The 143,221-nt window shown below is 45.7% G+C and overlaps 5 protein-coding genes, 2 long non-coding RNA genes and 1 other non-coding gene across 13 annotated transcripts; 3 read left to right on the top strand and 5 right to left on the bottom strand.

The window, feature by feature from the left end:
• The first annotated feature begins 26,024 nt into the window (after nt 1–26,024).
• Nucleotides 26,025–27,160, top strand: LOC140593183 (uncharacterized). Its single transcript, XR_011993447.1, has 2 exons — nt 26,025–26,255; nt 26,350–27,160. It is a non-coding gene; the product is annotated as an uncharacterized lncRNA (long non-coding RNA).
• Nucleotides 27,161–63,624: 36,464 nt separating this feature from the next.
• On the bottom strand, nt 63,625–72,575 carry hmmr (hyaluronan-mediated motility receptor (RHAMM)). 2 transcript variants are annotated; one of them, XM_023821306.2, is made up of 20 exons: nt 72,381–72,575; nt 72,149–72,244; nt 71,936–72,024; nt 71,776–71,853; nt 71,382–71,570; nt 71,141–71,227; nt 70,852–70,963; nt 70,500–70,565; nt 70,188–70,261; nt 70,036–70,109; nt 68,250–68,554; nt 67,939–68,087; nt 67,604–67,818; nt 67,331–67,447; nt 67,109–67,246; nt 65,409–65,861; nt 65,165–65,240; nt 64,883–65,059; nt 64,335–64,485; nt 63,625–64,188 (listed from the first exon to the last, which is right to left on the bottom strand). In XM_023821306.2, exons 1-20 carry the CDS (start codon nt 72,424–72,426, stop codon nt 64,181–64,183), a joined length of 2,700 nt encoding a protein of 899 aa, XP_023677074.2. In that variant the 5' UTR covers nt 72,427–72,575; the 3' UTR covers nt 63,625–64,180. The 2 variants fall into 2 exon arrangements, with proteins under 2 accessions (XP_023677074.2, XP_023677075.2); XM_023821307.2 differs by having other exon boundaries at nt 71,951–72,024; nt 72,381–72,574.
• Nucleotides 72,576–73,119: 544 nt separating this feature from the next.
• Nucleotides 73,120–105,611, bottom strand: cyfip2 (cytoplasmic FMR1 interacting protein 2). 3 transcript variants are annotated; one of them, XM_072717759.1, is made up of 29 exons: nt 105,287–105,611; nt 96,626–96,778; nt 92,364–92,453; nt 91,486–91,563; nt 89,024–89,125; nt 88,341–88,522; nt 88,121–88,217; nt 87,791–87,919; nt 87,599–87,703; nt 87,338–87,426; nt 86,752–86,989; nt 85,991–86,283; nt 85,404–85,551; nt 85,155–85,308; nt 84,915–85,071; nt 84,595–84,691; nt 84,332–84,408; nt 84,132–84,240; nt 83,039–83,158; nt 82,354–82,553; nt 81,893–81,980; nt 81,503–81,646; nt 81,288–81,378; nt 80,979–81,109; nt 78,892–78,964; nt 77,982–78,076; nt 76,675–76,913; nt 76,440–76,587; nt 73,120–75,380 (listed from the first exon to the last, which is right to left on the bottom strand). In XM_072717759.1, exons 2-29 carry the CDS (start codon nt 96,740–96,742, stop codon nt 75,213–75,215), a joined length of 3,759 nt encoding a protein of 1,252 aa, XP_072573860.1. In that variant the 5' UTR covers nt 96,743–96,778; nt 105,287–105,611; the 3' UTR covers nt 73,120–75,212. The 3 variants fall into 3 exon arrangements, with proteins under 3 accessions (XP_072573860.1, XP_072573859.1, XP_072573861.1); XM_072717758.1 differs by having other exon boundaries at nt 87,338–87,429; nt 105,287–105,610; XM_072717760.1 differs by lacking the exons at nt 73,120–75,380; nt 76,440–76,587; nt 76,675–76,913; nt 77,982–78,076; nt 78,892–78,964 and adding an exon at nt 79,091–80,367 and having other exon boundaries at nt 87,338–87,429.
• Nucleotides 105,612–108,430: 2,819 nt separating this feature from the next.
• On the bottom strand, nt 108,431–118,865 carry itk (IL2 inducible T cell kinase). Its single transcript, XM_023821308.2, has 17 exons — nt 118,055–118,865; nt 116,930–117,034; nt 116,323–116,404; nt 116,008–116,133; nt 115,632–115,669; nt 115,361–115,512; nt 115,165–115,230; nt 115,014–115,068; nt 114,350–114,429; nt 111,945–112,087; nt 111,665–111,739; nt 111,365–111,533; nt 110,741–110,957; nt 109,905–109,969; nt 109,706–109,824; nt 109,394–109,551; nt 108,431–108,811 (listed from the first exon to the last, which is right to left on the bottom strand). Exons 1-17 carry the CDS (start codon nt 118,190–118,192, stop codon nt 108,746–108,748), a joined length of 1,854 nt encoding a protein of 617 aa, XP_023677076.1. The 5' UTR covers nt 118,193–118,865; the 3' UTR covers nt 108,431–108,745.
• On the top strand, nt 118,846–120,503 carry med7 (mediator complex subunit 7). Its single transcript, XM_023821309.2, has 2 exons — nt 118,846–118,989; nt 119,579–120,503. The coding sequence occupies exon 2, from the start codon at nt 119,589–119,591 to the stop codon at nt 120,294–120,296; it is 708 nt and encodes a 235-aa protein (XP_023677077.1). The 5' UTR covers nt 118,846–118,989; nt 119,579–119,588; the 3' UTR covers nt 120,297–120,503.
• Nucleotides 120,504–123,205: 2,702 nt separating this feature from the next.
• On the bottom strand, nt 123,206–123,287 carry trnas-uga (transfer RNA serine (anticodon UGA)). Its single transcript has one exon. It is a non-coding gene; the product is annotated as a tRNA-Ser (tRNA).
• A 1,341-nt stretch (nt 123,288–124,628) lies between these two features.
• lonrf4 (LON peptidase N-terminal domain and ring finger 4) lies at nt 124,629–132,632 on the top strand. Of its 3 annotated transcripts, none has more exons than XM_023821310.2 (13): nt 124,629–124,782; nt 125,093–125,428; nt 127,030–127,148; nt 127,515–127,637; nt 128,016–128,171; nt 128,257–128,380; nt 129,121–129,205; nt 129,374–129,488; nt 129,738–129,859; nt 130,843–131,001; nt 131,088–131,250; nt 131,413–131,562; nt 131,986–132,632. In XM_023821310.2, exons 2-13 carry the CDS (start codon nt 125,131–125,133, stop codon nt 132,133–132,135), a joined length of 1,764 nt encoding a protein of 587 aa, XP_023677078.2. In that variant the 5' UTR covers nt 124,629–124,782; nt 125,093–125,130; the 3' UTR covers nt 132,136–132,632. The 3 variants fall into 3 exon arrangements, with proteins under 3 accessions (XP_023677078.2, XP_023677080.2, XP_023677079.2); XM_023821312.2 differs by having other exon boundaries at nt 124,638–124,733; XM_023821311.2 differs by lacking the exon at nt 124,629–124,782 and adding an exon at nt 124,789–124,933.
• A 564-nt stretch (nt 132,633–133,196) lies between these two features.
• Nucleotides 133,197–136,938, bottom strand: LOC111848929 (uncharacterized). Its single transcript, XR_002839420.2, has 3 exons — nt 136,817–136,938; nt 135,038–135,167; nt 133,197–133,571 (listed from the first exon to the last, which is right to left on the bottom strand). It is a non-coding gene; the product is annotated as an uncharacterized lncRNA (long non-coding RNA).
• Nucleotides 136,939–143,221: the final 6,283 nt, after the last annotated feature.

Raw genomic sequence — 143,221 nt, 5'->3', positions numbered from 1 at the left:
AGAGGCTCCTGCCTCGGGGCTTCACTGTCCATCTGCATACGTCATTTAGCCGGAGAGAGGCGGCGGCTAACGGGAATGCACGGCTGCGTCAGGGCTGATTCCCTTAATAAGTATTATATCAGCATCTATGTTGCTGTTATTTTCATTTATAGACAAAAAAGCGGCAGGAAGGTCTCAGTACTCAATGATCTTAGATTTGGGGGGCAGGAGGTCACTCAAGCAGCTGATTTCAATGACAGTTTGGACAGGCCAGCAGAAGAAAAACACACAGAACTGTATTACATAGAGAATAATGAGAAGGATGCACCACTCAGAATGAAGTTTTCTTCTAAATACGAGGCATTAATGTTGCCCAACTACAATCAATTATAGCCAAACAAGAAGGCGACTGAAAAAACATTTTGAGGATAATTATGTTTGTCGTGTTTAATGTGAAATCACAGTCACAATCAAATTAATTCACCACAACTCAAACCAAGCAATTTACACTTAATCTTCCTCATTTCTGAGAGGTATGCCTCTTTCTGTGGCACATTTATTCTGTTTGCACTAATCTTGCTTTATGTATTTCTGTGTGAGCTTGGCTGTGTGGGTTTATACATATTACTGCGGGTGAACATGCAGTCCCTCTGTGGTGTGATCAGGACGGCTTCTGTTACCATTCCCCTTTCTCGGCCTACACCGTTACGCTCCATTCATTGGTCCACAGGGGGCAGCAGAGAGCACTTACGATGCCATCCCTGCACAACTACCCCCGCCCCCCCCCCCCCCAAAAAAAAACTTCTATTACTTTTTAGAAATAAATATGAATAGAAGCTACAGCCTTACAAAAAAAAAGGAAAAAGAAGAAATCTGCCCGTTGGGTATTAAAAGGGCTGGAATAGCAGAGAAAAAGTAATAAGGAAAAAAAAAACACTTCAAAAACGTACAAAAAAGTCATCTTTGAAATGGAAGCAGGGGATGGAAAATCCCATGAGGAGGGTTAAGATGGGGCACAGACGAAAGACTCGCAGCCTTCAAAGTCACTGCTCTGTGAGTCGTTTTCCACGTGCTTTGAAAAAACAAGGAGAAAAAGGCAAGACATTCAGACACAGAGGAGAGCCGGCTTCAGGATATGGCTCCCCCTGGTGGTCAACAACCATTAGTACAGCAACAATGGAGGTACGAGTGGCTGAGGGTGGGGCCAAACCAAAGCGAGAGGTAAACGCACAGTGGCCAAGGGCGGGCCCAAACTGTGGGCAGTGGTAAATGCACAGTGGAGGACACGATGGTATAGACGCTAGGGTAGGGTGGAGGGTGCGATGTAGTCAGAGCACTGCAGCACTGTAGCAATAAACAGTTCAGAGCAGTGCTGCTGGGGTCACCCCCACACTAGGGTTACCATAGACCAAAAAGAGGAAGCGTCCAGGGATCACTGAGGTGTCACGCTCACTGGCACGCCAGGTAGTGCTTCTCTCATTCATAGTAATGAGTTTTCACGTTCACCAGCCAATCAGGTAGCACTACTCTTATGGATATTAATGAGTTTTCCCGAACCACCCTATCAAACAAAAATTTGTATCTGGGAGATCTGGACGTATGGTAACCTTACAGTTTGTTTTTCAATCTACACACAATTGACACAATATACGTGTATACAAGTCTTTTTTAACAAAAGTTACAAAACACTAAGCTAAAGTTTGTTAAACTTTGGCAAAAAACACGATTCACTGTTCATACAAAAACAAAAATAAAGTGTCACAGTGACAATGGTTTCCGGAAGTGGAGCCACGTGACATGTAGGGATTTGCATATTATTTCATTTTTAAGGTAAACGAGTGCATGAGCCATGCAAACGCTGTGTGATGGCATAGTGTGGCTGCCGCGCATTGAAAATAGATGCCTTTTCTTTCACTTGCTCCTTCACTATCACTTTGGGTCATAAAGGGACAAACCGCTGATTCTTGAAAAGCTGCCTGGACGCCCAGACAGGGGCCCAAAAGGAGGATGTGTCTGGGGAAACCCCGGCGTCTGGTAACCCTAACCCTAACCCTAACCCTAACCCTACCCCACACTCACACCCACGTCCAGTGAGTAATGAATGGGCAGTATTACAAGCGAGCTAACGGTTCAGTTACTAGTGCAGTAACATGTGCACAGTGCAAATGGTGTCTCCCACAAGCCTATGGCATTTACAAAAATCTGCTCAAAAACAGTCAGTTTGTAGTTCCGTGATGTCAGTCATGGCTGCCCAATCAGTGGGGATCGATGCACTTGACAAATTAAGAACCATGGCATAAGCTGTTAGTCCTTAGTAATATTTTCCTGTACTATTCTATGTATGAAAAAAACACAAATGCATACCGGAACTATGCAACTGATACATAGTAAATACTGAGGCTATTAAAATGCACTCCATTGCTTGTGAATTGTCACTGTGGTACGTATTGATTTCCACTTGGTCTACTGGCGGTATGGACCCGCATTATGGTCACTGATAGCTCGTAAAGCACGTGAGCTAAGCAGAAAGGCTTATTTTCACCATAAATCAGAGTATGGACATGCTGTAAGCAGCTTATGACGGAAGGAAGTCCAGCTCTGATAAGGGAATTTAACGTTGGCTCCCGCACTGCCCATAGAATCATTTCTGAAAATAATCTCCAAGGTCACAAGCACTGCTTTCCATGTTTCTTTTTTTTAGCCAACTTACAATTCGTTTTATTACAATATTGCTTTACAGTCTTATTCAGGATAATTATCATGTTGAGATACAACCATTGTAATTAATTGCATGGCAAGGAATCATGGAAGGTACAACGGAGGGTGAAAAGCAGTGCTCCTGTCTCTCTGCTAACATGTATGTAAGCGTAACCCCAGGGTGTAATAACATGGAGTTTCCTTTCATCTACACCCTCGGCAAACTTGCCAGCAAGCCTCTGAACTGCAGCGAGTGCTTTCCATGTATCTACTGTGTTCAAAAGGAGTAACACAGGCCTCCAAGGTCAGAGGAGCCGGGATCGACATGAGTACCGCTTTGTGGGATTAGTCTCGGCCTGCCTGTGTGAAAGGAGCCGCTTCTTCAGGCTTGGTCACCAGGCCGGGTTCAGGACATTCAGGAGCATTTAGAAATGCTTTTAAAGACTTGCACCTCTATTCTTTTTGTGTAAATGTAGGCTAAATGCCAGGTGATGCTTGTCAGAGCCACATCACCGCAGAGCCAGAGAAATCAATTTCCGTTTTTTTCTCTGTAGCTACAGTTGTGCTAATGTATTACCCATGCAAATCTTCGGCTGCTCTGTCTGTGCTAGCGTAGTACCCATGCAGATGTCAGGCTACTCGGCCTGTGCCAGCGTAGTACCCATGCAGATGTCAGGCGGCTCGGCCTGTGCCAGCGTAGTACCCATGCAGATGTCAGGCGGCTCGGCCTGTGCCATCGTAGTACCCATGCAGATGTCAGGCGGCTCGGCCTGTGCCAGCGTAGTACCCATGCAGATGTCAGGCGGCTCGGCCTGTGCCATCGTAGTACCCATGCAGATGTCAGGCGGCTCGGCCTGTGCCAGCGTAGTACCCATGCAGATGTCAGGCGGCTCGGCCTGTGCCATCGTAGTACCCATGCAGATGTCAGGCGGCTCGGCCTGTGCCAGCGTGGTACCCATGCAGATGTCAGGCGGCTCGGCCTGTGCCAGCGTGGTACCCATGCAGATGTCAGGCGGCTCGGCCTGTGCCAGCGTGGTACCCATGCAGATGTCAGGCGGCTCGGCCTGTGCCAGCGTGGTACCCATGCAGATGTCAGGCGGCTCGGCCTGTGCCAGCGTGGTACCCATGCAGATGTCAGGCGGCTCGGCCTGTGCCAGCGTGGTACCGATGCAGATGTCAGGCGGCTCGGCCTGTGCCAGCGTGGTACCCATGCAGATGTCAGGCGGCTCGGCCTGTGCCAGCGAGGTACCCATGCAGATGTCAGGCGGCTCGGCCTGTGCCAGCGAGGTACCCATGCAGATGTCAGGCGGCTCGGCCTGTGCCAGCGTGGTACCCATGCAGATGTCAGGCGGCTCGGCCTGTGCCAGCGTGGTACCCATGCAGATGTCAGGCGGCTCGGCCTGTGCCAGCGTGGTACCCATGCAGATGTCAGGCGGCTCGGCCTGTGCCAGCGTGGTACCCATGCAGATGTCAGGCGGCTCGGCCTGTGCCAGCGTGGTACCCATGCAGATGTCAGGCGGCTCGGCCTGTGCCAGCGTGGTACCCATGCAGATGTCAGGCGGCTCGGCCTGTGCCAGCGTGGTACCCATGCAGATGTCAGGCGGCTCGGCCTGTGCCAGCGTGGTACCCATGCAGATGTCAGGCGGCTCGGCCTGTGCCAGCGTGGTACCCATGCAGATGTCAGGCGGCTCGGCCTGTGCTATCGTGGTACCCATGCAGCCACCTGAATCTGAGTTTCTCTGAGGTTATTCACAGGCATTTCCTCAGCACAGCTCTACCTTCCTGGGCCATACAGCATCAGCATCTTAAGTTATATAATTATGAGTGCAGAGACTGTCCCACACATTCAGAGCAGGGGTCGAGGCCTGAATAAACGTCAGAAGGAGGAGGCAAAAGAACCTCACAGTGTCCCCACAGTATGATAAAAACCTTTTTTTTTCGGTCCCCACAAGGGGAAATTCAATAAAAAAAAAAGAAATCAGTGACTGCAATCAAAAAACTAAAAAGACTTGTATTTTATTTGGTTACTTATGGGTAAGGTTAGGGCTGGGTAGGGGTGTCATGTTTGGATTAAGGTTTTGCCCACAAAAATGACTAGAGAGTCCCCACAAAGATATGAGTACAGGTCTGCATGTGTGTGTGTGTGCGTGTGCGTGTGTGCGTGTGCGTGTGTGTGTGTGCGTGCATTCGTGCATTTACCATCTATTAATCTGGCACATTCTCACCTAGAATGATTTACCTGGTCAGAGAGGTAGGCTGTCAGAGATATATAATAACAAGCGATGGTAACCAAGGAAGGAGCATTTAACCCCAAATGAGAGAAATCAGCAGTCAGATACAATCATACAGGTAGTAAAAGGCCTGTCTTCACATGCACAGATATCACAGCTTCATGCGGAGGAAAAGGACACCAGGACACTGTCCCAGAGTGTGAAATGCACACAGGATTTATGGTCTTTGCTATAGTCATAGTGAAAGCATATGGGCTATGTAATGAAAACTGGAGAATAAACTGAAGCAGATGCAGGTATCCAGTGTGTAGATATATGTACATAGCGGGTAGATGCAGGTACCCAGTGTGTAGATATATGTACATAGAGGGTAGATGCAGGTATCCGGTGTGTAGATGTATATACATAGCGGGTAGATGCAGGTACCCGGTGTGTAGATGTATATACATAGCGGGTAGATGCAGGTATCCGGTGTGTAGATGTATATACATAGCGGGTAGATGCAGGTACCCGGTGTGTAGATGTATATACATAGCGGGTAGATGCAGGTATCCGGTGTGTAGATGTATATACATAGCGGGTAGATGCAGGTACCCGGTGTGTAGATGTATATACATAGCGGGTAGATGCAGGTATCCGGTGTGTAGATGTATATACATAGCGGGTAGATGCAGGTATCCGGTGTGTAGATGTATATACATAGCGGGTAGATGCAGGTACCCGGTGTGTAGATGTATATACATAGCGGGTAGATGCAGGTATCCGGTGTGTAGAGGTATATACATAGCAGGTAGATACAGGTACCCAGTGTGTAGAGGTATGTGCATAGCTTGTACTGTACATAGCATGTAAGTATATGTAATGTGTGTATATGTATGCATATTGTGTGTAGATAAGGGTACATAATGTGTTGATAGAGTTTGTATATAGGATATAGATGAATGTGTGTTCGGTTTACACTTGTCAATTCCTCATATCCACGCATGGCACCCAAGGCAGCTTGGGAGGGCTGAGTTTGGCTCACGCATACCTTCTCCAGAACATGCTGCTGGCCATCTGCTTCAGTGCCCTGCCATAGCTACTCAAGAGCTTCCTGACCACAGACAGCTAACAAGGCGAGGGTCAGTCCACACCTAGATGCCCAAAACTATGTGCACAATTTGCATCCTGGCACATTATGGAATGCCAGATCAGTGGATCTCCTGTCTGATGAACACCGTGGAAGATTTTCCACACAGTAGTGGCTGAATCTTTGGGATAATTAGCAATACCCCTAATTAGCTCTTCCTCATCGCGGGAGTCAGAGACAAAAACGCACTCTGCCCATGTGGAGCGAGAGCTTCCAGCCGCACAATCATTTAATCAGAACATCAGACACCAACTGCCAACACACAGCAGCGGAACACGTAAATGAATGTGCACACTTGAGATGGTTGACCTGCAATCAAGAAATAATTGTTTTTAAAAATGGTTTCATTTTTCTCTCCCAAGGAGCTGTACTCAGGGCAGCTGGAGTCAACAGTAATTAAAAACTTTAACATGAAGGTTATTATTAGTCTCTGGTGACTCTCTGGTGTCATTAGGCCTGTCCTTGTTATTAGGGTCGGTGTGGATTCCTCGTCACCCAAGGAGCAGCTGTGTCCTTCGTCTCCGCCTCCTCGCCTCATGGTGGCATTCCATGTGTCCCTCATGAACCTGTGCTTTCCTCAGGTTCCAGGGCAGCTATAGCTCTCAGAGCCCTCATCTCCCACCTTGGGTGCTCAGCAAAAGAGACTCTGGAGGAAAACCTGGAAAACCCTTCCCAGTGGCATCTGGCTTGAGGAGAACAGCTGGAGCTTCCTGGACTAGCAGCCCGTCGCCTTGAGACTATAGAGAAAGAAGTGGGGAGCTGCGGCCTTGCAGGCTTGTTAAAATGTACAGTAGTATGACTGAAAATATTCATTATTATCATTATCCATCACCAACACCCCCCGATTGCCCTTAAAGAAACTTTAACAGCAAATTGCACTAATGTACGTCCATAATCCCCTTGCTCTCTTTTGCTGCTATTGATGCCCGTGTAATTACCATTTTACTCAAAGCTGATTGATTAAAACATAAAGTAACAAGAGAGGAACAATCATGTCAGAGGAGACAGATGAAGCCGCTCGATAGCAGGGCTGTGGATTCTGCTGGTTTCCGGGAAGCCGTCCTATTTCCCCTTTGGCTGGGGGGGGCACCCAGGCCATAATTCACAGTGTGGGGTAGGCTGGCCATCTCCAACGGGGTGTCGCTGACATCTGCTATACCTTCTGAAGGCCTTATTCCACAAGAGGGGCACCATAATGCCGGCCACAGGATGCGAGCTGATGCTGGTGGTGCCTTATTTGTATCTATACATCTAGGGTGTTCATGATTAATTTACAGACCTGTGAAAGGGCAAAGGCCAAGCTGTAGTTGGAGGGTTTGTAGAGGCTGAGGACTCAGCTTATATAGAGCAGAAACGGAAAATAAGCAGCTGAACCCAGGCTAGCAGGGAGAAAGGCTTGAATGTTGTAAGAAAGGATAAGACGATCCGAAACACCGGCCGCACTTGTGAGGCCACATCGTGCTTAATGAGAGCAATAAGCCTTAATGAGTCAGTGGCAGATAGATTAAAGACAGTTACACACTTCTTACCTTAACCTGTCCTTTGAAAGCCAATAAATAACAAGCGCAAAAGAAGAAAGTGGATCCTTCTACTTCAAAGAGATTCTATGATGTTCAGATTAGACCCACCGTCTTTCAAAGGGAAAGTAGCTCAGCGGATCAAAGAAATGACATTTTTTATTTTTATTCCCCCCCCCCCCACACACACACACACACACACACACACAGACTTATTGGAGCTGTTTGCCCAACCAATCAGCTAAAGGCTTAGAGACACAAAGCTATGGAAATGCCTTCTTTTGTCACTCTTCTGTCAAATACGTTCGATTCCACTGACATTATCAGCGGCCTTTGGCTTTGTGAGTTTTTTTTTTTTCTTCATAGGGCAATAAATCATGAAAAGTCAACAGCACCTCGAAATGCCACGGACACAAATTGTGTCTGGAAGGGAATCGGCTCAAGTGGTGCTTCTGACTGACCTCGTGGTCGTCATAAGGAAAGGGCCGTTATCCATCCCGCTCCAGCGTCCACCACGTGGGCGGAGGCACGTTCGCAGTCGCTTTGTAGGTTTTGCCTGACAAGTGGAGAGTAATTGCTGCCATTTACGCACGGGCCTGTCTGTCAATACTGCCTGATGATTTCGGCAAACTGAGGGGCATTTAACATACCTGCCAAGTGAGACAAAATAAATAAGAGGCCAGTCTAGATAAAGCATCTCAACCTTGATGCAATTACCAAACAACTTCCAGTTAAAATCGTGGCAATTAACAAGCCTTCAGCAGGACTGATGTGAGCTTCATCTACAGGTCCATATAGTATCAGGCTGCCGATTCAAGCTCAATAGACTTAATTAAACTGTTCAGAAATACTATCAGTGTCCATAGATTGAGCGGAGCATAGCGGTTTTAAAAGCAGATTCCCATGTCTAATGAAAATATCCATTCTTCAAGCCTTTTAAAAGAGCTCTGGTAAGGTTTCTGTCACGTCATTTCAACTGCAAGAGTGGCTAAATTATAATTATATTCATGAATCAATAGATTCCCATTTAGTATCAAAGTAGGCCAGGTATAATATTACATCAATTAACTTAATACCAGAGAAAATGATCAGTGTAAAGCACCATGCAACAAACACTAAGCCATATATGAGACCAGGACTATGGACCGAGGAAACACAAATGGTCCTGTACAATGTACATATAATTCATAAAGGTTAAAGTTAAAGGGGTTGTCACCATATGCATGGTATAATGACCCATATATGACACAAAGAATTGCTTCTGATACCTGTAGGCGAGTCCCCGTTGGAATCCAGAGACACATTAACTCTTTCATAAACTTCAGAGAAGAGAGCTAACAGAAAAAACAACATGACGCAAGCGAGTTTGTACTCAGTCCGACTTCATTTTTTGTAAATGTCCAGAACCCTAAATGTTCTTTCATCTGAAACTGCCTGCATTGTTATATACATGATCAGCCTTCACAGCAAGCTCTCCAGGGCGTTCTGCTGATGAGCTTTGAGTGTTTTTTGCTCCAATGTGGCAGTCTATCTATATGCTATATCTGATGTTACTAATAGTAAGCTATGAGCTGTAAAATGGGTCTCCAGTTCATGTAAATGCCTCACGGCACGGGGAACTAACAGCTTGGGCATGAGCCTGGCAGGACCATCTTCTCTACTGTGTCCACAAATACACTATTTTCATGGTTTCCAAACCTTCTTGAACTAAGTTTATCCAAACCGAATCTAGTCAGCAAATTACACTCCCTGCATTTATCTCAGGTTCAGAACAACAGGTCCTGAATAGTCAAGGTGGGTGATCACAAAATTAAAATGCGAACACAACAAATTTAAAGTGAATTAATAATTTACACCCTTGACATACCCCCTACCCTCTTTCAAATTCAACACTTTAATTTAGTAAGTATACACATCTGAATGTATACCTGACTAAATTATAAATTTAATACAGAACAGAATGTGTTTATGGTGTATGTGGGAATGCTTTGCACTAATATCATTATTAACGGTAAGTCTGAAGCTTCTAGATTTCAGGATTTTTAATGCCTTGTGTCTTGACAAGCCCGTCAGCTGCATGTAAACAGCACATAACACCAGATTTATTCCTTGGACTGGGGGGGGCTGCTGTTATATTCTGGGCCCCATGAAAGCATATCATGCTGCACCCCCAACCCAGACCAATCCAATTATCTTCCAAATATTGTCAGGCCCCCGTCACTCAGAGACCCTCACAATTGTCTTAACTCTCCCCTCCTTTACAGCCATCCTGCTGGGTAGTTACCTGTGGTTGTCAACAGAAACCATTTTGTGATGAAGAGGGTTCTGTGGTCCTGTAGTGAAAAATTTTAAAGGAAAATTACTGGTCTCTTAACATGTAACAGAAATGCCAAAAAATGCAGGGCTAACATTCCCTGTATGCTCTGCTCTCACTGGCAGGTTCTAAAGAGACATTTAAGGACTTGTAACAATAAGAAAGAAATGAATGTCAAGTACCTTGTATAAATCCCTGGGTCTTTGGCTGCGTGAAGAGGGACACTTTAGACTGAAAATGATGACCTATTTTAACAAGGCTAATTTACCAAACAGGCCACCTTCCTCTAGAGTCTGTGTCAAAAATGTTAATTACTGGGCAGATATATCAGTAAGCACTTCCTGGGCTTGTTCTAATGTTTTACTCCCAGGACGAGGGAGGCAGTGTAATGACTCACAGTGGCCAGAGTTAAACCAAGCTGCTACATTTATACTTTGGTGATCTTTTATGCAAACAGCCCCACTGGAAACTCTTAGCGCACTTCAGAGGCAGCTCTGATCGTCCTCTGCTAATACTGTCATTTTGTGACTAAAGTCTCCGGAAAAGTCCGTGCCCTTTTAAAGTCGCGGGGCGGGGCATGCAGGACAGGTGGGTGCCAAAACCTGAAATTCCTGAAGCTGACCCTAACCCTGAACTAGTACCTTTACATCCAAACAGCAAAACATACAGATACACCGATGTGTCTCTGCCAGGTTGACTTATTTACCCATCAGGCACCGTGGGATTTGAGGCCATTGCCGCTTTCGATCGCTGCCCTGAGCACACTCTGGGAAAAGTAAAAATCCTGCTTTAATTACAGATTCATATGTTTTCCATTTTATCAACTATTTATGCTGAGTGGTGCTGGGAGATGTTCAAACAATCTGCCAAGCCTCCCTGGATGAGCAAGACACTTTGAAATGGCGCCACTCGCTTTGCCAATCATCTCCTTCATCTGGCCACAGTTGTTCTTCCCTTCAGCTAAAAATTGAATACAAGAGGTTTCAAACATGATATTCAGGCTGATGACACTGTCCACCTATAAGGCAATAAAGTAGAATGTCAAAGTCAAATGGTCAAATTGGTTCTCGCGATGCATGGCGCCCCTACAGACTAGTGCACTTGTGAAATACATGTAGTTGCTGCAGATGTGCTGGAACAGTGACAACCAGCCGTCACTCCAGATCTGACATGGCCACACTGCCGGGAGGAGGGTTTCCCACATGCTGCTGCCTGAGCACCGTCTGAACACAGCTGCACAGAACTCAGAACCCTTCATTGGCAGTAAGAGAACATAGCAGAATTGTTTGTGGTTTGGTGCTGACGGTAACAGAGACACATGTCCAACACGTGACCGCAAGGCCCAGGGCCGCCATCGTCGACTGCATGCACTTTCTACTCTCTCGCAGATGCTGCAGCTTTTTCGGTTCACCAGCACCGAAGGCATGTTCCGAGGCATGTGCGGTGGAGACGGCGGGGAGCGAATTGCCGTACGGTAATCAGAACCTTAAAGAAGCACTGCTATGCACTCATCCGTCTCCTGTTGTGCGCTACTGCCGAATCAATAAAAGGGGCAATTCAATTACATATTTGTATTTCCCACAGTGTATGCAAATTTCTCCACTGGTTTACAGAAGAGCAAGATTAATTTTTACTAACCAAACACTTAAACCTTAAACTTTGAAAAGGATGTGCGATGCCCCATCGGTCACAGAGATTTCCCCAAGTTTCTTCCAGTGCTCACAAACATTTTACAGTACGGATATATTTTGACGGCCCCTTCGATAAAGGATAAAAATTTACAGAAAGTCAGGATTTAAAATCCTGGGTCCTGCATATGCATGTAACTGATATCCCAGCCCTCAGCACATTAAATACCTGCCAAGGGTAATACCTTTTTTTGGATCCTAATAAAAATAACTGCCATTGCAATATCCGGCACGGTAATCCACAAAGACATTTGCGCCATCTAATTACAAGTCAATCGGTGTGTGTCTGTAAAGCAGTCAGAATTATTCATTTTAATTATTCTTTTCATTCTCACCTTCAAATGAGAAAAGCCAGCCCATTAGAGGCCTCACAGCACATGGAATCTAAAAAACTCCTGCTGTAATTTGAAATTCGTTATTAAATAGTTCTGACCTCACCTCCTCTTTCCGACTTTCTAATCAGCACTTTCTAACATCTCACCGCGATGCGATGGACCTAAAATAACCCGCCTGCCCCTCATCAGCTCACTCGGCGTTCCATCCCGAGAGCAGTAGGGCGCCCCCTATCTGCACATCACACCTCATGACACACCTGAGGCCCCCAACTGGGTTAACAGCACGTGACGGTTGCCCTGCCGCGATTCCACGTCTGCGTGCCATACAGTCGAGCTGTGTCTCCACTAGCAATCCGGCACTCTGTACACCTGTTCAATTTTCCTACCCCTGAAATTTACCTCAAGGGTAACACCATACTTGTTCTGCCGAATGATGGCGGTCTTCCCCGCTGACTTCAGAACGGGGTTCTATCCAGAAGGAACCATCTGCTGTCAGCAGTGGCCCACATTTGTCCCTCGGCCGGTTTCTGTGCATGTGTAGCCTAGCAGACGATAGCCTCAGCCAGCTCGACTGGGAGGGCCCAGACCCTGGGGGGGCCTGTAGGTACATCACATGTCCAGGGGGGGCATTTCCTATATCAGTAGAAACATTTTACCCAAAATGCTCCATTTAAACTAGACTATTTATTTCAGATCAAATCAAAAGGTTGTTGGAAGGCAACGCATTAATGATGTGTTAACCTACTCTGAACCATAAAATGTGTTTTTATCCAGCATGAACTATGTCAAATAATGGTGACCACTTGTATGGCCCCATGTCTGGTACAAAGATAACCTGACAGCACTGATGTTCCACCTTCAGTTTCACCCTGAAAGAAAGTTTGAGGAACCTTTCAAAGTGACACTTTTCCAGGCAAAGCGGAGGCCAGCCTTGGGTCCTACCTGCCTTTGGGTCCTCTCTCTTCCCTTCCCTTGCCTTCGCTCAGCAGCGCCTTGGCCGGTCCTGTTTCCCGCTTGCGCAGCTCGCTGCCCCGCTCCCTCCAAAGTCGTGCTGAGAGGCGCGCAGCCTCACTGCGGTTTGGCGGAAGTCACCGGCTGCTGCCTGCTTCTCCGGCTGCTGCCTGCTTCTCCGGCTGCCCGGACGCCTTTCTGCCGCCAGGAGACGCCGCTGCTGGGCAAGTCTTTCCAAATGAGCAGGAGGAGGAGAGAGGCGAAAACAGACACGTTTATGCTGTGGAACACAGTAAGTGTGGCAGACAGAGAGGGAGAAAGATAGGGAGGGAGAGTGGGAGGGAGGGTGAGAGAGAAAGAAAGAGAGAGGGTGAGAGACAGAGAGAGAGAGAGAGAGGACTCTGTCACAGAGCTACTGCGTCTCCCTGGTTGTGCCTCCTCTGGAAAGGAACTGTGCAGTAAATGCAGACACAGGCCATCTCCTCACCCTACTGCGTCTCCCTGGTTGTGCCTCCTCTGGAAAAGAACTGTGCAGTAAATGCAGACACAGGCCATCTCCTCACCCTACTGCATCTCCCTGGTTGTGCCTCCTCTGGAAAGGAACTGTGCAGTAAATCCAGACACAGGCCATCTCCTCACCCTACTGCGTCTCCCTGAATGCTTCCCGACATGGACTGGGAAACACCTCTCCTCTCACTAGGGAAGAACCCACCTGGTACACACAGTTAAATAAAATAACGTACTCCAAAACACAGTTTCTTCACTCTCACGGCTTATGATTACTAGAGAGGTCAGGCAACTGAGAGCCATTCAGCACTAAGTTATGTTCGCTCAGTCCACTTTCCCTAGACTGCATAAATGTGTCCCTTTCTCCAAAGATTTCCCAGTTAGGGAAGCGGGATCCCCGGGAGACGTCCGAAAGAGACGCTCATCATGCAATCGCAGGCGACCAAGACAACTTCAAATTGACAAGCTTCTTTTCAATGGGAGGGACGACATCAAACACAGCAGCCAGACAGAAGCCAGTTGCAGGGAACCTGTTGACAAAAGGCGATTGATCTTCCTGGCTCTTTCAGCACAAGCCCCGACCTTCTGTAAACCAAGGTTGCTGACATCTTCTTGGCCTGGCACACTCTACCACCCTGGCCTCACATACTTAAACCCTTGGACAGAGGAACACACCACTGATGCTTAAAGAAATGACTGGAAGATGGATGTCATCACACCTCTCCCCTCAGTGGCGGCCCAGAAACAGAAACTTGATCTAACAGAAAATAAAATGAGATGCCTGCATGTGACCGAATGGACCCAGAGAGCCAGAATGCAAAGCTCATGTATGACCTGCTTTGCTTCTCATGAGAGTGATGTCTGTAAGGGATGACGGCTCTTTGAATCTCACAACAACCTGGGAATCACTTAGTTGGCATAGGTAGCCCCGGTGCATGCTGGGAGTGATGCACGGCACAAGAGTGTCCTCACAGAGGAGAAATCGAACACTGATTCTATAAAGCAGCATCCTTCACAAAGTCGCACAGCAGCTTAAAAAGAGCATCTCCTCACCACTGACTTCCGTTCCATTTAAAGTGCCACTGTTCTGCTCTCCTTCCAGCTCTCTGTGGCGGCTTCACAGAGCGAACAAAGTTATTAATGTTCTAGTTAATTAACCTTGACCAAATGAGGCTGCTGTGAGCAATGGGCTGCTGCCATTGGCTATCGGAGGAGCTCTGATTTAATTACCACAGGTAAATGGTGAGCGAGACGTGCCATCTGGAATTCCCCAGAGCTTTCGTAAATATCCGCCTTCTCCGCCGATTTGCAGTAAATCATCCAGCGTTTACCTGCATCCCACAGCGGGACGCATCAGCCAGCCGTGGTCGGGGGGAATGTGGTCGTATATATATCATGAAGCTGCGTGGGGGCGGTGGGCAGGGCAGGAGGGCTGTGCATGCAGGAGAAAATGCAGGCGCATGCTGAGGCATGGCAGAGTGTAGAGGGACCGGCTACTCCTAGCAGGAAGTGCCCCCTTCAGCAGAAACTGCAGAACTCCTAAAGTGGGTGTTTATACCTCCCCCATCTCCTGGTCCTCCTCCCTAAATCACCCCTCATCCCACACCCTCGACCTTCAGGAAAGCTCCCCTTCAGCGCCAGCCTGCAGCATTTCTTCTCCGTTTAGGATGGTGAATCCCTGATGGAAGCCCAGGACCAGCTGAACACGTGAGGGAGATGCCTGGGCCGTGGAGATGCCATTGCCCAGTAATGTGGGGGCTTCATTTATCTGATACCTTGTAATTCCTTACAGTGCCATTTGTGCTGAATTTTATACAAATATGTGCAGATTTCTTCTCTATTCTTTTTTTATAGTGATCCCTAATCTTTGTGTCAAAATTTATCATCAATAGTATTTGAATAAAGACTTTTAGGCACTTGAACAAAACTTATTTTAAAGTCTAGATATATTTAGTCACTTTAAATGAACATATTTATCCCAAATGAGGGTAACTGTGTAGTAATTATGATTAAAATGCTGAACAACTGATATTATCGATATGTGTACTTTGAAGGTTTTTCATACACTGTTTAATTAGATGTCAGATAACAGCTTTTTCCCAGAGACCACCTGTCTCATTACTCGCACACTTTGGGGAGATAAGAAGTTCCCAAGCAGGTACCGCCCGGGTGAATCCAGTCCCTGCACCTGTTTCTATCCCCCAAAAACGGCGTGCGAAAGGGATTTGAAGTGTGATGAAAATCCTGACACCCCATTAACTGCTCCAACTTGACTGGGAACCAGGGACAGCCACCCGTCGCCATACTGGTTTATCTGAAAGTCTGGAGATGGTGACTGAGCCCCGGGCTTTGCCGGAGGAGCTCATTTCAGCTGGTGACCGCCGTCCTCCACAGCTCACGTAGCTCCATGATAATTGCAATGCAAATTCTTTACACGGCTCTTTGGAAACCAATTACCATCTGGGTCGCTATGAAAAGCAAAAACTCAAAGCGTGGGCCGCCAGCGAGGAGGGCTTAATTGTTTACAGCAACATATGTTGGCATGCCAGACGTAAAATAACAAACGAAACAATTAAAAATGAAAGAAAAAAGCAATCACGCACACTACTCGTGCAACCTGTTTCCAGCTTCACGTAACAGATATGCTACCGCTAAGCGCTAACATTCACCAAGTATATGAACGTGATTAGTGTGACTGAGGGTGACGTTATTGCACACCGTCACAACTGGGAGACCCTTAGGCTATTAGGGATCTCTCTGCATAGATAAACACAAAAATGATCACCTCTTTCAGCTGTTTCTTTGTCAGAATGCAAACTTAGCAAGGAGGTGATGTCATGACAACATGTGCAAAAGTCTCCAGATCGGCAAGGCGAGATGGGTCGTTGAGGAGATGTCATAGCAGGTTTTCTCATTCTAGTCTGGGTGGTGTTAAACTAGAACAAACCCAAGACTAAAACAAACCAGATTACCATGTGGGGGATGAACAAAATGTCTATATTCCCAATATCTGCACTGGCACTCTTTCTAACCATTAACCATCAAGAGTGGTGTGTTTTTGGGAAATGTCATGAATGTGGAGCATCCAGCAGGGGGGACGTGTGAGCCCCACAGCCGAGAGCCCTGAGCTGGGACCGAATCCAAGGCCTCAGTGCTAGGAGTCAACAGCGCCCACGCGCCAACCCAAACAGCGTCTTTGGTGCCTCAGTCCTCCAAGCAAACACAGATAGCTAGATAACCCACACATGTGCATCTCTATCATTTCATTAAGGCCTCGACTCTCCCGCCTCAAGGAAGAGTGAGTCAGAAACAACACACCAGGGGTGGCCCCTATTCTCCGACTTCATGAATCGGGCCTTTTGGAATCGGCTCATACTGAACACTCACATTGAGACGCCATCACACTCATGGTTACCTCCTGGGGCTCAAACAGACATGAAAAATATACAGTAAAACTATAACGTGTGATGGGTTTGCACCCTGTCCTGGATTATTCCCTGCCCTGCACCCATGGCTTCCAGGATCCTGACCAAGGATCCAGGTCAAGTGGGTATAGAAAACGGATGGATACACTAAAATTCCATGAATGTGTACATATAGTGATTCTCAGGCAAGAAGAGAGGCAGAACTGAACCGGAGTGATCAGGAAGTCAGGCGTGTTCTGCCTGTATGAGTGGAACATCTTTGATGCGACGAGAAGCCGCCCCCGACCTCATATGAACATCCAGAGGCTTCTTTTTTACGCATTAAACTCATCATGGAGCGTTTAATGCCAGCGGATCTGCGTGGGATAAGGCTAACGGATTAGCCTGTGTGCTCAGTAACTACCACAGCCATTAAGGTCCATAATCGATGTGTGCCTTTGAGGCCTTGCTATAAAAATGCCATTTGCACCATGAAAGAGGCCCAGCCTCTAAAGAACTCCTGCTTCACAATTCACAACTAAACTGACAGACTTTCCACCTGGTCAGGCAACATCACTTCAGCTTACACCATCTACACTCACTGGCCACTTTATTAGGTTCACCTTGCTAGTGCCGGGTTGGACCAGCTTTTGCCTTCCGAACTGTTAGAATTCTCCACGGAATAGATTCAGCAAGGTGTTTGAAACTTTCCTCAGTTACTTGGGTCCATATGGACATGACAGCATCACACAGTCACTGCAGATCTGTCGGCTGCACCTTCATGTGGTGAGTCTCCAGTTGCACCAAATCTCTGGTCTCTGTGGAGACCATTTGAATACAGGGAACTCATTGTCATGTTCAGTCTGAGATACTCTTCCAGCATTATCCTGCTGGAAGTAGCCATTAGAAGCTGGGTACACTGTGGTCATAAAGGGATGGACATGGTCATGTCCTCAGGTACAATCCTGTAGGTTGTGGCATTTAAACAATGCTCACTTTTAAGTAAGGGGCGCAAAGTGTGGCAAGAAAATACCCCAGTCACCATTACACCACCCTCAGCCTGAATCTGCTTCTAGGTTTGACATGTTTTGTGCTAAGAGATGTTCTTCTGCATACCTTGGTTGTAGTGACTGGTTATTTGAGTTACTGTTGCCTTTCTATCAGCTTGAACCAGTCTGGCCAGTCTTCTCTGACCTCTGCCAAGGCATTGTGACCCAGAGAACTTCTGCTCACTGGATGTTTTTTCTTTTTCAGCCCATTCTCTGTAAACCTCAGAGATGGTTGTGCATGAAAATCCCAGCAGATCAGCGGTTTCTGAAATACTCACACAAGCCCGTCTGGCACTCACAACCACGCCACATTCAAAGTCACTTAAATCACATTTCTTCCCCATTATGGAGTCCGGTGTGAACATTAACTGAAGCTCCTGACCTTTGCCTACATGATTTAATGCAATGTGCTGTTGACACATGATTGGCTGATTAGATACACAGCATATACGTACAGCACTCCTACTATTACTTACTGTTTTTCATCCATGCATATTTCTACCACTTATCTTGCACAGGGTCCTGAATGGGGGAGGGGGGGGGGGTATCCCAGACAGCATGGGGCACAAGACTGTTCAGGATACCTCTCAGTTAGTCAGTCAGTTAGACAGACAGACAGACAGTCAGTTAGACAGACAGACAGAGAGTCAGTTAGACAGACAGACAGAACGACAGACAGACAGAGACAGACAGTCAGTTAGACAGACAGACAGTCAGTTAGACAGACAGACAGAACGACAGACAGTCTGTTAGACAGACAGACAGACAGAACGACAGACAGACAGACAGAAAGAAAGAATATCATTCTTCTGGAGTTGTTTCCCTGATCTTCACCCTTCCTAATCTCCTAATTTGTTGACCACAGAAGACTGAGCAGCTCTGGTTGTGGCCCCCACCTCCAGTCAAGGTAATATTCACCAACACAAGCTTCAACACCCACCAAGGTGGCAGCACGTTAACTGTAGCAGCATAATGCAATTAATGCGACATCTTTCTGCTTCCTACTCTGCTGCTTGCATGTGTTCTTGCTGCTCATCCACTCGCCCTCACATCCACCCCCCCACAAACTCCTCACCCCTCACTCCCCTGTTCTTCCCTCTTCCCTCCTCTCCCTTCTCGCCCCTTAAAATGAAGGAGGGTGGTGAACATGACAGTTTCACGGGGCAAACTGCTCATGCATATTTCTGGCGAAGAGGTGACATCATCAGCTTTACTCGGATTGAGGTAATACCACTGCTCTCCATAGGAGGGGGCTTAAATATGGCAGGCACCTAAATCATACCAGGGGCTTCTGGGAAGAGAGGGGGGAGGATATCTGCAGTATGCGTATCAGCTGTCATGCAACTGGATAGCAGTACACTGGGCCATGACAGAGCAAACACTACACACATGGCAACTGAGGAGCAGTCAACCAGCAGAGAGGCTTTTCTCAATGATGGCACTGTTTAAGGTATGCGTCACCTTTTTAAGGAGTTAGATGGTAGCTCAGTTCTGGTTCAGATGAGCTGCAGAGCGTGTGGGTGTTCAAGTTCTCATGAGGCTTCGAGGAGCCCCTCCCCCCCCCCCCCCCAGGGCTGAGTGAAAAGGCTACATTAGCCCAATTAGTAGATTAATTAGTTCAATCAAATGCTTAAGTGCTCAGCTGGAACGAAAGCGGCGAGTATATAGATGGGCCCTGAGGGGCGACGTTTGGACATGGTGTGGATTTGGTGCAGTCTGGATGCATACACCCACATACACACATGCACACACACACACGGGCACTGAGAGTGAGAAGGGACAGTTTGGCAGCATTATCCCAGTGTGGCCCAAATATTGTATGGCTTAAGATACAAAATAATTGCAGAAAAGAACCTGCATATATTATGTTACCAGTTTGTTTGAAAAGTGTATCTGTAATGTCACTGTATGTATAGATACGAATGAGAATGAATCAATCAGCTGTCGACTCCAAGCGGTGACAGTCCAAAGCTGTAACCTTTGCAGATCAAAGCTCTGCTGAATCACCACAAAACCAATCAAATCATCAACACTCTGGTCCTTTTAAATGCAAAGGTGTCAAATGTCTGAGTCAAACCGATTGGTCAATTGGACAATTAGCCTGAGAAGCCCCACTTAGGGAAAAAAACAAACCAATCAGCTCCAGCATGTACTGCTCCACCCCACCCAGTCCCCCAATCCTATCACCACAGGCAGTAAACAAGGACAGGTATTCAATCTTTGTTTTCCTTGGTGCCCCTGGCTTTTCACTGCACAGTTTCAAGGGATTCCCGAGGTAGATTCTTCAGATGTGGACAACGTGCTCTGAATCATCCCTCCTTTAAAAAGGTGGCCTAAAAGGCTTTTAAATCACATTATTATTCTTCTCCTCAAAACTAAATGAGCAAATTAATTGGGTGAAACTGCTCTTACACAGTCATTGTCCTGATCTTTACACAAACATAAATGACCGTAAGAAGCCACCAAGATACACCCATGTAAGATGATTATGAAAAAAGACAAATCATTATATTGGCTTTGACCTGGAACTGAAAAAATCACTAGAAAAATAAGGAGGCTGGTGGAGTTTGGTACATGCAACTGACATACCGTGAATCTCAAACACTGTCTTGCGTTTTCAAATATCAATCCTGAATATGTAAAAGAAGGTGTTAAAACGGGCTGATTCAAAAATCTTAGACACTTATGATGCTTACGCCTTAACTACGCCCCCAAACTAATACACTTATGATGCTTACGCCTTAACTACGCCCCCAAACTAACATACTTATGATGCTTACGCCTTAACTACGCCCCCAAACTAACATACTTATGATGCTTACGCCTTAACTACGCCCCCAAACTAACATACTTATGATGCTTACGCCTTAACTACGCCCCCAAACTATCATACTTATGATGCTTACGCCTTAACTACGCCCCCAAACTAACATACTTATGATGCTTACGCCTTAACTACGCCCCCAAACTAACATACTTATGATGCTTACGCCTTAACTACGCCCTCAAACTAACATACTTATGATGCTTACGCCTTAACTACGCCCCCAAACTAACATACTTATGATACTTACGCCTTAACTACGCCCCCAAACTAACATACTTATGATGCTTACGCCTTAACTACGCCCCCAAACTAACATACACCAGGCCACTTTCATGCCCAGTGCACCTGGTGAGGAAAAAAATATATATACACTGACAGCCATTGATGTAAAGTTATTTATTACTAGTAGGCTAAGAAGGTAGTATTAGGGGTAGTCAGGGGTTAGGGTTAGGGTTAGGGGTAGTCAGGGGTTAGGGTTAGGGTTAGGGGTAGTCAGGGGTTAGGGTTAGGGTTAGGGGTAGTCAGGGGTTAGGGTTAGGGTTAGGGGTAGTCAGGGGTTAGGGTTAGGGGTAGTCAGGGGTACATTTCCCAAAGGGAGGTCGCCTGTGTCCAAGAAGGAGGACCAAGGGTCAAAAGGGAGGTCACCTGTGTCCAAATCGAGCCACAATCGGGAGTGTGCTGGTGCACGCCATCCCCGTGTGGTACGCTGGTCGTACAGCTGCCGATAAGAAGAGACTCCAGGGGGTCACTAGAACAGCAGAGAAGGTGATTGGCTGTCCACTCCCCTCCCTGGACTCCATTGCCAGCTCTAGGCGTCTCTCCAGAGCCAGTGCGATTAAAAAAGACCACCTCCATCCTAAGCACCACCTATTCAACATACTGGCCTCGGAAAAAGGTTCAAATCCATCAGGTGCAAAACCAACAGACTGAAGAATAGCTTCTACCTGTGGGCAGTCAGAACTCTTAATGCACCAGATCACTGACATGACTCCTTCAATCCTCCCCTCACTGCTATCTTTTTAAACTTATGGTGACCATAAGTGTGTATATGTATGTGTGTTTGGGTGTGTGCGTGTGTACGTGTGTGCAGATTTCATGTGTGTGCAGATTTCTTCCATACAGTCATCTCACTGCTGCTATTGACTATGGCTCTGTGCAATATCTTGGCAAATATGCAATTACCAACCTACCCAATAGTGTCACTTATTCTATTGACTAAAGCCCTTCCCCCTTATTTATTATATTTATGATACCCTTGCATATACCCCCCACCCCCCACCCAATGTCTCTTGTACCTATACATTGTGTATATTGTGTTTTTATACTGTTCTTACATCTCATACATACACTGTCACTTTCTTGCATTTTTGTGGTCTTGCCAGCTAATTTCGTTGTCCAGGCATCTGTACAATGACAATAAAAAGTCTTGAAGTCTTGAAATAACCACACCACCCTTTGCCCCATAACCACACCACCCTTTGCCCCATAACCACACCACCCTTTGACCCATAACCATACCAAACTTTGCCCTATAACCACACCACCCTTTGACCCATAACCACACCACCCTTCGACCCATAACCACACCACCCTTTGACCCATAACCACACCACCCTTTAACCCATAACCACACCAAACTTTGCCCCATAACCACACCACCCTTTGACCCATAACCATACCAAACTTTACCCCATAACCACACCAAACTTTGCCCCAGAACCACACCACCCTTTGACCCATAACCATACCAAACTTTGCCCCAGAACCACACCACCCTTTGACCCATAACCACACCGAATTTTGCCCCATAACCACACTGCGTTTTGCCCCATAACCACACCACCCTTTGACCCATAACCACACCAAACTTTGCCCCATAATCACACCAAACTTTGCCCCATAACCACACCAAACTTTGCCCCATAACCACACCGCGTTTTGCCCCATAACCACCTCACACTTTGCCCCATAACCACACCGCGCTTTGCCCCATAACCACACCACGCTTTGCCCCGTAACCACACTGCACTTTGCCCCATAACCACACCACACTTTGCCCCATAACCACACCGCGTTTTGCCCCATAACCACCTCACACTTTGCCCCATAACCACACCGCGCTTTGCCCCGTAACCACACTGCACTTGGGCCCGTAACGCACACATGTGTTTTGTTTCATATTGTTCTTCTGAAGTAAAATGTCCAGGTCCATAAGGAGCCCTCGCTCGATCTACCCCCCAAACCCCCTCCCTCAAACACCCTCTGATTTCTCGGCACTTTTAGCAATTTCCTGCCAAATTACCGGGTTTGGGCTGTTCTTGGAGCAGCAGGTGGTGGGGTAGACAGTGATAGCATGTGCTGCTGGTGGCAGTGATGATTGGCGAGCTGACACCTGTGTTGCATTATCACTCTTCTTTCCCAGCCCCTGCATGGCACCCCCTACCACCATGCCCTCCCATGGAGCAAAGCAGACACTACCCCCCCCCCCCCCCCCCCCTCCCCCACGATGCGAGATCCAGCAGTAATGCAAGGAGTAGATAGGAGCAAACAAACACCTGAGTCTGGAGCTACCTAATCTCCACCCCCCCTGATCCTCGGGATTTGTTTCTGAGACCCCCCCTTCCTACCCCACTTTTGCATTGCCCATAAATGATGGTCAGCATGATGCATGCCGCAGCGTCCCAAACAACATGGGCCGTAAAAGCGGGAGCAGAAACTGAAATAAGCAGCACTGTGGTAAATGGGAGTGCGACGAACAGCAACGGCGTTACGTCACCTATGGGCGATAAAGCCCCCATGGCTCCTGCAGCTGGGGCCATTATGCTGTAAACTATTTGCTCTGCCTTGTGTTCCACACTGAACTGCTCATAAAAGGGGCCTGATTTAAGTCCCACTGTGCCGATTCAGGGCATCTGCCAACGTGCCGGCGGCAATTCTGCAACAGACCCCTCCAGTCCATCGAGAAATCCAAAAACATTAAATACTGTAAAAGCATTAAAATAAGCAAAAGGGGCAGACAAACACTAACAGGGCCAGACAAACACACCAGCAGACCAGCCCAGAGTCACACACTGCAGCAGGGGCAAACAAACACATCAATGGGGGCAGATGAATACACCAGCAGACCAGCCCCAAGACAAACACTCCAGCAGGGCCAGACAAACACACCAAAAGGGGCAGACAAACACACTAATGGAGACAGACAAACACACCAACAGGGCCAGACAAACACACCAAAAGGGCCAGACAAACACACCAAAAGGGCCAGACAAACACACTAATGGAGGCAGACAAACACACCAACAGGGCCAGACAAACACACCAAAAGGGGCAGACAAACACACTAATGGAGGCAGACAAACACACCAAAAGGGGCAGACAAACACACTAATGGAGGCAGACAAACACACCAAAAGGGGCAGACAAACACACTAATGGAGGCAGACAAACACACCAACAGGGCCAGACAAACACACCAAAAGGGCCAGACAAACACACCAAAAGGGGCAGACAAACACACTAATGGAGGCAGACAAACACACCAATAGGGCCAGACAAACACACCAAAAGGGGCAGACAAACACACTAATTGAGGCAGACAAACACACCAACAGGGCCAGACAAACACACCAAAAGGGCCAGACAAACACACCAAAAGGGGCAGACAAGCACACTAATGGAGGCAAACAATCACACCAACAGGGTCAGACAAACACACCAGCACATCAGGGGATTCTAATAACAGCCCGTTCTGACAAATTAGCTGTGTGATGAGATGAGGGGTGTGACCAGAATGGAAATTAGAGGGCTACCACAGCATGTGTGTGTGTGGTGTGTGTGGGGGGGTCACAGCTGTGTCCTCACATACAGCTTGAATAAGATAAACCCAGGTGCTTACTGACTCCGGGGGGGGGGGGGGGGCGACCAGCAGCTGGGGCTCCGGTGCCATTAGCCAGTGGTTACAATCAATCCAGCCCAGACTCCCGCTGGAGCACAAGGCAAGTCTGAACCTGCCCCCCGCCTCCCCCCCCGTGCCCCACCAGCTTTGCCTGGATTAGTAAATGAAACAGTGGCCACTCCATGGTTAACGTCGGTGCTTGGGCTGTATATCATTAGCTATTGATTAGCCGCTCACACCTAGGGTTGCCACTTTTCATTTGTGAAAAACTCAGATATGTTTTTGGGGGGAGATTAAACCCATCCAACCATCCATCCATCCATCTATCTATTCAACTTCTGTAACCACTTCTCTTATTCAGGGTCACAGGGGGTCTGGATCCTATTCTGGAGGCATTGGGGCGCCAACCCATCGCAGGGCACAAGGCAGGGAACAACCCAGGATGGGGCGCCAACCCATCGCAGGGCACAAGGCAGGGAACAACCCAGGATGGGGCGCCAACCCATCGCACGGCACAAGGCAGGGAACAACCCAGGATGGGGCGCCAACCCATCGCAGGGCACAAGCCGGGGAACAACCCAGGATGGGGCGCCAACCCATCGCACGGCACAAGGCAGGGAACAACCCAGGATGGGGCGCCAACCCATCGCACGGCACAAGGCAGGGAACAACCCAGGATGGGGCGCCAACCCATCGCAGGGCACAAGCCGGGGAACAACCCAGGATGGGGCGCCAACCCATCGCAGGGCACAAGCCGGGGAACAACCCAGGATGGGGCGCCAACCCATCGCAGGGCACACTCACATACCATTCATAAACACACGCACGCCTAAGGGCAATTTGGTACCTCTAATTCATCTTATTGTAATAAATGATAAACATGTAATTCATTTGGGCAGTCTAACACTACATTTCTCACCTTGTTGGAGCCAAATTTAGTTTGAATTTGCGTTTGGTTTAGACTCTTACTTTACTTTAGATTTGCGAGACTTTAGCCTGTAACTTTTATTTTGATATAGCCTTAGGTCGCCTGGCTGGTCAACATGGTTCCTGGTCTCAGGTAGACAATGGAAGATGCTGTAGCTGAATAGTTTTTTACCGTTTTAACCCTAAACTTTGAACTAAAAAAATTAGGATTTATACTTTGATTTCACCCCCCTTTTGGTAAAACTTGGAATTTATACTTTGGATCAACCCTCTCCTTTGTGGATTACAAAAAATTTGGATTTACTCCACTGTGTACCACCTGCTTGCCTGCCTGCCACCTACCTGCCTCCCTCCCTGCCTGCCTGCCTGTTACCTGCTCGCCTGCTTGCCTGCCTGCCACCTACCTGCCTCCCTCCCTCCCTCCCTGCCTGCATGTTACCTGCTCGCCTGCCTGCCACCTACCTGCCTCCCTCCCTCCCTCCCTGCCTGCATGTTACCTGCTCGCCTGCCTGCCACCTACCTGCCTCCCTCCCTCCCTGCCTGCCTGCTTGTTACCTGCTCGCCTGCCTGCCACCTACCTGCCTCCCTCCCTGCCTGCCTGCTTGTTACCTGCTCGCCTGCTTGCCTGCCTGCCACCTACCTGCCTGCTTGTTACCTGCTCGCCTGCTTGCTTGCCTGCCTGCTACCTATCTCCCTCCTGCTTGCCTGACTGTGTGCCCTCCCTACCCACCTGCCTTTTCTACCACCTATGAACACAGGTATGAGCAACAGCCGGACACAGTGTTTTAAGATGAGCACGCACGTAAGAACTATGCAGCATCTTCACTTTGGATTTGATTTGACCCTCACACATCTCTTCGTCCATATGTGACTCACTCTTCTTTGCTGCTTCACAGACATCCCTGCTGTCCCTCTTTGCTGTCCGAAGATGTCCCTGCTGTCCCTCAGTACTGTCCAAAGACGTCCTTGCTGTCCCTCTTTGCTGTCCGAAGACATCCTTGCTGTCCCTCTTTGCTGTCTGAAGACGTCCCTGCTGTCCCTCTTTGCTGTCCGAAGACATCCTTGCTGTCCCTCTTTGCTGTCCGAAGACGTCCCTGCTGTCCGTTCTTTACTGACATCCCTTCCATCCTTCAGTGCTGTCCTCAGATGTCCCTGCTGTCCCGCTGTACTGCCTGACGATGTTCCTACTTTCCCTTAGTGAATACCTTATACTCCATGCATGATCTTTTATTAAAGTTTAATCTAAACTGAAGTTCTGCTTTGAACAAAAGTTGCAATGAGTACATTTTTGCATTTGCTTGATACAAAACTCTGGCGCTTCTTTGCTTTTTTTGTGATTTTCTAGTGCTGTTTTTCCTTAATATTTAACTGAACTTTTTAAACTTAACTTTGGCTGGAAACATAACACATGTGGCTGGGGATTGGCCTCCTTGGGTGTGCCTTAACCATTCAGAAAAGTTTTCTCTCTCTGCCCAGTCCGAGTTGTATGTTGTAAATTTTGGATTTGATGCTAGTAGCTTATGTTTTGTTGTCCTCCTAGTCTGAGAAAAATTTTCAGACTAATATTACCTCGAACTGGCAGCTGAACTTAAAGTGGGGTAGTGGATGGGGAAGCGTGAGGCAGACCACCCGCCTGAGCAGTTGCTAGGCAATAATTTAAGCATTGTTTTTTCAGCTACCAATTAAATAAAAGCATAGACATGGTCAGTTGTTGCTGTGTTTTACCTGTTTAACTATTTACAGATACAGGGCTGGTTGTATAAATGTAACCAGGATGAAAACAGAATAGGAATCCAAGAGAGGAATAGACAGTCAGGGACTGAAATGCACTTATTGCAGAATTTATTTAGAAAAGCAGAAAACAGACAGTCAATTGGCGTACAGATCTGTTGGTCAGGGTCACAGAGCTGGAGAGGTGAAAGCCAGGGCAGTCAGTTCTACAGACACATGAAGGACAGGAGGTGAAAGCCAGGGCAGTCAGTTCTACAGACACATGAAGGACAGGAGGTGAAAGCCAGGGCAGTCGGTTCTACAGACATGATGGACAGGAGGTGAAAGCCAGGGCAGTCAGTTCTACAGACACATGAAGGACAGGAGGTGAAAGCCAGGGCAGTCAGTTCTACAGACACATGAAGGACAGGAGGTGAAAGCCAGGGCAGTCGGTTCTACAGACATGATGGACAGGAGGTGAAAGCCAGGGCAGTCAGTTCTACAGACACATGAAGGACAGGAGGTGAAAGCCAAGGCAGTCGGTTCTACAGACACATGAAGGACAGGAGGTGAAAGCCAGGGCAGTCGGTTCTACAGACACATGAAGGACAGGAGGTGAAAGCCAGGGCAGTCGGTTCTACAGACACATGAAGGACAGGAGGTGAAAGCCAGGGCAGTCGGTTCTACAGACATGATGGACAGGAGGTGAAAGCCAGGGCAGTCGGTTCTACAGACATGATGGACAGGAGGTGAAAGCCAGGGCAGTCGGTTCTACAGACACATGAAGGACAGGAGGTGAAAGCCAGGGCAGTCGGTTCTACAGACACATGATGGACAGGAGGTGAAAGCCAGGGCAGTCGGTTCTACAGACATGATGGACAGGAGGTGAAAGCCAGGGCAGTCGGTTCTACAGACACATGAAGGACAGGAGGTGAAAGCCAGGGCAGTCGGTTCTACAGACACATGAAGGACAGGAGGTGAAAGCCAGGGCAGTCAGTCCTACAGACATGATGGACAGGAGGTGAAAGCCAGGGCAGTCAGTCCTACAGACATGATGGACAGGAGGTGAAAGCCAGGGCAGTCAGTCCTACAGACATGATGGACAGGAGGTGAAAGCCAGGGCAGTCGGTTCTACAGACACATGAAGGACAGGAGGTGAAAGCCAGGGCAGTCGGTTCTACAGACACATGATGGACAGGAGGTGAAAGCCAGGGCAGTCGGTTCTACAGACACATGAAGGACAGGAGGTGAAAGCCAGGGCAGTCGGTTCTACAGACACATGAAGGACAGGAGGTGAAAGCCAGGGCAGTCAGTCCTACAGACATGATGGACAGGAGGTGAAAGCCAGGGCAGTCAGTCCTACAGACATGATGGACAGGAGGTGAAAGCCAGGGCAGTCAGTCCTACAGACATGATGGACAGGAGGTGAAAGCCAGGGCAGTCAGTCCTACAGACATGATGGACAGGAGGTGAAAGCCAGGGCAGTCAGTCCTACAGACATGATGGACAGGAGGTGAAAGCCAGAGCAGTCAGTCCTACAGACATGATGGACAGGAGGTGAAAGCCAGGGCAGTCAGTCCTACAGACATGATGGACAGGAGGTGAAAGCCAGAGCAGTCAGTCCTACAGACATGATGGACAGGAGGTGAGCACATTGGGGAAGTCTGAGGAAGACATGGGCAAAGGAGAGAAAGGAGGAGTGAGTGACACCACATGGAATCACAGTAAGCTGCAGGTGTTTCTCCCAATCAACTGCTTTGCTTAAGCTACTTAAGTCATGATGTGACAATATTAATTTTCATGGACAGTCGCTCAAAAAAGAGAATAATCCTGGGAAACGAGCGGCTTTAAGACATTTTTCGTACCGGATGTGCAGGTATCGGCTAACTGACTCTTCCACTTAGAAACAGGCTGCTTGCCAGCAAGTGCTTAGACGAGAGTGTGGACCATAAATACCGCTCTGCAAATATCCTTAGTCTGATGCTGGATGGACTGGGTCAGAAGGCAAATAAGTATAAAAACTACCTTGTTACATTCCAGCTGCTCCATCTGGCACAATAACCCACCTCATTCTGGTTTACGGCACCATTTTGTTTTATATTTCGGTAAATATAATGACAAGCTATTCAAAAGAAATCAAATAAACTACTGGTAATATAAAATGAAGCCTTATAGTTATATGTAATGAGTATATAAGTATATAATTCTTTGATTCAAGCATTTGTAAAAATAGTGGTTTGAGGCAAATGAACTGGAACAGAGTCAAAGGCTTAAAGTTTTGTACACTTACTGTTGCTTCCTAAGATCTCTTACCTAGACTCGTAAGTAAAGCTCAGGCAGTTAATTATAGGTTAGTGGTTCTGTGTGTGAGCACAGTAATAATTACGGTCGGCTGCTTTCACAGAGGTCCTCTGCAGACTGCGGCCCTCCGTTATAGGTGAGCTACTGCACCGCCAGGGGCAGCTCGAGGATTCCAACGTGACAGAGGGATGGCGTCAGCTTTATTGGGAGCCATTACACTTCATCATCATGCCCCATTTGCCCTGTTACCCCGCCACCCACACACTCCTCCATTCTTACTCCTCTACATGGCCTTGGAGCTGACCACCCCCCCTACCCCCCATCTGACAGGCTGCTTGTCTCCATCTTGGCCTCGCAGGACAGATGTGATTGGATGCCTGGACTCGGGACTGATGGGCTTCTGGACTCAATAATTGGAGCCCTCCCCTGGCCCGCCAGTGATTGTTGTTCTTCATATTGAAAGTTTTCCTGCCGGATCCACATTCATCTCTGAAACAGCAGAGCTACCTAATCAGGTGTCTCAACCGTTGTATAGAGCTGCCCTGCAGGAATCCTACTCGCCTCTCACATACCGCGGTCAGCATGCAGCCCACGGATTGTTTGGCCTGTGAAATACCCCAACTCATTCTGCCTTTCCATCACATCAGCTAGGTCTTTTACTCTGACAGACCCGGGAGTACCACAACAGGCCCCCATCCTCGCTTTGCTAACAGCTAATAGGCAGTCAGGAGGTCAGAGGTTCTGCTGCAAAAGCCAGAGAGGGTCTGTGTGCTGTGCTGAAACCTGGGCAAATGGTGTTTTGCTGCCTGGTCCTAAAAGTGCCACTAGGGGCGCTATGAGCACTGAGATGCCAGGTATGCTGGCAGGCTGGGAAAATCACTCAACGATATTTTTATTGCTCAAATTATGCTTAATTTTCAGTTTTTTTCTTTCCACTTTCTGTTCGTTAACCTCAGAACCAACACCAGCATTTCAACATGCAATGCAAGTCCTTTCAAAAGGAAACCAAAACGTTTGTTGCCAAAGGATAGCAACTGCTCTCGCCTCCCATAATATGTTAGATCCACGAGAGATAGTGAGAAGCACATGACGTGCGATGTAATACGGCCTCAGTGCCTTCTGGGGCTTGAATGAGATGTTTAAAGCACCAGCAGAGTGATAATCCAACGTGTCGAATTCACAGTCCCCCAGATAATACTCTTGGCTAAACAGACGGCAAAGTTCAGCATGCTGTCAAGGAGAAATGCAAGAAAAACTACAACATATTCACTCTGCCATCTGGTGTGAGGACACACACATCATTTTCCTTAGTACTTAGTTTTCTATTTTTTGTATTTTTACTGTTGCATGTTTTACTATGTGTGTGACACAGAACCCGCTGGTCCAAAAACCACCTTGGGCTGCCTGTACTAATTTGTATCATAGAATGAAAAGAGTCATCATACGGTTTATATAGTTAGCACAAGGTTAAGCCTGCATTCAGGAACATGGAGGGAAATATTCGTAACATAACCCAATGACAGAAATGAAGATACTGTACAGTGCTATCTATCAATATCCATCCATCCGTCTTGCGAGCACGTAGCCAGCACAGGGACTTAGGGAGTCTGCCGCCTGTCCCGGGAAAAAGGGGAACACCTGGAGGGGGCCCTAGTGCCACACAGTCGCACCCTCTGCTCGATATGCGACACAGCAGAAGTGTCCAATGGCATTTGGGATTGTGAGAATCACGGCAGACACTCGGGCATTAAACCAGGACGCCTGCTTGCGTGACTCACTGCTGACGTGGTCAACAGGTTACTATTGCTGCAGTGAACATGAATCCAATAGAGGCTTTTGGGTTTTAGGTCTTCATCAGCCTACATCAGCTTCTCACTTCCATTCATACCCTTGTTTCCTCCCATCATTGAATATGTGTGATCTTTTTACCTTCTTCTAATTGGTACAGGTTAAAAAAACGTGCAGGTTTTTGTTCAGAAGCAAAGAAACTGTAAAGTACAAAAAGAAAAAAAACACTGACTGGACAAGCAATGTGGAAAACCTTAAAAAGAGAGTGATCTGCCAAGAAAACCAATGTTACAAGAATTTAAAAAATAATAATACTCGTTCTGATACTGTCCTTAATGAGGACTAAACATCTGCAACATCGATCCTCTCATTCTTCCTTGGGAAGCCATGAAAGAGAGATAAGTGGCAAGTCAACGAGTGCTTGGCATGTCGTTCACGCGGTATTCTAGCGGCACAATGAAGGACATTTAATGAGGAGGGAGACACTCAGGCAGAGTCAGTGCCATTTGCAAAAGCAGAGCCAGTCACGGATGGTGGGGCTGCCCGTGCCAGGCAGCTTATACAGCGCTAAACGGGGACGCGAGCCACTAAATGGTCTGCAAATTATGATGGGCCTGTCAGATAATGGGAGAGCCATGCTCTGCATTTCACACATCACAGCTGACACAACAAACGGAGGAGTTATGTAGATCCATTAGTTGCCTGGCCTTAGATAGACAGGGCTCTGAATAACTCACCTGAAATTCCCTCCTAAACGCACCTAACGGCTGCTGGATGAGGCCACATTCGCTGACTGTACACAACTGAAGGAATCATTTCCCTGACATTCCAGGGTTTCATATATGCTTAAGGGATTGGCGGACAATTTTGCCCTTGGCTTCCACACAAATCATATTCTATAGGTTTTTTAATAACCCAGGTACAACCTGCTCTTGTATTTCACATTACGATGGCCTTTACAGAAAAGATACCTGTGACATCTAAGAATTGATTGTAATGTATGAAAACCTGCTGAACAGTGGCATGTAGCAACGTGAGTGAACAGCCAAGGGTCTTCAGTGTCCTCGGAAGACACAGGAGAGGCAGCCTCATTTCTGCAAAGCGTGTACAGACTTGGTAAATCATGCAGGTGCTTTGATCCTGAGCAAAGCCCTGTCGCGTTGAAATGCTTAAAACCTCATGCAGATCTGGCTGGTGTCTGTGGTACACAGCTGCCCCCGTAGATGGAGGTGCAGAGTGCAGTAATGGACGGCGTCACCGTTTACCTGGGACAGACCTTCATAAATTAGCTGACAGACTAACTCCGAGGGGCAAATTGCCCCAGGCGGGAATGTCTGATTAAAAACTTTTTATGTTTTAATATGTATACTCATCAAAAAGTCAATGCGCTGGAGATGATTACAGGAAAAAGATGTTTACATGCCTTTCTGTAAAAATTCATAAACTATTTTAAACAAATAAAACTCAATTGCAAGATTTGACTGCATTTGTTTCCTTGCCAAAAGCACAGTGATAAATGCTGATAAATGTTTTAACACAATAACACAATGTTTGATTTAACCAAAAGACAACATCATAATCTGCTATTAAGACAGTTATAGTCATGGATTGTGGTCTGCGTGCTAAGTTTAATACTCCGAACATGTTTTGTAGGTGAGTAGACTTTTACAAAAATGTTTAAAATCAGTTTGAACGCAACCGCAGAAAATAAGGGGTCGACACCAGGGCAAATTCTGACTGACATCGTGAGCAAACTGCAATTTTTTACCATGGACGTGGTATTTAAAAACATACTCTGCACGGTATTTTACCGCGGTTGCAGATGAGCCTTGCCATGGACACTTCTGTCTGTGCACGGTTGACGATCCCTGCTGAGAATTCTTAATGAATAATTAATAAAATACAACAGTGTAAATATTACAGCCGTGCTGCCATTTCAACAGAAACACTCATTGCGTCCAATGAAGGGGGTGATTTTCCCCTCTGCAGGGTCCCTCTGAAACAGGGATCAGAAGAACAAGATGATGCTCATCCAGATATGATATCAGTACCACAGAATGCTGTTATGATTTAGAAAGAATTCAGCAGATAGACTGGCTAACATCAGCCTGTCAGACAGTTACCTGGGTTTGCGTTAACAACAAAGGACAGCTACACAGACTGTGAAACTCAGGCAATGATTAAAATAAATAAAAAAGATTTTAAAGAAGGTTGTGTAATAAATTTGTTGTCTTTTATTAAAGCATGTTGTAAGGAATGTAAAATACACGAGTAGCCAACTGCACAGCTGCCTGAAATGGGAATGTCCAACTAGCATCAGTCTGCAGTGAATCACAGTCGATTTGCTTTGCAGTTCCTCCGTACTTTTTCCTTTTCTGTGGCTTATCCAAGCTTTTGCTTCTGGGTTCAGCATGTGTATTCTGCTACGATCCCAAAGCCTCCATATTAGATCACAAAATATATATGTAGGGTGTTGATCTAGTTAAAAGTGCTAAAGACAGAATTATTTAAATTTGAAGGCAGTCCCATCTACTGCATTTTGAGAGGATGCAACCCTCACTTAAGGCTGTGACATTCACCAGAGAAGCATTCAAAGAACAGCTGATTGAAAAATAAACTGCCAAAGGACAGCACTTGCCACAGACCGAGCTGTGACAGTCCTCTGTGTCACCCCCGAGACGATGGCCTGACACGTATGGAAAGCTTCTGAATGGTAACCATAGAGCACAGGGACCTGCTCGGAAATCCTTGCTTTTGAATCCCTATTATCTTAGAGAGCTCCACACAGCCAACCAGCTCACATGTACCAGCAAGACGTGTGTGATGGTTGGGGTGATCAAGGTATTTTGTGGAGGAGGGAGGGGCTTTTCATCTACAGATTTCCATATTCCGCTCCCTTTGAAGAGATCAGCCGAACCCCCCAGAAGATCTCACTAATTAACTAGGCAACAGGCGCTTATTAGGCCTCTCGTTTGATCATAAACTTTCAGTTTTACTTTCTCTCCGGTTGTTCCATCCACCTCCATCACAGCATCATCTTCTGGCTCATATCAGACAGATGTGCTACCCTGATGAAAGACAATGCATGCACATGCATAGTTGCAAAAAGCAGTTCTGAGTGTTATTAAACCTGCCAAAGCTTTTTAAAATTCCCTCTTCATCTGACTTTGAAGACCGAAGGAGAAGGACTTCAGCGGCATTCCATCCAGGCTGTAGCCCAGCCACGTGCCCAAAGCTGCCTGGGATGGGCTCCAGGCCCCCGTGACCCTAACCAGAGGAGGCGCTTAGAAGATGGATGAATGGAAGGATGGATCATTCAGAAGTGCACTCGGCTTTTCTCAACATAAACTCTTTTCCTGAGGTGATGTGTGTTCAGATATCTTCTTAAATATACCAAACCTGATTGCATGAGCTCAGACGACATTCACTTAAGGTACTTCATAATCGCTGGGCTTTGAATTGGACAGCCTGGGGCTTTTCGCTGCGGTCGTGATGAAGAGAACAAGTACCCAGAGTCTCCCGTAAGCTTGGCTCTTTACAGACGGAAGTTCCTTCAGAAACAAGGCAGATCTCAATACCGTATACAACCTACATCAACTCAGTACAATCTGTAAGTGTGCTGACGGCATCTTTTAATCTCCATTTGCCCTTAAATGCCCTTTGGATTAAACTCCCAAAGCAATAAAAACAGGAGCACAATATACCAGAAAAAACAAATCGCACCGCTGCAGCTGCACTGCAGCCAGTGACACAGTTAAATGCATTAAATACACAAGCAAGCAAAGCACACAAATTGTGAAAGGAAGATGCAGGTAGCCATGCAGGAAATGGCTTTGGACCAAAAAATGTCCGGCCCCCAGGAAGTGCTGCCATGTCATTCTTTGTGTGAAGTACTTCACCTGAAATACTTCAAAAAATGTCTAAAATTAATGGGTGAAAGTCTGCAGCCACAAGTGATGTCATTTTGGGGACCCACTAAGCAAACTGTGTAAATAAATAATAATAATAATAATCTTCCAAGGGAGTAACCCCCAGGGCTCCCGTCACAGGGGGACCAGTCACCGGCTTGTCATGAAGAATGAATTCTCCTGGCAACTTTCATAAATCGATTCTTTTGATCTTTCACTTTAAAATTAAATTTCTAATTCAGACAATGAAAATTTTATAACCATTTTCATAGTTTCAAAGAGAATGGCAATTAGTATTTTAATGCATAACGTGTATTACACATGTTAAGTAGGTCCAGGCTTTTCTTTGGAGAAAATGCCTTTTTTTAACACAAGCAAATTGCTAAATTGTGAAATAACCTTCGGTCCCTGAAAGTCGAACCCCAACAGTACATCACTCTGACGGAAATTCCTAGCAACATTTGCAGCAATATCACTAAACGAAAAGAAATTTCTCAGATATATCATTTCTATTCTTGAGTTTAGATCTTTGGGACAAATATCTATTTAGTTAAGGAAAAAGGAAATAGAATCACTAATAACTAGGCTGAAGAAAACAACAGCAGCTTGTAGTATCAACAGGAGAATTGAGAGAGACAATATCTTACAATGGAGGACCTAGCAGCAAACAGAGCCGCCTCTGGCATTGAGAACAGCTCCTGTCCTTCTGGGAATGCTGTCGCACACCTCCTGAATTGCGAGTTTTTACACAGTGTGCTTTTCTTCAAGAAGAAAGGCCTCTAGTTCTTGAGGACTGAATGAGGTAGAAATCAGCTTTGCAGTGCAAGCTGCAGGACACCCCATAAAGGTTGGGTGATGCTTAAGTCTGGTGATTGGGGTGGCCACAGAAGGGATTTGCCTTCATCCAGGTGTTCATAAAACCACTCTTGAATTTGTTTAGCACTGTGTATGGGGTCTTATTTCTTGGATTATAGGGACATCATGAGGGAACAGTGTTTGGACCACAGGGTGCAGCTAGTCATGACAAATGTGCTCATATTCCTGGGTTATATGATCACTCAGAGCAATCACAGACGTAATGACTCCCAGGAGACGGCTCTCCACACCGTTACACATCCTTCATATGATGGGCTGAAGGCATAGTCTGGCTTTGCCCAAACTCACCAGGAACATGATTCATTAGATCACGTAACGTTATTTTCCAAAGTGACCAGATAACTAAACGTGATTTTGCAGGCTTCTGAAGCATCACTGAAAAGACCACGTCAGTTAAACCTGGAGAAAATCAAACTAGGACAATTATAATAAAGCATTAGGATTCTGCACATTTCCCCTGGTTTTGGTTCTTCATGCGCAGTCCAGAATCCCACTATATTTCATCACAACACCCAAAGTCTTTTTTCCCCAACACTTTCCCTTGTGCTGAGTTTGAAATGCCTATCTAATGCCACACTAACGTGAAGCCTGTCAGCATCTCCACTCCCCTTCACATGGTTCTGTTTGACTCTTGGCCCACAGTCAGTCTTTCAATTATCAGTGACTCCCCCCTTTTGTGTTGTCTCCTTTATGACAGCCTTTCCAATGACTAAAAGTTTGTTCCCATCGCAGGAAATGCTGGGCTTTCAGTACAAAGACGATGCGCTTTAGGAGGAATCTGCCGCATTCAACTTCAACCAAAGTTGCCAAATAATTCCAGTCTTATCCCAGTTTTGTAAAGCAAATACTGAATGTATATTTCCTTCCATGTGTCAGTGCAGGCATGAAGAATAAGGAAGCTAAATCTGCCCGATCAGTCCTGCCCCCTGGCCCACGAGGGCAGTCTTTTGACCCTGCAAGCCAGTGATTATTTCCCTCCCAACATGGTTGAGGACCCGACCGCTGTAAAAATAATTCATAATACCTATAAGATTCATATATTATTTATTTGACATAAAGTCATTCCACAACTGTGCACAGGAATGAACAGTTTCAACTCATAGCATTCCAGTTGAGAATTTCAGCCCATAATAAGCAACTGTTTGGAAAGAGAAAAAAATGTCTGAAGTTCATGATGATCAGAGTTATGAAGCTTATTCTTGGGTTTTAAAGTATAAATACAACTTGTGACTTGGAATAAAAATGCTGTCATCTGCACATGATCATTTGTATCACATCCTGTCTTTATTATGCTTCAAATACTTAATATACAACTAGGGGCTGATTGAACATAAACAAATGGAATGTGTGAAACGAAACAGATTCTGTATTTAGATCCTTCTTGGACTCATCATCAGTTTTTTATGTTCCACAAGACAAATTATTTGGCATCTGAATGCTCTGGTATAATGTCTTTAGAAAGCTCTTCCCCTGAACTCTGCAATGCAAATAACTGCTTATTTCCTGAAACAGCAGGCCTTTCACCCCTTTATATATGGAAAGCATTCATCTTTTTAAAATACAGACATTAATTATAGAATAGAAATGCAATTAAAGAAATATGAGCCAAAAGATGTGAGGACAGTCGAATATTGCTTTAGTTTAAGACTTCTCAGCTCTGACAACTCATTTCCAGAGAGTCACAGATATTCCCGGGAGAATTCGCGATGGCATTGAATGCGGAGGATTTGGCCTCCGTCGCTCCTCGCTCCTACAGGTCTGGGCTCCATCACCAAACCGGCCCTTCATGCTGGATTCTTACTGCGCTGTAAGGACTCTGTAAGGACAAATTGCCACCGGCTGTGGCAAGTGGTGGCATAGGGGGTGCCGGCGCGCCTTTGTAAACGCGATGTAACTTCAATCCACACACGCCCTCCTCAGAAATGCCATTCCTAAGTGGCACTCTCCCTGCTCCATAGGCGGATGTGGCATCGTTGTACATCCGCTGAGGCTTCTTCCTGCAAGGTTGTTTTTACAGCCCTCTCTGGCATGACGTGCCTGAGGACACGTTGGGCCCATACCTGCGAGCCACTGGGGAGGAAGAGCCCCACCTGCACTGACCCTGTGCTCCTCCAGGCCGCCCCTGGAGACTTTGCTCCCCCAGCACTGCGGTAATAACTTTGGTCTCCTTCCAGGAGCAGCTCCAGTTTTATGGTATAATGTGTCTTCAATGGTGTGCTGGTGACATGGCTGCTAATTCACTCCGAAAGATTGGAAAAATATTCTCATTAAATCAGTGGGGGTGGGGTGTGGGGAGCTGAGTGGTGGGCTAGCCTGCCCCCCCCCCGAAGCTCAGTGTGATTCCCCCCATCATTTTCTTCATCTCCCCATTGTTTCTCTGTTTTCGTCCAGGATTCCACACACCATGAAACTCTCGCTTTACCCAAAGGCACTTCTGAGAGCCAATAGCTGCAGAATATTGGCATTAATACAGATCAAAGAATCCTAAGAGGTCACTTTAGTGCAAAAACCAACACATTTTATTTAATTCATCAATAAGACATAACATTTCACCTCCCACCCACCTCCTACCTTTAATACCCAGATTCTTAATTCATCATTACTGAGGACGATTCACATAAGGTGTGGAGAGTTAGAAATAATGATCCATTCAGTAACATGCCGGAACTTTTCACTTTTGATAAGCAGAATGTCAGATTTTCAGCAGCATGGAATACGCAGTAATGAATCCTGATACATTCATGGCAATGACCTGCTTGTAATTCTGTGTCTCCAGATAGACAACGCCAAGAAGGTTTCTAGTGTTTTCCCATTAAGGTACAATGAATCAACTTCATGTCTACATCAAGACTTTCTCTCCACAGGACAAAACAGCAGCCAGCCAAGTTTCAACAAGCAAACATGCCTCATTTGCACAAGTACAGGTACATTGCAATGCTTCTCTTTGCATCTCACCTTTCTCTCCATAGCTTGGGGGTCACAGCGCAGGGTCAGCTGACATGAAGCACCCCTGGAGCTGGGGGTTAAGGGTCATGCTCAAGGGCCCATGGACATGTGACTGTTCTGCTGAGGTCTGAGCTTGAACCAGCAATCTTCTGACCACAGGCACAGAGATTTAGCTTCCTGTGCCACTTACAGTACCACCTCAACAGTATCAGTTTCCACAGTATTGATAAATACTTTTCAAAATGTATCTAATGCATGATGTCAACTTATTATGTAAACTGCAAAGTCAGTCCTATTTCATGGAATTTAAGAAAGATTAACTCTAGTATCTGCCCACACCCCTTACCCCCCCCCCCCCCCCAAAAAAAATTGTCTACCTAGATCGATTTTACATTCTTCTCCAATTCACTACTAATTCCATGTGAATTAAGTTTGATCAATTTTTATTCCAAGTCTTCAGCATCTGAAGTGAACAGCAGGATCAGGACCGTTTTTTTCCAATTTAGATTTGGCTGAACTTGAAGTCTGTGATTCCGACGTTACTCCAAGCCCATGATGTCGACGTTACCCCAAGCCTGTGGTGCTGACGTTACTCCAAGCCCGTGATGTCGACGTTACCCCAAGCCCGTGGTGCTGACGTTACTCCAAGCCCGTGATGTCGACGTTACCCCAAGCCCGTGATGTCGACGTTACCCCAAGCCCGTGATGTCGACGTTACCCCAAGCCTGTGGTGCTGACGTTACTCCAAGCCCGTGATGTCGACGTTACCCCAAGCCCGTGGTGCTGACGTTACTCCAAGCCCGTGATGTCGACGTTACCCCAAGCCCGTGATGTCGACGTTACCCCAAGCCTGTGGTGCTGACGTTACTCCAAGCCCGTGATGTCGACGTTACCCCAAGCCCGTGATGTCGACGTTACCCCAAGCCTGTGGTGCTGACGTTACTCCAAGCCCGTGATGTCGACGTTACTCCAAGCCTGTAGTGTCGACGTTACCCCAAGCCCGTGATGTCAACGTTACTCCAAGCCTGTAGTGTCGACGTTACTTCAAGCCCGTGATGTCGACGTTACTCCAAGCCCGTGATGTCTACGTTACTCCAAGCCTGTGGTGCTGATGTTACTCCAAGCCTGTGGTGCTGATGTTAACGTTTTCAAACTGGGCACACAGCATAACTTATGGCCTGGACTTCATGACCCCAGCTGACTGCAGTAAAGGTCACTTTATATGTCACAGCGTCTACTTGTCATCATTAATCACAGACTGAAGTAAAGAAATTTACTTTTAATGGCTATTTTCTTATTACTTGATAAAGCGGACAAAGTTTTCTAAAGGAATTAATTTAAATGTTAAATTAAGCACCGTTTTGTCTCCACCTGATTGGGCCCATTTTAATTTCATTGCCCGTTTCAATAAGCAATATTTAGAAGCGTAATTAATTTCTCTACTCTCACACAATTGATTCATTAAACTGGGACATTCCTCTTATCATTTTCCCGAAAGGTATGCACTTTTGATTTCCTATTTTATTCCAAGCTCCTTAATCAGAAGAAGCCTCTCTGGGTGAAACTATCTGAACAAATTTAATATCACCCTTGTCAGTCTCTCAGATCATTGACATTCCAGGTCTGTTAACTCTAAATCCCTCCAACCAGAGGATATTGCTTGTGCATCTGTTCAGATTCACAGTATTTGAAATGGCCCCGCTGAACGAACGATTTTATTACATTTTCCAGAAACAACAAGGTACACGCTTTGCCGGAACCATTGTCGGTCATTACAAACTTTGATTAACAAACTTTCCTTCTATCTCTCTAATGAAGGATTGCTTCCATCCCATTGGTGGATGGGGTAGGAAACAAAAAAACTACGGGGGGGCAGAGTTTTCCAATATACGGACCAATCACAGCACAGAAAACATGTCCGGTGTCAGCTTTCAAGCGAGCTTTCCTCAGGGGTGATGTTCAGGTGGCTGCTTCCCAGATAAGACAATATTACCAGACAAGTAATGCAGATTTACAAGGTTTCATTGATCTTACTGCTATTCAAACATATATTTATCTTTCTGTCCGTCTAATTTATGAGATGATGGCCAGTGTGCTGAATTATGCACAAAACCTTTCATAAGCAATGAGGGAAAAAAGTCAATATTAAACATTGAAATATGTTCGATACCAGCTTTATTCTAGAGCAATACTGCCCCCTAATGACTTTGAAATTATGTCTCAAAGAGAATATTTATCTCGAAAATATATAAAATGGTCATTATTAATAAGATTTAGCCTGACATTATCAAAAGCAAGACAGTGATGCAGAATGAATCAAATTGAAGGAAGGACAACACAAATGAGGAGAACAGCCATAACAGTGTAATGTGCTGTTCAGTCAGCAAAAGATAAACCTGATGTATATTCCAATAAACCTGCATTTTGGAGGGGGGCGGATTGTAACTAATTAAAAGTAAATAGTCATTCAAGCAATGAAGTGAATCAAACCCCTACTACACAACACCACCAAAGAATGAGGGATGTATCCTGCTGCAGCTGGTTTGGCCGGACAGCTTTAGCTGAGAGGCGAGTTCCTGACAGCAATTTACAATCATTTCAGGTGCGTGTGACATCTGGGGCCCAGAGGAAGTCTGCCACACAGAAATCATATTTAATGCTGCACCACATTGTTTTCCCCTTATTACCAGGGGACATGGATGTCAGCTACTGTTCAGTAGAAGTGAGAACTCAGTCCACACTTACCTACCAAAGCTTTTACCCTCTTAATAATTGGCAGCAGCCAGGTCCAGGACAGGAAATAATCCCTCAGGTGAACAAGATGCTCAGAATTTCCATGTGGTGATTCAATTTCCTCAGGCTCAAGTAATTTTGCAGCCTTTATAACTGCCCCATTTCTCAACAAAGAAGAAAAAAGTTGGTTGTTCTGTGAAAGTGGCCCCCGTAGCATGGATGTTAAGTGCATCACTACAGTGGCCCCCGTAGCATGGACGTTAAGTGCATCACTGCAGTGGCCCCCGTAGCATGGACGTTAAGTGCATCACTACAGTGGCCCCCGTAGCATGGACGTTAAGTGCATCACTACAGTGGCCCCCGTAGCATGGACGTTAAGTGCATCACTGCAGTGGCCCCCGTGACATGGACGTTAAGTGCATCACTACAGTGGCCCCCGTAGCATGGATGTTAAGTGCATCACTACAGTGGCCCCCGTAGTATGGACGTTAAGTGCATCACTACAGTGGCCCCCGTAGCATGGACGTTAAGTGCATCACTACAGTGGCCCCCGTAGCATGGACGTTAAGTGCATCACTGCAGTGGCCCCCGTAGCATGGACGTTAAGTGCATCACTGCAGTGGCCCCCGTAGCATGGACGTTAAGTGCATCACTACAGTGGCCCCCGTAGCATGGATGTTAAGTGCATCACTGCAGTGGCCCCCGTGACATGGACGTTAAGTGCATCACTGCAGTGGCCCCCGTAGCATGGACGTTAAGTGCATCACTGCAGTGGCCCCCGTAGCATGGACGTTAAGTGCATCACTACAGTGGCCCCCGTAGCATGGATGTTAAGTGCATCACTGCAGTGGCCCCCGTGACATGGACGTTAAGTGCATCACTACAGTGGCCCCCGTAGCATGGACGTTAAGTGCATCACTACAGTGGCCCCTGTAGCATGGACGTTAAGTGCATCACTGCAGTGGCTCCCGTGGCATGGACGTTAAGTGCATCACTACAGTGGCCCCCGTAGCATGGACATTAAGTGCATCACTACAGTGGCCCCCGTAGCATGGACGTTAAGTGCATCACTGCAGTGGCTCCCGTAGCAAGGACGTTAAGTGCATCACTGCAGTGGCCCCTGTAGCATGGACGTTAGTGCATCACTGCAGTGGCCCCCATAGCATGGACGTTAAGTGCATCACTGCAGTGGCTCCCGTGGCATGGACGTTAAGTGCATCACTGCAGTGGCCCCCGTGACATGGACGTTAAGTGCATCACTGCAGTGGCTCCCGTAGCATGGACATTAAGTGCATCACTGCAGCATTTTGCAATGCCCTCGCTCACCCTGCATTTTACACACACCGTTTGTTTGTCCTTCTCGAACACCACAGACAGTTACTGACTGAGACACGCAAATTGAAGGGAACAGGTGAGACCTCAGCAAATGCAGCGGGAAGATAAGCAAAGAAAGCGAGGGAAGAACAAGCTATTACCCCAAACCTCACCATCGCCAGCTGCCGCCTTCGTCCCCCACACCTGTCTGTGCTCAGGCCCACCGCTGAACGGTCTGCGTGCAGGACCTTGCAAATGAGATCTCATCGTCGCGCCTCTGCTGGGCTCGACTGAGCCACGCAAAACCAATTTATTTCTGTGTACTCTGGCAGTGGTAATATCTCCAGTGATAAATACTCTGACATGGTGTCTACCTGGGGTGTTAAATACCCCAAGGTGATTTCACTGCACCCCCTTCCCCCCATGAGGGCTAAAGTTGTGAACAGAGGATGTGAAAAAAAAACAAAAAGTCAGATTTCACATGAAAATGGTAAATTATTGATAAGGCATGTCTCTTGGCCAAATGGCACAAAAATGAGAGTCTGCTTCTGGTGGTGGGCTGAAGGGAGAGCTGAGCAGGTCAGGAATGGGATGGTTACTATGAATATCAAGGCAGAAAAGGCACTCAGGTGCAGCACTCAGTCAGGTCGGCAGGCCGGCTGCAAGCCTAACCCCTAAGAGCCGTGGGCAGGCCTGCTGCAAGCCTAACCCCTAAGAGCGGAGGGCAGGCCGGCTGCAAGCCTAACCCCTAAGAGCGGTGGGCAGGTCTGCAAGCCTAACCCCTAAGAGCCGTGGGCAGGCCGGCTGCAAGCCTAACCCCTAAGAGCCGTGGGCAGGCCGGCTGCAAGCCTAACCCCTAAGAGCCCTTCTCCTGTAAATTTTCCATACAGCATATATAAGTGGCAAGTAGAATCAACCAGAACATTGCCTTTAAAATCCTTGCTGAAACATAATTTTGTGCTCTTTAAATACTTAGAGAAAAGGGTTTCAGATTTGGTCAAAATATTTTCTTGTTTTCTGATTGCATAGTCAGATGTAGTTTGATTTAAGGTCTTGTCAGCAAATCATAGGTTGGAAGTATTAATTCTTGTCTTTTACCTCATTCCACTGAAATGTCATCCTCACAAGAAGAAAAAAATAAGATTTGTGGTAGCTGATGTCTGAACATCAGTACGAGGCACAGTAAAATGCTTACATCCATCCCAAGCCTTCCTTCCAGGCATTAGCTCCTGGATATTTACTGTACTATTTGAAACCAAATCTCAGGCTACACAATAACACAAGGACCAGCGGGTACCTGGTCTAAAGGAAGATATTACTTATGTATAAATCTAATATGGTTCCCTCGGGGCCAGGTGATCGTAGCATGAGGGATTTGTAAGTATTAAGATATCGAAAACCTTAAGTCTCCATCCCTGAATAATGTCTTTCAAGAAATCAGGATTAAAGTGAAACTCGGCGTCCCTAAATGAAAATGGTGGTTTCGATACCGGAACATATGCAGCAGCATCCAGAGCGATATGGACTTATTTTGTCCAAAATAATGAATCAGATGCCAGGTTACAAGAGGCTGCTTATGCCGGTGCGGGACGAGTGAGAGTCACGGCAGCAAATAGAGCCATCAGACAGCTACAAAATGACAGGGTTCAATTGGAAGCCAGGCCGCCCCTCAGCTCCGCACAGGTAGAGCGAGAAGCGAGGGAGTCATTTAAAGCGAGTCGGAGAAACGCAAATCAATCCATTTCTCCTCTTAATTTCTGCTCTGAGCCTGAGAGATGCATTCGGAAGAGGGACGATGCAGAGTCTTTCCTTTCCTCCACAGGCTGTTTAACAGCTTTATGGCCAGAAATCTCAAGCAGTTCAATTGCCTAAAGACAGGAGGTGTCATACATGCTCTCAATTTTTAGATAACTGTCCTTACGCAATTTTTTTCCAATGTGCACCAAATTCATTAGTTGGAGGAAATCAACATACATCGTGCTGGAGGCGTAGTTAATTAATTATGGGTGGTGGCTTAATAGTTTGGGATCTAGTCCCAGATCTGTGCTTGTCTTGTTTCCGCCTGCTGTCCAGAAAGATGTACTTAGGTGAAATGGTGTTTCCAAATTGCCTCTGTTGCATGTGAGCCTGTATCCCAGGATAGAATAGTGTTCCCTGCCTTGTGTTATATTCTGCCTGCAATAGGCTCCAGGCTGCCTGTGACCCAGTACTGGATGAAAGATGGATGGATGATCTATAAATACACACAAGCGTTTGACAGTGTCTTTCACCCTTGTTGTTCCTTAGCAATTGCAAGTTGCTTACAGCACAGTTCAGGTGGGCACATACATTTCCTTTTATTTTACTCTTAGATATTCTTTTAGTCTCCCTGCATGTTGTGATAATCTCATAAGTCCACAATATCCCAGGCTATGAATAATTCTATTAATTTACTTCCTCCCTGCCCGTGTTTTTGTTATAACATGCTCAAAACATTGTTAGTGAGTGTCCTGTGGGGTGTTATGCAGCAAGCTGTCTGCTGTCCAAAACTGCACAGTCAGTTGGGGGAGATCCTTTGATGTCAGTGATGAAATTTCTTGAAAGCTTGGCCAGGAAAGGAATAGAGAAACAGGAAGAGGAGGGTGGGAATTATGAGGAGTGAAGGTGAAAAGATGGAGGAGGAAGCTGATAAATGATCCACAGCCTCTACACCAAGCCTGAAGGTTTGTAAGCTCCACCATCCTGCCTCAGTGAGTGCCTAGAGTGAGACATTGACCTAAAGCGCTTCTGAAAAACTCCAAACATCCTTGGTCTTCTGAGGAGGCCAACACTTGGAGTGAGTGTGAGAGAGACAGGCTGATGGAGACGTACTGGCAGCACATGCCGGGGTGCCTTCAGGGCGTGGAGTAAGCTGTGGGGCTCGACCCCCCAGGAAGTGAGCGGGCCACAGGAAGTCGCCCAAAGCGCGATTCAAAAGGTGGTCTTTTTCAACAGACAACATACATATTAACCGCTAAAATCAACACCGGTGTTCAAGATGTTAAAATCACCGCTGTAGGACCGTTTTGGCATATTTATTTTCAAGCCACAAGCATCAGAATGCTTTTCTTACAGAAGAAGGGGCAAATATGTTCACATGAGTAGGAGATTCGCCTCTCCCGTCACAGCTCAGCATGCCTTGCTCCACAGGAAGTCTTGCAGAAACTCAAACACACTTAAGCACAACACTTCTAGATAAAATATGTTTTTCGAGAATAAAAAAAAAAAAATCCACCTCCCTCTACATTCGTGAGATGCGTTAATTGCCCCAATGATCGTCTAACACATTATGTTGCTGCCCATATTTATAGTTGTGTCCACTTTTCATTATGGTGTTCATTACTGGGTATAAATAATACTCATAAACCGTGCCGACACCCCTGGACACTCTGTAATACTGGCAGGCGATATCTATCTCGTCCGCAGTTATAAGATGTAACCTTCCTCAATCCTGCCCATTAGTCGTTTCTCAGCTCCCATCAGCCCCTCCTGCAGCAAGAGAAGCATTTACGTTTGAGGCTATAACATCCTCCTTAGCCATGGTCGTCGTGACCCCTTTCATCCCATTTCATAAAATAAGAAATGTTATTAAAACACATTAAAAATGCTTTTGTACAGTATATTATAACACATCATGGCACTTTTAAGAGAATGGTGCACATGATGATCATGCCAGCGTTATTGTTATTGGTGTAAATATCCATTTTAAATAGAAACATTACTCATTTGAATAATCTGTTTGGCATTTTAACAATTAAAAATAAAAACATTAATGCCTGTAAGACTAAATGATGGAAACATTATATTAATTATATTAATATTTCTGCAGTAACAATTAGTTTTGTGGGACTACTTAACTCAGTTTGAAGGGTATATTTTAAAACAGGCTAGAAAACTACTTATAAATGAACTGAGAACTGATCGGAAAGCAAATGAAAAAAGACAAAATCTTTGAAAAGATAATGTGACCCATCAGGTTCATGTATTTAGCTATGTTGAATGTGTTTGTCTTCTATACTTATAGTATAATTTTTCAATAATAATAATTTTTCAGGGATTAAAAACAATGTCCCACAACCTTGTACTGGATAGATGGTATGGGAGATTGATGGATGGATGAAAAATGGGGTAATTTTTCCAACTTGGGCCAGCAGGACCGATGCCAATGTTCAGCTTCTTAACCTCTATACTACCTTTAGCTTCCAATAGGTCACCGGACTCCAGAACCGTGGTGATGCTGGCAAACAGATCCAGGAAGAACAGACACAGGCTGTGATCAGCTCCAGGCTGGATGATTCTCAGACCCTACAGGAGGGAAACTGCAGACAGTTTCATGGCGACGATCTCTTGCCTGGATCACAGCCCAACTGCCAGCCAGCTTCACATCAACACCAGCGGATCAAGGAGAGCAGCTCCGGTTCGTCTGCTCTGCGGTATCGTGAAAGGCCCCACAGACAAAGAGTTGGCATCACATGAGATGTTAAGCACATATTGTGTGACCCAGACATAGCTAGCAGGAAACAGGACTGTGTCGTCGTGCTCAGAAAGTATTTTACCACCTCCGTAATGGAATCCCAAGTATTAACATAAAAGCGTCCTCTTTAACGCTGCCAGCCGGCCACCAGGAGTTACGACAGGGATCAAATGAAGGAGCCAGAAGCCACAGAGAAAGAGTGATCAATCAGACCCCGTGCGACATGTAGCTGTAACTCCAGTTCGCTTAGGGATGACACGTCAGCCCAGCTCCCACGTGGCCCCCCCGGTTTAAAACCAAGTCTGCCGGGGGAAAATGCAGAACATCATTTGAAACCAGCAAAGAGTGGGAGATGAGGAGTGCCACACTGGTCTCGGTTATAAAGTGCCCCCAGGAATAGGATGCATGGTGTGAGTGAAGACTTGTGGAAGGGAAAGGATGGAATTAACGGATTCGATTAAAATGAAAAATGGTGACATGTCAAGACCCCCGCATACAGATGCGATGCCACGGGCCCTGCACTCCGGAGACAAGTTTGCACCCCTCATTACTGGCCGCCTCCTCCCCCCGCTTAATCATATCTCCGCTATTGATCAGGCCGCTAATTAGACTCTAAATGAGCAGCATTAAACAGAGAGCCCCTGCCGAGTCGTACTGTGGAGGAGGAAGAGGAATAGAAGACAGGAATGAAGCGCAAGGAATGAATTTTAAAGAGATCAAGATATAATTGTGCTTTTATGTATTTACGCACACTGGACGACTGCCTCGAGGACTTTCGGACATCTGATTTGACCTTGATGGTAAAAATAAACCTTCTTGAAAGCAGATATTTTCTTTAATTGGTTGTCCTTTTAGTAGTTCAAAAGCTCAACCGTTCCCATTCACCAAATGTAGAAGCAGAGACGAGGGAATACAATGAATAATTGAAGTAACACAGCATCTGATAGGTTTGTCTGATGACAATAATCATTCTAAAATGCCAAAACATTCAATCGAAAATGCCATGAGTTTAAAAATCACACGGCAGTGATCTGAGGCATCTACCTTGGCGTCACAAGACCCAAAGTTAAATGGATCTGAACGATACGGATGCTGCAAGACGGAAAATGCGAGTCTACCTTCTGTTCACAGGTGACAGGTCTCCAAATCGCTCCAGAAACTGCAGCACAGCTGATTAACCAACCAGAACTGTATCATGAGCCTTGCAAACCTGATTAACTGCATTGAACATAAGGTTGTTGCAAAGAATAGGTTGTAGCATGCAGCATATGAGCAAATTACCAACATTTCAGAAAGAAACATGTTTTGTAATTATATCTACATGACCCGCGAAGACATCTGGCCTGAATATTATGAAAATTCAGCCACTGACGCGTTCGTATGAGGGACTTTAATTGGCTAGATGGATACTGAAAAGCTTCTCTAATCAGATACCTCACAATCTGCTCATCCTCATGTTTCCTTACCACTCAAGCTTTGATTACCTTCTAGAACATTCCACACTTTTGAGACATTACAAATAAAGGTCCACCTCAGAGGTCTAATTTTCATCAACTGTGGGAAAAGTGTGAAGAGTTTTATACAAATGATACAACACTTGTGGGATCTGGTGCGGGGTGTTCATATTAAAAACCATTAATTGGCACTTAATATTCAGGCTTTCATTGAGGAAAACTGAATGATTGAGAATGAAAATATCAGGAGCCCAGTTCCCAAAACCACTTCTCCGGCCATTTGAGTTTAGGGTTAGAATTCTCTCTAGCCACTGAAAGCCTCTGCTAAAGCTGAATATTGTTAAATTAACAAGTGATTACTTAGACTTGTACTGTATGGCTACACTCCACATGCGCCGCCTAATAATGTTGCCATTGGTTCATTTGCTAAAAGCTCTGCCCATGTAGGTGTCATAGCCTGACTGTCTCATCTCTGTGCTGGAGTCTAGACCCAGGTCCCTAGCTGGGTCAGTGGGCTCCTTGAGCACTCCCAGCCAGCACAGACTGATGGTTTGGATTGGGACGTGACACTGCTCGATCTGAAGTAACCGGGGCTCCAGGAATGGGGCGTCTGATAGACCTCTGGGGAAACTTACAGCTAGTCTAACAAGCGTGACTAAGAGCTCCACACAGATGAGAGCAGCCTGTTGCTTCTCCATCGGAACACAAAGCATTCAGAAGAAAGAGCCCTTAATTGACATACACAGATGCGGGCAGATCGCATCTCACTTCCAGCTTTGCTAGGAGTGCGTTTTACCTTGAAGTGAGATGTTTTAAGTCCAAGAGCGATCATCTGCATTGCGTTAAACATCAAAAGAGTCTTTGTTACTTGAGAGGAGCAGTAGGGAGCTCATTATAGCCGGGAAGCGCCAGAGCAGCTCACCTGCAGAGCCGAATGCTAATTCATGTGAATAATACCCACTTAATGCAGCAGCATGAAGGTGACCATTGGGGTGGGACGGGCGAATCAAGTGCTCAGCCTGGAGCCGTGAAAGCCAGAGCAGCTCTGCTTACACCTCTGCCAACCCACCAGGCTTCCCTTCACAGTGCGTCTGGCTGCAGGAGGAGATGAGTCCCGGGTCTTGACCCTCCTCTCAAGTTTCGTCTTCTAAATATCATGGCGACAACTTTCCAAAGGTGCGTAATCCAAAAAACTCGCAAGAAAGTACAAGACACCAGGCTAAGGAGGACGTAAGAGTGGCTGCTTGTATGGAACAATAACAGCAGTGGGAGGTCTCTGCCATGAACAAATTTAAATACAGAAATAGAATCGTGACATTCACGCTACATGTCCTGTTGTCCTGCTTTGTCCTTGGAATTCATTTAGGCATAATTGAAGTCGCAAAAAGACTTAATTTCAGAAATTACAAAACAGCAGGGTATACAAGATCCTTGAGTGGTTTGGGGAAAAAAAATCTCCCACACACTGACAAAAAGAGTCAAACAGGGAGAATTCGAAGAGTGCAGAGGTAATTCAATCTTGTCCCAGGGAAAATGAGAGAACAATCAAATTAAGCTTGGAAGTCTCTTTCTATTTCTGGGCAGCGATTTCATACGGAGGACGCCCTCACGTATATCCCTCCGCCTCATACTCCTTTACGTTCATACGGAGGACGCCCTCACGTATATCCCTCCACCTCATACTCCTTTACGTTCATACGGAGGACGCCCTCACTTATATCCCTCCGCCTCATACTCCTTTACGTTCATACGGAGGACGCCCTCATGTATATCCCTCCACCTCATACTCCTTTACGTTCATACGGAGGACGCCCTCACGTATATCCCTCCGCCTCATACTCCTTTATGTTTTCCTCTGTGTTGTGGAAGAGATGCTCTCATCAGCATCAACATATTACTGACGCGAACAGAAGCTGGCACAACATTCTTCAGCATCAACAAGAAAAGTGTTTACATGGACAAGCCAAACAAAATCACAGCTGTGTTATGGGAAACCAGCATAAGATGTGCAAGTGTGCCCTGCTGACGGTTAACCACGTAAAGAACATGAATAATAGTGATAATGCAAGCTAAAAAATGTAAAAGACACTTATTAAAGCAAAACAGACAATATTTAAAATATTAAAAGAGGCTCTGCAGCTAGCAATTATCCTTACATTTGCAGGGCTCTGGGTTCGAGCCCCATCCTCGACTCTGAATGTGCAAGGTGTAAACTTTCTGTCCATAATGAGCTGTTTCTAAATTACCCAGAGTGCACTGGTGCCCTGAAATGCCCTGCTGCTCTTCACATAATACCATCGTAGATGAGTGGTTATGAAGGGTGGATTGATGGATGCACAGTTTATATACAGGAAGAAGGTCTGAAACAAGTACAGGCAAAAACAGCAAATAGTGTAAGAGAGATTTTGGGTGATTAATCTCTATGTTATATGCTGAATAAATGATTGGCTACGCCATGTAATTCCTATATTAATTGAGAAAGACAATAAATGACAGCTTGTTATTTCCCAATTTGGTTTATTTACATGAACGAGGCTGCAATCTGAATTCATGCAAATAAATTGAGAGAAGTGAAGTGCTGTATAAATGAGTTCCTCCTCTGCTGTTTGTTTTGTCTATCTCAGGATTAAGAGTTTATTGTGTGAACACTGGAATCAGAACTGGGTTTAGCACATACAAACAGAGATTTTATTATTTCATCTTTATTGGTTGGGGTGAACTTTCCTGTTATTCTGATCACAGGGCTCGTCAGATAATTCAAACAAAGATTCACTTAAAGTGAGGGTGCCGTAGGATGGTGCCCAGCTAGTGAGTGCAACCACTGCAGAAGCTTCTGGAAGGTCAGCAATTCAGGGGTTGCACAGAAGCTGCTGGACAGTGTCACAGAGCAAAGTCTTCACTTTCTCCATGATTGACAAATAAGCTGAAACTGACTGAGGCCAGAAAACGCTGAACACTGGGGTCCTGCAGAGGGCAGGCAGCTTGGGTAGGTAGGCGGGCGGGGCAGGCAGAATTTGTTCAACTCTCTTGTCTCCATCCCTTCCTTCCTCCCTTGGCCCCTTCGTCCTCAAACATCTGTTCTTAAATGGAATTTCAATAGTAAGATCCCAGCCCCCCCCCCCCCCGAAATACAAAAATGAGACCCGTGTCCTTGGAAGGTCAGCCACACTCATCTCAGATATGTACATCTCATACTGAGCAGTTAGCATTATCGACCAGCAGTGCCTAGTTCTCTGGCATTGATTTCTTTACTTATATATTTTCATGAGCAAAATATGGATCATTCCAGCAGCTGTAGCATCTAAGGGGAAGGAGAGCAGGTGTACTGAGTAAACAGGGCCTCACTTCCTGCAGGAGACAGACGTGAGGCACATAAAGATGGGGGGCCGCGCCTCCCAGGGTCCTACTAGCTAGCCCCACTGGACCAATAGCTCCAAGCAGCTGAGCAGTACCCCCCCTCCCCCGATAAAAGGAGGCAGCTCTCTCTTAGAAACCATAAGATCACAGATGTTCATCACGGGCACAGTCTGATATATCGTCCCGAACGTCTGGTGGGTCAAAGTCACATGTTGCAGGGGCTTGCGACACCATTACCATGAGACTCACTAACCTTTCTCAGGGGCTTGCGACTCACGCGTGTCAGACAGAAGATCACGCTTGCTGGTGCAGGACGGGGAAACGGGCTGGGGGTGAGCATGGTCGGGGAATTGATTTACTCTGACCTTTCACGTACCAGGGTTCTGCCACAAAGTCATTTCACATTTTCCAAAACCTAATAAAAACATGTGAAATCTCTATCTCTATATATACAACCTGAAATGAATGAATCAGATGTCTTCACTAAATCCTTCTTATATGTCTGGCTCAAGCTGCAGCCTTCACCTATCTCCCTTTAGTCTCCATGAGGGAACTCTGTGTTCCCCCACCAAGCACAAAGTCGGCACATCTCTGTGTTCCCCCACCAGGCACAAAGTCGGCACATCTCTGTGTTCCCCCACCAAGCACAAAGTCGGCACATGCGGTGCCCCCTAGAGGGTGATCCACACGTCTTCCTTAGCCTGTTTGGGAGGGCCTGCAGGGAGGGGCAACGCCTACTGACTGACCCCCCCCCCAACCATGGCCCTGGCTCCCTCTCCTCTCACAGGGGAAGCTCATTACAATCTGCTCTGTCCATTCACTGGTAATCCCACATTCCTTCCCAGCCACAGTGACTACGGCCAAATTCCCCTTCAGCCCAGCTACGCTGCCCTTGTCACGGATAAGTTGTCGACACTGTAATCTGTTTATTCGAATTGCTACATGTTGGCATGCACGGCCACTATCACCACACCACAGAATCCCCCCCCACAAACCCCTAACGTGCACCCCCTCCCCCCCCCCCCACAATGCCCTTCTCTATGTGCCCCCCCTAATGTCTCTCGGTTCCCATAAGTCCCCCACAGTGATGCACTGGAATGGACTGCCATCATCACTGAGACACTGATGGCTGTCTATCACTGACAGGAAACACAGGAACTGAAAAAGGCTTACCTTCACTGCACTAATTTTCCCCAATGACATTGCACAGACCTTGATGATTAATAAGATTATCAACGACTTTCCCAGTAACACATTAGTCATGTTGCTAAATAATAAAATCCAATGTAGTCAAAATTACAAGTAAACCAGCACTACTAAGCAAATTCAACAACTAGAACTTGCTTTAGCAAGTTAAAATTGACAACAGCAGTACTGGGTAAGCGTGCTCAGCACATTGTCTATATTTCACAAATACCAGACTAGGGGGGTATGTCAGCCCATGAGAATGCTGGGTTCAGTGGTGAAGGCTGGCTGGGATTGCTGTGTGCTGGCACACAATGATCATCTGTCACACAGTGTCTCAACCCACTGGGAGGCCAGTTCAGCCAGTGGCTGACTGACAGCTCACTATAATCCCACACGCCAGTTTCAAACCCTGCTTCCTCCCAGCACCAGTGTTCAGGCTCTTGCGTCCCGTAATGAATGCTTAGCTGATACGAGGCTCACAACACTGAAGAAAGGTTTGAAAACATGGTGTGGAACCAGACTCTCACATGTGCCAAGGAACTAAGACCAGATTCAGGGAATTATTCAGGAAGATTTTCCACCCTTATATAAATGTGTGTGCATACTTATAAAGTAATCCACTTAATAAGCTGTTTAACATCACCTGAGGCTCTCGTCTGACACTAAAATTATCAGTGCCTTAACGTGTGTTTTTCAAGCAAGTTTGCTTTCCGGAAAAGATCGTTCACTTTTGCTGTTGCAAGGTCCAGCCTCGTAGTCTCTATCACATGCTTGTCAAAACCTTGCCCTCAAAATCTAAACAAAACTGCTCACCAGTCCTTGGTTTTGAGACACAATAGGAACAAAGGTGAGACAAATTCAGCCTGAAATGGTGTCAGCTCCCAGCCACACGCCTCTCTAATGCCAAGGCCAACGGCGTGCTCATCTAGACAATAGGGCTGAACAAGTTATTTCCTGTCCGTGATGGTACTGTTCTTCTCAAGAAGCCAATCAGTACAGCCTATTTGCTCATGTTTTGTGACCCACCCAGTCATAGCTTAAGATGCAGACACATTCCCAAGATTCAGAGGTAAGCAATGCTGTGGAGGACACACCGAGACTGTGGAGGGCACACAGAGACTGTGGAGGGCACACCGAGACTGTGGAGGGCACACAGAGACTGTGGAGGGCACGCCGAGACTGTGGAGGGCACGCCGAGACTGTGGATGGCACGCCGAGACTGTGGAGGGCACGCCGAGACTGTGGAGGGCACGCAGAGACTGTGGATGGCACGCCGAGACTGTGGAGGGCACGCCGAGACTGTGGATGGCACGCCGAGACTGTGGAGGGCACGCCGAGACTGTGGAGGGCACACAGAGACTGTGGAGGGCACACCGAGACTGTGGAGGGCACACTAAGACAGCTAACACCTTTGTTTACACTGAAAAGGACAAGAGATAGGGGGGGGCACCAGGGGGGTCAAGGCAGAGGTCAGAACAGGCCACTTTTCAGACAGTTGGGATCAGACGCTGAGAGCCCCCGTCGCTGCTCTGACTCCATGGCGGCTCGCATTTCGAAGCTGACGTCCCACCACAGGAAGACAGGAGATCGCCTTCTGAACCGCTGCTGGACAGGGTGTAACGCCTTCCAGCCAGAACCACAAATGTGCCCATAAAGCTCAGAAAATGTGCCTGCCTGCTGTTTTTCTCCTTAACAAGGCATTTTTTAAGGATTTTCTTAAAAGGGCTTTTTTAAATTAATGGGACACTGATCTCCCCTATTCAGTAATGTGACCTAGAATGAGAAAGAAGGAATTGTGCGGTTTTGTGAATTTGAACAAAGGTAGTCAGGACTGGAGCATGAGTGACACCTAGTGGTCTTTAAAAATGTTGGAAAATAAATTAAATGCGAGGGGCCATTCTCAAGCGATTTAATAAATGAAATGGACATATGGAAAACTTCATCCAGGGGTCAAACTGCTTATAAATCTAATCCAATGGTTTGAAATTAAACTTGATTTAATACCTGGGCCATTTAACAAACGTGTCTGTTCTTCTTTGCCAAGCAATGAATCATTGATGTGGAAAGAATGTGTATGTATTTAATGCTATGCATGTAATTTAGACGAAACCGCATTATCTTGGAAAATAAGAGGGGGAACTCAATCAGCATTTTGGGTTTATTCACCAAAATATCAGCAAAGAAACCATCAGCACTGTTCTTTGTTAACTCACTTAAGTTTGAAAATCATTTTTTACTAAATCGATAAATGGCTTAAAAAAAGGAGTGCGTATACTTTGCACCTTGCAGACTCAATACAGATTATGCAATTCTGGTAAAAATCAGTTTTGCTTCAGGACTAGCAGCTTATTCCCATTTCCTGTGCCTGGCTTCCCTTATTCTCACTGTCCGCAAACGTGTTCTGTCCTCCTGTATCGTACTGAGGCCGCGCCGTGCCCGGCTTCCCTTATTCTCACTGTCCGCAAACGTGTTCTGTTCTCCTGTATCGTACCGAGGCCGCGCCATGCCCGGCTTCCCTTATTCTCACTGTCCGTAAACGTGTTCTATCCTCCTGTATCGTACCGAGGCCTCGCCGTGCCTGGCTTCCCTTATTCTCACTGTCCGCAAACGTGTTCTGTTCACCTGTATCGTACTGAGGCCTCGCCGTGCCTGGCCTCCCTTATTCTCACTGTCCGCAAACGTGTTCTGTTCTCCTGTATCGTACTGAGGCCTCGCCGTGCCTGGCTTCCCTTATTCTCACTGTCCGCAAACGTGTTCTGTTCTCCTGTATCGTACCGAGGCCGCGCCGGGCCTGGCTTCCCTTATTCTCACTGTCCGCAAACGTGTTCTGTTCTCCTGTATCGTACTGAGGCCTCGCCGTGCCTGGCTTCTCCTTACTAAAATGTCATTGCATTATGGTGTCATTAACCCAAACATAGTTAATTAAAAATTGGAGTGTAGGAATTGCTAAATGGAATGCCGGTTATTAAAAATCTAGAACTGTGTCTAATTTTCAGTACCCAACTGTACACACCAGGCCTTGCTTCTTCCTGGTGTTGCATGTGATACGTGATGATGATTTAAAAAAAAGTTGCACTGGTGCACCTAGTATAAAATTTAGTCTCACAGTCTCCAAAAATGGTCTGGAGCCCTGCTGTTAGTGGTGTGTGTGTGTCTGTGTGAGACAGCTCAGCCTTTGGGAGAAAAGCAGGGTGCTGCTCAACGTCGGTGTGCGGCATGTTGTTCTGGGTTGATATGCTGCTCGATGTCAGTGTGCCACTCAGTGTCAGTGTGCCACTCGGTGTCAGTGTCCTCAGTATCAATGTGCTGCTTCACCTTGGCATGTCGCTCGATGTCAGCATACTGTTCAATATCAGCGTACTGCTCAAAGTTGGCATGCTGCTCAATGTCAGTGTGCTGTTCAGTGTTGGCATGCTGCTCGAAGTCGGTGTGCTGCTCAATGTCAGTGTGGATCTCGACATTGATGTGCTGCTCGATGTTGGCGGGCTGTTCAAAGTCGGTGTGTGATGTGCTACTAGACATAAGTGTGCTGCTTTATGTTGTCATGTCACTCGATGTCAGCATGTGGTTCAATGTCAGTGTGCTGTTCAGTGTCAGCATGCTGCTCAATGTTAGTGCACTGCTCAGCGTTGCCGTGCTGCACAAGGTCAGTGTGCTGCTCGATGTCGGTGTGTGATGTGCTGCTTCATATCATCAGTGTGCTGCTCGATGTTGGCATGTCGTGACCGCTCAGCGTGACCGTGCTGCTCGATGTCAGTGTGTGGCATGTTGCTCATGGTCGGTGTGCTGCTCAACGTTGCAGTGCTGCTCAATGTTAGTGTGGTGCTTAACATTGTTGTGCAATATGCTACTCAACATCAGTATTCTGCTCAATGTCAGCATGCTGCTCGATGTTCAGTCTGTGATGTGCAGCTCGACATCAATGTGTTGCTCAATGTGCGTGTGGGGCATGTTGCTCAGGGTTTGCGTGTCGCTCAGTGTCAGTGTGCTGCTCAAGGTCGGTGTGTGATGTGCTGTTCAACATCAATGTGCTGCTTGACCTTGGCATGTTGCTCGATGTCAGCATGCTGTGCAGTGTCGGTGTGCAGCTCGAGGTCAGTGTGCTGCTCTACGTTGGTGTGCGATGTGCTGCTCAACATCGGTCTGAGTCATGTTACTTAGGGTTGGTTTGCTGCTCACTGTTGATGTACTGCTTAATATCGCCATGTTGCTCAGTCTCGGTGTGCTGCTCGACACTGGTGTGCAATGTCTTGTTCAATGTTGGTGTGTGCCATGTTGCTCATGGTCGGTGTGCTGCTCAGTGTCGTTGTGCGGTATGTTGTTCAGGGTCGGTGTGCTGCTCAATGTCACTGTGCTCCTCTATGTTGGTGTGCTGCTCAATGTCAGTTTTCTGTTCAGTGTCAGCATGTTCCTAGATGTTGGAGTGCTGCCCAACATTGCTCTCCTGCTCAAAGTCAGTGTCCTCCTCGATATTGGTGTCCTGCTCCATGTCGGTGTATGGCATGTTGTTCATGGTCGGTGTGCTGCTTGATGGCAGTGCGCTGTTCAATGTCATTGTGCGGCATGTTGTTCAGGGTCAGTGTGCTGCTCAAGGTTGCCATGCTGCTCAATGTCAGTGTGCTGGTCAGTGTCAGCACGCCCCTTTGGTTGGTGTGCTGCTCAGCCTCGGTGTGCTGCTCGGTGGCTGTGTGCTGTGTGCAATGTGCTGCTCAACATCAATGTGTTGCTTGATGTCAGCATGCAGTTCAATATCAACATACCGCTCAACATTGGTGCAAGATGTGCTGCTCAGTGTTGGTGTGCTGCTCAACATCAGTATGCTGCTCAACATCGCCGTGCTGCTTCATCATCTGCTTAACATCAGAGTGCTGGTCCGTTTACGATATGTTGCTCAATGTCAATATGCTGCTTCACCTTGGCATGTTGCTCAATGTCAATGTGTTGCTCAACCTCATTGTGCTGCTCAGTCTCATTGTGTTACTCAACATTGTTGTGTGATGTGCTGTTCATTGTCGGTGTGCTGCTCTATGTTGAGCAGCACACCAACGTCACCATGCTACTCAATATCAGTGTGCTCCTCAATGTAGGTGTACTGCTATGTAGGTGTGCTGCTCAATGTCATTGTGTGGCATGTTGCTCAGGGTTGCCGTGCTGTTCAGTGTCAGCGTGCTCTTCAACATTGGTGTTCTGCTCAGAGTTGCTGTGCTGCTTGATGTCAGTGTGCTGCCCAATGACAGTGTCCTGTTCAGGGTCAGCGTGCTCCTGAGTGGTGCCATGCTGCTTAATGTCAGTGTGCAGCATGCTGTTCAGGGTTGGTGTCTTGCTCGACATTGGCATGTTGCTTGATGTCAGTGTGCAGCATGCTGTTCAGGGTTGGTGTCTTGCTCGACATTGGCATGTTGCTTGATGTCAGTGTGCAGCATGCTGTTCAGGGTTGGTGTCTTGCTCGACATTGGCATGTTGCTTAATGTCAGTGTGCAGCCCAATGACAGTGTCCTGTTCAGGGTCAGCGTGCTCCTGAGTGGTGCCATGCTGCTTGATGTCAGTGTGCAGCATGCTGTTCAGGGTTGGTGTCTTGCTCGACATTGGCATGTTGCTTGATGTCAGTGTGCAGCATGCTGTTCAGGGTTGGTGTCTTGCTCGACATTGGCATGTTGCTTGATGTCAGCGTGCTGCTTAACGCCAGTGTGCGGTGTGCCGCTCAACAGTGTGTTGCTCGACGTTAGCGGGTTGTTCAACGTCAGTCTGTGATGTGCTGCTTGACATCAATGTGCTGCTTGACGTTGGCATGTTGCTAGATGTCAGCATACTGTTCAATGTCGGTGTGGCATGCTGCTCAGGGTCAGTGTGCTACTCAGTGTTGGTGTGCTAATCAATGACAGTCTGCTCCTCAAAGCTGGTTCTTATGGAGCTTCAAGGCACCCAAACAATAGACGTGTCCTTAGACACACAAATTAGTGCAGTAGTCATGCACTGGCACCGACCCCAATATAAGATTGGTTTTGTTTTTTGCTTTCAAATGTAAATAACCAGTTGGTTGATGGATTAGTCACTTTTTGGGGGGGAGAGTGAAGAAGACAAAGGAATTGAGAGGATTTTGTGTTTTTAATGGTACCTGAGGAAAGCTCTACAGGGAATAGTACAGCCAGTCTGCTCCAGAACTGACTCTTCAAACAGGAGTAACATCAATTCTGGGGGAAACTTAGGTCAAGGTGAATGGTGCCCTGCAGTAAAATCACATAACACTGCCCTCTCCCCTTCCCCTCCCTGCAGCAAAAGCATCAAAAGGTCCTTAAATGTAACACTATTTTAGCGAGTCATCCCAAAGTGGTTCTTTGTTTTACCTTTAGAAAATGAAACCCATCGAAGCATGCAGTGTCATTTATAGCACAGTAATTGACTGCAAAGCATCAGAAAATTTACAGCTCTGACTGGGGCTGTTTGGCACCTTTGATCATTTTAATACAGGATAACTGTGGGGACCTGAAAAATGCTCCTACCAATGTCAAAATGACAGGTTTTTATTACATTGTGGGTAACATTTTGTCTCCACAATGTAATATAAACATAATCCACACGCACGCACGCACGCCTCATTTAACGACCTACCTGTTAACTGACCAGCCAGACTTAGAACCAGCTCTTTTACCAGTTGGTGTTGTATGCTGCAGGAGAACTTTGTGGAAACGGCAGCGTGGTGCCTCAGAATGAATAGTCTCATCTCACGTCACCCTTCCTCAGTCTGTCTCGTTCCCGCGGTCGTTTGGTATTCACTGCACTAGCGTACGCAGTCTCCTGCATTTACAGTGTGCAAACCTAACTAATGTATATTAAAGCTTATTTCCACTATTCTGTTTATTACAGTATACTATTGTATAAATATTTATAAATATACTAATAATGCTATAAATGGTGCTAAGGTGACTAAATCAATATCTAAAGATGATTGACGCAAACCTACTACCAGTACAGTATGCTTGAAATATTGATAAGGGGCGGCTCCCCGCTTATCAACCAATTTGCTTAACGATAGCGATGGCCAAACGAAGCTTCATAAACCATTTACTGTATTTTCTGACATCGTTAGGGCTTTAAAAAAATAAAAAAAAGGGCTCAATTCATGCCCCAAGGCAAACCAATACGACCATCTAGTGCAGTAAAAAAAAATGGTTCACCAAGCTTCATTTGTCCATCACTAAATAACCTAATCGTAGGAACAGAACTCGGTCGTTAAGTGGAGTGCTTCTCTCTTTCCCTGTGTGTTTTTTATATATAGGGCTATATAGGCTATATATATATTTTTTTTTTTTCCCCAGCCATTGTTTCATTAATTAAGCTTTATATACCTCCTGGTATTACGCTACGGTTATAGCTCGACTACGCCATTTAATCAGACTGCTGTCCTTGTCCCGGTGTACATGCACGGAAGGGGAATCGACTTATTGACCTAAGTATGTCTGACTCCACTACAATAGGTGCCGATATGGCTCCTTTTAGCTTGTTAGAATTGGATTTCCCTGGTTCACCTATGACGTGACAGACGCAACAAAAATTATAAAATTAATAACAATGGGTGTGTGGACAAACGAGGTGACAGAAACTTTAAATGCGATCTGGTTGGAAGAACAGACAGAACAAGGTCAGGACGGCATAAAGCATTTTGTATAATATGACAGCACGGTATTGGAGATTTTTCAAATATTGCAATGTGATTTCGTTGCAATAAATATTAGGGTATTTATGAAACAAAAGTTCAACAAATTTTCATGAACCTGTCTAGGAGTAATTTAAACAGCAATTAAGAATGAAAATTATGATTGTCTCGGAGAGACAGCGCTTATGCAGAAACAGCGGAGGTAAACTTGAAACTGATTTTTAAACATGTGCTAGATAATTTTGAAAATGAATAATCATAATCACTACAAAACTTGCTAGGTTTTTTCCCCCTATCAGATCAGGTCAGGGAGCCAAGTGTTAATGTAGCGCATTGCCGCGCCCACCACATGGCGAAACTCCGAGATTCAAGCTGGCGATGCCCCCCAGGAATCTAAAGTCTAATTGTCTTAGTTCGACTAAGGGAAATTCAATTTAGTACGATTTCAGTACTACAGCCATGTTTACATGTACTTTAAAAGTCCGATTTTATTTGAACTAACAATAATTCAATTTTCTTAGTGTGCATTTAAACGTGGCGAGGGAAACTTTGGTGTTTAACAAAAAATGATTTTTTTTTCTCTTTAGCGCTTCACTCCTTTTGCTTTAAAACAGCACATCACATTGTTCATAGCTGTCAAGTCTCCCGTTTTGGCCGGGAAACTACCGTATTTTACCCTTCTTTCCCGCCGTCCTCCCGTATTATAATAACATTAAAAATAAATTCCTCTGCCTCTCCAAACCGAACTGTCAGTAGCCTCGCGAGAACTGCCACCTGCAGTAGTCTGCAGGTCATTTACAACATTAACCAGGTCATAAATGCGGAGGTTAAAATGGCAATGCTGTGTGCCAAAAACAACGTTACTTTCACCTTCTGTGACGACTTCAACAAGGATACAAAGTCTGCAACAAATTTGTATAATAAGTCATTAGTGAATGCCAGAGAGCCACATGAGTGAACATGAGAAATTAAAAGAAAATGTGTAATGAGAATAAAATGTAAATGACAAGTGGTTACTTTAGATTTCGTGTACACCTGTCTTAAAATGTAAGGGATACTGGAGCTTGATTGGGATGGTGGGTGCCGGAAAATTTCCCTTATTTTCAAATCCAAAACTTGACAGGAATGCATTGTTGTTCTACTAGCCTAATTGCATGTTTCTTACCAAAGCATTCATCAGTGACACAGTTAAGATTGAGAAAACATGAATGGGTGGCATAGCGTGTCGATTTAAGTGGCACTCATAAAATTTTCAGTAAGGAGCACCAGTGATTAGTGGAAATTGTTAGTCTGGAGCTCTGGACAGAGAACCATTCCTTCACGAGAATGTAGGTGCCCTCATATTAGAGCACAGCAACCGTAGAACTCATATTGAAAAGGGTCTAAACTCATGCCTACAACTGAGCAACTAATCAGTACTCAAACGGAAGGAAGATTTAGGTAGGGCTGAATTAGAGGGGAAAAAACATTTTAGCATTCTTACAAAAGTCATTAGAATTAAGAAAAAGTTCCAAGTATCCTCTGGAAGAAACCTTCATGTGATAAATAACCACTTCCATTGCTCCTAATCACAACACAAATCAATTTATGCAATTTGGTTACCTGTATTTTGGATATTGGGTAAATGCTAACCTATTTCTGAAATGGCACTATAATGCCCTCTACTGGATCGTACAAATATAACATGCAGCCACTTCAGATAAGACATTCAACAATGCTGACTTGTGATGAGCTTTGAAACATGTGTGCTGCCCGAAGTGGTAAGATTGTTTTCGTTAGTTTGTTCCTTTTTGCTTACCGTAGTTTTTCAGGTAGCGATGGTTCTAGATGGATTCGAAGACAGGTTGCCGTTTTCTTTCTCTCCGTTTATGTATGTTCTTTTGGGACTAAAAGTTAAGTACAGTGACATTGATTGCATTACTTACCTTAAATACTTACCATCAAGCTGTTAAGTTGTTTGCGATCTGTGAAAAAGGTAATAAACATTGAAGCAGGACTTACAATATTATACAAGCATCCCGCTAGTCGCTAGTTAATTTAACCGCATGTAAGTATTTGTTTATTGTTTGAGCTGTAATATATGCTTATTATGTGTACAGTCTCATAATGCCTCTTTGTAAATATCTTAAACAGCAATATTTGCTTCCCGGATGTTTATTGTTGGAGCGTGTTAGCCATCCGTCAAGCTAAATGCTGCGCACTCACATTAGCAAGGACAGACAGGAAAACATGCACGACATTAAACTCCAGGTAAGGGAATAACTATGAAAAGATTTTAAGCCCTTGCCAAAGTGCTGCATGTTTGCAAGTCTTACTCAAAACATAAGTATCATACATTTTCTGACTATAATGTGAGAAGTCATCCAAGGAGCCGTGAACACATTCAAAAGGAAACGTACCGTTATTGGTGTGATGAATCTGAAGGTACATCAACAAGTGAACAGCTGTGCTTAAAGCAAATTTATTTTAATGTTTTCAGTTGTCTTAAGTCCCCAGAACAAAAACAATGTTTAATACTTAATTTAGACGTTCACAGACAATGTTACAAACACACAAATATTTTACAGAAAATTATGGTTGATATTGAGAATGCAGATTTGACTCTAAATGGTTCAGTGGAGAGACTCAAACTTAAAATCCCAAAATTAATCAAAAGGAGTTGATGTACAGACATGTATCCCTTTACTCTCAGGACACAAAATGTTTACCACAATTAGGCAGAAACAGGGTGAAACATACTAGTAAAAATTCCAATCCCAAATAGTTAATATTCACATCTATGTTTGCAGTCATTTAACAGAAACCATATATACAGTGACATGAATGAACCCTATGAAAAAGCCCATAGACCCAGTAGTTGAGGTCAGTGCTTATCAAAGGTACAGGTCCCCTACACACAAACACCAATCTCCTCAGCTGGCTGCCAGGCGATACGGAAACACACACAGGCACCGCCCCTGCATGATCGCCACGGACTCCAGGGTGTCCAGGAACCCAGTACAGACTTTAATTTTCTGAAAGGGGAGAGAATATGTTGTTAAAAAAGAAAAAACATAAAAAATGACCAGCAAAACACATTAGAAGGCAGAGACTGAAGGGGAGCTGCAGTGCATTTCTCAGATACCTGAGGAACCTCATGACATCTGATGACTGTTCTCACCTTGCCTGAGGATCGAAGGGGGGTGATGGTTCTCTTTGCTCTCATGTTTGAAGGCTTTGCTTGGGTCAAACCTGCGAGGGACCTGACTGGCCTTCAGCTGCTCCACGTCCTTCTTCTGCCGTGTCATTTGAGCCCTGAGCCTTGACACTTCCTGTGTTCGTTTACATGTTACAACTTCGGTTGTCCAAAGGAATTTCATGATGGCCACAAGGGCGCAAAGATGATGCTCATTCCGAAAGTAATCAGCAAGTGCCATCAGATTGAAACACAAAATTCGGTAAATAAGAGCATGTCACTGACTGCCAAGCAATGCCGCAGCACACTATCACTACACATTCTGTCCCTACGCTCTTCAGAATGACTAGAAACACACTGATGTAAAATGCACGCAGTTTGAAGGACACATCTTGGCACGACACAGACTTCAAACCAGCTTGCAAGACAGTTGAGGAAGGAGCTGGCACCTACATGGTAAATCCCGATGAAATTAGCAGTGTCCCAGATTACCATTCTTAAAAAGACGTCCCGGCAAGAATCGGCCACGTCACCTGCTTGAGGGAGATGTTCTCCTCCTTGAGCTTCATCACGTGCTTGATCTTCTGCCGCTGATTCTGGTGCCCCAGGAGACGCGCATAAGCATCTGCCAGCCTGTTCAGCTCCTCCTGCGTGGCCCCGTTCTTGTTTAGTAGGGCATCCCGCTCCTCTGAGAAGCTATCCAGTTGTTCCTGCAGTCAAACGCACGTTAAGTGGGACTATCACCACCTACCGAACCATTACATTATACTAGAACACAGGGAACCCCTGAGCTTTCAGAATGATGCCTTGCCTACCTGGAAAGGTTTAACTTTGGCGTAGAGCTCTTCGTAGCGCTCTCGCCAGATGCCCGACTCTGTGGAGTCTGCAGCGCTGAGAGATAAGCGACAGTGATGTAACATTATAACTTTAGAGCAGCTATGCTGTCTTTAAAGTACTTGGTTACACATCACAGACACCTAACACAGAATCAGGAGGCGGTGCTGTCGAATCGTAAAGCAGACAGACCACCATGTTCTCTCCACCTCGCACCACGCTCACCCCTTCTGGAGCTCAGGCTCGTTCAGCCCCTCATAGTTGATCCTTTCCTCCATCTGCTTCTCAAAATCACACCTCTCCTGCTCCATCTGCTTCTCCAACTCCAGTCTCTCACTTTCCATTTCCTTTTGAATGGCTCTCTTCTCATCCTCCATCTGCTTCTTCAGGTCCACTTTTTCCTGCTCTGTCTGTCTTTGAAGATCCTGCTTCTCCTGCTGCAGCTCTTCCAGTTGGGTCTGTAGCTCCTTGATTTCTGCAAGACGCGTCTCCAGTGACTCCTTCAAAGACTCCTTCTCTGACTGCTCCTGCTCCAGCAGTCCCTGGAGCTCCTGGCTTTCTTTCTTCTCCTGGTCCACCTGACACTGGAGCTGGACCACCACTGAGGTGTGACTTTCTGCTGTGCTCCGAAGCTCTGCATCCCTCTCAGCCAACCTTGTCTGCACATCCAGCAATGCCCTGCAATACAAATAGTCACAGTATGCATATTTAAATAAATAAATAAAAGAAAAAAGACAAATGTCACACTGCAAATCCACATCCAAAGCCGGCTATCGGTACGAGCCCAGACTTCGCAAAGCATGATGGACCATCACTGACACATTCTGGTTCGGAGGTCTCTGATACAAAAGTCGACTGCAGGCTGTCAATGACCAAACACATTAGAAAGATGACCCACAGCATTACAGCATTCAGCTTTAATTTACCCCTCCTGCCTGCTGATTTGAGAGACCACACGGGTTTAATGAGCACTACAAGCTATCATTAACAAGCCAAACAGTCTGATTAACATCAGGCCAGTATTTTCCTGCTAGCTATTGTCCTCAGATCAGTACATCAGCCAGTTAATTTTGGGTCCATACTAGCTCAGAGTTCCAGAAAATTCTGGAAGACTGCATCCATGTTACAGTGTGGAACATTTTTCCAAAAATAAAGTGAAACAGGATTACGGCTATTAATGCTCAATATTAATAATTGCATAACCTATCGATCTATTTCATGATTAAATTGGGCAATATTTTTGGACATTTTTTATATGGTCAGTTTAGGCACTCCATTAAGTGAGTCTTAAGGAAGTATAATCAGGTTTTTGCACTGTAGGAAGAAATCAGGGGATCCGGTGTAAACACACACAAACAAAATTATATATGGCTGCCAACATACAGGCTGTCCCCAAGTTAAGAACGTCTGACTTGAAGACAACTTGTACTTACGATGCGACTGCCATATCATATAAAAAATTTGGGTTAATTACAATCATGCATGATGAACACGCAGTAACGGTACCATATGCAGCGACTTCATTACTACTGTATCATCATGTACTTGTTATTTTTTGGGAACAGCTCTTGCTCGTAAGCTGGGACTGCCTGTACTTCCTTTGCTCTTCAGACCCTCATTTTGCCATGTCCAGTCTTCCTTTCACCATATTACCGAGTAAAGGAGGCAGATTTTTATTCATGCTTAAAAATAGAAAAAAAAAGTAGTGACAGCTTGAACCAGATCATCAGAAATGGAAGTTAGTTTTGCCAAAACATGTGCTGTGTTAATCTGCAGTGTTTTAAACAATCCAAAAACTCAGGACTCCCAAACTAAAGGGGATGGATTTACTCAATGAAATTAAATCTGCCTCCAGTCAGTTTACAGGTTCATGCTTCACATCATCTCCGCTCAGCCTTTCACAGCAGCATCACGCGTTAGCCCACCTGGCATGATCATCTGTAGCTTTGCCTAGGGAAAGCTGGCTGTCCTGCAGCTGCTGTTTCACCTCCTTCACCTCCTCCTCCAGCTCCTGGCATCGAGCCTTTACGAGGGGCATCGAGCCAGCCAACGACTTCTTGGTGCTGCCAATCATCACAAGTCAATAATTAAACTGCTTCCTGTGAAACAAAATTATTGAGGAATCGTAGGCCTGTCATCCCCAGTACCTCTCAAGCTCAGTGGCCATCTCTCCAGTCCTCTTCCAGGACAGGCTGTGTCCCTCTTGCAGTTCTCTCATTTCCAAGTGGTGGCGCTCTTCTAGTTCTGCCCTTTCCAAATGCTTTCTATTAAAGGCATTTCTCTGTCAGCTCAACACAACCTGGCTCTTGCCATCCCACATTCACCCATAACACTTAAGAACAATAAAACCCTAAACCAAGCTTCAGTTTATATGAATCTTTCTATACAAATCTCCCTCCAGGGTCTCCCCAGTCACTGACCTCTCCACCTCAGCCTGTACCGTCTTCAGCTCCATCTGCAGCTCCCGGTTCACTTGCTCCAGGTGCTGCATGGCCTCCTCGCTGCGCTGCTCCTGCGCCTCCAGCTGAGACACCTCCTCCAGGACCTCCTCAAGCTCCGACTCCAGCTGGCAGCGCTCCGCCTCCGTCTTCGCCTGCAGACGCTCCACCAAGTCCGACAGCGAGCTTGCCCGTGACTGAGGCAGGGGGACAGGGGCGGTCACCACGACATGCTCACTACCAAATGCAGCCATCCAGAGCACACCAATCAATCTAAAATGAGGTCAGACGGGTATTGACATTAGAAAAGGGCTCACCTTTTCTTCGTCCAGAAGCTCAGCCAGGACTCTGTGGGCCTGCTGAAGCTGCCAGTATGACTCTTGGTCTGCCTTTGTCTTGTCCTGCAGAGATGTGATCTCTGCTTTCAGTTCTTCCACTCTCCTCAGCCCTTCCTCTTGCGTTTTACCTGTGCGGCAAAGCAACCGTTACCTCAGACACTAAAATGACAGAATCACCGTTGTGCTTCCTCAAATTTAAGCGATCCAGATATTAAAATCAACCAGACCTTCAAGTAAAACCTAAAATTCTGAAGGCAGCTTAAACAGGAGGAAAGAACATGCCTCAGTACCTCTCTCCTCCTCCAGATGCAGGCACCTTTCTCCAAGGAGGGCGACCCGCTGGTCCAGTTCCTCCTCGGTTCTCCTCAGGATGTCCCTGAGCCTGGCCAGCTCCTGCTCTTGATGGCTCACGGCATTTCGGGAATCTCGCAGCTCCTGAGTCCGCTGCTCCAGCTGCCTCTCCCCCTCTCCACACATACTCCTGGAGTCTTGCAGCGCCCTGTCACGTCTCTCCAGCTCCCGCTCCTTCTCCCCAAGTGCATTCTGGGATTCTGACAGCTCTTCAGTGCACTGCTTTAGCTGGTGCTCAAGATCTCTGCAGAAAATTCAACATGGGCTTTGAATCACAAACTAAAGCTATTTTGCTAGATTAATGCCAGAACAAGTCACCGCTCCAGCCGCATGCTCTAAAAGGGTTGTACCAAGTCTCACAAAAAGTGATAGGTGTGTTTGAGCCATAACATGCTATAAAGCAGAGTGTCACCTCACATTCCCTTTAAGAGCCAGGAGACCTGCGGCAGTGGAGTACGCTGCAGGACAGATTTACATTCCTGAATGCGGGAGCTCAAATGTTTGTTATTTTATCAGAATATTATTTACGTACATGAGTGAACAGATAGGTCATTAAAATTCACAGAATAAAAGAAAAATAGGTTACTACGCCTATTTTTAGTTTTTACACAGCCAGCCTATGCTGGAACTTCCAGAAGAATGTTACCATTTTGAAAGCTAGCAGAGACAGCATGTAAAACGCTGGAGGACGCAAGTATTTAGCAGTTTGTCATTGTGAGTGACCACAATGGGAACCACTTGCCTTTTGTGACAAATGCACCAAATTGCTGTCAAACTACAGTCATGCTAAATGTATTTTTCCTTTGCAGGTGGGAAGACCAGGCTTTTCTTGGTCAACTGCACAGTTGCTTATGGCTGCCCCAAAATAATGCGCCGACGATGCACCTGACTCCTCATTTTAGGATTGAACATGCTGACTGGCCCCTGTGCATTTACTATTTAGGGAAAGTGATTAGCTGTCATTGTTGACACACCACAGCACACAACAACGAAATGTGTCCTCTGCAGTGAACCCATATGTGACATAGCAGGGGGCAGCTAATTCAGCGCCCGGGGAGCAGTGCTTGGGGGTGGTACCCTGCTCAGGGTACCTCAGTGGTGCCTTGCTGGTCGGGGATTCAAACCTGCAATCTTTCAATTACAAGTGTGCTTCCCTACCCATTAAGATACCACTGCCACGTGGGCGCATGGCAGAGATGCGTGACGACAGCGCCGGGCTCGCATGGCAGAGATGCGTGACGACAGCGCCGGGCTCGCATGGCAGAGATGCGTGACGACAGCGCCGGGCTCGCATGGCAGAGATGCGTGACGACAGCGCCGGGCTCGCATGGCAGAGATGCGTGACGACAGCGCCGGGCTCGCATGGCAGAGATGCGTGACGACAGCGCCGGGCTCGCATGGCAGAGATGCGTGACGACAGCGCCGGGCTCGCATGGCAGAGATGCGTGACGACAGCGCCGGGCTCGCATGGCAGAGATGCGTGACGACAGCGCCGGGCTCGCATGGCAGAGATGCGTGACGACAGCGCCGGGCTCGCATGGCAGAGATGCGTGACGACAGCGCCGGGCTCGCATGGCAGAGATGCGTGACGACAGCGCCGGGCTCGCATGGCAGAGATGCGTGACGACAGCGCCGGGCTCGCATGGCAGAGATGTATGCATCACACCTGGTGTCGCTTTGCACTGGATGCTAAATAGGACCCTAGACGTGCAGCAAGACCCTTACCTTAATTTTACCATAGACTCAGACATTTTACTGTCCACCTCAGATGAGCTCTCTTGAAGCTTCAAACGCAGACACTAAAGATATACAAGAAACCAGCTCAGGCACACTTGAAGGCTTACAGGTCTAAACAAGTTCATCTAAGTTAATGGTACCTGGATCTCCTCGTTGGCCGTATCCAGGTACCCCTGCAGCACTTCGATGTCATTCCTCAGCTCGTGGATAACAGCTTAAAAGAGCAGGAGTATGACTGTAAATTGACAAGTTATTCATGAAGAGAAAACCAGAACAGGACAATGTGGGATATGGTCTTACATCCAGAAGGATGTAACTTCAAATCCTGCAACCAGCAGAATAATCATATAATTTTGAGAAAGGGCCTTAATCCTGACTGATCCAGGGCTGCTTGGTTTCAACTAAACATCGCTTTGGACAAATGTGTGTTAAATGCAAGTGTAACATCTTACCATTCAGCTTATCATTCTCAGTGGTCAGTTCCTCGTTCTGAGCTTTATGGTCTTGGTAGAGCTGGTCTTGGGTGGGAGAAAAAAAAAAAACTATTAAACAGGGGGCCGTGTATGGCTCCACAGGTTAGGGTGCTGTGCCTGTGATCGGAGTGTTGCTGCTTCAAATCCTGCGTTTGGCAGAGTGATGTCATAGCCGGGCACCTTCCAATGGCTGTTGGGGCTGGCTGGCCGGCCCTGCTTTCTCAACTGCATGTCGCTTTGAATTAAAGCATCAACATTTCCACAGCTCTCAAATGGAAGCCCCCTCCTCAAATTGTATGTGACGCTCCTGTAACACAGCGGTTTCACTCACCCAGGTCCCCGTCCCTGTCCTTCACAGCCGCCAGAGTCACACGCGAGGTCTCAAGCTCCTTCTCCAGCAGCTTCACCTGACCTTCTAAGCTGATCTGCAGGTAGCTCAGCTCCTGCAGCCAGATGAAAAGTGAAGTTGGCTTGTCTGGAGTATACTCATGTATTAAAACCCATTAAAAGCAGGTTATTTAAAATCAAAAGCAGTCATTTAAATTCAAGAACTGTGTAGAGTTATGCAGAATGATCTAATCACCATCTTCACCTAGACGGAACCAGGTTCACACCCTTACCTTGTCTTTCACATCCAACTTATTTTTTGCTTCAATTAACTCCAGGGACAGAGAGTTAATCCTCTTTTTGGCAGTATCTGCAGAAACCTTTTGAGGAAAGGGCACCCCATTAAAACCGATCTGATGAAACCACAGATGAAAATGACTAAAGAAAGGATCTTTAACTGTGATTAAGCTCAAACAATCCAGCAACATCAATGACAGAAGTATTTCAGATGAGTCCGAGGGGCAGTGCAGGTACCTTGGCCTTTAAGAACTCATTGGCTTTCTTGAGCTCTCCCATCTGTCTCTCCAGAGATGCCACATTGGAAGAGAGGCCAGTTTTTTCCCTCACAGCAGCCAGTAACTTAGCCTCCATCTTCCTTGTCTCCTCCTCCAGGGTTTGCAGCACACGGTCCTGCTCCCCACGCTGCTGGACCAAGAAGCGGATCTACAGCACAGCGGTTCCGTCATTAAAGGGTACTCGCATGAGTATTCATCAACACCACCAGTTATTCATATTCGCTTTTGTGTGTGGGGGGGGGGGGGGAACTCTTTCACCAATTGAAATGCTAATCCAAGCACTGAAAATAACCAAAAGTTATTATAACTATCCACAGTTAGCACTTAGGTACAGATATGGTATAACAAAGCACCTCTCTCTCCAATAACTTCTGCTGTCTAATATGTGCCGACACATTGCTCTTCTCCTTCCTTTGGTTGAGTCCTTCAGCCTGGAAGGCAACACAAATGAGCGCCATTAAATTCAATCCCCCTTTCCACTATTAAAATCTCAAAGGAGCCGCACTAACGTACAAACTGAACACTAACCAGCCCGTCAGCGGACATGGTCCGCCTCATGGGAGACATCAAGACGTCTTTTGCTGGAGACCCCAGGTCGGCAGCTGAAAATAAAACATTTTTTATATACAAAATACATTTGAATATGTACAAATACAGAATGACAGTAGGTGTGCCCCATTTCCAGGACCAACCCATCTCGCGGTGCCGGGCGGCGTATCAACGCACCCTTGGCCGCCCTGAAGCGCTCCGCTTTGCGGAAGGAGACGGCGCCCTTCACTTCGCCGGTTTTCACCTCGTAGGATCCCGGCGGCGGGGCGCATCCTGCAAAAGTGACAGCTCGATAGCAGCGTCCACGGCCGACCGTAAGCCGGTCAGCACCGACGGCCGCGTCGCTGCGGCATTGCGAACACGTATTTACCTTAAAATAAAGCTGAAATGAGCAGCGAGTGACACTTACCGATGTGCTCATTAAATCTCTTTATTGGAGCTCTCGAAAAAGACATTGTAATTTAGGAGAAGCTTTTACGTCCTGAGTGACAACGTCCAAAGGCTCGCTAGCCCGCTGGTTAATGCTAAAGAAGATATTAAACGACCAACATCCAGAAGAATATGGCCCCGCTGCAAATTTTAAACTAACGTCATAACCAATGAGTGAAACTTCCGACAGACCAATCAAAACACGGACCAATGAGCGGCATGCATTTCGGGAATTGACGCCTTCGTTTGAAAGGCTTCGTAACTCGATCCACCAATCAGCAAGAAGAACGTAAAAGGGCAACATTTGAAAATCTGAAGTCATAGTACTCCGTTTAAAATCCAAAATATTTACGATTCACTCCCGAATAATTAATTATTTTTTTAAATAGCGCGTTGTTTAACTCTCGAAAAATCACCTGTATGAATTGTTGACACTGTGGCTTACACTTTCGGGTGTGTGTGTGTGTTTTCTTTGATCAATACGTGTGTAGTTAGTATGGTCTCCTTATGTTGCGCGGGTTTGCTTCCACAATCAAAATACATTAGATCAGTTGAATTTGTGTCTGAATAACCTCCGGGTGACCCTGTGCTGGGGTACAAAGAGTTATTGAAAACAGAAGGTAAGACAGAACGCCAGGGCCCTGGATTTCCTCTGATGTAATGAGTTAAGTTCTGAAGATACCAAGGGTATTTGAAATAGTAATTAAAAATAACCCTCAAAAAGTCGTAATTATTATTTTTTATTTAAAATACAATATTTAAACTCCCTCACTGGATCAGTTGTTATTTTTTCAACTCCAGAACATTATGACTTGTGTACAATATCATGAACAAAACCATATGTCACAAACAGTGTCAGGACAACAACAGATTGCACCTGTCATGCTAAGTTCTTCAAAGTTATTATTATATATTTTTATTTGTATCACTTTCTGCTTCTTTAAGTAACAATAGCGCTTTTTAGGAACAGAAGTATACTCATTTTAATAAATAATCTAAGGAATGATGAAAAAAAAAACTTTGGAAAAATCACTGTAAAAACAGTACATATTTCTAATGACCACTAACAAAATAGGTAAAATTAGGAGGAAAAAATAATAATTTCACAACAGCTGCCATGCATTTAATTTCAATTCCTGTCAGCTTGTTGAAGCATAGTTTCTTTGGAACATTATATTAAAAATATCCATGTGTTTTGGTAACACCGCCAAAATAAACAATAAATGCTTAATACTGATATACCTTTTAATAAAAAAAAAAAAGTAAAACAAGTTATCTGCATAATACTCTGTGAAATGGACAGAATGGTAGCACTAATCACTCTTTAGTTTAATTAAGTTATATCTAATGTGCTCAGCTGCTAACACCAGATATTTCTGTGTATTTTATTACTGATATGCGAGTTACATTTTTATCTGTCGGGAAACTCTCTCGGAAATGAGAGGCTTAACATTGACAATATTTTGTCACTGTAAAAACATATAAAAACTGTTTACGAGCAAAGTTAAGGGCTTGTCTAGAAAAGGATGACAGTTCTTGCACAAATCAGAAAATAGGCCACAGTGGACGTACAGTAAATAAACTATATTGAGAAAGAAATACTTTGATGCCTCAGCTCTTGGGAATATTCCTGTGAAATTTACAACAACAATTACAATCACAAGAAATCCAAAAAAGTGGAATAATTTAAAGCGGCAGACCGAAAATAGAATTTCAGTTATTCCTTTCTATCATTTCATATTTAGATATTTTAAATCAGATTTAATGTATTTTTTATAAAAGAAATCTCTATTGTAAATACAGTAAATATAAATAACATCTATTTTCTTTTCTGTAAGCATACATATTGATTACTGGATTTATTATATATGTACCAGTTGCTTTCATTAAATAAAATATTACATTTATGTCCCAGTTGTGTCATTCCAAAGAAAATGCATGTTGCTTCTATTGGTGGAAGAACAAAAACAAGTAGAACTTGAAGTTTAAAGCGAGGGGGGAGGCTGGTCAGAGAGAGAAATCAGGGGGTGTAACAGCTGGAGTGGCGAGAGAGGAGTGGGGGGGGGGATCCTTATATAATCACTGGATAACGTAAATAATTCAATATATAATTTTTGTATATAATCTTTAGTTTTATAACCTCAAATGTTATTTCAGGTCTCTGATAAAGGACATCATCTGAATTATTCAAGTACAACATTCTGTTGAGCTGAAAGTTTCTTTGCACAAAAGGGTCTAAATGAAAGAGAGAACACTGGTTCGGGGTGGTGACAGCACCTCACACTGGGAGAAGTTTCCTTTCTTAATGTCCCACATATGTTCTGTAAAACCATAAAGAAAACACTTTTCATATTTACAAAAAAAGTCATTTTAAACAAGCCAACACAGAAGGACAAATGTAATCCAGTGTCTGCAACATTACCAAAAAATATATTAAGCAACCAAATCAATCCATATATTTTAAAATTAGCTGTCTTACTCTTATATAATCTAATCTGTTTTTTTTTGTTTTTTTTGAAAATTCCATTAATCAGCTCATGGGGTTTTTCAGCTCATGTTTGGTTTTATATGCAAAGGTGTAAACCATTTTTACGCATTTTTTGCATGGTCACAAAACGGACCATTCCCCCATTCCCTGAAGAACACAAGACTGGACTTCTCACTTAAGGACAGGGATGCAAGCCTGCATCAACCCCTCCAAAACAGAAAGGCGCCAAAACCTCTGAAACTGGGCAGACAGAATGTTCTGATCCAGTGTAGGTACAGTGTAGGTGATGGGCGGGGAAGCTCGGGACTGGGAAGGGGGTGGGGCTTAACAGGTGGTAGCCAGGGATTGGTGTATAGGGGGCTGGAAGCAGCGGACATGCTCCACTGTCGAACTGTCCGTCTCAACAGCCTTCATGTACTTGTTGAGGATGGCAAAAATCTCGTTGTTCAGAATCTGGTACTTTCTGATGCGGTCTGCCATCTTCTTCAGGGGCTGGAGACAGAGAAAGAGAGAAAAGCCATGTTTGCTACTCCTTTTGTTAAAGTTTCAAGAAAAACACATTAAATGAAGGATAAACAAAGACAGTCAGGCTTAAAAAAGGGCAAGATGACTGGCACAGCACAGACCTAGATGTTACACTTATTAAACCATGAGAAACTTACACAGCTTTCATCTGTTTATCCTGAACCGGACTGAGAAACAACGTACGCAAAATCACATTGATACATCCCATAAACTATCAATTATTGCTATATCGGGTTACACTGGTAAAATTCCCCCAGAACTATAGAGCTGATTCTGTCCTCATTACATGTTTTCTAGATTCATGAAATATATATAGTAGACAGCCCTGATGTTCTGTCCCCTTCCTGGGTCCTGTGGACTCCCCATGGATACTGTGCTGTCCACAGATATCCAGCCAGGCAACCTGCTGTTTCCAAATTAACCTTAGCCTATGACTGCGTGTATGTGTGTGTGTACCCTTCCTGTGCTCCCCGTCCGGGGGGTTCCCCTGACTAGTTTTCTGGAATGACAGAGACTGCCTCCATACTCCTTTTGACTCCTTCTTCTAAGTGGTAATGTAAAATCGCTGGACAAATGGATTTGTAAGCACTACACATAGAGATAACAGACAAATAAAATTATCCACAATATTTGAACAGTCTTGTTCCAGTTCTGTTTCTAGCTCCCAAATCTTACCCAATAGCATCAGACTTTTCCACACACTTATGCTTCACTCAGATGACCAGCTTAAAACTGGTCACATAGCAAGATCACCTACATCATATCAGTCCAAATTCCAGTACTCAGGCAGACTGAGACTCCACTGACTACCCAATGGCACAGATGGTCCAGGATTAGTCTGCGAGTGAGTGCGAGACTGTTTGGATGATTTGCAAATTAACTATTCTGTCTGATTTTTCAATACCTATATGGGGTCAGTAGGTGGAGCAGTGGTTAAGGATCTGAACTTGGAATCAAAAAGCTGCTGTTTTCTGTGCCACAAGGCTATCAGCCTTGGAAGGTTAGGTGGAGGCTGACTGCACCCACCACGTTCTTGATGATCTCGTCCTTGCCGTCCTGCCTCTGCACCTTCAGCAGGTGGTAGCAGAAGTCAAAGAGGTCAAAGCGCCGCTGCTGTCCAAGCAGCACCACGATGGAGCAGCCGGCCCAGTTCAGCCCGTCCCCAAAACACTGCCTGTGGGGACACAAAACGTGGCCGTGTGACGGACAAGGGCAGCAGGGAGCTCCCAGAAAGGAGGTGCGTGTGCGGCAGGACACCTACTCCGCCGTGAACTCGTTGGTGCCCACGGGGATGCAGTAGACGAACTGCATGGCGCTCCAGAGGCGGTGGAACTCAAGGCACTCGTCCACATGCATGACGCCGTTGGTGGGGGGGGGGCCGCGCCACACGGCGTCCTGTAGGTAGCTGCGCACGCGGGTCAGGATCACCTCGAACATGGAGAGGCCGCAGCAGAGGCGCTCTTTGGTGAGCAGGTCCCCCTCGCGGGCGATGGCGATTTGCTGGGGGAGAGGCAGCAACAGCAATATTAATAATAATAATAACGATAATAATAATGCCCTGTGACCGTGACCAGAACAAGAGGCGAGAAGACTGATAGTTGGATAACAACAACAGCAACAAAACAACAACAATAATATGAATTTTTATTATTATAACAATAACAACACAATAATAACAACATAGTAATAATAACGTGTCAATAATTCTGTGGACATAAAAAACTGCGAGGCTCCACGCTAATTTCAGGGCACGAAAGGTAAAGCAGCTGACTTTTTGGTTTCTCAGCAAACGAGAAAAACATCAGAAATGCGTATGTGATCTCAAAGTGGATCCATAGAGACAAGCCACAAATAACCACAGCGGATTTATGGAATACCAGCAGCTCCCGACCGCACCATCCCCCGCCTCGTGTGACATTACCAGACAAAACAAGTTTCACGGAGAGGATGTTGGGTTTATGACAGGAAGAAGACTTTCTGCTTTTCAGGAAGATCAGCTGAAAGTGATACATTATTAGGGAAGTGTGCCAAGACATGTGACGGGGGGGCATCAGCCACAAATCTCTGCAATTATTTGGTCCTTTTGTTGTTAACTGCCAAGCTGAAATAGTGCAGAGGACAACAAGGACACCAAATTACCCAGCATCCTCCATCTTAAAGCCATTACCCTGAGAACCTCACAGGATGCCTGGAGTCAGCCCAGCCCCAGGCAGTGCATGGCACATGGCTCAGGACACCCCCACACCCCCGACAACACGCTCACACGCTACAGGGAACCTGGAGAGGAACAGGCAACACATGTAAACCCCACAGATGCACTGTGGGGGTGGGATGCACACCCACCACCCTAGAGGGGTGAGGCAGCACTGCAGGCAACCCATAACCCCCCAGGAAACGCAAACAGTCACAAGGGTCCGTTGTGCAAGTGCAGTGGGGGGGGCCCTTAGCATAAAACAAGGGGTATTGGGGGGGCAAACACACTACTAGTTCAGGGTCTTTGATGAGGGCTTGATTCCTGTGTAAGAATTAACAACGTGAGCACACTAATGAAGGCAGAGAGAGACTCACCTGCGGGGTTCCCAGCCTCTCGATCAGAGGTACCAAATGAAGGGGGGCGTATTTTGCCTCCAGCCTCTTCATCCTCACCTCCAGACGCTCCCCCTCTGCGCAGAGACGAGAAGAGTTCAGGATTTATCGATGCTGGCGAGCCAGAGAAATGAGTCGCAGACACAGAAGCCACTAGGGATGTAAAGATTCTCTCCAAATCCATGGTTTGTTTCTGACCTCTAGTTTCCAGCAACAGCTCAACTCGTACCTCGTTTTTTTTGGGGGGGAGTGGGGGGTCGGGGTTTTGTTTACGTTTCGTGCGCCGCTGAGATCAGTGTCAGGATGTCTTCAGATATGCGCTTGAAGTGCTGCAGCTGAAGAATTTTCTTGAAAAATGCCAAGTTGTGTGTGTTTTGTCTACAACACAACACCAATCATATACTCCACTGGATAGCTACATGCCCCCACCTGAATGTGCCCGGGGGGTCCGGAACCTCACGGTTATTATCCATCTTGAACTGCGACACGACATTGTGAATGCTTGTATTGCGGTGTTGGTCTGTTGCTGAATCGTTACACAATTAACAGCCACAATCAGCAGAGAGCGAAACCAGGGTCTTCCAGGACACAACCAAGGGTGTCGACTTTGGTATGGATGGTGGGGACATGTTCCTACCCATACTGTGGAAGTACTGTGTGTGTTTGGGGGGGCGGCGGAGGGTTCAGGGCTGAATCTATGCCCTTGATCAAAACATCATGCAGGAGTTCTGTCACAATAAAAAATAATGTATACAAAGGATACTTACTTATTCTACACTCTGTAATTCATGTAACAATATACAAATGGCCAGCCACTGGTCATCTACCCACCAGATAGATTCACCCCAGTTTACTCCCAGCAAAAGTGCTGAAATACGAAGGACAGCGTTACCTTTAATGTAGACCCTGGGCAGGATGTTCTGAAAGGGTGCGGCGTGCAGTAAGTCACACACTTCTTCCTGGGACTGGTTCAGACCACAAGGGGAGAGTATAAGGTGACAGCAGGGATGACCTCTGTGAGAGGTCACTCTCACACACATCCACGGTGCCAGGATGTAACTGGACCCGTCTGTAGAGCCCTGCCACTTCATGTTACTCCCAATTCATATTCACTTCTGGCCATGCAAACATTCTGCTTGAATCTGGGTTATAAAATATGGAATTTAAAGCCTTAGTCACTTCTCTGAACACACAGATCCAGCTTTTAGTATTACTTTCCCATATAAATTATTGAAATGATATTGAATTGAATAGAGAATTGAATAATGCTTTTTAAAAGTGGACAAAACATGTATATTTTTAACCCCCAAATATTGGAGGTGAAAAGTTACAAAGGGCTTCCAGCAGATACCAGTTACACACACACACACACAGACACACACACACGCACACACACACATGTAGTGTAGTAGGGTAAACATATCCTTATGGGGACCGCTCATTCATTTCAATGGGAAAAATGCTAACGCTAACTATGACAACCTTAACCCCTACCCTGCCCTAACCATAACCATAAGTAACCAAACAAAATACAAGAGTTTTTGCATTTTTAGTTTTTTCATAGCAGTCATCGATTTTTCTAAAATAGAAATACAGATATTTATCACGTTATGGGGACATTATGTCCCCATAAGGATAGGTAAACCCACTCACACACACAGACACACACACGCTATACAGTACATAGCTGTATTCCACTGACTCCCAGCTTACTGTCAGTGATGGTTTCTAACCCTAAACCCCAAAATGTCAGAACCGATAAAAAATTATAAATATCTTTGTTCTTCTAGATGAAGCCAAACCACGTTGTGAAGGGAGGCATTGGGTCTTTATTATCTTGGAGCAACGGTCCTCCCAGGAAGATAGTCAGAGCTCAGCACATGCACGGATGATGGAGGCTCACCATGCAAACAAATGGCCAAACACACCCACACACAAATATCTGCATATCACTACAAGCAGGGAAAGGGCGTTTTGCATAAATAAATGAAAAGATCACAAAAGGACAAAACATGTCAGCAAAACGCTACAGCACACTGATGCTAAGTCAGCATAGCATAGTCCTTAGTGCCATGGAAACGAAGAACATCCATTTTCCATGTCCGATGGCATGTCATCATATTGCCTTCTTCATTTAAATGCTATGAGATCAGATAAAAATTCCATTACTGAAGCAAACACTTGTGGATCATGCTCAGTATGGCTACCAACTCAACATTTTTGTCAAGAAGCCAAAGACTTTCCTTGTTTCCATGGCAGCCCTTAAAGACAGCTGTGAAAAAATGATCCAGGAACCAGCAACTGAAATTAGTTCAAGGCGATCATGTTTTGCTCCTGTTTCTACAGAAATGTCCTATTCTCTTACCACCTGTAGCAGTTGGCAGCATGTAATGAGAAAGAGGTCATGTTTCAGGGCAAACCTTGGTAACTTTACACTCTGATTCTCACACACAAACGATGACGCAACACCTCCAATTCTCCTCCAAGCTTGTGTCAGTCATCTCACAAGTGAAAACTGACAATATGATAATAACAGATGGGACTCTGTGTGAATACATTATCATATATTACCTCTAAATATGCCCGACTATGCAGATAACATTATTAGTATCATGTCATCTATGATATAGAGAGATCAAACGTTGACTTAATGGGTGAGGAATTAATATAATTTAAGTAGCATGATCAGACTGGTGGGGCATGAAACAGTGAAAGGAGAAAAATAGAGAGCATGACTTAGGAAGGAAGACGCCACCTATAGGCAGAAGCTGCCATGGGAACTGGATATGAGGAGAACTGGGACATGAGACCCAGGCGAGGGGCCAGATCTTGCCAAAGGCAATCAGAGGAGATCTTGACTGAGGATCATGGCAGACAGAGGGGAGGGGAGTTCGGTAAAGATGGCCTCTGTAGGCAGGGTTCTGTGCACGGAGATGAACGGAACAATGAAGGAGGGGTAAAGTCAGGCAGATGTCTCACCAGAGCTTGCTCAATCAGCAGACAGAACAGGATGGCATTCCCAACCTCCCTGAGGCTCTGGAACACGTCCGTCTTCAGCTCGGCGTACTCGATGATGTCCTTCAGCTGGTGGTGGAAGAACTCCAGGATGCCTGTGTAGATATGTCACAAGGTAAGCTTTGATCACACCTGGCATGCTCACAAAAGAGGCCAACTTCTCATCAGCCGTGACCTACGTCCCTTCCCACTCAGTCTGACTGGGTAAAGTCAATCTCCAGCATGCCAAAAGGAAACACAGACAGATGGAGGAAATGTGGCAAACAGCCTTACCAGGAGAGCCGTACTCATGGCGAGGAAGCCGGCAGATCTTGGGCATGACCTCAATCAAAGTTTTCACGTACTGCAGAATGGTGCCCTGCAGCTGGGAGATGAGGAAAGAAGGTTTTAACAGAGAGAGAGACATGCAAGGTTTTCCTATATAACACCAGTCAGGTATCAGCATTCATGCACTGGAAGGCAGAGATGCAACATGCAAAAGCACATACCAGGCTCTTCACAATCTTCAACAGTTCCTCCATTACCACGGCGATGCCCTGGTAACCAAGGAGGCGGCAGATGGTCTTGAAGTGAGGAGGGCCAACAAAGTTCCTGTAGGAGCTGTAGATGTGGGTGTAAGCGATGTTCAGTGGCTGTGAAAAGGAAACACAAGAGCCATCAGTTCCTGGCAAGTCAGTCAACAGATTCATGCATTATGGAGTAAGTACACATTTTGTACCTAAAGGGAAGAGAAATATTAATTCTTCTGGAATATTGAGCCATGGAAACTTTATGTTAACGTGCTATTTATAATGAAACGTGTGGATGGATGAGTGTGCGGTGACAGAAGCATTTTGACTACCTATCACAGGCCTAACATTTTCATAAGGCCTACGCACCTTGGACCCGTACAGATAGTACGGCTGGACGTTGGCTGGTTTGTCCCTCTGTGGCTCTTGGGTGAAGGGAATGGCTGTCCGAACAAATCTGGGACAGAATTTGAAATATGCGAATATGTGAAGGACTAGCATTCTATGAAGGGAATATCCCAACCTAATCTGACTCCAGACCACCTCTTACTCTCACATTTTACGTTCACATTTTTATTTATTTAGCAGATGCAAAAAATCCAAAACAACATACAACTGAGAAAGCAGGATCAACTAGTCTCTGAAGCAAGTAGTGTTAAGGGCACTGCTCAAGCCCAACACCGAAATAACTGTGCCGACCATGAGGTTTGAACCAGCAACCCTCCGATCATAGGTAGAGTCACACACAGCCTGTTCTCTCACAAGGATAAGTGGTTAGAAGATGGATGGATCATTGCTAGATTAGGTAACACACACACTGATGGACACACCTATTGGTAGAGCCATTGTAGCAGTAGTTGGGCAGGAAGTCAAAGTTGAGTTCCCAAAAGACGTGAAGTGTTATCCGGCCATAGGGAGCAGAGACGTTGTGATTGGCCTCACGAAACATAGCGTCAAAACTGTCCAGGGTCATGTGTTTGGACAGGAGCCGATGTGTCAATCGGTTCACCTCTATCAACCACTCCAGCTCCTGTGAAGGTGGGAGAGAGTGGAAGATAAAGACAGGAGGGAACAAAACCTGCTATCAAGAAGCAACAGTGCATTTACACTTCTGACAGACTGCATCTTATGGAAGTCCCATTGACGTTTCACCTTGCCTAAAACCTGCAACCACTTTAGACCATCTTTAAAAGACACATGACATTCACGAAAGTACAGTACGTCTTCATCTTATATTTACAAAATGTAAAAGTAGTTAAGTTGCTTAACTATGGCTTTTGTGTATCGGAATAAAACTGCACATGGAGTAGGACATTTCAGGTCCAGAAGCTACAAATCCAGACCAAGATTTTGTTTCTACCAACCAGTTTTATACCCTGTGACTGTGACTCAATATGCTCAACTGGTTGGTATAAACAAAATCTTGGTCTGGATTTGTAGCTTCTGGACCTGAAATGCTCAACACTGTGCACACGTCATTACATTTGGGTGGTCACATGACCACGGTTCCCTCACCACTATAGAGGTTAGGTCCTCGCTTTCGAAGCGGCTGATGGCCTGCTCCAGTGACTTGTACATAGCAGCCGAGATCCTCTGAGTAATGAGGCGGTTCAGGTCAATGGAGCGGCCCAGAAGCTGGGGGAGAAGCACAGCGACCCGGATCAGAACCACGATATGGAAATGGGAAGGAAAGCGAAGTAGGCTGTATCTGCAATAGGCTGTATCAGCAATAGGCTGTATCAGCAATAGGCTGTATCTGCAATAGGCTGTATCTGCAATAGGCTGTATCAGCAATAGGCTGTATCTGCAATAGGCTGTATCTGCAATAGGCTGTATCAGCAATAGACTGTATTTGCATTAGGCGGTATCTGCAATAGGCTGTATCTGCAATAGGCTGTATCTGCATTAGGCTGAATCTGCAATAGGCTGTATCTGCATTAGGCTGTATCAGCAATAGGCTGTATCTGTAATAGACTGTATCTGCAATAGACTGTATCTGCATTAGGCTGAATCTGCAATAGGCTGTATCTGCAATAGGCTGTATCAGCAATAGACTGTATCTGCATTAGGCTGAATCTGCAATAGGCTGTATCTGCATTAGGCTGAATCTGCAATAGGCTGTATCTGCAACAGGCTGTATCTGCAATTGGCTGTATCTGCAATAGGCTGTATCTGCAATAGGCTGTATCTGCAACAGGCTGTATCTGCAATAGACTGTATCTGCAATAGGCTGTATCTGCAATAGGCTGAATCTGCAATAGGCTGTATCTGCAATAGGCTGTATCTGCAATAGACTGTATCTGCAACAGGCTGTATCTGCAACAGGCTGTATCTGCAATAGGCTGTATCTGCAACAGGCTGTATCTGCAACAGGCTGTATCTGCAACAGGCTGTATCTGCAATAGGATGTATCAGCAATAGGCTGTATCTGCAATAGGCTGTATCTGCAATAGGCTGTATCTGCAATAGACTGTATCTGCAACAGGCTGTATCTGCAATAGACTGTATCTGCAATAGACTGTATCTGCAACAGGCTGTATCTGCAATAGGACGTGAGGTGATATATTTATCACTGGTATCTCTCCGCCAGCATTGTGAAAGCGCTCACCTGCACATGCCTCTGCTTGAGCAGCGTCTCGTAGCGGTTGGAGGGCGGGTACGGAATAATCACGCCGTAGTTCTTGCACTCTGCTCGGAAACGTTTATCCAGTAGAACACTGAGGAGGACAAGCAGATACCACTGACACCAGAGCCATCCAGGTGGTTTCCCTTGATAGTCGTCATGAGTCACTCGGGCCGGCACCTTACCTTCCGGCCATTGCTTTGTAGTAGGCAAAAATTTGATCTGCTAGCTTGTACACAAATTGGTCAAAACACAGATTCACCTGTAACGAAAGAGAGATAATTAGGGCAATATAGTCTAGCAAATCCCAATAACGACACAATGGTGGAGATGATTAGTAGTGTTTCATATTAGGGTTAAGCACCAGCACATCACCAATGACCTAAAACTCATACATTATGTGTCATTGAGGAGAACAACCAAGTTCAATCTAAGTATCAACACTTACCTCAGCTTCAATTTCATCATACAGAAACTGTTTCTTGAACTTTGTCAGAGCGTAGTAACCGCTGTCATTGTACAGATCCAGCGGGTACAGTACATACCTGGAGAACATGACCAGCTCCATGTAAAATTGCAGCTCAGTTCTACTTTTATTTATTTAGCAGATACTTTTATCTAAAGTAATGAGACCATTCAAGGCCTTGTTCAAGGGCTCGATGATGACATCACAGCCAACAGACACAGCGTCCTCACCCACTGAGCAACACGCTGCGGCACAGGACAGAATAGGTCTACATTATTACTTGCAAAGACTAAGGTTCTTACTCCATCATGGAAGGCTCCTTGGTCTCCAGGATGTGGTCTGTGAGAATCCAGGGCATGGACATCTCGATGGGGAACTGGATCCTACGGCCCATGGTCAGCTCCAGGAAGAACTCACGGAACCAGAGCTGGGAGAGATCACAGCACTGCTGTAGGGTCTCTGCCGGGACAGACACAGAGGGGGTCACTACCGTCTAAGGTCACTTATGGTAGGAAAGTCCCCATGTCATCCTCCTGCCGTACCACTGAAGTTGAGCAGGTGGGTGAAGAAGAAAGACTGCTTGTGGAAGTCCTCGATGGCCATGACTATGGGGCCGTCCAGGCTGCTGCGGAGCGTTTTCTTGGAGCCACTCTTGTCTGCGATCAGGGACTCCAGCATAGTCCGCACCATGTACAGCTGCACGGCACACGGGCGAGAGAGGCACATGTCACACATGGGCACCAGAAAACCACGTCACTTTCCCAGAAATGACCCAGGCCCCATCCCCTGACCTGGGTGCTGGAGGGTCCCACAGCTCGCCGGGGCACTTTGATGTCAAAGCCCCCCTTGGGGTCCTTCTCCCCTCGTAGACAGGGGTCGTTGGGCGGCTCCCTTGCCCCCTCCCAGTCACATATGGTCTTCCGAATTGCTTGGAGGACACTAGGACAGAGGTATGAGAAGGTATGTGTATAATGCTAACACTGGAAAACTAAGGAACAGCACATACAGAATTTCCTACATTTACAATAGGAACATCAACATTGTTAGTGTATGTAATGGTCCTTCCTCAGACCCCTAACAGATAGAGGACAGTGCTCCATCATCTTCCTCCACACACCTGACCTACATTGTTAAGGTATGTAATGGTCCTTCCTCAGACCCCTAACAGATAGAGGACAGTGCTCCATCATCTTCCTCCACACACCTGACCTACATTGTTAAGGTATGTAATGGTCCTTCCTCAGACCCCTAACAGATAGAGGACAGTGCTCCATCATCTTCCTCCACACACCTGACCTACATTGTTAAGGTATGTAATGGTCCTTCCTCAGACCCCTAACAGATAGAGGACAGTGCTCCATCATCTTCCTCCACACACCTGATCAGGACGTTCTTCTTCTTCCGCACCGCCTGCCGCAACGGCTCCCTCAGGATCACCTGAGCAAAGTCTTGCAGCGCAGCATAGATGCTAATCCGGATAGCCTGGTTGAACACGCTCTCCATTCGGCCCATCAAGACCTGCAGGCCCTTGATCATGGCGATGACTTCTACCAGGGCGAACTTCTCCTCGCTGGTGTAGTTGTAGCGCGTGGCTCTCTCATACTCCTCTGCCGTCCCAGGGCAGTCCTTGTTGCAAAACTTGTCAGTGGGATGTACCAGTTTCCAGGAGTACTGCGGGGTAAAACAGAGAAACTCATTTTAGTGTACATTAAACTTCAGCATCCATAATCCATAAATCCAGGCTCCACCAAGGACACAACATGAGCATGAATTGTCATGTCATGAGCTTCCAAACATATGGAAATCCTCATTCACTTTCATGATGTCAAGTTTTCACCCAATGTCAAGTCTTCACCCAATGAGATCTCGAGTACAGATTCAGGTACCACTGCACATATATGAAGGGTACTGTACTGCATAGGTATTGTGTTTTTCAGGGAAAGCCATCAAGCTGACCACAAAGGTCATCATACACTATTGAGTATTAATTAACCTGTCACCGTTGGCTAAATTTTCAAGGTATGAGGGACACCAACTGCTATTAGGACAAAGCAGATACCTTTCTTAGACCACCCATGGGCCTTCACGGAAAGAAAGTAGGGCTTGCATGGTAGGTAGCCTGGGAACTTGTATACCTACCACCTCCATGACGTGGGTGCTCCACTTGGACAGCAGCTGTAAGCCCCTGAGTGCCAGGTCAAAGAGCTCCCTGTACTCCTCATCTGACTTCTGGCTGTCAAGGCCTGAACCGGTCACCACCTCACTGTTGCTGTAGCGGGCTAGCTCCGAGATGAATCGGATGTGGTCCTCTCTGATGTGGACCATCTGCTCACACAGGTTATACTGGGGACTGATGCTGCTCTGAGTGCACGTCCACCTGGGAAAGATGGGAAGGTCTGCATTTGAGAGGCTTCTCTCTATTTTTATGGAAAACCAATATTCTTCTGTTATTAGGGGCAGCGTGTGGCTCAATGAGCTAAGCCTCTGTGCCTGAGATCAGAAGGTTGCCGGTTTGAGCCAGGTCTCAACACGTCTGCAGCTCCTTAAGCAAGGCCTGTAACGCCCAGATCCCTGGGTGCTGCAACAGGTGGCTGCCCTTCATGGCCAGCTTGCTCTCACATACAGAGAGCAAGTTGGGGAAGGTGTAAAGAGAATTTCCCCACAGGGATCAATAAAGTCTCTATTATTATCTTTCCAGGCTTTTTCCCATTTCCTGGACACTGACCTGGACTTGTTCTCCTCATAGTGGGCACTGGTCTCGATGTACCGGGACAGCTCAATCTGCATGTCCCCGAAAAGGGGGACAACTTGAAGCTGCTGAAGAGCCAGAAAAGTCAGACCAAACTCAACAGGGGACCCATAATCAAAGCCCAGAAGTATAACACTTGGAATGTAAACATAGAACTTTAATCTTGTCTGTTCTAGATGAAAGTCTGAGCAGTTTTCTTTCACTATGAGATTCTGACCCTAAAACAGAAGGCCTAACCTTGAAGAACTTGTCAATCTTGCTCAGGTTTATCCTTTTCTTGGTATCCAGCTTGTAGATGTTGCTGACGTTCCCATCCATCAGGTAGAGGCCGAAGCCCATGACCTGAGACAGGGCAAAGTCAGTCATAACCCCAGGAGCACCATAAGCATCTGAGAGTAGGCTTGGGAAAGAGGGGGAAAGGTTGGTCACCTTCAGCAGCATGTGCTTCTCACTGGGTGTGAGGTACATCTTATTCTCATAGTAGTCTACACTGATGTTGATGATGTCAGCCAAGAGTTCCTCGTAGCCTGGTATTACCTCGAGCTGCTGGTGGAGACACTGCAAGGAGGCATAATCCCCATCACATGAACAGGCATCAACTTGACTCAACTTGACTACTTTTACATTTTGTAAATATAAAAATTTCTTATGCCTCATCAACTTAAAAGTAAAACTGACAAGCAAAAGACACATTGAGTTATTTTTTTATAATACCAATAAAAGCATTTGTGTGTTTGTTTAGCATGTAGGTTAGCATGCCTGAGTTATCCTGTTGTGGTTGGCCAGGAACATGGAGAGATTCTGGGACTCCTGAATAGACTGTGGATCCGCCATCTTTCTCAGGAACTGGGCGGCCCTGTGGATAGGCAGAGGGGAAGAAGGAACCATGAAGACCTCTGAAACGAAACACAATCACTCTCACTCCTGTTCACTTCCCTCCGAGAAAATTTTTATCCTCGACGCCGCTCGTACGGCCCACCTCTTGTAGGCTGAATGGTCATTCTTTACGCTGCACTTCATGTTCTTCAGCTCGTCCAGCACGGCGAACATGTTGATGAACTTTCCAAGTGTGAGCAGATACGCCTCGGACACAAAGTCCTTCCTGCGCTCTGCATGGCACAGCCGCTTGACCTCGCCGCAGAACCGCTCAATGGCCTTCCGCTGGGGGTCACAAGCCCGTTTTAACTCCCACCCCTCACACAGATTCATTTTGATAGATCATCAGCAATATAAACATGAATAACGTTCATACAGCCCAACGTAAGGGGATAGAGACTGTGGAGACACCAAGCTTCAGTTTCCTTTTTTTAATAATAAGTAATAATAACGACGATACTGATCGCTCAGCCTCGTATGCGCCCATTCTTATATGTGCAAGTGTAGGTATGAACTGATTTATCATTAGATGTGCTGGTAGTTGATGCCGCCGGGGGGCATCACAGTGCCCCCCCCCCCCCCCAGGCCGAAGGCGAAGGCAGGGGGAGCCAGGCAACCGAGGCCACCCCACCGCCCCCATGGCATAAGGGCCCACAGCCACGCGTCCCCGAGACAACTACCTGCCCAACCCGAGAGGGAGCCCGCGAGGGACTAAGGGTTCAGTTTCCAAGCCATGCAGATAACTCATTGCCTTTTGGAATTGTTGCTGATGGACCGGCTTCTCACCTGGAAGTACATGAACTTCATAAGTTTAGTGACCTCAGGCTCTAGAACCTCCACGGTCTTCTCATATATCTCTACTCGGTTGGGTTGCTCGTTGCACTTCACCTGCAAGACACAGTGGGGTGCTGTTAAGTGGTGTACCTTGGAAGGCCACATGACTTTCGTGTTAGAAGGAGCCTTAATTTACTGCATCCTACAGTAATTGTACATAGAGTGTGGAAGCCTATCTTTTCAGGGGCTTGCTGGACTGGAGTGTCCCAATACTGAGGATATGTGTGTGTGTGTGTCTGTGTGCATGTGTGTGTATATATATATATGTGTGTATATGTGTCTGTGTGTATATGTGTCTGTGTGTGTATATGTGTGTGTGTATATGTGTCTGTGTGTGTATATGTGTCTGTGTGTATATGTGTCTGTGTGTGTATATGTGTCTGTATATGTCTCTGTGCGTGTATATGTGTGTGTGTATATGTGTCTGTGTGTGTATATGTGTGTGTGTATATGTGTCTGTGTGTGTATATGTGTGTGTGTATATGTGTCTGTGTGTGTGTCTGTGTGTGTATATGTGTCTCTGTGTGTGTATATGTGTTTGTCTGTGTCTCTGTGTGTATGTGTGTCTGTGTGTGTGTATGTGTCTGTGTGTGTATATGTGTCTGTGTGTATATGTGTCTGTGTGTGTATATGTGTGTGTGTGTGTATATGTGTCTGTGTGTATATGTGTCTGTGTGTGTATATGTGTCTGTGTGTATATGTGTCTGTGTGTATATGTGTCTGTGTGTGTATATGTGTCTGTGTGTGTATATGTGTCTGTGTGTGTGTATGTGTCTGTGTGTGTATATGTGTCTGTGTGTGTATATGTGCCTGTGTGTATATGTGTCTGTGTGTGTATATGTGTCTGTGTGTGTATATGTGTCTGTGTGTATATGTGTCTGTGTGTGTGTATGTGTCTGTGTGTGTATGTGTCTGTGTGTGTATATGTGCCTGTGTGTATATGTGTCTGTGTGTGTATATGTGTCTGTGTGTGTATATGTGTCTGTGTGTATATGTGTCTGTGTGTGTGTATGTGTCTGTGTGTGTATATGTGTCTGTGTGTGTATATGTGTCTGTGTGTGTATATGTGTCTGTGTGTATATGTGTCTGTGTGTATATGTGTCTCTATGTGTATATGTGTCTGTGTGTGTGTATGTGTGTGTGTGTCTCTGTGTGTATATGTGTCTCTGTGTGTATATGTGTCTGTGTGTATATGTGTCTGTGTCTGTATATGTGTATCTGTGTGTGTAAATGTGTCTCTGTGTGTGTATATGTGTCTCTGTGTGTGTATATGTGTCTGTCTGTGTATATGTGTGTATATGTGTCTGTGTGTGTGTATGTGTCTGTGTGTATATGTGTCTCTGTGTGTATATGTGTCTGTGTGTATATGTGTCTGTGTGTGTGTCTGTGTGTGTATATGTGTCTGTCTGTGTCTCTGTGTGTATGTGTGTCTGTGTGTGTATATGTGTCTGTGTGTGTATATGTGTCTGTGTGTGTATATGTGTCTGTGTGTGTATATGTGTCTGTGTGTATATGTGTCTCTGTGTGTATATGTGTCTGTGTGTGTATATGTGTCTGTGTGTGTGTATGTGTCTGTGTGTGTATATGTGTCTGTGTGTGTATATGTGCCTGTGTGTATATGTGTCTGTGTGTGTATATGTGTCTGTGTGTATATGTGTGTGTGTATATGTGTCTGTGTGTGTGTATGTGTCTGTGTGTGTATATGTGTCTGTGTGTGTATATGTGTCTGTGTGTATATGTGTCTGTGTGTATATGTGTCTCTATGTGTATATGTGTCTGTGTGTGTGTATGTGTGTGTGTGTCTCTGTGTGTATATGTGTCTCTGTGTGTATATGTGTCTGTGTGTATATGTGTCTGTGTCTGTATATGTATATCTGTGTGTGTAAATGTGTCTCTGTGTGTGTATATGTGTCTCTGTGTGTGTATATGTGTCTGTCTGTGTATATGTGTGTATATGTGTCTGTGTGTGTGTATGTGTCTGTGTGTATATGTGTCTCTGTGTGTATATGTGTCTGTGTGTATATGTGTCTGTGTGTATATGTGTCTGTGTGTGTGTGTGTCTGTGTGTGTGTGTCTGTGTGTGTATATGTGTCTGTGTGTGTGTGTGTGTCTGTGTGTATATGTGTCTGTGTGTGTATATGTGTCTGTGTGTGTATATGTGTCTGTGTGTATATGTGTCTGTGTGTATATGCGTCTCTGTGTGTATATGTGTCTGTGTGTATATGTGTCTGTGTGTGTAAATGTGTCTCTGTGTCTGTATATGTGTCTCTGTGTCTGTATATGTGTCTGTGTGTGTCTGTGTGTGTATATGTGTCTCTGTGTCTGTATATGTGTCTCTGTGTCTGTATATGTGTCTCTGTGTCTGTATATGTGTCTCTGTGTCTGTATATGTGTCTGTGTGTGTATATACTCACCTGTGGAATGGCCCTGGAGCAGCTCCTCCAGGTATAAAGCATGACAGCATACTCATGGCCTTCCTCGAGCATCTCGTTCTATGAAACAGGCAGAGAGGATCAGGGAGTCACCAAGCCTGGGGGGGGGGGGGGCTGCTGGGTTGCTCTGCATATATACAGTCAGGTGCAGTGACACCATCACATCATTATCATAATTCGATCATCATTTCTCATCCCATATCGATTCTATCAGCATGCTGAACAGACGCCTCCGGAACCGACCAATGAGAGTCTACGCTTTTAGGTAGCGTATTCCCCCTAGGCCAACAACGAAAGAATCCCACACTCCACCCTCTCTGCTGGAGAATGCCTTGGAGGGTCTATACTTCCTCAGACCTTCTCTCTGTCCAGCTGCACTGTGGATGAGTAAACAGTAGGATGCTGTTTGGACCAATCGGACGAAGCCTGGCATAGGAAGCCTCCGATTACGCAACGGGCCCAAGCCTGTAATATCACCAATATAGCTTCCATATCGCTTATTCCATGCATGCAGGCGAAGAGAACATTTCAAAAAAGCACTAATTAAAAGTTTTTTTTAACATGTACTGTATCCCATAACCTGTTTAAGTTTCAAAATGTCCATGAATTTCATTATCCATTCAGACCTATGAACAAACGTAGTTCCTATTACTTAGTATGACATTTCCTTAAGTGAATTATTTCTTTTAAAAATTGTTTTGGGTGTCACAGAGAGAGGACTTGGTTTAGTAGCTCCACTGCTCGTTTGTCTTGTATGATTCTGTATGTTCATTTAATAATAGGCTTACTTGAGGCTGCAAACAATGGCACAAAAAGAAACCCCTTAGAAACTTCTAGGCCCTGTGAAGTAGCATCCTCACCATGCTCGAGTGGACTGTGGCCTGTTCGATGTACCGAGCGATCCCCGTGACAAAGGCATTTCTGTCCTCAAAGTTAGTATCAAAGTTAGCCTGTAAAGTGAAGGAGAAAAAAATATCATGTTGTTATTTAAACAGCAAAGCATGCCAGGTAACCCCCCCAAATCCTGCTCTGTACTGGGTAAATCTATCCAATACTTTTACAATCAACTTGCACAGCAACTGGTGGACGGGTGACCACAGCAGTGTAGTAATGCTTACGTAGCGCTGCAATATCGTAGTATCCACTAGGTGGCAACAAAATGCAGTAAAGCTTGAAGATAAAGGTATTTCCCTGAAGAACCAAAATAACTAATATTACGGTTGTACATCAATTAAAAGCAATAATAATCACAGTCATCTGTGATTGATTGTGATTAAGTGTACCTAATATTAAAACTCACAATAAATATTTACACACTGAATCCCTAAATTAATGCAGTCAACACAAACTATATTTTATTATTTAACAGATTAACTTAAACATGTGTAAACATGTGATTACACATAATTCATTAAAAAAATGACTTGCAAGAAAATACAAACTGAATTTCAATGCTTTTAAAAAGGCAATAAAAAACGAGAGGGCACTGTACTGTAAGTGTGCAGGTCAAACGAGGCAATAAGAAACGAGAGGGCACTGTACTGCAGGTCAAACGAGGCAATAAGAAACGAGAGGGCACTGTACTGCAGGTCAAACGAGGCAATAAGAAACGAGAGGGCACTGTACTGCAGGTCAAACGAGGCAATAAGAAACGAGAGGGCACTGTACTGCAGGTCAAACGAGGCAATAAGAAACGAGAGGGCACTGTACTGTAAGTGTGCAGGTCAAACGAGGCAATAAGAAACGAGAGGGCACTGTACTGTAAGTCTGCAGGTCAAACGAGGCAATAAGAAACGAGAGGGCACTGTACGCAGGTCAAACGAGGCAATAAGAAACGAGAGGGCACTGTACTGCAGGTCAAACGAGGCAATAAGAAACGAGAGGGCACTGTACTGTAAGTCTGCAGGTCAAACTATTACATTTTTTTCAATCACAAATAAGCAACACCCTGTGAATAATTGCATGCCTGATCATGTGGAAACACCATCCCAAAAAAGGATTTAAAAGTCTGTGTATTCTGTATAGAAATTAATTTAAAAAATTCTCAAATAAAGATGTCAAAATAGAGACAAAATGGTCTGTATCAGTGCAGCATGGGCTCAGTGAAGCCGCTGGACAAAAAGGGCTTTCCTTCCACTAGCCGACTATGCTTATCTCAACTCTGTTTGTCTCTGCTTATCACATTGCAGAAGGTGAATGATTAAGTATAAAGAAACGAAAACATCTAAACTTAAAACCTATTTGGCAAATGGCTCTAAAAACAGAAACCCTGCAAACCTTGAAAGTGCCCTTAATAGATCCTCATTTTAAGATATTAGCATTCAATAAAACAAATATTACAGATTAAGATATTTTTATCCTCTGAACTAGCAGTTTTCAAAAAAGAAAATAACAATGTTTTCCCAGCACTAGCTGTGGATTCTGGGATTAAAGAGAAAATATGCACATCTATCCTCAAACCCTTTAGCCTGAACAGGGCTTGGGTACACCCTAGACGGGACTCCAGTCCGCCGTAGGCACATACGCACTCAGGGTATACCCTAGACGGGACTCCAGTCCGCCATAGGCACATACGCACTCAGGGTACACCCTAGACGGGACCCCAGTCCGCCGTAGGCACATACGCACTCAGGGTACACCCTAGACGGGACGCCAGTCCGCCGTAGGCACATACGCACTCAGGGTACACCCTAGACGGGACGCCAGTCCGCCGTAGGCACATACGCACTCAGTGTACACCCTAGACGGGACGCCAGTCCGCCGTAGGCACATACGCACTCAGGGTACACCCTAGACGGGACGCCAGTCCGCCGTGGGCACATACGCACTCAGGGTACACCCTAGACGGGACGCCAGTCCGCCGTGGGCACATACGCACTCAGGGTACACCCTAGACGGGACGCCAGTCCGCCGTAGGCACATACGCTCTCAGAGTACACCCTAGACGGGACTCCAGTCCGCCGTAGGCACATACGCACTCAGGGTACACCCTAGACGGGACTCCAGTCCGCCGTAGGCACATACGCACTCAGGGTACACCCTAGACGGGACGCCAGTCCGCCGTAGGCACATACGCACTCAGTGTACACCCTAGACGGGACTCCAGTCCGCCGTAGGCACATACGCACTCAGGGTACACCCTAGATGGGACTCCAGTCCGCCGTAGGCACATACGCTCTCAGGGTACACCCTAGACGGGACGCCAGTCCGCCGTAGGCACATACGCACTCAGGGTACACCCTAGACGGGACTCCAGTCCGCCGTAGGCACATACACTCTCAGGGTACACCCTAGACGGGACGCCAGTCCGCCGTAGGCACATACGCACTCAGGGTACACCCTAGACGGGACTCCAGTCCACCGTAGGCACATACACTCTCAGGGTATACCCTAGATGGGACGCCAGTCCGCCGTAGGCACATACACTCTCAGGGTACACCCTAGACGGGACGCCAGTCCGCCGTAGGTACATACGCACTCAGGGTACACCCTAGACGGGACGCCAGTCCGCCGTAGGTACATACACACTCAGGGTACACCCTAGACAGGACTCCAGTCCGCCGTAGGTACATACGCACTCAGGGTACACCCTGAATCAGCCTAAACTGGATGGTATGCAGGTCTGGTTTTAATAATCGGTAAACGGTACATAAGTCAGGTTTTATTCATAACATAGCTTAATTCCAGGCGGTAAATAAAGTAAGATTAATTAAGCAATAGCTGAATGAATATATGCACTTTCCCTCCACAGTCGTGTGTTTAAAAACATGTAATACCCACTTAAACCACAGTTATTACTCATTACACCTTGGGGTTTAGCAACAGGCAATTTCTGGACTAACAACTGGCTTATGGTCTTAGCAATGGAGTATTTTCAAATTAAAGACACTATCTTTCATAATTTATAACCAAAATATTTAACAGCAGTAAGCTATATCTAATTATTGATACCGTCCGGACATTACATTCAGGTATATGGTATTTCAAATTTTAAACAGTAACGCTATTCTAATATTATGAAATCCCCCAGGATACAGTTCTGCGGAAAGGAGATACCGCAGTACGCTGTGGTGCCGTTGGACCGCCCAAGCCCAAATAGTAGTGATTCGTAAACAGGAAAGTAATTTAAAGTATCACACTTTATATTTCGCATAGCGGATTTAAAATGCACGTGTAGGAATCGATAACTGGAACTGCCATTTGGTTGGTCTTATGGAATTAAAAAATTTAGAACCATTTCTATTTAGGAACCGGTGTTCAATGTACAACCCTAACACAGAGACCCTCGCTCCCTCTGAGTGTTTCGTGTGATATGCGATGGTGGTTTTAAATAAATAAGTAAATATAATTACAAGTCACTCTGGTGTACCTAGTTATTAAATTTAGTCTCACTGTCCCCAAAAATGGTTGCAAAAAGCGACTAAATGGTTGCGGCTTGGAGCCCTTCACCCAGGTCCGGAACATTCTCCTTAATGTTTACTTCCTTTCTCATCTGGTTACTGGGATGAGGCCCACTCTGCCTTTCTAACTCCCATGTTGCAGTCTCATGTTAGTTTAATGTTTTCAGCCTGTAAACCGAATTCACTGCTCTGCATTTATATGCCATTCATACATACATACAACTCGCTACCAGATCTCTGTGTCCCATCGTGTACTTTGCAGTGCTGACCAGTCACTCTCACCCATAAACTGTAACAAACACAGTCCACATCAACTGCAAAACATTTACCTTCCTGTTACACATTAACATTGATATCAGATTTTACGGGAGATTCTGGTTCAGGTCTTTCACCTGCACAAAGAAGATACCTCTTAGTTATAGCTCATCAAACAAAGACTGGAAGGTTACCAAAATACTGCTAATCAATGAATTAACTCTTCCAGATGCCAACTACAGAGGATAAATGCTCCAACAAAAGGATTTCCTGTTCAGTCTGATATTTCATGCATATAATTTTGCTTTCGTGACTTTGCCTTGAATCAAATTATGAAAATAATGTCGTCTTCCTAACACTGTATTTGACCTGTACTCACTGCTCCATCACCATGAGCCAAACTCCTTCCAGAAGACAGATCAGTTAACAAGGCACCTCTAAGGCCCTCAGATGGTGGGGAGACATACCTGGTACATGATGGACGACGGCGGGGGCTCGATGCAGGGCTGCTGGTCTGGGAGCGGAAGCTCCTCCAGCAGGTCCACGTTGGACAGGGCATCCTCCAGAGTCACGTGGGTCGTCATGGCAACACTGCTTCAGTCACACCACCAGAGATCAGTCTGCAACAAAGTTCCAGCAGTCACATGGCACAGTGCCCCCACAGACAAGCACAGACGCAGGGAGACTTGTGCTACTGGCAATATCAACTGCTCATTAACTCACAGCTACTCCAGCACAAGCAATGACAAAAACAGATAACGTGAGTACTTTTTTGGCTGAAATGGTTTGCGCAAACAGATGCAGACATGCATAGCACACTTTCAGTGGGTCTGTATTCAGCAACCATAATCAAGAATAGCAAAAACACAGCCCAGCGAAGCAGAAAGGCCATGAGCAGTGACTAAAGATTCACCTATAAATAACTGTAGAGTGTATGCAGTCGGCACTGTGCACTGTAACTCTTTCCCTGAGATAAGACTGTCATAGGTTGCAGACAATATTATCTGGTTGGATCACCTCAGCACTCCTGGCTCCTAACCGCTAAACCCCCCCACCCCCAAAACACTGGAGTTTCATAAACCTGCCACTGGCAGATGGGGGGTGGGGGGAGCATGGGATGCAAGAAGGGACTGTAGACCAAGTGCCTGAGCACCAGCTATCAGGTTGACTTCCTCTGCACAAAGGGTGTTTCCTTTCATTTCACTTCAGCAGGTTCTCAGTCTTGAAATATTCCTCTGCTTTATTTTCCTGTCAGTGCGCCTTTGTGTAACCTGTCAGCAGAGGAAGGATCCCTTTCTGATGAAGCTCACGGCACATCCAGGATCAAACATACATCTATAAAAGACATACTTTCACAAAGCATACATATATAGCGGCATTAAACGTGACGATAATTTGTGAGGCGACCAGCTGCTACACTGCGGGCCATAGCAACGTGACATTTGGCCTTCCTGCATGCATCACACTGCGTATGTCACACATCGCTCTCCATATGGCCAAAGAAAACCAAGAACAAATCACCAGAATCAAACCAGCTCTGCGGCCATTACACCTCCAGCCTCTCGCCTTTTTGCCTCTCCGGTTTTTGCCAAATTTCATGGACTTTCAGTCCCCCCCCCCCCAGGCAGCTGGAATACCTCTCACTGCACTTGACATGGCTGCAAAATCAGCTTAAGTTAGACAGCGCGGGGGCTGGAGCAGCCATAGTACCCATGGCGATGAGAGAATAACAGCTTCCTGTCTGCTGCCATAAGAACCACGTACGTCCGCTGTCATGATGACATTAGCGAGGACTGCCTGAGCCAGCAGTCCGCAGCCAGGACACTCTGATGACGGCTCCAGCTTGTTGACCTGTCACTGACATTCAAATATGAGAGCCGAAAATTTTACAAACACAGCTGCTAGTAAACACTGCCATCTTTCTCTATGCTGATTCACCCTGACCAGAAAAAAATTATATTTTATATATTACTTATATTATTGACATACACTATATGAACAAAAGTATTGGAACACACTCCTAAATTCAGACACATTGCCGCAGGTGTATAAAATCAAGGGCCTAACCATGCAGTCAGGTTAACAATCATTTGTGAAAGAATGGGTCTTCTGAAGAGCTCTGTGAATTCAAGGGTGGTGCTGTCATAGGATGACAGTAAATCAGTTCATGAAATTTCTTTTCTGCTGGATATTCCACAGTCAACTCTAAGTGGTGTTATTGCGAAGTGGAAGCATTTAGGGCCAACAGAAACTGAGCCACGAAGTGGCAGATCACGTAAAGTAGCAGACTGGAGTCGTCGAGCACTGAGAAGTGCATGGTGCATAAAAATGACCAACGCTTTGCTGACTCAATAACTGTGGATTTCCAAACTTCCTCTGGCATCAACTCCAGCATGAAAACCTTGTGCCAGGAGCTTCATGGGATGGGCTTCCAGGGCCAAGCACAGAGATCGAATTTATCGACGGCATCGACGGCAAAAGCCGCCGTGCCTTAGCAATTTGCCGTGCTGCCCTGAATATTTACAAGTTCTTGCCGGCAGACACTTGCAGTGCCCTCTTCCTCAGTTGCCTTTGTGCCCTATTGTGTATGTTTAGATCATAATAAAGTCAATAAACTTATGGAATCAAGAACAAGTTCTTCCGTAATTTTACGTTAGCCACGCCTCCATGGTTAAATTATTCAGAGCGGCTATTCTAGCCGATGCTTACCTCCCTCTGAAACTAATAGCAACATGTTCATAGAATAGGGAGGGTGAGAAGGTTTAGAAGTTCATTTGAAAGTGAGGCTGTATTGGGGGTATTTTTGGCACGTAAACATTCATCGATTTACAACGACGAATACATGTAAAAGTTAAAAACCTGAAGAAAGTCTCCTCGTCACATCTGAAGGCAACTTGTTAAGGACCTGTTATAAGGTCACAAAGTTCAAATTAAAATGCCTACGAAAGATCGGGTGAAAAAAAGAAAGCAGGCTGAGATGACGGCCGCTGCTTCTAAGACCCAGAAAATAACCACATTTTTTAGGTAATTTCGCTGGTTATGCATGTCTTTGCCAATCATACTGCATCTATTGTTATGGAAATTATCTGTCATTACTTGACGTTGTAATAATTTATAATAGACTGTAATAATTCATAGAAGATTGAAATAATTGATACCAGATGTGCATTGAATTGAAGTGAAAACGGAGAAGGAGTTAGAGCATAAACTGTACTGTCCTGCAGCTGCTGTCACGGGACAGTTCGTAGTGGCTTGCGGCACTGGGCGGGACAGTTCGTAGTGGCTTGCGGCACTGGGCGGGACAGTTCGTAGTGGCTTGCGGCACTGGGCGGGACAGTTCGTAGTGGCTCGCAGAAGTGTTGCGGGACAGTTAGCGAGTGGCTCGCGACAGTGTTTGAGTGTCTCGGGACAGTTGGCGAGTGTTAGTTAGTTAGCTTGAATATGGTCACTCATGCATTATTTTGAAGTTCTGTTAGTCATGTTAGTGTTCAATGTCTCAGTAAAAAAAATGTTCATTAAATTAAAGTTTTTATCACTGACAATACCTGGTTCTGTTTTTTTTCATAAAACATTTCGTCATTACTGAGTAGGTGAATGAAGGCAACAGCATCTTTTTTTCAATAGCTAGTCTAACACTATTTCACAGGGTGCTAATGCATTTATTGCCCTTGAAAATGTCAGAATGCTAAATATTTCATGCGTCTGGCTATATACCTTTTTGCCTCAGTGCCCTGGCCAGTAATTCTTGATTGCCTTGGTGCCCTCCGAACCTACGGGAAAATGCCTTAGTGCCCTCCTATATTTGAGGGGATAAAAGGCAAACATTGCTGTGCCCCCCGAACAAAGTAATTCTACCCCTGCGAGCATCACCAAGCACAACGCCCAGTGTTAGCCGTCGTGGTGTAAAGCACGCCGGCACTGGACTCTAGAGCAGTGGAAACACGTTCTGTAGAATGACGAATCACGCTTCTCTGACTCGCTGTCTGATCAATGAATTTGGTTTTGCCGGTTGCCAGGAGAACATTACCTGCCTGACAGCATCATGCCAAATGAAGTCTGATGGAAGAGAGATAATGGTACCAAAGTGCCCATAGGTGTGCGTGTGTGAGAGAACGGTGTGTGACTGTGCCCGGCGATGGGTTGACACCCCATCCTGGGTTGTTCCCTGCCTTCCAGCCGTAACCTTCTGGTTAGGCTCCAGACTCCCTGGGACCCTGGATAAGTACAAGCAGTTTCAGAAAATGGATGGATGGATGGATGGGATAATGGTATGGGTTTTTTTTCAGGGGATGGGTTAGGCCCCTTATTTCGAGTGAAGGGAACCCTTAATGCTGCATCATACCAAGACATTTTGCACAATTCAATGCTTCCAGCTTAGTGAGAACAGTTTGGGGAAGACGGCTCTTTTCTGTTCCAGCATGACTGTGCTCTAGTGCACAAAGCAAGGTCCATAATGATATCGTTAGGTGTGGAAGAACTCCACTGGACCACACAGAGCCCTGTATTCAACTCCACTGAATACTTTTGGGATTAACTAGAATGGAGATTGTGAGCCAGGCCTTCACATCCAACATCAGTGCCTGACCTCTTCTGTATAAATGGGCAAATATTCCTACAGACACACTCCAAAATCTTGTGGAAAGCCTTCCCCAAAGAGTGGCAGCTGTTACAGCTGCAAGGGGGGGGGGGGCAGCTCCACATTGATGCCTATGGAGTTAGAATGGGATGTCATGAAAGTCCCTGTGGGTGTAATGGCCAGCTGTCTCAGTACTTCTGTCCTTACATGTATTTACATACTTAAATTTGGACAGCAGCAATATATAAATAAAAACAAAAGGGTGAGGCTTCCTGTCAAACTGTGTATATCACACTGCCACACCCCGGTGACAGAAATACTCACTTTCCGTAACACTAGTCAAGAAGCTCCGCTGGTTTTGCTTTTTTTTTAAAAAAATTTTTTGAGCTCATGACCCAAAATGGGTGAGCCACACACAGCACATCTCAGCCAAGTCAAGGTCACATGACCCGTAAACAGAAACAGACACAAACCAGGTCATCACTCCACAATGACATATAGTGTTTATTATATCTTTCATCCATCCATACTGAATACAGTACTACAAGAAGACAGGAAAATAACCTGAGCAGTACTGGGCACAAGGCTGGGGACACCCCCAACGGGATGCCAACGAATCACGGGGCACAAGGCTGGGGACACCCCCAACGGGATGCCAACGAATCACGGGGCACAAGGCTGGGGACACCCCCAACGGGATGCCAGCCCATCACGGGGCACAAGGCTGGGGACACCCCCAACGGGATGCCAAAGAATCACGGGGCACAAGGCTGGGGACACCCCCAATGGGATGCCAAAGAATCACGGGGCACAAGGCTGGGGACACCCCCAATGGGATGCCAACGAATCACGGGGCACAAGGCTGGGGACACCCCCAATGGGATGCCAACGAATCACGGGGCACAAGGCTGGGCACACCCCCAATGGGATGCCAGCCCATCACGGGGCACAAGGCTGGGGACACCCCCAATCGGGATGCCAACGAATCACGGGGCACAAGGCTGGGGACACCCCCAATGGGATGCCAACGAATCATGGGGCACAAGGCTGGGGACACCCCCAACGGGATGCCAACGAATCACGGGGCACAAGGCTGGGGACACCCCCAACGGGATGCCAACGAATCACGGGGCACAAGGCTGGGGACACCCCCAACGGGATGCCAACGAATCACGGGGCACAAGGCTGGGGACACCCCCAATGGGATGCCAACGAATCACGGGGCACAAGGCTGGGGACACCCCCAACGGGATGCCAGCCCATCACGGGGCACAAGGCTGGGGACACCCCCAACGGGATGCCAACGAATCACGGGGCACAAGGCTGGGGACACCCCCAATGGGATGCCAGCCCATCACGGGGCACAAGGCTGGGGACACCCCCAACGGGATGCCAGCCCATCACGGGGCACAAGGCTGGGGACACCCCCAACGGGATGCCAACGAATCACGGGGCACAAGGCTGGGGACACCCCCAACGGGATGCCAACGAATCACGGGGCACAAGGCTGGGGACACCCCCAACGGGATGCCAGCCCATCACGGGGCACAAGGCTGGGGACACCCCCAACGGGATGCCAACGAATCACGGGGCACAAGGCTGGGGACACCCCCAATGGGATGCCAGCCCATCACGGGGCACAAGGCTGGGGACACCCCTAACGGGATGCCAGCCCATCACGGGGCACAAGGCTGGGGACACCCCCAACGGGATGCCAACGAATCACGGGGCAAATACTGACAGCCTATGAGTGACTGAGAGTCACAACTAATCCTAAATGTGTAGATGTCTCAGGGAAGAGTGACCAGAAGAAGCACCACAGGGAGGAGTTGGCCAACAGGTCACAGGAGGAGAACCAGCCACAGACGCACTGTTTGGTTCATATAGCGGTTCTTCAACCTACTCTACATTAACAAGCGAGCTGAAGAGTTCTACCCACCAGTACTTCACTATTTCATACGTAATGAGCTGTCCTGCATGCCCGTTTTGTAATGACTGTTCCCATTTTCTCCCCAACTCATCCTCAAGATATTCCCTTAAAGGTACTAATGATCAATGACTTTGTGTAAACATTCCCTAACACTCCAAAACTCAGCTTTCATGACAGGTAATACATCACTTTCTCTGATCAGTTTCACTGACTTTGTACCCAACAGTCTTATACATTCAGTGAGAATATCACCACGCCATAACAGCTCCACCACTCGGCCCTGGAACAGCACTTTGTAATGAAACCTGTGCTTAGAAACACAGCCAAATGCTGAGCAGGCTGGCTTGGGAACCACATGTAATGTAATCCCGAGGATCTGAAAATCAGGCACGTGATCTTCAGAAGGCAGGGAGAACCTTGTGATGAAATGCATTTGAACCAAGAGCAATAAACTCATAATGTTGACGGTAAACATTACACTGAAATTTGGCCATGATTCAGTTAAAGCAGTTTATACTAGAGACCATCAACAGCCACACTGTGATCACATTGTGGCTTCATGACACCATTGGTTCCTTATAGAGAAGCGGTGGAGGGACACTAGTAGAACCAGGCTAAACTTTCCCAGGCAAGTGTGTGACGAGCACAAATCCCCCACAGTCCAGCTCCAAGGCTGAATTTTACTCAGGTGGCGGGGACCGCGGACATCCCCCACTGACAAAAAGACAATTTAAAACAGAAAAGAGCAACAATGGGCTCTAGTATCCGGGTCTAGAAGCCGAAATGAAACAGCCTCACGGTCTGCGGTTATCAAAATTCATGACATCATGCCAAGGGTATTTTTACATCGATATGCGGATTTTATAGCATCATTCTGCTTCCTGCACAGCTACACAGAACATTTGTACATGCTGAATGCTCTCCAAAGTACCATAGAAAAACACTATTAAAATGTTTGATTCTTCAATGCAAAAGTGGTTCGAGTTAACTTTCAGCTTTCTGATACGAGATTTACAGGGATGAGGCCAACCATAGAAGAGGAGGCTGTAAGAGAGGATCCGAGGCATCGCCGAGATCTCCACCCTGCAGCCTCTCGATGATTATAGTTTCAACAAAACATACTTGTGTCTCTTAAACAGACCAAGAACTGCAAGATCATTATCTAAAGGTGTGGCTGGCTGAGGGGGGAGAGCTTATTTTAGCTGCTGGGGTGGACGGGACAGATTATTGGTTACTGTATGATCTTAGGCAAATATAAATCAAAGGAAATCATTGGAAATTCTGTACACATGCTTCAGTAGATTTTCTGAAACTCACATGCAAACACTGTATTTATAGTGAGTCTTGGCTTGTGAGATGGCACTGTCATAAGGCTGCAGACAATCAAAACACCAGATCTCGTATTTACTCTATTATAAATATAAAATGGAACCTGATCACATCAGATCTATTTGCATTAATATCAGTCCAAAATAACAAGCAACGAAAAAGCCATAAGCGGTTTGAATGACCGTCCAAGCTGCGAAGCTAATTCAGAAACATGGCATGTTTGCAAACGCAGTGGTTTGGTAATGTCACTCCCTTCGAGTTTATGGAGCCCTCTACGAAAGCCTTCACCTCCTGTAATATGGTGTATCAGCACTGGACGGCTCCTCGCCATCTAAATGAACTGACCCATTTGCAGTTTACTGTTACTTATAAAATAAGCCTCGGTACAACGTCTTTCAGCGAATAGCCGCAATCCGGTGAATGTGGAGATATACCCATTATTCTCGAGATACACCCATTCAATGAACGGCAATCGGTTTGATGCATCAAACTGAAACTGTCGTAGATATAAAACTACACTATACGCCCCGGCAACCGCCCGATCTCCGTGAATTGCCTCTGTATCTTTGCTCAGACGTGTATGTATATATTTTCCAACAGTCACCGCCAGGTTGTCGTCGGGGTGTAAAGGGACACCTGCGCCATTACTGCACGCTTTGGCGGCCTGTGCTCGCCGTCTGGGAGCCGGAGATCAGCGATCCCGGTAAGGAAAGTGGGTTCCCGAGCTGGAGATGTGGGATCCCGGTAAGAACAGAGGGCTTCTGAGCTCTAATCCGAAACATTAATACAGCACCATAAACTTCTATCTAACCTGATAGAGCTAGATCATCTGAATTACTAGCCCAAGTAAAACAGTTATTCCCTATACATGTGTAAATCTTACATTACAGTATTTTACGGCATAATCTAAGGAAATAGTTATTTGCATTAACACCCTGCTCTATGGACTTGAGGAAATCAGCATTCACCCCTCCCAATTTAAAATGCTGGTGTGCGAATCCACCCTAATATCTGTGACACATACATGCACCATATATACATTTATCAACAAGAGTAGAAATGATTTTACTTGAAAAAATACCCATATGCCAAGAAAAAAACAAACATGTTCAACTGAACGCGTTTCTCTACGCACGTTCAGTATATCACGGTTTTCCCCGTTATCAGATCTATGGATGGTGTATCATGTTAGAGGAACAGAGCACAGGCAGGTTCTCGCTATCATCACTTCATGCACCCCTCCCTGCCCGACCATAAATGTCGAACATTCACGTTTAACGCCGTTTTACGTACCTCTAACTCGCATGCCCGTCAAAGCGGCTGCCGACGGACACACCGGTGCTGCGATCGCCCCTTTAACTTCAGACTGATGCTCTCGTATTATAATGACTATCCGCTAGCCTCCTTTGACACAAAGAGCAGAAAATGGCTGCAAGTGCATTTCCTTAAAGCGGCGGCGTCCCGCAGCGGTGAGCGCCGACGATGCGTTTCTTAAACCACGTTTTTCGCAGCGCAAAGTGCTACATATGACAATATTTCGGTTTTAAATATTAAAAATGAGTTGTGTTCTGTGCCAGTTATATACATGTCTAACGCTTCCCTGTTAATTATTCATGCGCTATTTTCTGTGTTAGGCTTTAAACATGTATGATAAAACGCCGATATTTAGTTTAGGGGGTTAAAAAGAAATTTCTGCTTTATCTTTTTTTTTTTTTTTTCTTCAATGATTGCTTTAAAACACGTATGGATGGATGGATGGATGAGTACACAAATGAACTTTTAGCAAACTGCACTGGTAAATAAAACATTTTTGTAACTCCTCTTCAATTTTGTAATTTGAGATTGTGTAAACTGGATTGTCATCCATCCAGCCTGGACGTGTCATCTATTTTCGGTGCCCGCTCGTAAATACAACTGCAAAGCAAGAAGTAACCCAGGACAGGGACTGCTTTATCATAAAAAACAATCTTCAAAAAAAACAGACGGAACCGATAAGTCTGTATAAATAATTGTTCGTTATTATAATCGCGGCGTGTAAAAGTTAATAATTTGAATGCCATGCACAGATAACTAATAAAAAGGTAACCAATTCAGTTTTCCTAAACCCTTATACTCAGAATACTCGTGTCACAAAGTATGGCTGTTTTCAGATTTATTAAGCAATACAATATTGTAGGCCTACCGTAGTTTATTAAAGGCCAGATGATTTAGGCTAAGCTGTTGAATATATAAGGCTCACCCATCCATGGCTGTGTGTGCTTGCATATTCTCACTGTATTCATCCTGGTTTCTTCCCACAACCCCAAAGCACGTGTTTTAAGTCTATAAATCGTCCGTAGTGCATCTGTGTACCCTGTGGATGGACTTGCAGCCCACCCAGGGCTTTCCTTATGTTTTGTGGAATAGCCACCACGTCATTTTGACCAGTTCATGAAGTGGGAAAACTGGTGCTGATATTATTCTTTTTGTTGTTATTCAGTATGACCAGATACTGAAAGGTTCATGTATTCTCCTTGTTATTCAGTACCAAGTGTGGGACTATCCTTGCTATTCAGTTCCGTGTGCCAGTAATCCCCTTGTTATTCAGTACCACGAAATATTGATAGGTGCTGATACTCCCCTTGTTATTCAATATTGGGTGCTAGTATTCCCCTTGTTATGCAGTACTGGGTGCCGGTACTCTCCTTGTTAGTCAGTACTGCGTGCCGGTACTCCCCTTGTTAGTCAGTATCGGGTATCGGTACTCCCCTTGTTAGTCAGTAGTGGGTGCTGGTACTCCCCACATTATTCAATACTAGCTGCTAGTATTCCCCTTGTTAGTCAGTACTGGGTGCCAGTACTCTCCTTGCTATTCAGCACCAGGTGCCAGTACTCCCCTTGTTATTCAGTACCAGGTTCTGGTAGTCCCCTTGTTAGTCAGTACTGGGTGCCAGTACTCTCCTTGCTATTCAGCACCAGGTGCCAGTACTCCCCTTGTTATTCAGTACCAGGTTCTGGTAGTCCCCTTGTTAGTCAGTACTGGGTGCCAGTACTCTCCTTGCTATTCAGCACCAGGTGCCAGTACTCCCCTTGTTATTCAGTACCAGGTTCTGGTAGTCCCCTTGTTAGTCAGTACTGGGTGCCAGTACTCTCCTTGCTATTCAGTACCAGGTTCTGGTAGTCCCCTTGTTAGTCAGTACTGGGTGCCAGTACTCTCCTTGCTATTCAGCACCAGGTGCCAGTACTCCCCTTGTTATTCAGTACCAGGTTCTGGTAGTCCCCTTGTTAGTCAGTACTGGGTGCCGGTACTCCCCTTGTTATTCAGTACCAGGTTCTGGTAGTCCCCTTGTTAGTCAGTACTGGGTGCCGGTACTCCCCTTGTTATTCAGTACCAGGTTCTGGTAGTCCCCTTGTTAGTCAGTACTGGGTGCCGGTACTCCCCTTGTTATTCAGTACCAGGTTCTGGTAGTCCCCTTGTTAGTCAGTACTGGGTGCCGGTACTCCCCTTGTTATTCAGTACCAGGTTCTGGTAGTCCCCTTGTTAGTCAGTACTGGGTGCCGGTACTCCCCTTGTTATTCAGTACCAGGTTCTGGTAGTCCCCTTGTTAGTCAGTACTGGGTGCCAGTACTCCCCTTGTTATTCAGTACCAGGTTCTGGTAGTCCCCTTGTTAGTCAGTACTGGGTGCCAGTACTCTCCTTGTTATTCAGCACCAGGTGCCAGTACTCTCCTTGTTATTCAGCACCAGGTGCCAGTACTCCCCTTGTTATTCAGCACCAGGTGCCAGTACTCCCCTTGTTATTCAGTACCAGGTTCTGGTAGTCCCCTTGTTAGTCAGTACTGGGTGCCAGTACTCTCCTTGTTATTCAGCACCAGGTGCCAGTACTCTCTTTGTTAGTCAGTACAGAGCACTGGTACTCCACTTGTTAGTCAGTCCTGGGTGCTGGTACTGCAGCATTCCTCTGTGTCTGGGGCAGCATCCTAGACTCACTATAAATACAGTGTTTTTATGTGAGTTTTAGAAAAGCCACACGTGAAGCACGTGCACAGAATGTCCAGTGATTTCCTTTGATTTGTATCTACGTAACATCAGATAGTAAGTAACCAGTCTCAGCACGGTGGTAGCAACTGCAGCAAGTAACTGCAATGTAGATGAATGAGAGAAACCTCTGGGAAAACAAGCCAAAAGCATGTAGCTTAATGTGTGGGGAGGTTCTTTGGGATCCTACTCAGATTGGTCATGTAAGTGCAATCAGTGAATATCTCATAATAACCCACACTATTCACTTTTTCCTTTTAAATAATTTAAAGGTAGAATTAATGAAAGATGGGACATTTGAGAATTTAATTGGAGAATTAAAACTTCATCTGAAGTAAGAACGAATTTAAGCAGGTAGCACAAGGGTTCCGTGCGCCCCCTGGAGGTGAATAGCAAAAGTGGATCTGAGAAGACAATATCTTTCTAACGTGATTAGAATTTATTAATTAAAGATATTAAAGAAAAAAGCACCACAATACACCAATTATGTCTCCCATAATTACAATTTATAATCCTGAATAATAAATATTGCACAGATAACCAGGATAATCTAACACAGAGGCTTATAATACCATATTGTCTGGAGTTTACTTTCCATACTGGCTAATAAACAGGCATGTATATTATAATACATTTTTTCATGAAATGATAAAAAAAATAAATACAAGCTAAATATATTAGTAGAATCTGTTTGTATGACATGTGGAGAGCTGTGGGAATAGATGGAGCTTCTTCTCAGTGCTCGGCCAGGATGGCCAGCTCGTGGTACAGTAATGTGAAAGAAGGTCGGTCTTCGGGCTTCTGCAGAGACAAACCAGAGGCGAATGTGCTTCCACAGAGCATATGGCCACAGTGCGCTGGGGCATCGGCCTCTGCTTCCTATATTAACTGTGTGTCATGTGTAAATATATAATCTGCATCATGCAAAGTGATTGGGCTGATCCAGTCTAGGGGTACAAAACTAAAAACCTAAACCAAGGCACTGAAGCTTTAGCTATACAGTGTGTTAAGGGTGCCACCATATGGGTATTTTTTTTTTTTTTTTGGCGGGGTGGGGGGGGGTCATACCATATTGGGCCCACGATTCAGACCAATCCAATTATGTTCCAGTTTTTTGAGGGCCCATGTGACACAGGGTCACCCTAAGTTGCCCCCCTTTATGGCGTCCCTGCAGTGTGTAATTAAATCTATTATTACTGAGATGGTCCAGCTTCTCTGTGTTCTGCAACCAGCATACACTGTGTGTCACTATTAAAGTGCATGTATTATACCAGTAACTGTTTAAATGTCTCAGTCTTCGGTCTGCCTGCCAGAAGAAAGGTGTGTGCAGAGAACGTGCTGGAAAGGCGTCCATGCCTCGCTTTATGCTGTAGGGGAGCTCACCTCTTTCCAGCTCCACTCCATGAGCTGGAAAACAAGCTCTGGGGCCAACCGGGGCTTCAGGAGCCGTAGGCCCAGCTTCAGGCCCTCCACCACCTCGCCGTTGGAGCGGTTCTCGTATGGGATGCGGCCCTCATTGTACACCTCCCACATCAGCACGCCTGCGGGAGACAGCAGAGGCCGTGGGTTTCGACCTCAGATCTGGCCACAGCCAGCCCCAGATGGGTCCCCTGCCCCAGACCGGGCCGGTGAGGCAACTGCCCGAAACACAGCATAATACATAAATACAGAACGAAGGCACAGAGTAACCCTCACCGAAAGACCAAACGTCAGACTTGCTGCTAAACTTGGAGTAGTGGATGACCTCCGGGGCAGACCATTTCACTGGGAATTTGGACCCCAAGGAGCTTGTGTACTGGTCATCAAGAACAAACCTGCCACACATGTGACATTAATTTTTAACAACTTACATTTCAGAAGAAAAAAGACACAAAAAAGAATGACTGAGTCCTACCTGGTCATACCAAAGTCACAGACTTTCACAACCTGATTCTCGGACACCAGACAGTTTCGGGCAGCCTGAAAAAGATGTCAGTCTTTCAGAAACGCATAATCCACGATGAATTACACCACAATGAGGAACCGCCAGCCATCTGCGCCGCTCTGATCTGCTGAAAAGACCTGAACTAAATCCAAATATAGGAACAATCAAAAAACGAAAAAGGGAAACTTCTGCACATCTAAACTGGACCTTCCCTGTCATTACAACTTAGTTCGGGCTGCCCCCGACTTACAACTGTTCTGTTGCAACAGACTGGGGGCACGTATCAAATGGGGTTTTTTTTCCAGTCATATGTGCAAGTGGTCATAAGTCACATAGACTGCAAGTCGGAGACTATAATTTGGGTTTCAGTTTATTGCTTCTTGATTGTTTTACTTATATGTACTGGTTATTTCTAACATGATATATATTTTTGTAAACAAATGAATGAAGTAATGATTCTTGTTAAAAAACCAATAAATTTGAAATATTTTTATTGAATTAAGCAAGTGTCTCAAGACTTTCTTTGAGCATAGAGTATGTGTGTATATATGTATATTTTAAAAGTAATCATCCATAGTGTTTGTGTGTGTGTGTGTGTGTGTGTGTTTTATGTATATATGTCACAATCACATAGAATAATATTCACACTGTCGATCATCATTTGTATAATTCCCACGGAAGGGTCCTACTGAAATCATAAAGGAGCTGATTTAGTTGCTTGATTGTTACTCCAATGTGAGTGTTAAAACTGCAGCATTTACAGCAGTGCAGTGTAACGTGGCCTGAAGAGGCCGCCCGCTCCTCACCAGGTCACGGTGGATGAAGTTGGTGCTCTCCAGGTAGGCCATGCCCTCGCACACGTCCAGGCACATCCCCAGCAGAGCGTCTGGGGACACACAGCCCCTGTGCCCCCGCAGGAAGTCCGATAGGCAGCCGTTCTCCATGAACTCGAACAGCAGGTACATGGGACTCTGCTGGGTGCACACCCCATATAGCTGCACCAGTTTGGGATGGGATAGCCTCCTGGGGGGGTAGGGGGGGGGGCAGGGTTTAGGTCTAAAGCCACTCTGAGGAAACCTCCAGCCCATTGTTTCCCAGGTGAAGCCACATTTCCGCACGTAGCGAGAGAATAACGACATCCCATAATCACCCTGGTATCCGGCAACCTGCTGTCAGAATCCTGATCACATCGGTGAGTCACACACGGCCAGAGTGAGCCAACGGGTCACACTTAGATACCCATACGCACCATCTGTCAGCTCAGCCCCCACAGGGGACACGTCCCGCCAAGCCCGGCTCCCAGCAAGATGGAAACACAAGCACGGATAATCCCGCCAAGCCGTAAAGGTCGGGGGGGACAGCAAAGCGCACGTGGCTGTGCAGGCTGCAGAGCCCCCCCAGGCTGCTCATGCCGCAGAAAGGCTACTCACGTCATGACCTGTGCTTCCTCTCTGAACTCATCCTCTGACATGGCCCCCTCACGCACCATCTTCACGGCCACCTTCACCTGCCGCCAGTAGCCCAGCATCACCACACCAAACTGGCCACTTCCCACCTCATCCGCCAGTGTCAGCTCTCTGGGGTCCACCTCCCACATATCTGGAGGGTGGAGGAAGCAGAGATGGAGCCACACTTGCAGCGTAGAGGGGTATAACAAAGGCTTCTCACACCCCTAACAGTGACGGTCTAAGTCCGATCCGCTAACAAGCCAGACAGCGGAGGGCGCTCACCTGAGGAGAAACCAGCAGTGACGGGGGCACTGTCTCTGCCAGTGGACACGGGGTGTCTCAGTCTGGTGATCAGGCCTGCATGACCCAGAAAACATATAGGGCGGTCATCTTATTAAACATGTTATCTAAGTCTCAGCATTAAGCGACACATCAAAGCCAAATTGAAAGGAAAATGTTTATGACATTCGCAATCTAACGCAGAATCTCTGTCACTCCCCAAAAGTGGACTTCAACTATTGGTGCAGAGATATAAGCAATCAGCAGAGACATGATCTCTAACCTGCAGCATTGTGCTGGTGATAATTGATGAGCTCGGGGATCGTGCTGAAGAGGTACTTCTCTGCCAGGTAGAACTTGACTTCATCTGTGAACTTCTCCCTGATCTGATAATGCTTGACTCTGGGATTGTTCTCCCCATTGGAGCTGTATGGGAGCCATGGACAGTCAGTAAACCATGGGGCACTGAACTGCAAAAGCTACCACAGCAAGGTACGTTTTTTTGGTTCATTTTGAGGACTCTGAAGAGTGCAGAGCTCAGCCTGAGAGCATAGAGCCCAACCAGAGAGTGCAGAGCCCAACCAGAGAGCATAGAGCCCAACCAGAGAGCATAGAGGCCAACCTGAGAGCGCAGAGCCCAACCAGAGAGTGCAGAGCTCAGCCTGAGAGCGCAGAGCCCAGCCTGAGAGCACAGAGCCCAGCCTGAGAGCACAGAGCCCAACCAGAGAGTGCAGAGCCCAACCAGAGAGTGCAGAGCCCAACCAGAGAGTGCAGAGCCCAGCCTGAGAGCATAGAGCCCAACCAGAGAGTGCAGAGCCCAGCCTGAGAGCGCAGAGCCCAGCCTGAGAGCGCAGAGCCAAGCCTGAGAGCGCAGAGCCCAACCAGAGAGTGCAGAGCCCAGCCTGAGAGCGCAGAGCCCAGCCTGAGAGCACAGAGCCAAGCCTGAGAGCGCAGAGCCCAGCCTGAGAGCACAGAGCCAAGCCTGAGAGCGCAGAGCCCAACCAGAGAGTGCAGAGCCCAGCCTGAGAGCATAGAGCCCAACCAGAGAGTGCAGAGCCCAGCTTGAGAGCGCAGAGCCCAGCCTGAGAGCACAGAGCCAAGCCTGAGAGCGCAGAGCCCAGCTTGAGATCGCAGAGCCAAACTTGAGAGCGCAGAGCCCAGCTTGAGAGCGCAGAGCCCAGCCTGAGAGCGCAGAGCCCAGCCTGAGAGCGCAGAGCCCAACTTGAGAGTGCAGAGCCCAGCCTGAGAGCATAAAGCCCAGCCTGAATACGCAGAACCCAACCTGAGAGCGCAGAGCCCAACTTGAGACCGCAGAGCCCAGCCTGAGAGCATGGAGCCCAGCCTGAGAGCATAGAGTCCAGCTTGAGTGCACAGAGCCCAGCCTAAGAGCGCAGAGTCCAACTTGAGAGCACAGAGCCCAGCCTGAGAGCACAGAGCCCAACCTGAGAGCACAGAGCCCAACCTGAGAGCGCAGAGCCCAACCTGAGAGCGCAGAGCCCAACCTGAGAGCGCAGAGTCCAGCCTGAGAGCGCAGAGCCCAGCCTGAGTGCGCAGAGCCCAGCCTGAGTGCGCAGAGCCCAGCCTGAGTGCATAGAGCCCAGCCTGAGAGCATAGAGCCCAGCCTGAGGGCATAGAGCCCAGCCTGAGTGCGCAGAGCCCAGCCTGAGAGCATAGAGCCCAGCCTGAGAGCATAGAGCCCACCCTGAGAGCATAGAGCCCAGCCTGAGAGCACAGAGCCCAGCCTGAATACGCAGAGCCCAACCTGAGAGCGCAGAGCCCAGCCTAAGAGCGCAGAGCCCAGCCTAAGAGCGCAGAGCCCAGCCTGAGTTCGCAGAGCCCAGCCTGAGTGCGCAGAGCCCAACTTGAGAGCGCAGAGCCCAGCCTGAGAGTGCAGTGCCCAGCCTGAGAGCATAGAGCCCAGCCTAAGAGTGCAGAGCCCAGCCTGAGTTCGCAGAGCCCAGCCTGAGTGCGCAGAGCCCAACTTGAGAGCGCAGAGCCCAGCCTGAGAGTGCAGTGCCCAGCCTGAGAGCATAGAGCCCAGCCTAAGAGTGCAGAGCCCAGCCTGAGTTCGCAGAGCCCAGCCTGAGTGCGCAGAGCCCAACTTGAGAGCGCAGAGCCCAGCCTGAGAGTGCAGTGCCCAGCCTGAGAGCATAGAGCCCAGCCTGAGAGCGCAGAGCCCAGCCAGGGAGCGCAGAGCCCAGCCAGGAAGCGCAGAGCCCAGCCTGAGAGTATTGTCATGATCCACCAGGGCTCTGGGTTTGATATAAATCTATAGATATTAAATTTAAGTGCCAATAGAATCATTACATAATTTATTACTGGCAGGTGTGGTGAGTCTGAATTTGATCTCCAGTCATAAGTTACTGTAGGACGTCAGATGACACACAGATAAATTCCATGGCAACGCATGACAGATGCACAGCAAAGATAATAGACAGTGGGCGTGATGGAGATTCAGTAAGAGCAGTCACCCAGAGAGCAGCACAGGTGAGCCAGTTCATGCAATTGGTATAACTGATCTAATCTAATGAGAGGCATTTCTCACATTCTGACATACCCCAGTAGCTATAACTCTCTAATACATGTTATGTTTGCGGTAACAGACATTTCTCACATGTTGACACAGTGGGACAGTTACCCCAGTAACTGTCCCCCAGTTAGAACCAAAAAAATACAAAAAGTTGTTACCCTGGAGCTTTAGTCAACAGCGAAACAGTGTACACCCCTTCACGCCTGGAGTCCCGCACCATAAAAGCCCCCTCCTTGTCCTGGATGCAAAAAACGGCCATAAGTCATGCTGGAAGCCATATTAGCATATTTTTAAAGGGCTTAAGAAGCAAGAAGATTACAAATAATACATTTGAGACAATATTAAACATATACACACACACACACACACACAAACATACACATATATATACGTCAACGTCCAAAACAATGCAGGGTGCTAAACTAAAGGTGAAGACTCTATTTCGATAGTAATACAAAATTTTACAAGTGTTTTTTTCTTTTGAGACATGACATTTTCGAAAAAAAAAAACATTCAGTGCTTTTGCTCACACTAAAGAAGCACAGTCAGAGCTCAAGTAACTGTGAAAAAGGAAACCTTTATGAATTTTTTTAAAAAGGTCTTGAGCTCGTCTGTTGCTACAGGAAATCGGCGATGTGGTTTTCTCCACGTTCTCCGCCTGTGCACATGCTGCAAATGCGGCCATGCAGTGCGGAAAGCTGCAAAGCCCACTGTGCAGTGGCACGCCTCCAGGTAGACGCATTCAAAGGTGCTGATTTTATTAAGAGGATGAGTCAAACAAACCCAAACAAACTTAACTTGAAATTAAAACCAGCACAGTACCTCCTTGAATAACAGCTCTTCAGCCTTGGATCTGGTTATATTTTTGTTGTACCATCTACAAGAAGATAGAAAGTTTCTCAATAGACAAATATCAATCATCACTTTTTAGTAAAAGAGTCACAGCAGTATATTAACTACAGAGGTAACTCACTCGTACTGATCTAGGCTCTCTGCCGATTTCTCGGTGACGTAGGCACTGGGCACCATGCCAATCTTCCTGTGAACAAATGAGTGTGTTCGCAGCGTGTCAGGGCTCACAGCAAGAAACAAGGAGACAAACTGAGAGCATCGGCCCATCTCCTGCAGAGAAATCCAGCAGGACTGGAGTTGCGGTCAGCAGACTTTACCCATTCTTGTCTTGGACAGTCCACCAGTTGACATCAGAGGAATCAATGACAATGTACTCTTCATATTTGTGGAGTGCAAGGTCCTGCTCCCCAATGGGGATAAAACTGTGCAGGGCAACCAGCACAGTCTCGCATGGGTCAGAAAATCGACGCTGAAAGAGAGGTGAAGATCCAGAGTTATCTACTAGCTTATCTGTCAGACAGATAAGCAACATTATGTTTTTCCTTTAAAAATGGCAAGCCCTGCTTTAATGGAATGCTTAAACATTACCTTGAAATCCGGAGTTGGAGGAAGAGGTTTCTTTGAAGCTGTGCAACATAACAATCCATTTTTTAGCTTTAAAATTAAATTTTACATTAACTGACATTCAAATCCACTCAACTTTATATCTGGAACACACACGTATTCCTAGACAAGTCACAAATGTTCATACATCATATCTACAGCTGGTCACATATTATTCATAAAACTGGCAGGTGTTTGCAAAAGCAGATTAAGTAAAATGTCAGTATTTTCACTTCATAAGTGCACTGCACACTGGAACCATATAAAGATAAAATATATTATTCCCAGGAGGACTTGGTATGCTGGGAATTGGAATAACTGTGCTGCTTGAAGTGCACGCATCGTCTGAAAAAGTGCGTACCATTTCCATCGGGATCGTACTCTATGCAGCCTCTGGCCATTTTCTCATTTTGCTGACAACATCTCCATTTCCCATCCGCCCAAAAATTTGGATGATACATGTGGACTAAAGTGTTACTCCTTGTTCCTAAGAGAAAAACATTTAAAAGTATGAAAACACGGAAACAACCCAGTAGTGAACAGACACGTTTACATAGAAATACATATGCATGTTGCACACTAAAGAAGAACCCATCAGAAGGTGAAAATGGATACCAGTACGAGCCAGCTACATTTACTTGGCTGCTATCAGTAAAGTAGTGTAAGGGCTCCTTACTGTCCTTCAAGGTCTTCACCCATCTTAGCCGACAGTCATTATCCGGGGCAAATACATACAGGTAGTAGTTGTCGTGAACGATCTGGAAAATTTCCCACATTTTGACATGAAACATTTCATTTGACACAAACCTTTAAGACAAAAAGCAATGGGTGCTCCATAATATATCAGGGAATGCAATATAATGGCGAAAAACAACAATACCGTAAGAATATATACATATATATAGAGGCTGGACACCTTTAACACCTTAATAATTTGCATGCATCTCCTAACAATCAACTGAGCTGTAAGATTTTTCAGCAAGTCAAAAATACAGGCTGGGATTACGCATGTGATGGGAGAGGTATGTCACTGTAACTGGGAATGATGCTGCTGTTCACAGTGATTCCCTATGCACAAGCCAGTTTCAACGTCTGATATACAATATGGGTTTTTGGGAGAAATCAGATGTGTGTGGTCTCAGTGTGGTCTAATTTTGAAAAACTACACGACAGGTTTAGGTCAAGCTACTTTGTGCGCAATACCCATGAATGCGCCCTTTGGCATTTTGACCATGAGCAGAGAGAACAGAGAGGTAGACTTCAGCATGACAGGGATATCTCACCTGAAATGGGTATTTATATTTGCATGGTATCGCCATTTCACTGCGCACAATCTCGACGCATTTGATGTGGGACAGCTCAATGCACCCTTTCAGGTTTAGCTTTTTCTTTGGGAGAGACAGAAAGCATTATTTACTTTGTTGTGCATATGATAAAATACATATAAACAAAAGAATGCATTTACAGGGCTCCAAAAAAACTTATTATACAGACACTCTGCCACAAACTCTGGTACCATTTCAGTCCCAGGTCCGATTTAATTTTGGCATCCAATCAAGAAAACATGAAGGCTGGATCAAGGGGCCTCCTCTGCAATAGCAGCTTTAGCAGCCTTATAATTCAAAACTCCACCCAGGTCAGAGATTTTAACTACAACAGGATGAACATATTCTGGTGAAAACCACTGAGTCACAGAAGAAGCATGAGAAATAGAAACAGCATTATGGACTACATAGCTTACTGTATTGTTTGAATGGCTATTATTAGTCAGCAAAATCCTAATCTGGAAACTTCACATGAAACCTGATGGCTGAGGAGCTGTTATTCCATGAGGTAATGTACTGATTTCTACACAATTAGTAGCAGATTAGTAGCAAGTTTTTGGATATGCACTTAAATATGGGAATCACAACTGCATCTTACCTCAGCCAAGGGAACAGCTAAGGCTTTCTGACAGTTTTGCACCTCCAATTAACTAAGTCAAATTTTATTTAACTTTTCAAAGTTAAAGTTCATTTTAATGCCGAAACTGCAACATATAACACCGTAATTATCTATGTGATGAGTTTAATAATTATAATTTCTTTAATCAGGACCCTTACCAGGAAAAGCATCTGAAGATAGATGGTTGGATGGACAGATAATTTGTTTAGCAATCAGAATATGCATTTTAAAAACTATATGGCAAGGTAACAAATGATCAAAACTTTGTATCATGATCTTTGCTACTTTTGAAAAAATATTCCCATTGTACCCCAAGCCACTAGTTTTTCCACGATAATTTAACACATTTATGTAGCACACAAAACGCAATTATACAAAAAAAAATGTAAATTTCATACAATTTTTTTGTTCTACTGATATACCGTTGGAACATTTTAATTAATTTTGTTTAACAATGTACATACCCCATGGCGGTATTCAAAGTAGCTTAGATCTTCTGCTCTCAAAATAAAATATCTCTCCTTGTAATTACAAGGCGATGTTCTTCGCTTCTGCTGAGATTTCTTAATGAAAAACTGCTCCAGAATGACCTGCGAGCTCATGTTTAACACGGCGATCACTCGCAGACAGCCCGATCCGCCTTACTACAATGAAGAAGATGCGCCTGCCAATCGTCGTATAAACAAAGTGGGACAGGACTAGTGTGCAGCAGCTTCCGGCATGAGACTGTAGGTGGACCACATCCTTCATTTCACCCTCTTTGAAAGATAATGTTTATTTCCCCTGTGAATGATTTTCGTTGAACTTCACAATACGTTTTAAATAAGAACCATTGATTGATCGTTTTAACAGTTATGGGCGGACTTTTTATATTAAGATTCTTTTATTTACGTCTCATTGCAGTAACACATCACATAAAGACAAGATATCTTGCACCATCCTGATGTTACGCAACTCTGTGCAGGTGCCTTCTAGCAACTTGTACCATCTTATCCGCTTTCTATCGAAATGCAACATTACGGCGTTAAAATGTGCTGTATGATCCAAACTGCACTATAATAACACACTCGGTGCTATGAAAAACTAACCACCCCAAATATATCATAACTTTGTGACAAAAGAATCTATAAAATCTTCAAAAGAGTATGTTTTCACTTTAGCCAATCGTATTTCACAATGTTGGCACCAAGCTGACGAATCACCACGCAGAGTAATTAGTCTGACGACAGAATTAGCCAATAGGAGATTGCGACAGTTATCGCGTTCATCCAATGACACGATCGATAAAGATAACGTGAAAAGGGGGAAGGAATATGGACGGCTTCGCGTATTACAACCATTAATGCGTTATGTTTCACAACTAGCTGGTTAGTTTTTGTGTTAGAAAGCGATCGCAAAGGTATGTATGTTTGCACTGAGAATGTATTGTTCTTTTTTTCTTTCGTTAAAATTACGTGTCCCCGGTTGCATAATGTCCTACGTTTCAAGCGTAGTTAGCAAATCGACTTAGCTACTTTGGTGTTTTTGTGTTAGCAGGTATAGTTAGTCTTTGTTCTTAATACTACTATGACAATAATAAAGAAAAAAGCCTAGCATGTAACTTAAAGGCTAGTTGGCTGACCAAGTGCAGCGCCATGCATATAAACACTATCGGCTATGTCACTGCTTACCTTACCTGTTGTGTACAATAGTTCCTTTAAACGCAGGATGTGATTGAATTTCCGTAACTACTTAAAAAGCTATACCGATGCTCAAAGAAAAAGATTCTTAACTGGACCTGTAAGAGGGTACCTAAATAAGCAACATTATAGGAATCGAAAGTAATTAGCATTACTTACAAGAAGTAACGTAATAAAAGCTCAGTGTTTGTAAGATATCTAATTCCAGATATATCTAAAATTAAATAACTCTGTGTGGTATATATCACCCAAATGTGAATGTCGCTCATAGAGGGAACATGCAGCAATTGCGTTAATTTTGTGTCCTAGGCATTCCACCATGGGCGAACCGCAGCAGGTGAGCGCTTTGCCGTTACCGCCTATGCAGTACATCAAGGAATACACAGATGACAACGTGCGGAAAGGCCTGGCGCCCAAGCCTCCACCACCTGTCCGTGAAAAGTACACCATGTTTGGAAATGAGTTTCAATGCGATGAACTCATCATCAGACCTTTAGAGAGCCAGGGCATCGAACGCCTGCATCCCATGCAGTTTGATCACAAGAAGGAGCTTAAGAAGCTCAACATGTCTATCCTGGTCAATTTCCTTGACTTATTAAGCATCCTGATCAAAAGCCCAGGTAGCATCAAGCGTGAAGAGAAGCTGGAGGACCTGAAGCTGCTTTTCGTGCACATGCACCACCTGATCAACGAGTACCGACCACACCAGGCACGCGAGACGTTGCGTGTCATGATGGAGGTGCAGAAGAGGCAGCGCCTGGAGACAGCTGAACGCTTCCAGAAGCACCTGGAGCGCGTGGTGGAGATGATCCAGAGCTGCCTGGCCTCGCTGCCTGATGACCTCCCTCAGCTCGAGGAGCCATCCTTGGCCGGAATGGGAGGTGCTATGGCTGGTGGGGCCCCCAGGCTGAAGGCTGAGCCCATCGAAATGGGGGGTCAGATGGACAGGGGCACAACGGCTGCCAAAAGGGATAAAGTTAGGGACAAGGATGCAGCCATGTGCAGCGTCATTGACGAGATGACCTGATTCATACATCCACTCTCAACTCGCTCTCCTGCCTGATAGGTTTTCCATAAAATGAGCTGGATTCCATGATAAGTGGAAAAAGAATGGAAAAAATATATTTTTGCTTTTGTAGTCCATCTCAATTCCCTGAATAGGTTTGCAGGAAAGGGGAAACATTTTTTGAAAGAACAGACATTGTGTAAATTTCAATAAATTTAAATGAAATAATGTGTGTCTGTTGTGGGTGCTCATGTTTGAGATGGTATTATAGAAAACCTGTTTGAAGAAAAGTTATATTAATGGTACTATTTTTAGTAATTATAATCCAATCTTTAACCTTTCATCTCTAGGTATTTTTTTTTTTCTGTCTTTAGTTGATTGGTTATCTTAACACTAATAACTTCCATGAAGTATTTGTCTGGCTTTCAGGTGTGCCACAGCACTGAAATGACTCTTCCCAAAGTGCTAAATGACTTGCGGTCAAATGGAGACTTGGGTAACCTTTCCATTCTTCCTGCTGTAGATCTCAGTGCTGCCTTTGTCACTATAGACGGCTGGCTTTTCTGTTAGTCAGACTGGTTCAGATCCCCAGATGTGGGTGTAAATACTGCATTGTGCTTTCTTCAGTATGTAGATGACACACAGCTAGAACCATGAAAAAAGTTAGACCACTGTATTTTTAAACAAATCCGCTTTGCTAAATCCTGACGCATCGCAACGTCATGCGTATAACTAAACTCTTCAGCCAATAAGGGCAAAGGTGTATCGTCACGGAGGCGGTTCCAGTTTGTGCAGCCGGGTGAGAGGTCGCAATGCATCTAACCGTAATGCATTGCGTCAGGATCAGAATGCGTTGCTTTAAGCCAGCACTGTAAGAAAGTCGAACGCACCCAATGACCGGACTGGGGAAACAAACTCAAACACTGACTTAATACAGAGGACTAATGACAACAACCAGAAACAGCTGATCACATGGGGATCCCACAGGAGGTTAACGAGGGGGCGTGGCACACTGAAGGAGCGGACAACGGGGTAGGACAGGGGTAATGTTGGGATAAGATCTCGTTTTGTAGGCCATTAAGAAAAAAATGCTCTTGTTTTATCCTGTTCATTTTGTGTTTAAATGCTAAAAAAAAGAAAAAACATATTTAGGTGTTATTTTGGGGGGCCGGGAACCAATTAATTGGTTTTCCATTATTTCTTATGGGGAAAATTCGATCAGAACTCGAACATTTTAGGATTCGATCCGGAGTCCGGAACGGATTAAGATCGAGAACCGAGGTTCCACTGTATATTATTTACAGACACACACCCATAAATTGAGTAATGAGTGGGAAAAAAAATGTGCTGTGTGTCTCTAGCTCCTGATGGTCATGGTTCTAACCACTACCTGCTTAAATGCATAGATGACATAAACTCACAGGTCTTGTGAGTGGAAATGAAGTACAGAGGAAGCATATACTGGTGTACTGAGAATCAATGTCTGAAAGCCGAACAACAAGTTAGAAATTTGGGAGAATTTTCGATGGTGATCTTAGCTTGAACAACCATATCAGTTCTTTTGCTAATTATTAAACGTTTACATGGTCTTGCTCCATCCTACCAAAGAAACATTGTAAAGTATCACTCAGATTGTGTTTTCACTGATTATACCTAAAATGCCACAGAGGAGGGAGGAGACTGTGGTACCAAACTCTGGAACTCTTTCGCAGAAAACCTGAGAGCTACTGAACATCTTTTCACCGTTGCATATAATAACCTATGATAATTAGTTATTTTGTTCATTTATTTCATGCTTGTACTTTATTTCTTTTGTGCATATTTCCATTTCTTGTGTTTTTCTTTTTTCTTTTTTTGAAATGTCTGTAAAGCACTATAAATTGGGTTTAAAATGGGTTTTAATTGTAAGCCCCACTGAACCACATACTGCACCAAGAAAAAAAAAGTACGATAGTACTTAGTACAATAGTAGACAAAATAGTAAAATGCAAGTTTACAGAAAAGGAATAAAAAGATGAAGTATGTAAAAAGAGTACCGTTATGTGCAAAAGTACAGGATCATTTGGCGCCTCGTGGAGGGCCGCGCGGAGCGCCTTGGCGATATAGCCTCCTGCCGAAGGAGCTCCTGTGGCACCTGGTGGAGCCCCTTGGTTATATAATAGTAGCAGAGGGCAAAAAATCATTTCAATTGAGCAGTAAAACATGAAATGTGATAAAGCTAATTATACTCAAATGGGCAATATTTAGGAACCACTTAACCAATCCAAATGTCGCTGTGAGGTTGAGCAAGACGGTGACGAGATATTTGACGCGCAGATAAAATAAAGAAAACGAAGCTCCAAATAGGCCGTTTAATTTTCTTCCTTTATTCCAACACATTCAAATGTTCCAGGTCCAATTTCACAGTTAGAGTACAACACAATCGCCACAGTACTTATAACAACTACGACTAAGAATACGGCTCAGTGTAAACATTACAACTACGGACTACATAAAATACATCGTCCCTCCTCACCTCCTTTATTACAATAAAGTCACCGGTTCATCGCCATGCTACGCCCTTGACAATTCCCGTATATCATGAAAAAATAGGTGACATTTATAAAATCAATACAATTAAAACATACATATGAATATGGCGCCTACATGCAATATGTTATTGATATATAAACTAGGTGGCATTGGAGCACAACTTAAAAAACTTCATTATATAGTATTTGGATTGTAATTGCCTTTGGCATGACACCGAAAGTATCAGCATTGTAGTCTATTGTAGTCTTGGGTGTGTGAAACTGCAGACCATAAGAAGAGTAACTATATCTTTTCTGGCCACGATATGTTAAATAACATAAAAGTTGCGGAAGAGTATTAGAATTATTTAACGCTAACGTTAAGTTTAAAAATTAAAAACGTAAAAAATGAAATCAAGTCGCTGCGAGCAGGGTTCGAACCTGCGCGGGGAGACCCCATTGGATTTCAAGTCCAACGCCTTAACCACTCGGCCATCACAGCTGACGCCCTTTACCTATTTATATGTCTCTTTGTACATCTTAATTTAATTTCCTTCCATCGTTTAACATTTCTATATTAGCGGCTCCAAATATTTTCCAGTACTTTGAAATTACCAATTATGAAAGCTTTTTGATTTCGTTATGCTCACAGCATTCACTAAAGTCAAATATCTTCAGCTGCTTAAGCACCTCCTTAGCAAAAACTTTAAAACGTGCTTAGCAAAAACATTATTCTTTTTGTTGTTGGTGTTAGTAATACTTGTAGTAATAATCATCATTATCCTGTTAGCTATTATACTTCGCAATTAATAGGTCAAAACGAACGAACATACTATTTTAATAGGGAGGGATGATGAACGCTTTAGGTAACTAAACATCTTATACAACATTGGTGGGAGGAGTTGCAGTGTGTTGTGTAAGTGCACTTTTTTTACGTGTTTCATAACACGTTTCCATTTTTTCTGAAACTGAAACTTCACTATAACACTGGCGAACAGATATTCATAATTCGTCAGATTTTTCACAGTGAAGCTAAGAATTGCTCAAAATGCACTTCACGCCGTTAAATAGCCAAGCTACACTTTTCAGTGGTTCTCAATTAAACTAAACGACTGTATGCTGTATCCAAATCCCCTGTGCCAGACTTTCAGACAATCGGAGTTAAAATATTTTTAACAGGGGTTACTGTTAAGCATTTGAATTAACCTCTAAGTAATAAATATACATTATAAGGACATATATTTGGAGATATATTTATTTTGTATTATATCGGTTTCATTGATTTGAATGAAGTAGTGCTCAAGGGAGATTACATTTGTGGCAGCTAAATATTTTATTCGCCTCAGGTTAATGAAGGTAGTCAATTAGAAAAATTCAGTGAATAAGGTGAAAATAAACACTACACTTCTATAAACACTACACAGATCAGATATACAGTCTGCAACAACTGTGTTTCTGGTCATACACTATTTTATCATATGATACGGCTTATGACCATGGCATGCAACTAAAATTTCGCGTATCCCTTTAACTCGTTGAACCTATAAACACATTTCAAGTTTTATCCAAGTAAAATTTAGGGCGAATTCAGGGACAACTTGGTCACGCGACCAAAAACCATCGTTTAAGATTGCAAGTCCTTAAAATCATGACACATGTTACCATTACAAGCTCTCCTTATTTATTTCCTTTTTTGTGTGCCTGAAACTAGGTAAATGCTAACCTCTTTATTATAAAAGACGGTACCCCTGCCACCTGATCTTTGTTATGAAACACCAACTGGCCCGTTTCACAACAGGGTGTAACGCCGAGTGACGGACCAACCGGAGGAGCCCATTGCTGCCACGTGGTCTTTTGTGTAACGTGATGCTGTCATACAGTAACCCAGGCTTTACTACCATATGCCTTGGCCGCAAGTAGCTCCACGGATGACACAGCGTGGAAGCAAGTAAATATATGCTGAATTACTTCTTAAGGAAGACTTACAACCAAAGACGGCAAGTGGAGACTGCCTCGTTGTTTTGTACAAAAAAGGGAAAGCGCTTAACACTTTTGAAACCAACTGGAGTGATGGTTGGCAATACATGGTCTAGTGTTGATGAATAACTAGAGATCACGAGTCAAAGGTCGGGTCCGGGGGGATTTTAGGTAAAGAAAATTGACAGAAAGCTTTTTTGATAAATGTAGGTAGGACACTTTTGCAGCATTGGCTATGGATCTGCCAGTTACCTAACATGTAGCCTAACTGGAGTCGTGTCTTTTCAGTACAGCAGTACCTTCATTAATACAATGCATTTCTTTTAACAGCAAGTGACATTGACTTCATCAGACTTCCGAAAGTGGGCATGGATCTGCTGGGGTGTCCGATTTGCCGATGCCTGATGTGCGAACCCGTGACGGTGTCCTGCGGTCATTCTTTCTGTCGGAGGTGCGCAGCGACCAGCCTGCAGTCGCAGTGTCCAGTTTGCAAAGATAAGCTGAAGCCGAGGGATATCAGAAACGTCAAGAACAACGTCTTACTCTGTCGGATCATAGAGAAGTGTTGTCCGGAGGAGACAGAGCTTAAGTTATGCTTGCTGGAGCGTCTGAAAGCCTGCAACTATTCGCAAGCTTTGCGGATCGCGGATGATGGACTGGAGATAGGTATGTAAAAGGGTCGGTAAATGGTCCGACGTCAACAAGTTGAAATACTTACGCAACTCCCGCCGTCTGTTTCTTGAACAAAAATATTTTGTGTGATAAAAGAAAAAAAAACGTATGCATTTATATCTTCCCGAAAGACAGATTAAAAATGTGAGTAATTTTGTATCCACACTCGTTCGTTATTGTTTCATTAATCCTTATATATAACATAATTGAATGTTGTTGTTGGATAAAAGACCTCGGAAAGTGGAAGCACTGAAAAGCAGCTCCGCCTAAACATTAATCAAACTCCGTTTATGCCGCCCTGTCCAGGGATATTACAGAACAGAGTCGTAGCCTATGTGCCTCTAAGAAACCAGTATTCATTCGATGGTTACAGTCACATATAGAGGGAAGTTTTTGAAATATTATTATTAATAATAATAATAATAATAATAATCATCATCATTACGAAGCAGCTGTAGTGGTTTTGCAGGTTTGTGCAAACTGACCTGCTTCTACGGAACATCAGACTGGGGAAGTCTGTCTTTTAGGGCTGGCAGGAAGTGGGTGCATGAATGATGGCTGACCACCTAGGATGCAGTGGTAAAGGCCAGCGCATGTACTCAACATACCCCCAGTATCAGTCAGGATTTAAAGCTTTCCATTTGCAAGCCTGTTGTGGGGTTTAGATGGGGAAAATGATGATTTGGGCTTATCAGGTGCTATTTCAGGCAACATGGAGAGATAGAGGTCCAGACAGACATACTTCCATGAAGAATACTGAATATTCTCTTAATGGAAATGCAGACGACGTCCTTTTGGTATTTTCGTCAAAATGATTTCTGTTCTCACTCTGGCTTACATAATCTTCATTTCCTCATTTGTCGCAACAGTAACCTAGGCTGAATGTTTTAAAATGTATTTTTCCCAACCAAGTGTAACTCTTAGCGACACCAAAGCTATTCTGATGAGTCACTCACCTCTTGTGCCTCTTGTTGCCTTGTCATTCTGGTGCACTGCCCTGTGTTGTTTCCTGCAGGAGATAATCACGGCAGCTTCTTCTTCCCAGAATCATGTCCTCCCCCAGGGGAGACCTGCTGAGCGGCACGCCTTAGGCCTACATGCACAATCTGTGCTGGTGGCATGGAGGAATAAGGCTTCAAATTTACATTTGAAGAATCTGCAAGCTCCATTTTAGGGAGGCTCTCAAATGCACATACAGTTCAAAAAGTATGCTGTGCTCAAAATGGATCTGAATATGATATTTACATTCATTATATTTTATTTATTTAGCATCTCATTTTTGAGAAAGAGGGGTCAGAGTCCCTGGGGCACTTGGGGGTTAAGGGCCTTGCTCGGGGGCCCCACTTGGGGGGGGGTTAAGGGCCTTGCTCGGGGGCCCCACTTGGGGGGGGGGGGTTAAGGGCCTTGCTCGGGGGCCCCACTTGGGGGGGGGTTAAGGGCCTTGCTCGGGGCCCCACTTGGGGGGGGTTAAGGGATCCCACTCTGCTGCCCCTGGAATTTTGATACTTACAGCTAGATTACTTATAGCTCTGTGTCATATTTCCACTCCCTCTCCTGTGGTCCCCCCCCCCCCGACACACACACGCCTTGTGCAGCCTCACACGACGTTGGCCTGAAGGTACTGCGTGCGGAAGCCTCTGCGGGTCTGCAGCGGCTGCCAGATGCCCTGCAGGACCTGGATGATGTCTGCCGTTTGCACCCTACCTGGAGTGAGGTGAGATGGGTGCTTAACCAGGCCCGCTTCACCAGGCCATCTTAACCAGGCCCGCTTAACCAGGCCAGCTTAACCAGGCCCACTTAACCAGGCCATCTTAACCAGGCCCGCTTAACTAGGCCCGCTTAACCAGGCCATCTTAACCAGGCCCGCTTAACCAGGCCCGCTTAACCAGGCCCGCTTAACCAGGCCCGCTTAACCAGGCCCGCTTAACCAGGCCAGCTTAACCAGGCCCGCTTAACTAGGCCCGCTTAACCAGACCAGCTTAACCAGCAGCAATCCGCATAGGTCATGGCTTTCCCTGTGGTAGCAAGTCTACCGCCCACCCAGAATAATGCAATGCGATTGGCCCTGACTTCTGTGCAGGGATTCTTCAGGAAAGGGAACATCCTGGCAGATATGGGAAGACAAAGGGAAGCCTTGGTTCAGTACCATCGATGCCTCCAGCTGCAGACTGATTTTTTCCTGGCCAAGGACCAGATCAAGAACGTGAGATTTTACATCCCTATATCTGGAAATGTGTCTGTAGTCCCAGCTGAACTAACTACTCTTGTGCAGAGCCAAGCACAGTGTTTCTAAGAGTTTAGTATCTAATGAAGAATTTGGCAGACAGCACATTATAATAACAATGTCTTTCAGCCCCAGGATCATTTAAAGTTATTAAGACTTAATAATTCTGCAGTAATTAGTCCTGTGAGAGCTTTGTAGGTGGAGCTGCCATGCCCTGTCAAGCGCTTCCCATTGGTGACCTCATTGCTTGTCACCCAGAGTCATGTGACTGGCGGCTCATGGTTTTCAGCTCCTCCCCCCTCCTGTCTATAGGTGATATAGTGGGTCCCGTCTGGTCATCACTGTTTTCTTGGCCAGATTTTGGAGGCAGAGGGAGCGAGGGTCCCAGAGGAGGTTCCCCAACTCCTGCAGGTGGTTTCAGAGCACATCCACAGGCCCTGTGCCGCCAGCTGCTCCGTAGGGCCCGCCTCCGGGGACGCGCCCGGGCTCTGTCCAGATGAAGAGCAGGATGAGGTGAGGTGCCTTGCCTTTCCTGCTTGTGTGTGCTCTCTGAGCAGAGGCCTCCCTTTCCGAGCATCCCATACCCTCCCGGCACCAGGCTGCAAGTCCCGTGAAGAGGACCTTCCGCTCCGAGTGCTGCCTCAGCCAGGCTGGGGCCTTCCTCCCTGCCACTGAGGATGACGAGGGACTACCGAGGAGGAGAGATGACAGGCTGAGAAAGGGTAAGGGGATGTCCTCTGCATGGTGGATATGAGATAGAAAGGTTGCCATTTGTGTGAGTACATGTGATCAGGGGTGGCCTTTGTGCTGAGCAAGCTGGTCAGCTTAGGAAAACGTTATGCTAGACTTCCTGTCCATGATTTGCTTTCTTTTCCTGGAACCCCTGGGCTAAGATTGCTTCATGGTTACATATAACATTAGTATTGTAGCTGTCTAGCCTGTTAGCAGAACATGCTGCTTCTACATCTCCTAAGGAAGGAATGAGTTTGTTTAATAGTTAGTGTGGTGGCTGTTAGTGGCCAAAGCTCAAGGGTCTCTTGCAAAAGTGAGCTGAATGGTGGTAAGCAGTTTGTAGGAGAACTTTGATTCTTTTCACTTACTGTATACCCATCATGCTCTCTGTGAGACACACGGTCACACATGTGCAGGTGAGAGCGAAGCCTGGGCAGAGCACACAGGGGCAGCCATTAATCCCGCATCTCTGGAGCTGCTTTTGGCTTAAGGGCTCAATGGTGATATCACTGCTCTGCCAGCCATGGGATTTGAACCGACAACCTTCCGGACGTGTGCAGAGATTCTTAACTCCACATGCATGCCTGCCCCACTGACTCCTCACATGATTGTTCCCCATCTTGCATGTGCAGACACACAGTCATGGTTATGCATGGCCGGCTGTTACACGCTTCTGCCGATAGGGATGCATCATTCTTCATAGGAGGTGACTGTCTCCCATCTCCCTCAGCATCCCAGGACCAAACGGGACAGGAGAGAGACCTGCTCCACAGCGTTCTCAGCGTGGCAGACTTTGAATGTCCTCTTTGCATCAGGTTTGTAGAAGAGGTGTTGTCATTTTAGCTCACATAGCGAGACATGTGTGCTGGATAGAACGTAATGGATGTGTTGTTCAAAGCATTGCCTGAAACAGCATCATTCCGGTCTCTGCTGCAGCCGTCGCTGTGATTTTACATGTCCCTGTGGACACTGTCTACCCGCAGGTTGTTCCATGAGCCTGTCACTACCCCTTGTGGACATACTTTCTGTAAAAACTGCATAGAGAGAAGCCTGGACCACAACCTGCGTTGTCCCCTCTGCAAGCAGTCTCTACACGAGGTGCCCTGATAATCTGCTGTGTTTGTTTGCTGAAGCTCTCACTCCATGACACAGGTGGACATCGTGGAACACTGCAGTACATTCAGCAGACTATACCATGCAGCAACAAACTGCTGCAAGACATTAACAGCATTCATAGTGTTTCATAAAACCACTCAGTGCTTCCCTTTCCCAGTTTCTGCTAGTTAAAATGCATCCCGGTTGACCAAGGCCCTACCCCTTTCTCTGTCTGTCCCTCTGCCCTGTCAGTACCTCAAAAACAGAAAGTACAGCCTGACAGCTGCGCTGCAAGACACCATGTCCCGCCTCTTCCCCCGGCAGCTGGAGGACAGGAAGCGGGTGCACGAGGCGGAGATCGTCGAGCTCTCTGAGTGAGTGCCTTGTCATGGGCTGACAGGCCTTCAGCCAATCAGAAAACAGCATCAACCTGGTTCTAAGAATGATGAGGCAATACTCATCCTTCTGATGTTCGGAACGCATTTCTCTAACGTTCATGTGTTATTTCTGTTTCTCGTTATATAACCATATTTATATAACTATATTTTCCTCTTGAAGCACTTGCTACGAATACATCGTACATTATAAATATTCTTTATATATAATGTACAGGCAGTTCTCACTTTCTGAGCTCCTGATCTACAAGTTATCTTTATAAGAATTTTCTAGGGCAAAAATTATGATTTAATTTTTCATAATTTTTTTAAATTTGAATGTAGCTCAATATGTGCTGCCCAGAAGCGCTGTCTGTAGGTCAGTAGTTTTCAGATAACTGTGAGGTCCGATTTGTACCTTGCATTGTGCATGCTTAGCCTTACATTTTACAGCATATTTTACGATGGTGCCCAATTTGTACCGCTTCCTTTCATGACCCAACCTGATGCCGTTAATACACCAGGTTCATATTCTGCACTGTTTGTGCGCGATCTCCACCAGCTCAGAAAAAAACACCCCGTCTGCAGAAAATCAGTGACCAAAACTGACTGAATGTTACAGTTATAACAAAGATGTGGTTTTTGATTTTCTCCAAGGATGTTTTTGTTCGTTTAAACGTGCGTATGTTTTTGATTAAATGCTAATTCTAATAATACATTTGTTTTTCCTTTGTTTATTTAGCAAACATTTGTGCTAAAAATGTTCTGGTTGGAGCCAGAGTCATAATTTTTATATCATTTCCATGGGAAAGTACCTCCCGCTGTATGAGTTCTCGATTAACGAGCAATAATTTGGAACGAATTAGCTCATAAAATCGAGAACTACCTGTACGTATAATGTAGATCATACACTATATATAATTAATATTATGTAAATATATAATTAAGCCAATTTAATGGTTATATACCTCGCTGCCTTCCAGTCTGACCAGGGATGTTCCCATCTTCGTATGTACGCTGGCTTTTCCCGGACTGCCGTGTCCCCTCCACGTCTTCGAGCCCCGTTACCGGCTCATGATGCGCCGCTGTATGGAGACAGGAACCAGACGGTTTGGCATGTGCACCTATGAGTCCAGTGAGGGGTTAAGTGTCCCGTTGGATTACACGGATGGGCGTGGCGTGTGACGCCATCACCACGGTGACATGCCCGTTTCTCATGCACCTGCAGGTTTGCCGACTGCGGCTGCATCCTAGAGATCCTGGGCCTGGACCCCCTTCCGGACGGGCGGTCCTACGTGGACACAGTTGGGGGGAGTCGCTTCCGGGTACTGAGCAGGGGGAAGAGGGATGGCTACCACACTGCGGACATCGAATACCTAGAAGATCAGAAGGTTAGCACCGTGCTAGATGTCGCACCCAAAGTGGATGTGCCTCCCTTTACTTTACCTATACATTTCTACAGGTGATGGAGATAGACAGGGTGCTTGTGTGTGCGCTGGCTCTAATGGGAGTCCTGCCTCTTTGTGTTTCTGGGCTTTGGCCTCCCCTCAAAGGTGGAGGGTGCAGATCTGCAGGTGCTGCAGAGTCTTCATGACAGCGTGTTCCAGCAGACCCAAGACTGGTACCGGGGGCTGGGGGTGCCGGAGCAGACGCAGATCCGCAGGCAGTACGGGCCAATGCCAGAGAGGGAGCACGACATCCAGGTGAGCTCACAGAAGGGTGTGAAGTGGCATGAAGTACAGGGCTTTACAGCCTGCCAGTAGGGGGCAGTGTTTGTGAAGCTAAAGGACTGTACAATGTTTGCACTCTGGTCTTTAAAGCCAAACCCTCCACACAGGCACAAACAGATGAGAGCATGATGGATGACAGTTTTCCCTTGAGGATGACTGTGATATTGGAGGATATTCTTCATCCGTAATTGGGGCCCCAAACCCGTAATGAACCTTTTACAGTTAGTACCTTGTCATGATGTTCAATTAATAATGTTCTGCACCAGTAGACGTGGTAGCTCCCCTTCCGGCCCACTGGCCGCCATCCCTCAGTACTGTCCACCCTCCTCATGTTGGCACCCTTGACCCTTGTTCTCCTTCCTGCATGTTCCCGGTGTGTCTCCGGGACCATCACAGGCATCTTCTGATGGGCCTGCCTGGTGCTGGTGGCTGCTGTCAGGCCTGCAGCTGGACCCAACCTATAAGACCAATGTTCTGTCCCTCACATCACTGAAGGATCGCCTTGGCCACCTCCGCATCGTACTGGACTACTTATCCCAGACATAGGATGTGTGCAGAGTTGGACACGTTAGCACCTAAGATGCTCGTCTGTTACCCCAGTGAGCTCACATTTAACCACATCTCCGAGTGTCTGGCTTAAGCAAATGCAGTCCAGATCAAACCCTGTAATACAAGTCTCTCTTGTACATCAGCGTCATTATCTTTAAAATGAGGCATTGTAAAATGTTTTTGAGGCGTGTTTTTCAAGGTTTTAGACTGATAAAATTAATACTGCATAAAAAAATTTAGATCAGGAAGTGCCTGGTCTCTCCTGTAGAGGGCAGTAAACAAAATGCTGCACCAGTAAATGGTCCCAGGTTAATAACAGACATCAGGGTTCTGTGTTTTTGACTATCATCCTGCTCTTGCGCCACCATTGTCACGTTCAGCCTGGTCTGCGGAATGTCACAGGAACAGCCAGAAGGCTTTGCACAACTAATACTGGCAAAAACCTTTTTTTTTGGCTTTGTTTAAAAAAAATTAAACAAAACATATAAAAATGACTTTTTTTTCTGTAAGATGTGTTCTTGTTTAATGCTTTGTTCCTCTGAAACTGTTTTGGGGCGAACAACTGACATGGGGAATCTTACTAGGTTGTGGTTATATGTCTGAACTAATTAAATAAAGAAGTATGAAGGGTATAATATAGACCAGAGCACAGCTGCATTTTGACAATAAAACAGGGTGGCATGAGGGAGAAACGGCCATAGTGGAGCCCATGGAAGAGCCTGCCTCAGAGCCTCGGCGTAGTGGTGCCCATGGAAGAGCCTGCCTCAGAGCCTCGGCGTAGTGGTGCCCATGGAAGAGCCTGCCTCAGAGCCTCGGCGTAGTGGTGCCCATGGAAGAGCCTGCCTCAGAGCCTCGGCATAGTAGTGGTGCCCATGGAAGAGCCTACCTCAGAGCCTCGGCGTAGTGGTGCCCATGGAAGAGCCTCCCTCAGAGCCTCGGCGTAGTGGTGCCCATGGAAGAGCCTGCCTCAGAGCCTCGGCATAGTAGTGGTGCCAATGGAAGAGCCTGCCTCAGAGCCTCGGCGTAGTGGTGCCCATGGAAGAGCCTCCCTCAGAGCCTCGGCGTAGTGGTGCCCATGGAAGAGCCTCGGCGTAGTGGTGCCCATGGAAGAGCCTCCCTCAGAGCCTCGGCGTAGTGGTGCCCATGGAAGAGCCTCCCTCAGAGCCTCGGCGTAGTGGTGCCCATGGAAGAGCCTGCCTCAGAGCCTCGGCGTAGTGGTGCCCATGGAAGAGCCTCCCTCAGAGCCTCGGCGTAGTGGTGCCCATGGAAGAGCCTCCCTCAGAGCCTCGGCGTAGTGGTGCCCATGGAAGAGCCTGCCTCAGAGCCTCGGCGTAGTGGTGCCCATGGAAGAGCCTGCCTCAGAGCCTCGGCGTAGTGGTGCCCATGGAAGAGCCTGCCTCAGAGCCTCGGCGTAGTGGTGCCCATGGAAGAGCCTTTGAATGAGTTGATAATGATCCACATTTTGCATCTATTAACACAGCTTATATATTCCCTAAGTAGAGAAGTTTCTGGAAAATGTGTGCATGTGAAAGGTAGTTATTACTATTTTAGATTTAGAACAATTTCACAGACAAAATTACTGATTTTTCTATTACTTATTAAATATTGTGTCATGTAGAAACATAACTTATTAGTCATTCTCGATTGCTTTGGCACCTTTCATGAAACATACTTAACATTCTCAGGACTATAAGAACATTTCTAAGAATAGTTAATGCATACAGTTTAACACAATGGTTTAGCTGGAAAAGACTGTAACCAAAAATAATCAACTCATGTCTCAAAAGCAATAATTCCACCAATGAATTAGTCAGTGCCATCAAAATGAAAAATACAATCAGCATCGTCTTAACCATGAGATGCTTACATATATCATGAGTATGTCAGCGCACAATTCTAAATGATGGTTGGTTCCCACTTTCTCATGGTCACTGACTGATCATTTTACAAACTGATACTTATTCATGTCAGAGACACCAGTTTCAACACTGCAAGGCTCTACATTACAGTGTGTACAGTTCACTGGCAAGAGGAAGCACTCGAATGCACATGTAACTCCTTCAGATCTCAGGTCACAGTACAATAGCAAACAAAAAAGTCACACAGCACTGTAGAACACAAAAACAGCAACAAGGCAAAACAAAAACTGAAAACAAAACCATTTACTGTGTGAACCAAAAACACAACAATGCTGTATCACTGCAGTTTATGGGATGCATTTTTACATCATTCTCAAAGCTTGGTTAACTGTTCTGCATGTGGTGACTAACACGATGATCACAGACATATACAGTTTTGGGTGTAAATTTATTACAATGGGAAACTACATAATCTATTTTGACCAACAAGACTAAAGCAACTGAAAATAGTGCCAAATGATGACAATTGTACAACCCACATTTGAAAATTTGTGTAGCAATTAGAAATTATGTTCTGCTGTGCAGGAGTGATATCGTGGGCCAGGGATTACACTTGTTGTTTGGCAAATGTTAATTGCCATTTGAGAAATGCCACAAAGTAATCGAGAGAAACTGTAAATCAATGCTGATTGTACTTTTCATTTTGATGGCACTGACTAATTCTCAATGGTGGAATTATTTCCTGTTAAGACATAAACCATAGTGCTGTGCTATATGCATGAACTGTGCTTAGAAATGCTCTTATGCTCATAAGAATGTTAAATATGTTTCATGAAAGGTGCCAAAGCAATCTAGAAAACTAAAATAAAGCGCACAAAAAGCGCAACCACTAGAGGGCGACATGTTCTCACTAATGCATGGTTGATCTTTTTGTAAAATAACAGGAAAATAGCAAGAAGAAGTGCAAGATAAATATAGCTCATGTTAAAGTACATTAAACAGTAAAGGTGACAGTGGTGGATTGGTAAGAAATAACTCACGGAGGCATCTGTGGCAGACTGCAGGTACAGTCCCTCATGGACGCTCTGATGCGAGGCGGCCTTGCCAGACCTCATCACTATTCCTGCTATCCTGCCAGTCACACAACCTGTAAATATCACCCCTTCAACCCTGCAAGAAAACAATGAGAACAGGTGGGAGGCGCTGTGTCCGCCGGCTGCCCTGCGCCACGCTGGGCAGTGGGATGTAATCCACGGGCTTTTTTCAGCCATAAATAAGAAAGAGAAGAATGTGACGTCTGTTGGTCACAGAGCAAGAGGAATGGGAAGCGGGAGCTGTAGGGTGTGAACAGGTCTGCATTGTGCCCAGTAATGGTGAAAAGCACTTGCTTCCTAGCAAGGGAACCAATATGCTGTGACAAGGCAGAACCAGAGACTGCTTTTTATATTGTCATTAATGAACAGTGGATGCACTGCACTGATGGCGAGCCCTTTTATTTCCCTGAGAAAGGGGGCTGGTCAGGGAGGCAATCGAAGGTAAAATCGATACAGATGAATGACTAGCTTGGGGAAGACAGGGCATGCAGTTGTGAGGCTCGCTATTGAGTCAGGGCAGGCTCACAAAACAGGAAACAATTTAACAACGAAAGCAAAAAGTTTATTTCGGGGTCAGGACATCTATGGCAGGCCTGTGTGGGTAACTGCCCGACACAGAAGAATGCGAAGTGCTCCCTATGTTTTCAGCGATGGGATGTGGGGGTGTGAAAAGGGAAAAACGCGCCTGGGAAAGAGGGACATTGTATTTTTGTCCTAGCATATTTTACAAGTTATAGCTTTGAGAATAATTCAGACTGCATGAAAACTACACTGGTGTTCAGTGTTATAGGTGGTCCATTCTTCAAGGCCATGTGCATACGGCTTTGCCGGGTCAGACAGTGCCACCAGATTTACCGGGTCAGACAGCGCCACCTCTTGAATGGACTGCCATTTTTTATCAAGAAGCTCGCCTAGCAACTGATCAAACCAGGTATAAAATGATTCAGTAACATAATTCAATAACATTTCACTCAACATTGAATGTGTGAAAGATTCTAACAGTAATATGCAATGCCAGTAGTTGTTCTAACCGTGACAACAGGCATAGGAATAAGGAGAAATAAGAAATAAGCATAATTAATAAACATAAATCGAATGGCAAGCCATTAAACAAAGCTGCCCATTTAAAAACAGTCATATTTTAACAAAAAATTAACATAATGGAGTGCATTTTCATTTATATAACCACTGCACAGCACATATGCCCTTGTCTGTCCGTACGTTTACTTGCAGAGTAAGAAAATCGAATTACTGTGTTAGTCCGACTAAAACTGGACTTGTAAAGTATATGTAAACGCGTTAGTCCGACTGAAATCGTACTAAATCGAATTTCTGGAAGTCGGACTAAGACACCTAGATAAAACGATTGGGAGTCGACTTGCTGCTGAATGTATACGCTGAATCGGACTCACACTTGCCTATGCGCTCCATAGGTTAACCGGAAAAAGCCCGATACTAATTAGTTGAAAGGAGCCATATTGTCACCTATTGTAGCAGAGTGGGACATACTTCGCTCACTAAATCGATTCCCCTCCTATGCATGTACACTGGCACAAGGACAGCAGTCCTATTAAATGGTGTAGTCATGGCATGATTTACCTGTGCATGTAAACGTACTCTGAGAGACAGAGAAAATGTGCAGCGTTGCTCAGAAGATAAAACGTAATCTCGCCTCTCTGGATCACGGTTACTTACAATTTTTTGGAATCCTAAAGAAACCCTTACCTTTGTCGCGAATACTGTTGTTAGTCCGGCCGAAAACAGCACACACAACCTTGACGAACGCGGAAAAACGGTATATAAGAGGACCTCGACCAGATGCACCAACATGGCGGACGACGGCCTTAGCTTCCTGTGGGCGGTACGGTATGACGTTAATTGCAACCCACAACCACAGTGCAAATTGACGGGTTAAAAACGAAAACGAAGCTGATTTTACCTGCATTCCTTTTTCGTTTTAGTTTGTGTTGCACTGCTCATTGTAGTTTTTATGTAGTTTTTTTTTAACTGTCATTTTTATTTTTACTTAAGTTAAAATTGTTTTTTCATTCTTAGTTTTACTTTTCATTAACTATAACAAATCAGCCTCTGATCAGGCGTGCAGAGGCCTATTCCTGCTGTGTTCAAATGTTTATCTCGTGCCATTGCTCAGCAGTGACCAGAAAGGTCCAGGGATGATTCTGCCCCTGTGGGACCATGCTCCAACGGCCAGTGGAGTTCTCTGACAAAGACCTCGCTTGACTGGCTGATCTATGTTTGCCCTCCTGCCTACTGCTTGAATGCAGTATAGCTGAGTTTATCATCTGTGAAAATGACAAGCCCTGCAGCCCAGGAAGGAGTGAATCAGAGCAACAGGAGCCTCCTTGGGGGGTTAGGTTGTCAAAGATGACCACCAGAAAGGACAAAGTCCCAGTTTTCCGAGGCACAGACTATAACGGGTCATAAATCATGGCAGTCTATGTAGCATGCCGTACTACGCAGCTCATAAATACTGCTCTGGAACATGGACATAACATGCGTAATGATCCAGGCGTGATCTAATGATCATCATAAATCCCACACTGGCACTTCATCTCAGGTTAGCACGTCCTGTCATAATTATTGTGTATCCCCATAGGTCTACTTTTTCATGTCACCCGTCGGGGCCGTTTGTATCAATTGCTTCGACTCGTTGCCAGATGTGATTATTGCACCATTCCCAGTTACAGGTATTCGCACATGATCTCAAACTGAGATTACGTACAGCTGCCCAAGGTTAAGTATACAGTGTTCACTTCTCTCTTCTTGCTTCTTCTAAATTTCTGAGGATCTGCTTCTGTTTTTTTTTCTTCAGGATAATTACAGCGATTGCTTGCGGGACTCCTCCCATGTAGACTTCAAAGCACGCAAAGCCAAAACCAAATTATGAGCCGTAGCCCCGGTGCTGCAATGTCATTTTCCGATAAATAGATACAGCTCTGCTCTGGGCGGAGCCCGGCCAGCTCTCACTGTACTTCTTAGGCCGGCGCGATGAGCCACGACACGGCAGAGCGGCAGCTGTAGCGAAGCCAGTCTGATTAACATCCCGCCCGTGGGTTTGGGACGACGTAGAAGTGGGAGGCAGAGGAGCTTTTCGGGTGGGGGGGGTGAAGGAGCCAGAGCTGCTGACTATGTGAAAGTGAGAGATTAGAAGCCTGAGCCCCCCCCCCCTCCCAGCACACCCATTATGTGTAGAGATTCATTTCTTAGTAATCTACAGTAGAGTACTGCTAGCAGCTACATGGAGAGTCCTGCCACGACTGACGCTCCTGTGGATGGACGGCCAGTGCCGGAGATAACGGCCAGGGGAGCAGCGGCGGCAGTGGCCTCTCCCCAATGCCACAAAAATGTAACGTAAATGAAAACAGCCAGCTGAAGCCATGCATGTAACACAGCGCTTCCCCGCTGAGCCCACCAGCAGGGAGCAGCAGACATTTCCTATCTCACGATGCATCCGGCAGGCACAGAAGCCTTGGGTACCTTCGAAGATGCCCATGCTGTAATATACCCTTGAGTGACAGGGAAATCCTTTCCAGGTGACTGGGATTCTGATTGCACAGTTGTGTTAATAATAGCTACAATTAATGTAGGGGAAAATGAATGTGATTTCCACAGTGCCCATCAGGGAATGAGGGTCAGGAGTGAACAGGCCTACATTCCGCTACTCGCACCTCACCTGCCAAACCCCAGTGTATTATACCGGTGGTAGTTTGCAGTGTGCTTACAAGTGTGGGCTATTGCCATAGAAACCAAAGGCAGACAGATAAGAGGGCCTCAGACAGCTTAATCAATTCCATACACAATCAAAAAGTTATCCTGTCTATTAGCTGCGTGAATTTATTTGTCAGTTGTTGCTTGCATTGTTTGTATATATTTGCTATTTTACACTTTATTAATCCCCGTGGGGACATTGTTTTTACGCCTCCCTCAACTTGCTCTTTTGTAGAGTAAGCTGTCCGCGAAGGACAGCCACCCGTAGCAGCGCCCAGGGAGCTGAACAAAATGAACAAAATTTTACTGAACAAAAAGAGTGAGGAAATGGCGTATGTATTTTTTTTCTGGAATACAGTCTTACAGGTTCTACTTTTAGGGATTAACGCTTCTCTGCAAGTCGGCTGTGGGGCACTGGAACTGATAAACTTGGCTTGTTTCACACACTCTAATCCTACCATGTCAATAGTCAGATAATCCCGCAAACGGAGTTTCAAAGCAAAGAAGCAAACATATCAGGGGCCTGACACCCCTGTCAATAGAGGTACACAGCAACAAAGTCCTGTAGAGGAAGAAGTAGTCCAGGGGGGTGGGGGTGGGGGTGCTGCATCGAAACATGACCTACACTGTGAGCCCCTCCTGTGACCTCTGACAAAAAAGGGTGAAAACGAATAACTCTTCTAAAGCCTGTCTACAAAAAGCAGACTGGGGGAAAATATCAAATAGGATTTAATTTGATCCATTTTAAAATGGAGTTAAGTAGACAGGCAAAGTCAGGAGCTGGAGGTGAGTGAGAGAACCAAAAGGTTGGCATGGTAACATATCTAGGAGGAAGAATAGAGGTGGAAAGAGTGACGAATGCTGCACTGATGCCTGGACAGTGAGTTCACACTAAACAGGGTGTCTAAAGCTGTAATGCTGAGGGATTCACACACTGTTTTTGAGGGAAGAACGATTTTCACTTAGGAAACAGACACAACTAACAATGCAAGACTTTGTTATTTTGTGAAGCCGATCCAAAAAGCCAGGCCTCATGGTTTAATAGTGCTCACATTTTTGTTAGATCTGGAAAAGGGAACAGTAAAACCCCAAAGCAAAAACCCAAACACTTCAAACGTCATCCCCTTAACTCAGGTCTTGTTACATGACAAAAATCACAAATGCCGGGTTGCCAACTCTCATGCATCTGGTATGATACTCGCTCATTCAGACTCACACTCGCGGAGGAAATCTTACGGCAAATCTATATTTTTCCATCATAAACCTAAAATCAGCAAAATCAAAAGCGTTAGGGTTGTTGCCAGACACTCCAGACTACTTGCAAGGTAATAAAGCTGTTATATATATGTAAATGCATGTGTAAATGCATATAAAATAAAACTGTAAATGCATATATGTAAATGCATGTGCCTGTGTGTGCAGACTTGTCTTGAATTGAAAATCTCACGTCAGCCACCTGACTGAAGTTGACAACCCTACGAATGTGAACATTAAACAACATCTCCTTAACTCCGGTCTTGTAAAATGACAAAATAATCAAGAATGTGAGCACTTGTTTTTAATGTCAATTACTTTCCCACATCTTAATTCACAAAAGGACTACTGAAACACAACAGTACATGCATATCTATCTATCATTATTTGTTCATGTAATACAGGTGTGACCTTATATTTCAGGTATTGATATTGACCCTGCCTGATCCTTATTCCAATGCACTCGCAATATAAACCATGTGTAAAATGAAAACACTGGAATCTTTTTGGCTGGCTGACCAATGATGTACCACCATATGCTAGCTATGGCTAGCTAGTTTCTCCTTCTCTACCTTTGTGGGTACCTGTGTACTTTCTTTGACTACTGTTAAAATGTAATGGTATTTGCTTGTTGACAATGAGAACACTGTCAGTGTTTTGCTGTAAACATCCAACGTTCCTTCTCTCAATAATCGTGATCCATTAATATTTCTTGTTGAATACTTTTCTCCGCAATCACTTCAGAACATGAAATGATTGAAAAATATATACTATTTCACAAACAGGCCAACGAAAGAATATAATATAATGTACACATATATGTCATTTTTACTCACATGGTCTAGAATGTGGCATTAAGAATGCACCTATTCTAAAGTGATTATGACAATTTGTCAAATGCAGAATCAGCTAAATGGGATTAGGCTCTCACTGTTTTGTTGAAAAGCAATGGAAATCCATAGAAGCCATAAATCGGTCTCACTCCAGTTTACTTGTAGGACTGAAGCTGCAGAGCGGCTCTGGAGTTTAGTAAAGACCCGGTGATTCATTACACAGAGGCAAGGAGAAAGAAAAACAGAAAGAGAGATTATGAAAAGGTGAAAAGAATTGTGTGGAAATAGGCAAAGTCCACAGCTACATAAGGGAACTGAAATATGTTGAACGATACATTTTTCATTTACACTGATGAGTGTCTTTAGCCCTGCTGTGTATGGGGCTGTGTAATCATGGATCAGCCTTGGCAGACAGATGCATCCCACAGATGCTTGACACATACAGTACCTGTCCGTCCACATGATGTTATAGGACGTGGGATTCATCGGACCAGGTGACTTTTTTCCATTGTGCCAAAGTCCAGTTCCAATGTTTTTGTGCTCATTTAAAGTGTTTTCGACACTGGATAGGCGTCAGCATGGGCACTCTGACTGGCCAAAACTGGCTATTACTCCCGTGATCACCATTAAAATTATCTGGCATTTGTGGCACATTAGCCCTTCTGTTAGTTCATAGCAGAAAGGATAATGTAGGTTACCTGTTTGTCCACCATCCTGTTGGTGGTACTGTAAGTAGTATTTCCCTCCTCAGACCACTCTCATTAGGTACTCACCGTGATTGACTGAGAGCACCCCCACAAGTATAGCCATTTCGCAGATGATCGGAACCAGTGGTCTGGCCATAATGAATTGGCCCTTGTCAGAGTCACTTAGACCTTTATCCAAGCCCATTTTGTCTGCATTCAACATGTCAACTATGAGCACTGAATGCCGGTGTGGTAATTTCAAACTGAAAAAGGACCACTCAACAACTTCATGCCAAACAATCAACTTCATGAAGTGGCAAAGAATAACACGTAAGGCCTTATTCTGAGCCGGATGGTACAAACCTGCTGAGGACTTATACTGAGCCGGATGGTAAATACCTGCTGAGGTCTTATACTGAGCCAGATGGTACAGACCTGCTGAGGCCTTATACTGAGCCTGATGGTACATACCTGCTGAGGCCTTATACTGAGCCGGATGGTACAGACCTGCTGAGGTCTTATACTGAGCCAGATGGTACAGACCTGCTGAGGCCTTATACTGAGCCTGATGGTACATACCTGCTGAGGCCTTATACTGAACCGGATGGTACAGACCTGCTGAGGCCTTATACTGAACCGGATGGTACATACCTGCTGAGGCCTTATACTGAGCCGGATGGTACATACCTGTTGAGGCCTTATACTGAGCCGGATGGTACATACCTGCTGAGGTCTTATACAGAGCGGGATGGTACGTACCTGCCGACGCGTTATAATGAGTCAGACAGTACATATGGGCTGAGGTCTTATAGTGAGCTGGATGGTACGTATGTGCCAAGGCCTTCTACTGAGCCGGACGGCACGTACACCTCGAGGCCTTATACTGAGCCGGACGGCACGTACACCTCGAGGCCTTATACTAGATAGTCCATATTATTTGCTGTGAATGATCATAATGTTCTTAAGCTGGATGCATTTTATGGCTTTTTTCTCAAATTTTTAATAAGAAATACAGCCAGTGATGCTGATGGGTCACTTCTCCAGATCGAGACGTGTGAGAAAGGACTCAAGCGCAGGGGATTAGTGAATATGGGAATTGATCAGGCAGTAGATGGGAACCATTATACAGGAACTGGGAAACCTGAACCAGGAGGACTTCTGTTACCTGCGAACTAAGAAATGAATCTCCAATGGACTACAAATTAGAATGGAAGAATCCAACAGACTAAAACTTAGGAAATTAAATTCTGTGAAACTTGAAGAGTGAAACCAGAAATCTGACCAAGAGACTCCAGACAGCATTGCACGAGTTTCCCAGGGAAGCACCTTGTGGGCAAGGCTGAGAGCTCTCATTATAGAGAGCCTGGATGCGGTTCTTCTGGGCTGGTGCAGGGTCATAGGGACAGTCCTCATTATTTCTGGTCTGAGCATGCTGTTCTGTGGCAGGTATAACACACACACTCACATATATGTAGACAACTGAGTATAAAGCATGGATGGACATTATTTTCAAGATTCAAATGTTTACTCAATACAATGAAATTTTACTATGCATGCCCTTCTGGTAAATGGGAAATACTCAAAAATAGAGTATGAATGAAGGTGCATTACAGTAAGACAAAAAAGCA

Source organism: Paramormyrops kingsleyae, chromosome 10 (assembly GCF_048594095.1).
Source record: "Paramormyrops kingsleyae isolate MSU_618 chromosome 10, PKINGS_0.4, whole genome shotgun sequence".
Taxonomy (NCBI): domain Eukaryota; kingdom Metazoa; phylum Chordata; class Actinopteri; order Osteoglossiformes; family Mormyridae; genus Paramormyrops; species Paramormyrops kingsleyae.
This window is presented reverse-complemented; position numbering and strand designations above follow the sequence as displayed.

Excerpts from the sequence above, each read along its gene's own strand:
- med7 (XM_023821309.2), top strand. The coding sequence starts at position 119,589 with ATGGGCGAACCGCAGCAGGTGAGCGCTTTGCCGTTACCGCCTATGCAG.
- lonrf4 (XM_023821310.2), top strand. The coding sequence starts at position 125,131 with ATGGATCTGCTGGGGTGTCCGATTTGCCGATGCCTGATGTGCGAACCC. Across the intron at positions 125,429-127,029 it reads GGATGATGGACTGGAGATAG|CCTCACACGACGTTGGCCTG; the intron begins GTATGTAAAAGG and ends CGCCTTGTGCAG. Across the intron at positions 128,381-129,120 it reads AGATGACAGGCTGAGAAAGG|CATCCCAGGACCAAACGGGA; the intron begins GTAAGGGGATGT and ends CATCTCCCTCAG.
- cyfip2 (XM_072717758.1), bottom strand. The coding sequence starts at position 96,742 with ATGACGACCCACGTGACTCTGGAGGATGCCCTGTCCAACGTGGACCTG. Across the intron at positions 88,523-89,023 it reads TGAAGTTCATGTACTTCCAG|CGGAAGGCCATTGAGCGGTT; the intron begins GTGAGAAGCCGG and ends TGTGACCCCCAG. Across the intron at positions 85,552-85,990 it reads AAGAAGAACGTCCTGATCAG|TGTCCTCCAAGCAATTCGGA; the intron begins GTGTGTGGAGGA and ends CCTCTGTCCTAG.
- hmmr (XM_023821306.2), bottom strand. The coding sequence starts at position 72,426 with ATGTCTTTTTCGAGAGCTCCAATAAAGAGATTTAATGAGCACATCG. Across the intron at positions 68,555-70,035 it reads GAGTCTATGGTAAAATTAAG|AGATCTTGAGCACCAGCTAA; the intron begins GTAAGGGTCTTG and ends AATTTTCTGCAG. Across the intron at positions 65,862-67,108 it reads GCTACAGATGATCATGCCAG|GGCATTGCTGGATGTGCAGA; the intron begins GTGGGCTAACGC and ends TTTGTATTGCAG.
- itk (XM_023821308.2), bottom strand. The coding sequence starts at position 118,192 with ATGAGCTCGCAGGTCATTCTGGAGCAGTTTTTCATTAAGAAATCTCAG. Across the intron at positions 117,035-118,054 it reads ACTTTGAATACCGCCATGGG|AAAAAGCTAAACCTGAAAGG; the intron begins GTATGTACATTG and ends TCTCTCCCAAAG. Across the intron at positions 116,134-116,322 it reads GGTGAAGACCTTGAAGGACA|GAACAAGGAGTAACACTTTA; the intron begins GTAAGGAGCCCT and ends TTTTTCTCTTAG.